This window comes from Sipha flava, unplaced genomic scaffold (genome assembly GCF_003268045.1).
Source record: "Sipha flava isolate LNK unplaced genomic scaffold, YSA_version1 72_pilon_pilon, whole genome shotgun sequence".
NCBI lineage: Eukaryota > Metazoa > Arthropoda > Insecta > Hemiptera > Aphididae > Sipha > Sipha flava.
The window spans coordinates 12,973-156,978 of record NW_020273612.1 but is presented as its reverse complement, the minus strand read 5'-3'; the positions used below and the strand labels follow the sequence as shown (position 1 = coordinate 156,978).

Below are 144,006 nucleotides of genomic sequence, written 5' to 3'. Positions count from 1 at the left end.
TGGTGAAATTCAATGTATTTATTGAACTTCCTTTGTATTTTTAAAATAACTTAAGAAAATATTTCATCCAGCCAGAAAATTTTATTGATAAAATAATGGTATAATGTTAATTAAATAAAAACGTTTTAAACAGGACGTTGATTTTAACATGTTTTACTCTTAGTTTTTAAGTAATTATTCCGATCAGTCCTAAATAATTTTCCAAAAAAGCCAACATAGACCAATACGCATACAAATCGGTATCCAGATTCCACTAGTTAAAACAATATTTAAATCGAGATGGAATTTTAGGAAAGTCTTCTCAAAATCCCTAGACCATAACATCAGGTGGATCGATTCACTAGCTAATAACCATGAACGCTTCGTTGATATGGTTAAGGGAATCGCAAAACGTTTTATCCCCCGAGGCTACAGACGTAATTATATCCCCTGCTGGAATCGGAGTTGCCCGATTGCGGCCCGAATCCAGGTAGTCGTATTTTATCCCAAATATAAGTATCCCGATTGCGTCCAGACACACATTGGTTCACAAAATGTTTAATATTTATTTTAAAAGTATAATTACAAGATTGCAGTAACAAATAGTAAAATAGTAAATAGTAAATTTTTTACAATATAAAAATATATGAAATACAATTATGTCAGTAAATAGTCAATAAATAGTCGAATATTAAAATAATAAATTGTCTACGATAAAAAATAGTTAATAGTTGTTGTATACTCGTACGTCTATGGAAATTACCACGCCGAATATCGATTATCGTGTGAATCGTGATTACGATGTCAAAATACGTATCGGACGCAATTGGGATATTTATTTGGTTTTGATAACCACTTGAATAGTAATTCCTACCTGCTATGTACGAGCCGCAATCGGGATAGGTGAAAAGGTAAAAAAGTTACTTTGGGCCGCAATCGGGCGACGCCCGCTGGAATGAGAACAAGCTCTCATTCGGGAATGGACTATCAATAATAATGAGATCCTTCCAATACACTTTGATGTAAGACTAAATGAGAATAGACTATGTCTAAAGTCCCGCAAACCACCTTGGATAACTGCAAAGGAGCTATTACTTGAAAATATCGAGGGAAATACAAAATGGCTTGAGAATCGGACGGCGGAGAACCCTGATGGACAACGAATTGTTACCAATCCTATTTCCAAACAACCAGGCTTCGATCTGCCTAGACAAATTTTGGTGACTCTAAATCGCATTAGGACCAGTCATGGAAGATGTAATTACATGATGTACAAATGGAAATTACATACTAGGTACTCCTTCCTGTGACTGTGGAAATGATACGCAAACAATCCCCCATCTAGCAACTGAATGCCCGATCCGCGCATTCAAAGGCACCCTAAATGATATCCATACAACTAATAAGGATGTAGTCGATTGGATACGAAATCAGGACATTAATTTACGAGTATAATCTATAGTTTCAAATATATTTCAGCGATAATAGTTACTACCTGTTCTAATAAGCTCATTTTTATTTTTATTTTTATTTTTACTTCATTTTTATTATGTTATTTTATATCTGTCAGTTAATATTTACATGTTTAAATTTATTGCTCTACTCTGTCATACGAAATATAAATAAATATATATATAGATAGTATTTATTTAGGAAAATAATTTCAAAAATACAAAAATAACTTCTTATAAAATAAATTAATTCGTCTAAAATGTTGATTTATTAATTATCACATTATAGAATTCTGTTGATTTAATTGAAACTCAAAGAGTATAGTTTCAATATTATTTTAAGACAGCAATTAAAATATTTGGTCGAAACCAATATCATGCCAAGCTTATTAAACGAATTACTCGTAATTTACGAATTTTGTTAATCAATTTATACTGCTAGTAATAGAAATTGATGCAATATAGTATATACATCTCACTTGGTCTAATTTGGCCGATATAAAGAACAACGTTTGTTTGTGCTATGTAGACGTTATCCGATTATGTTACATGTAACTCACACATCAAATTAACAATGTTTAATAATAATAAATAACATAACTTCGAATAAACACCAGAACATTTTACTGTTAAAACGACCTTGTGTAATTAAAATAATATATTCAAACACGTATTATACGAGTAAAAAATATGAATATAAGAGCTATAAGCCTATTTATGTTTTAAGTTACAGTGTTTACTTATCATTCGTCCTATACTATAGTTTGCATTTATATCTATTTAAATCCCATTGTGCTCAACAGTTCCACTCCATTAATGAATAAATGACACCATGACAATCTGTCGAAAGCAGTATTGGTTTGATATATCGTCTGAAACTAGTGTGTATATAAATGTTTCTAAATGCACTCAACAGGAACGTAACTCAGACCTGTAAACAATGTGTTCAGTCTGTAAGATAAATAACTATCAATTACTGTTTTCCTTGGCATTGTGCATCATTTTTGTCGTTTCTACGATTAAACTCGACGAAATTGAGCGATATTTTTTTATGTTGGTTTCCGTTTTATTTACATATATTTATTAAAAATAACTATACAAATTTAAAATATAAAATCAAGTAGCGTTTAAATTATAGTATTATGTGATCGAAAACTGAGTTTAATTTTTATTTCTCAGGGTAATAATTAAATACTTCGTACATGATCTGTATTTAAGTATTATTATAATAATTAACAACTGATTACCATACACATATATTTACATATATAAAATGAATGTATTAATTGATTAATTATATTTAATCAATGGTGTTATAGTATTATGTTTTAGCTGTTTTTAATGTGATGCAATTTACTTTATCGTTTTTCCGTATTTTATTATTATAATTATTAATTCTATAATGTTATTTTTATTATTCCTTTCTAAATTTAAAATCAAATCAAGTTTTGATATCATCGTCATTAAGATGGACATAAAAATGAATATTTAAAATATTGCATCTGAAAATGATGTATTTTATTTTATAGTACATGAGAAACGGATGCTATATTTTACTCCTTGGCGTTTAGAATGTATAGAACAGTAATATTCGAAACAGAAGTATACGCCCGTTATTCATATTCATGTAATCTATAGGATCTAGCGGTTTATATATTGTAAACATCGCGTGCTTATGCAAATAAGCTATACGATTAAAATAACTGATATTACAACCATTGTCGATCACAATAACGGTGATGAATGCACAGCCTTTAAAAATGCGTTTTTATTTTCAACACTGATTGGTATTACAAAAACCTTGGGACCGTTTTAAAATTATAATTAAAACCTATAGTAAGCTATCGTGTTGAAAACCGGATACAATGCCAAATAAAAATCGATTAAGTGTTCATTCGGCAAATTCCATACCACAACTAGCTTCGCGTGTGGTAGAATATTACGGATGCATCTCAGTCATATATTTTGTTCCGACTTGTGATTCGACTTCAACAGGAGTTGCGATGACATTGTTAATTTATAGTTTAAAAAATAGGGACTTAAATAGGTCACTCTTAAAATATGGAAAGTTATTCCTATACGATTGAGGTTTAACGTGGAATGTTCTGTCCTCACCACGGAGCAGTATGGATCTGTGGGGGGGGGGGGGGGGGGGGGTTGGAGGTGCTGTAAGGCCTCTGTTGAGTAATTTTGCTTTCGAATAAATAATGTCCGATATGTTGGATAAATAATGTTATATTCAGAAGCCTTTGGAATTTTTAATAGGTGAAATATTTTTTTTACTAAAAAATGTACATACAAAGTCACAACTTTGGTAATACTGAAATCTGGTTCTCTGTATCTTCTTTCTTTTTTGTTTATGAATTCAATAACAGCAGACCTTCAACTTGAAGATTTTTTTTTTTTTTAAATTGAGCATTCATTCAAATTACAATAACTTATTTTTGTGTTTCACAATCCTTTAAATAATAAGGTAAATTGCATTGGAGTTAGATAATATTTATTAAGATATAGTGTTATATTGCTATTTTAAAAATATGCTTCATAACTGCCACTCTAACAGCTACTTTGCTTCTTTTGAAAGTAAAATAAAAACAATTCTTTCATTGACTCGTTTAATTAACTAAGCTTAATTTTAATTCATTCGTTTTATCAATTGCTAAGTGGTAAAAAACTTAAAAAAACAATATCAAACATCAAGATATCAATTTACCACACTGCATAATTTTCTTGATTATAGTGAATAAATATTCATTTTGGATTTAAATCATGACTATATATATATATTTTAAACCATGATTTTATCGTGCTCGATAAATTATAAAGAGTGAAACACCTAGGTCGAAAGAGATACAGAGTATGGTATTACTGAATTGATATTTTAAACTTGATACAAATGTACCTTTTTGTTCTTTTAATGTCCTAACTATTAGAAATAAAAATTTAACATAGAAAATTAAACATTTTGAGTTTAATTAAAATAGTTGTAGATTATGATATATATTTTACATAATAATTAAAGTTCGTTCAATAAAAAGTCGTTGAAACATCTGATATCGTTGAATTCTCATCTTGTAACGCTTATAAAACTTTCTAATTAAAGGTTTTTGGCTACTAAGAAAATCATATAAAAAATGTTGTATTCAAATTTCAAGCTTTAAGTAATAAAAAATTAAAGATATATTAATTTTATCAACAATAAGTACCAAATTTTAGTAATTTTTATTGGTCTGTCAAAATGTAATGTTCAAAAATTAATGGAAATGTTTTTTTTTTTTTTTAAAAAATTAAGCTCATTTTTTATTTTCATTAGTTAGTAATAGATAGGTATGTATGACGTAGTTAGTGTTAAATTTTTAAGTTTTTTAGTCAAACAAATATCATTTTATTGACATGTTTGTATATAACTTAAGTAATTAATAATTATCTTAATCAATTATCTATAATTATCTCAAAATAATATTTAAAAATTATACCATCTAATGCGAATGGTGATATAAGCACGTCAAGCATATCATAGTAAAAATAATATATTCCTCGTTTCTTTAAAAATTTAAAAATGAATTTTAAATATTTCACAACTTATTATCAATGTATTACCAAGGAAAATTAAAGCCAATGAAAATTGATTCCTTTCTTTTTATTCTGTGTTATGATAAATGTAATTTATCATTTTACAATATTATAATCAGGGTTCGTAAGTTCATGCACTAAAAAATGTTTAAATAAGCATGCGTTTATGCACTTAAAATTGGAAAAATATGCTTTGAAATATGCATTTATATGCACTAAATATATATATAAAATTATGCACTTAAAAAATGCTTACTTAAAAAAATCATAAATAATTTTTGAAATAACATGAATTATCCATTAATTTTATTTATAGCTATATTTTATTTTTTCATGTCGCAAATAAAAAAAAAATATATTTTAAATACTATTTAATATTATTCTTAAGCTTTCATGAACTGCATACTCGTGTACGTCTGTCAATAATTAATTTTAAATCTGAAACTTTTAAACTTTTTAAACAAATTTATTCGTTAAATATACAAGTATCAAGAAGATAAGAAAAGATAATACAATTTCTATTTTTAATTTTATATATATTTTCCATTTAGATTTTTGATAGATTCTAATATAATGTTGTATAATATGCCCGATAAAATAGAAATATGCATAAATATGCAAAATATACAAAAACACGCCAAATATGCAAAACCATGCAAAATAATATTTCACATATTTAATCGTGGTACCGTGAAATGGATTTCTATATCATCCAGCATTAAATACAACTTTGCAAGATTGATATGCAAATGCATGAACTTACGAGCCCTGATTATTATTATAGGTTCATAAACTTAAGTCACCCCCCCCCCAAAAAAAAAATAAAAAATAAATTTATCACGCCTTCCACGAATAAATAAAATAATATTTTTTATTATTTAGATATAAATAAAAATATCTTATTGATCTTAAAATAAATACATGGTAGTATAATGTACAATATAAATATTTGCTTTGCGTCTCACAAAGAGAGTGCTTCAAAGTTTGGGAACCTCTATTATATACCTTGCATATTATGTTATTATTAGACGTATTAAATATTATTATTTGCATAAATTCCACTCAATAAAAACGAGTTTTTTATATGAAAAAAAAATTGTACTTCTGTTTAACGAAATTTAGGTTAGACAAATGTTTTTTGAATAACCGTCAAATGTATTAAATAAATGTAAGGCTGTATTCTACGAGAAAATGTATACTATATATATTATTATTATACTTGAGAATACATACAAAGATCGAGAACGATATACATAAACACATTCGTGTCTCGTTAATATAATTACCTATGGTTTTCATAAATTGTAATAATAAAAATAATAATAATAATAATAATAATAATTATAATAATTATAATAATTATATCAGGTGATAAAAACGGTAATCGGCTGTACATGTCCGTTATAATATAACCGTCTTATTATAATATGCCACCGTGTCAAACCTGCACAACGAACTGATTAGTCGTAATATTAATCAAATGTTGCGACTGGTAAACATCATTAGCTTTTTGACTTAAATAGTTAACGTGTTACGATAATACATGTTTGTATTTATTTGCCACAAATACTTTTTTGAAAGTCTCCTCTCGAACTATAAGTTCCATGTTATTTTATTATTTTCGAAACAGAATAAACGTACAACATATGTATTTATCGTCGTACAAGATCATCATATTTATAATAATTTTATTTATGACGTTCGCATGATAATATCATGTTGTTCTCAGTACTTTCATGTGAAAAATTGGGCTGTAAATCATTGCATTGAAACTCTTCAAACACTTGCCCAAGAGCAAGTTAAAAAAACTAGTTTATACGGTATAATTTTAATTTACAAAAATTTTTTTAATAAAAACACATAGCCATACACGTGGAATATACTGACAAATGCTGGATGTACGAGTAGTGTTTGGTTTTATTTTAATCGAATATTCAATTTCATAATGCGACAAAATAATTATCTCCAAGAATCAATTTATAGAATAAAATCATATTGAGTCATAACTTACGAGAAATATACTCATAACTTAGGAGCAGTGTCAAACACAATAGCTATACAGTTCAATGTTTTGCCATTAGTGAAATCGTCAGGATGGTCCGATACCACAGCGAAACAATTGAGATTTTGAAGCGCTTCCTTCGATTTAACATGAATATTATAAAACACACGGGATAACAAGTGATTGCATTGTTTTCTCTCAAAGGGCAAATGTTAAAATCATAACCGTTACCTGATTATAAGGTTCCGCATAAGAGAACAATGTTTAAAATACATTTAGAATGTGACGTACTTATATATACATTGTTATATGCAACTATTTATAAATATTAAATGTTTTTTTTTTTTTTATTAGCTATTAGTATTTAACTATGATAGCTCAACATAATATTTAATGTTATATTTAAAAAAAAAAATTATTTTCAATAATTTTTAATATATATCTTTAATAAATAGAAGTTGATTGAACATTTTCCATACATACAAACTATATTAGATAGGTGTGAACAATTCAAATAATTATTAAAAAACGTCAAAATAATAAAGGTAAAAACTCAAAAACTTATGTAGAGCATCCTTTCCATTCTATCTAACAGACAACACCTTTTTTAATTTCTTTGTTCCCTATGTTATCTCATTTCCAAATTCAATATTTTTCTTAACTAAGGAAGTGTGATGGACGTTTGTATTGGACAAATAGGAAAATAACGAGTAACGAATTCGAGTGTTTGGGTTTGTGTACCGTATTTTCCTCGACTCGTTGACAATAACTATGCGGATCGTAGGGTTTTTTTTTCACCACGACCATGATTCACTTACCGTTTTGTTATTTTAATATCGATCAAATGCATTGAAAAATATGTCAGGGTAAAACGTTTACATGTTGATCTAAAACCGATTATTAACGGACAACACAGATTTGATTTACATTTCTGACCATTGCATGATAGGAAAATAATAGAACAAACATCTGAGAGACCACCAGCGAGGTTGTTGAAGTTCAGTTTTGTGTTCGGCAAACGAGACGTACGTGGTATAACATCCGCGGAAAACATCGTGCGCGTCCTGCCCGTAGGACTTCTGCGCGCACTGACACGCACCATAATTGGTTGTTAATATTATTCCATCGTCACGTTATTTCGTATTGCATTAATTCTTTCACAGCAGACCTAAGTTTAGTACGTGCATACTATATTTATCCGGTGACGATACCCCGAGCGACAGACCGCCTGTTTCTCACGTAGATATTTCCAGCGAACTGCAATGGAAATCGGCTGACCACTACCCAAATCCAGATCGCGGAAGACAGGCTAACGAATCGTCAACATGTTTTCCTTTTATTTTTAATTATTAATACAATATCAAATAAACTACTGGGTCTTGCTGTATAAAGAAACTCGTGTAGAGGCCTAGGGTTATATTTGATTACAAATATATTTAATAATATAAATGTAAAACTTACAGCAACATTAGATGACGGGAATTTGATATTTTAAATGTATACGCGACGTGATTATACTTCCAATTTCTTCGTTATAATATTCTTCATTACAAATTAATTCAGTAATATTTGAGTAGGCGTAATGCGAATAAGTTCTATGAAATTTAACAAAGCTGCAAAACATTCTCAATTTAAATCATTTTCATTTTATAGCGTTTTGTATTTATTTGGATACATCTTCTAATGATGCATGATAATTTTACTATTTACTCGGTCCAAGGATATTAAGTAAAGTATATTTAAGATTCTTAGATTGAATAAAGCGTTGTTCATAACTTATTTAATTTCGTTGCACTCGGCACTGAAGTCGAAAACATATTTTGTGTACTGCATACAGCCCGAATAATGCATGTACCTAATGGCACCGAACCCTTGTAGAAGTCAAGTCTTGACATGACATCCTTTGAAAATTAACAATTGGACCGAAGCTTGGATTCTAAACCATACGAAACTTCTTTATAAAATTATAGCCAAAATTCAATATATTTTGGTGAAAAAATACTATATATCAGTATGCCATTGTGGTAAATATTTAAATATTGTGGCTTTTTTAAATATTTTTCACCCAAATACATTTTTAGGATTTCGGAAATTGTAATTGCATATTTTTGTTGTTTTACATATTATATTCATCCGTAATAATAAAATTTACAATGATAACCTTATTGATGGTGAAAATAATTTAAACCATTCTATTGTCATTAAAAAAATATTTATTTCCCTTTTTTTTTTGTATTACTTGCTATGACAAAGAACTTCCAAAAAAGAAAAAAAAATCTACTATGCTGTGTTTGAGTGAGTTAGAGTGATGATGTTTATTAATTTGTTTCGACCAGCCAGTGTTTGAAGTACTTGTATTTGTATCCATTGTTGTAATTGAATTGTCGTTATTATATTGATAAGAACTACAGGTGGACTGATTGATTACGTTATTTGTATACTTATCATTAGCATTTTTCTTGTTTATATTTAATTTTTGTTTACATTATAGTGAGATAGGAAACTTATCGGAGTTAATATGTAGACCCACGACAGGCCGAAGACTACCCACGACGCGCATAATAATAATTATTAATTATGGGTTACCTTTTTTTTTTAACTAAGTTGTACCATTTAAAATTTAACTAAAAAGAAAAGTAACTTTTAACTGAGTAACTTACATTTTCTTATATTAACTCAATTTAATATGTTTAAAAAAATGAATTGACTTGCCCAATCTTGTTTCTCAGGTAATTGATCAGTGAGAATACTATCGTTTCTCGTCGATACTGTAGTTGCAAAGCATCCCCAGTAACTTACATAAACTACGTGCGGACACTTTTAATGCCACGGTTACAGAAGCTATATAGAAGCAACACGGCATATTCCCTACGCAAAAGGGATATATTTCATTGTTATCATGTACGCCGCTAGTATTACGTAGTAGACATAAGTTTCCAAACTTCCTATTCACGTATACGTGATACACCGGTGTGCTATAACTATGACAAATTATTTACACGTCTTGATTCATATTCTTCGAACTCGAATATCGAAAACGATACCGAGGTGCCGAAAGTCAAAATACACACTGTGCCTATTATATACGGTAACTATTAATCACCGAGCATAGAAGATGCTACACACATACACACACACACGCGCGCGCGTACCGCCCAAGTACCTTTCATTTGTTTAGTTCTATGATTTATGAATACGTGTCGTTCAAAATTAAAGGCACCGCAAACGGTCTGTTTTCGAGGTGCTCGATATAACATGGGCAATATTATACGAGTCCCTACATGAGCATGCTCAGCGGTTAAGCAAATACTCTTGCAAGCTCTTGGTATCGATACTATTTATGTTGTTCTGCGTTTACTGTCTACCTCCGAAACACGGATTTATTTCCACGCACTTGTATCGATCGATTAAACCGATCGATCGATTATGTGCAACGGAAAAATTCTGAAAACGTATTCGTACTTGCCATTAATCATTAAGTATGATTGCATTCGTACGGAAAGGGTTCATTTCGTGAATTGTAGACGTTTGATTTTAAAATATGACCAATGCTCGGAATGAGGGTCGAAATCAATGATTTTATGTTTTCAAAACATTTATATGATTACCGTACATTTTTCTCATTGTTATTGTTACGTTATTTTATTCGCTGATATATTACAATCGTTTCATTCGTCTCCTCGCAGTCTTAGCGTTCAGACGTGTTTTCTTTGAGTCGTACTACCTATATTATCTTGCTGCGTGTTATCGCTCTTATTTTAGTTGTGCGTTAATTATGTCGTCGTCCTCGGGCGGCACAAATCGTGCCGGCCAAAACCAGTTTTCAAACAAGCTTAAAAATCAACAAGTCAAAAACACTGCTGGCCCCGGTTACCAGGTAGTCGGAAAAAATGGTAAGCCAATCAAAAATTCTTGTCCAGTTTCACCAAATTTCCAACAAATTATTGACAACCCGCCGACTCTAGATATATCTAACTCCTCATTCAATTATAGCTCTTTATCTACACTAACCGCAATTACGTCGGGGTCTACGGCTAACGATATGGATTTGATTGTTAATGATCGTTCTAATGAGTTCGATACTGGTTGTACTTTTTCTTCACTTAATGATACTTCTATTCAATCTACCTTCCCAACCAACAGCGATATGGCAAACACTAATAAACATATCAATTTATTGCAAAAGTCGTTTTCGCCAGATTATATCGGGCCTATAACCATTCTCGTTGAAAGTACGGACGCTAATATAAATTTAGGAAACTGGCATCCTATTAAGGCCGCTAAATTTTTCTCAAACAATTTCTCTGGTATTACTAATATTAAACCTGCGGGTTCAAAAAAAATAAAAATTTCTTTCGACACAATTTTTAATGGTAATTGCTGCTTGAATTCAAGCATCTTAAAGGAGAATAATTATAATGCAATTATACCTTCTACTCTAATTTTTTCTTACGGAATAATAAAATTAGACACTACAGTCTCAGAAACTGAATTTTTCGAAGGCGTCCGATCCTCAGTCAAGATTGATGCATTCAAACGCATCAGTATTAAAAAAAATGATCAAATCGTTCAAACACGTATAGTTGAACTTAAATTCGTCGCTCCGAAAATACCATCCATTATCTCTGTATTTAATATGATCTTTGATGTCAAGCCCAGTGTCCGGTCTCCCGTTCAATGCAATCGTTGTTTACGTTTTGGACATACACAAAAATATTGTCGTAGCTGTCCCAGGTGCAGTCACTGCGGTGAAAACAATCATTCGGTTGATTTATGCCCACGCGCTCAATCCACTGATCCTGTATGTCTTTTCTGCAAGCAACCTCACTTAGCCACTGATCGTAGTTGCCGCGAATGGTCCACTCAAAAAGAAATTAAACACATCATGGCCACCGAAAACATTTCCTTTAAGGATGCCTTAATTTTTAAAAAAAATAATTGTTACACTAATGCTTATTCTTTTTCCGATGTTGTTAAGAGCCAGCCTCCAATCTCTGAAATATTAAAACCAAATATCTCCCTAGAGGAAGAAAACTTCCCCAGGCTAAATAATCACCATCATTATTTCAATTCTAGGAAGATAAAACAAAAATCTCGCTCCCCGATTAATAAAGATAAATTAAATTTACCAGTTGAACCTCATTTTTCTTCACCTAACGGTTGCTGTTTAACCAATCTCCCTAATCAAAGCCTTACCGGAGACAATAAATCTGCTGATCTATCTTGGATTCATTCTCTTTCTCTTAAACTCTCTGAATCTCTTATAAATTCCCCCTCCCTATTTTCCCCCTTTTCATCCACCTCTCTTCAGTCCTTAATTGAATCTTCTCTAAATTCACTCCTTAATATTCCAGATTCTAATTTCACCTCTGATTAGTTTTGTATTATACACCAAATGTCCTCACCACAGTTATAGAAAATACTATATATAATTTACTCACAAACTAACATATTAAAAAACAAAATAAATTAAAATTACCATGGCATTTTTACATAAATATAAAAACCAGAATATCTCCAACAATCACACTAACATTATTCAATGGAATGTGAGAAGTCTCCCTGCACGTCTCCCATCCTTACAACACCTCCTATCCGATCATAAATGCTCAATTGCACTTCTCTCTGAAACCTGGCTTTTACCTTCACGTGCCCTTACAATACCGCAGTTCAAAACCTATAGATCCGACCGCTCCGATGGCTATGGTGGTGTAGCTATAGCTGTCCATAACTCCCTCAAATCCAAACAAATTCCTTTAGATATCGCTACCAGAAATAGATTTACCCACTGTAAAATCGACATCATAGGTATCGAAGTGCATCTTATCAACTCACATCCTCCTTTAAAATTTTGGTCCTGCTACATCCCCAGTAATTCTAATGTTCCTTCCAATTTATGGCATGAATTCTTTAAACTGATATCGCATAATACGCTACTTGGTGGCGACTTTAATGCATTTCATCCCGCTTGGGGCTCTCAACTTACATCCCGCCGTGGTTCTCAGATCTATGATTGCATTGACTCATTAGGTCTTTGTCTTCTCAACGATGGTAGTCCTACACATGTGGGTCGCCCCAACTCAACTAACTCGGCAATTGATTTATCTTTTTGTTCCCCTGATATTATCTGGAATTTATCTTGGCAAGTCCTCAATGATCCTCACGGTAGCGATCATATCCCCATTATCATATCAACTAATTTTAACAGGATCGCTGATCCTGTGCCATTTTGTTCCGCCTTAGATTCCGCACCTCCAATCCATTTACCTTTTAACTTCAATAAAGCCAACTGGTCATCGTATTCTATTCAAATTCATAATTCTATCTCTTCATTGACAAATTCTCCCTCTCCAGTTTTTTCCTATTCTACCTTTACAAGTATTATAAACAACTCCGCCAATTCTACAATTCCTAAGAAAAGATTAAATTCCAATCCCTATCCACCCTCCCCTCCCTGGTGGAATTCTGACTGTACCGAAGCTGTCAAAAACAGAACCCTTCTTTTTAGAAACTTTCGTCGCTCAGGCTCCATGGTTGACTTTATTAATTACCGAAACGCTTGTGCCCAAACTACCAGGCTATTAAAAAATGAAAAGAGGAAAAAATGGAAAAAATTTTGTTATAATCTAAATCCATCTTTCCCCATACATCACCTTTGGTCAACAGCTAAGCGCTATAAAAACTGTATCAACCCAGTCAGACCTCCAGATAATGACGATTGGTTCGACTCTTTTTGTTTTAAAGTCGCTCCGTGCTATGTCCCTTCTATATCAGAGATTTGCCCTTCTGATCACTCTCTATACTCTCCACCCCATATTCTCACCAATATTTTTACCATGTCAGAATTAAATTTAGCCATATCTTCACGAAAATCTACTGCTTCCGGTCTTGACAACATTTCACCTATCATGCTAAAACACCTCCCCTCTAATGCTCTGGTTTACCTTCTAACTATTATGAATAACATTCTATCATCCAATCAGGTTCCTCCTTCATGGACATCTTATCGTGTCATCCCTATCCCCAAACCTAATTCAAATGATTCCTTTCGTCCAATTGCTCTCTCTTCCTCTCTTTGCAAAGTTTTCGAATATATGCTGAAAACAAGACTTGATTGGTGGCTAGAATCCAACTCTGTTCTACCTGCAAACTTGTTTGCCTTTAGGAAGGGTTTAGGTACTATGGAATGCCTCTCGACTTTCATTGGTAACATTTACCATGCTTTTAATAATAAGGAATTCCTTGTCGCCACATTTGTGGACATCCGCGGCGCCTTCGATTCCGTGAACATTCCTACCCTCATTACCTATCTTCTCTCATTAAATGTCCCCCCTAAGTTCTGTAATGTTCTATCTGCTCTCTTCAATTTCAGAAAACTTGTTTTCTTCTCTCCCTTCAGATCGTCAAACACTCGATCCACTTTCACTGGCCTTCCACAAGGTAGCTGCCTCAGCCCAATCCTTTTCAATGTATATATGAGTATTGTTGAAAAGCATCTCTCTCAGTCTGGTCATAAATGTCTTATATACGCTGATGATTTAGTAATATTCTCTTCTAATAAACATCTTAATCTTGCTATCGATAGCCTCAACTCTGCCCTGATAGATCTGAATGATATTCTAATCAAAGTGTCTTTTGATGTTGCCCCTGAAAAATGCAAATCGATCATTTTCACTCGTCGTAGATATTTGAACAACCTTAATACATATCTCAACAACTATGTTATCCCTTTTGTTCCCAATATTACCTATCTTGGCATCACTCTCGACCCCAAATTGCGCTGGATTCCACATATTTCTACTCTCACAGCGTTTGTTTCTCGATGGTCCAACTTCCTCCGATCGGTAACTGGCACTTGGTGGGGCTCTCACCCTTCAAGTCTATTATCTATATATTTGTCTATTATACGCTCCAAAATTGATTACGGATGCTTTCTTTTCGGATCGGCTTCCTTTTCTAATTGGAAAAAAATCAATAAACTCCAAGCCTCATGTATCAGAACCATTATGGGTTACGTCAGTTCTACACCTTGCCCTGCTATGGAAGTTGAATCTACTTGCCCTCCATTTAATATCAGATGCCGCTGGCTTGCCGGCAAATTTCTCTTGAAATCACTATCCTATAGCGATCACCGTATCTTTGACATTTATTACTCACTGTACCTTAATTGGCGATATGTTCCTAAATCTATGCCCGTATTATCAATTATAGCACATTCTATCTCAAATTTCCACCAATATATTATCAATTCAACTAAACTCCCTCTTTACGAGCAATCTTACGACTCTCTTATCTTTTCCCCTCAGATTCATTCTGATAATAAATTTTTAGATCTATCCTCCAATGATTTTAAATCTATGTCTTCTTCCTCGGTTAATGCAGCCGTTTTGAATTATCTTAATGAACGTTTTTTAAACTTCATCGCGATTTATACTGATGGATCAGTCTCCCCTCTCTCTGCTGGATATGCATTCTATATTCCTGATCTACAGCTCTCTTTTAACAATAACCTTCCTCCTACGTCTTCTTCCTTTACAGCTGAGTGTTATGCCATCACCGAAGCCCTAAAACTTATTCAAAATCTTCCCCCCAACAATTACTTAATTGTCTCAGATTCTATGTCGTGCCTCCAAGCCTTAAATTCAAACCCATTTAACTCTCACCTGTCTCCACTTATTCTTCGCATCAAGTCCCTTATTTTTACATTAAATCAAACTAACTATAACATCCACTTTCTTTGGGTTCCTAGTCATACAGGCATACATGGTAATGAAGTTGCAGACCACCTTGCTAAATCTTCATCCAATCTCATCTTTCCTTCTATTTCTCAACTCCCCCATTCTGACTTCACATCGCTTATAAAACAATACTCTACTAATATTTGGTTCTCTCTCTGGAACAATCTACCTGCCGAATTCGCCTCAAGATACAGAAATATTACACCAAATATCCTAAAAAAAACCTGGTTCAATAACTTATACTTACATAGACCATATATAGTACAATTTAATAGGCTACGCATAGGACATCACCTTCTTCCTAGTCACTCCTTCAAACTTGGCCTTAATGATTCTCCATTCTGTACTCTTCACTTAAATGAATGCATTTGTGACTTATCCCATATTCTACTCGACTGCCCTGCACTTCAACTCAATCGCATTATTTTAATTAATGAACTTAAGACTCTTAATATCCCCTTAAATATCCACTCCATACTTAACACAAAATCCACTACCGCCATCAAATTAATAATTTCCTTTATATTGGATGCTGGCTTCATTATTTAATATGTACACTAATGTTTAATGTATAATGTTGTTTTATTTATAATCTCTATAAATGTCGAGCTATCATAGTTGTATACTAAAAAATAATAAAAAAAAAAAAATTACAATCGTTTGAAAATCATTTTATAATTATTTATGAATTATTAAAGATTGGTAATAATTAAATTACTACAATGATAGAACTTTTTCATTAATTGTTTTCTATCCATAAAAATGTTGAGAATTATTATAAATTCCAAACTATTATGTAAATAAAATTATTAAAAATAAATTTCATTGTTATAAAGTACCAACCTATATTATTGTTATAGCTAAAAATATGGTTGTAACCATTAAAAACAATTTATAAAGAATTATGATAGAAGTACAATTTTTATTATGTTAACGATTTTAAATCAGAAGAAAACAAAAGAGGAAACACACCTGAATATGAATAGATATCAGAAATAGAAAAATTATACGGAAAAATTAAAAATAGAAAAACACATAACTTTTAAACTTCCAGTTTAAACTCACAATCTGAAAATTAAAGACAAAATATGTATATACAAAAAAATGAATGTATATACACGTATATAGACCTAACTTATCAGTTTTATGAGACATTTTTTTTGTTTATTGAAAATCAAGGTTGTCTTTAACTAAAAATATTTCCATGAAACTAATGAATAAATTATTCAATCTGAAACGATATCCAAAAATGTTGCAGGATAATAAAAATAAATCGATTGGGATATATATTTTTTTCCATAGATATAATCATGTTTATGATTATATATGCTATGCTGATGTAAAAAAATTATAATATAAAAGAATAGAAGAAAAATTGTGTTCATGAAGAAAGTGTGTTATCAATAGAATTTTAGAAAGTAAAAGTATATCGATCAACAATGTATGGAAGATAGTAGAATATTCTCTAGTAATGCTAGGAACTAATGCTCTAATTTACAGAGTATTTTCTATCACAAATTTATTATAGACATACAATTGTGGGCAATAATCGGGAAGGAAAATGTAGAAAGTAGTTAGAACCAATAAAATGTTGGTTTTGATCATTCAAGGAGTTTGACTAAAATTAATTGAAATGTGTGAATGAGAAAAAATGTATTATTGTTAAACGGGTTTGCCAGAATGCTCGGCTGACTTGCAAAAATTTTTACGCCGATAGTAAAAATAATAAATTGGTGGTACAAAATTAGAACAATATTTTTCAGGATTGTCTTCTTTAGTTCGGTATATGTACGTCAACCATCAATTACTTTTAACAGATAATGAAATTATTTTATCTGTATTATTTATCTATATTATGAATGATTAAAAATTATTTTAAAATAATTAGGTGTTAATCCAGAGATTCAATGTTGGATTCACTTCAATTATTCTAAAAATATTTGGTTATAAAAATAGCCATTGTGTCCTTATACATCCAAGTAAAATATTGCATTTAGTATTTGTAAAATCACAATATTTTTTTAATACTTCTCCTTTGTACTCTAGCAGTATATGGTATATACATGAAAGTATTGAAGTTATTGTAATATGTTGTTCATTTTGAATTCGACATAATAGTAATATAAATATATGATAAATACATATATCCGATAAACCTCAGATTGATAATAATAAAGTCGCTGAATTAAAAGTAAAAAATGCAGCCTCACACAATAGCTGAAAAATTAATATTACCAGCTTGCAAAAAATGTTAAAACCAATGTTAGGCGAGAATGCTGAAAAAGAATTTCCTCGTGTTCTATTATAAGATAAAATTATAACTCGACGAATTGAAGATATGTCTTCAGATATTCAAAAGTCGGTTTCTAAAATATTTTGTTATGAAAGAACATTTTCATCACAAATTATTGAATTGACTGAAATCAGTAAAAAATGTCAATTTTTAAGCGATTTCTTTATAAAAATGCAGCTATTGAACAGTTTTTGTCTTGTTCTGAATTTTTAACAACATCAACCGGACAAGATATTTATAATTATATCAGTGATACTCTAGAAAAAATAAACTTTTTTTGACGAATTGTATTTCTGTATACAGATATGAAGCTGTAGCAATAACCCACTAAACATTTAATGTTGCCTAACATCTCTGGGATGTATGTTTTTGGTTTCATACGGAACATCACATTGCAATGTTAATATAATATTTCAAAGATGTAATTTTTTAATTGTTACTTAGTTATAGATTTGTGACATTCTTATAACATTATAAAATCTAACTTTCATTAACATCTCGTTGAAATGTTGGTAGGACGTTTCAGAGCTGTTTTAATTGGATGTATATTGTATACCTATAAATGTTCTAATATAATAACTATCTATATATATATTATCATAATAATATACTAGTTGTATATAAATAGCCATTTGATATTAAATATCTAATCGTAAGTTTGGGTTTTTTGTTTGATTTTGTTATCGTAAACTGCTGCAATGTTTATTAATAAACAAATAATTATTTTCCACTGGTATTGACCGCCGCGCCGCGTATCATTGACTCGAATACTCGTCAGTTTACCTTGACACCACGCGAACAATTTTGACTGGTTATTTTTATTTTTTTTTTGGTGTTTTATTAAACTTTAAAGTATTATTCTATTTATTAGTGTTCATTAAATGTTAAATTTTGTATAGTTTTTCCTGTATACTTAAAAAAAGTATTAGTTATTTGATGTTCCTAATGTCTACGATGTCTACAAGTCGTAAGGTAAGTTTTTACAGTTATAACAATACATGATACTTATTTATATTTCATAAGATTATTATTATTTTATGTGGTAACCACTTTTCATTTACCTGTTTAATGAAAATATTCTCCTAAAATGTACTCTTTGGCATAAAAAATGACTAAAACCGAGACAATAATCTTAGGTAGGTACCTATGTCATTTATTTTACTATAATACTACCTATCTTATTCTGCAATTGAAATATAATTTTATAATTCCTGTATCCTGTACTTTTTTTTTTAATATGAGTTACTTCATTAAAATTACAATTTTAATATGCAATTAAATATCTACCATTTTATTAGAATAAATAATTTTATTGGTAGGCATTTATCAAAGTACCTAAATCACGAGGTAAATCATTTATTTCATGATTTGTAACGATTTTAAACTTATCAAGTTACTTAAAAATAATATTATTTTACCTAGCTCCCTATATTGTTTCAGTACAACGTATTCATATGTATAACATTTTAGGCTATTATTCACTGATGTGTAATAATATTCCAACCCTGACTAGTGTGTGTGGGTAATCTATATTATAATACCTACACCTAGTACTTAATTTAACAGGTACATATATTGAGTATGTACTTACAATGTATTAAATTAATTTTTTGATTTTTTTATACCTAGGGTCGACCGTCAAAGCGATGGGTAGTTGTTGTTTTCACTGATGCAAAAGATTTTAGTGTTGTACCTGTTAATTGACTGGGCTTAGACTTAAATCAGATAACTTTAACAGAGTATAACTTATCATCAATTCAATACTGCAAATGGCCACCATTCAAGGTGACTAGTAGTGAATTGTTAAAAGCTGATAATCCAGACGAAACATGGTCATTGTACAAAATAAAAATTATTAATAATAAAATATATGGTAATTAATTTGTATTAATATAAATAACTATAGTCTAATCTTAATGTATGATTACTTATATTTTAGCAAATTTTAAGCAGGCATGGCATTCGCAAGTAGAATTGGAGACCTCTGCTGCTGAAAGTGAAGAAGCCACTCCCAAGAAAAAAAAACGTCTTTCAAATTCATATTCAGATGAAAGCGACATTGAAGGTATTTTGATTTACATATTATCATGTATAAGATTTTTTAGAATTATCTTATTTTTGTATTATATTTATTTATTGCGTTTATGAGTACTCTAATAAAAACCTCTATAAAATCTGATTCAATGAATATTTTTATGTAGGTACCTACCTATTATAATGTTTTTTTTTTTTTTTTTTGTTATTAATAGATAGTAGTTTCTCTATAATGCCTGTCAATGGTAACTCACTTCCGAAAACAGATATATCTAAAAAACAATTCACAGAGTTGCAAGTAAATGTTACAGCTAATCATCAACTAAAAATTCCTATTTTATCAGCTGATCCAAATGAATTAACTCCATTACCTTCTGGCTCTAATAAGGACCATACATATTCACCAAACAGATACAATCAGGTACTTAATAATGTTTTATTTTAATTTTAACAACTAAATCATATAAATTGTTATTTAATTTTTATTTAATTTATTTATAACCATAGTTTTTAATTTATATACTTTCATAGGATGTGAAAAATAATTTTTATTGTAGACTGGATCATTATTTAGTAAACATATTATATTGCTAATGTAATTGTTTCTAATAAAACTAATATAATTTATTATTAAATTTTGCTAATCATTTTGTAACTAAACGTTTTAATAAAGGATATTCAAATTTGAATATAGAATATTTTCATGTTTATTACATGTTATGTTTTAAATAAACAAATAATTTAGTTTGTAATACTTGCATCTTGTTTTTAACTTTTACACATTTAAAATTTAAATTATCCTATCCAATTTAGAATTGTTAACTATATAAATGAAATAATCAAAGTAATAAAATCATTCAAATCATATTAAAAAAAAATCATACTCAACTTGCATAATAATGTAACAGTTATAACAATATAACAATTACAATATTTAATATTTATACTAAATATGATGATGCATAAAATATAGATGAATAATACGTAATGTCTTATATGCATAATATAAATTATACATTTGATTATAATACATACCAACCTGCTTTTTAGTCAAATATCTGATAGATTTTGTGATTTTGCTAAATGATCTTATTTAGTTTTTTGATTTTATAAATTTGTAAAGTTAGCAAAAATGTTTAGAAATAATAGACTAATTTGTTTTATTGTTAACAGCTGATTTCTCCACTACCAACCCCACATTATTTTGAACCAGTATATGAACCTTATGTTCCCTCATCTTCAAACAATTCCCAGTACGACACATGCATTATCGGTAAAAATCAATATAATTTTCTTTTTTTAAATTGTTTACTTTGACTCTTTTATAACATCACTTCATATTTTTAAATATTAATTTGCTGAAATGTATTATTTTTGTGCAGATAATAATATAAGTACAAATCAGATGGTCAGTGACACATTAATTCAAATTCAAAAAGAGCTAATATCTAATAAATTTTTGTTGAAGCGCTTATTATCAAAAGTTGAAGTCTTAGAACTTAATTCTAAAAATAATTCGAACTCTACAACAACCAACAATAACTACATTGATTCAAGTTTTTTATCGCTATTTCCAATCAGAAACAAAGAAGAATTTTTATCAATTGAAAATAAAATTATAAATGAGCCTGATTTTATTTCTATGCTGGTACTTAGCGCATATATATTTTTTTAATTCTCAAATTCTTATTTTGTATCTCGTAATATTTTTTCAAATCTTATAGGAATCATTTATTGGAAGTATTGGTGGTTGTGGCACTAAAAACAACATAACGAGAGTCTTACAAAAATTATTCAATGATGAATTTGCTGTAATTGCTACTTTTACTGGTCGTGGGAAAAATATATCGGTGGCTTTAGGCTCTTCAGAAATAATTAAGCTGGTTAAAAGTAAATAGTTTTCCATCATATCTATATATATGATGGAATTTATATACAATTTATATCATGCTCATGCAAATTACAATTTTTATATAATATGTGCAAACTTTATTTTAATAGAGATAATTAAACAAAATTCGAAACATGTAATGACAGATTCTGAGTACGAAAGTGTGGTTGCTAATTGGTTAAGGCATGGAAATACTAGATTGAGTAGAATCAAATGTATCAAATGATTCATTTATATTTATTTATGCAGATATTTATGATAATTATATATGTTATAATTATATTTTGTGATAAATTGCTTTCTTTGTTTAATAGTTTTTTTATTTTTTATTGTATTTTGTTAATAAGAGAATAATAAAATACGATAACTGTTTTAAATTGTATGTTAATTTTATTTAAACATAATCCTATCTCTATACCTATTATATGGTATTATTTAAAAAAATATATTTTTACTATTTCATGAAGATAATGAGTTCTACTAAACAAATGTGAGGGTGTCTCTATGAGCTAACAGATTACAATAAGTAATAAAAAGTGTGAAGTTAGTATACTTAAATTGGTATTTTAAATTCAATACCTAATAATACTTAACTTGTATTAATGTATAAGTATTTAAAAAATAAATTCTGAAGTCCAAACTACAAATTATAAATAATTATATTAAACACTTAATTTATTATTTGTTTAATGAGCAACTATTTTATTGTATTTAATTTGAATTTTTAAACAATGATGTTTATTTTGTTCTTTCAACATATAACAGCCACATTATATATATATATATATATATATTTTTAATTTTTAAAGAAATACTATGCTTGATGTCTAATGTGCATGGACACAACTAGAAATTTGAACAAAGGGTGCTTAATCTCTGGTTTTGTTTTTTGCTTATGTGTAAACACGGTCACTATGGAAAAACAAAAAAATTTCAAAAGGTTACTTAAAAAAAGTCATTTTTTTTTTTGTGTAATTTTTTTATTTATTTTATGAATAATATGTATAATAATTATATTTGAAATTAGTAATTCTTTTAAATTATACATTTTTAAATACAATTTTTTGGGATGCTAAGGACTTAAAGCACCCTCCCTACCTAGTTGTATCAATGCTAATGTGGTACCATGATATTAATTAATATATTAATATGCATAGTATAATGCATTATTTTGTTGGAAATGAATAACATCCATACAATTACTAATTGCAACAGCTTATGGATGTTACATAGGAACAAATATTTTATGCACCATTATGTTTGTATTATATTGTTATTGGGATGTTGAAAAGTGATGTTTAAAAGAGGTTTGTTTTAAACTGTTGTTGGGATGTTGAAAAGTAATGTTTAAAAGAGGTTTTTTGAAAGACATCATTGCGGTAGAAATATGGTCACTGGGATGTTAAACATACTCCTTAAGAACGCAATTTGTAATGTTCCGTGTTTTTAAAAAACATCCATATAACATTGATGGAACAAATAATTGCACAGTGGGAACTAGCAAATTTAAAAGCTTTATTTCAAGTTTAAAAAAAGATTGTCCAAATAATATTAACATCATATGATAAATTAAATGGGTTTTAACGAAAAATTAATCTTTGGATATCACACATAGAAAAAAAAACTACAAATGTTTTCGATAACAGCTGGATGATAATTCAGATTGAGAAGTAACAGCTGATTTTATAATTTTATAATCTCATCATTTTAAAAAAAAAAATGAAAAAATATTTCCCAACTTTGCCTATTAATGAATATGACTGGGTGCGAAGTTCTTTTTCAGTAACATTAGATGCAATATTTCATTTTTGGATTAATTGAACAAAAGCAACTTTTGGAACTTCATAAATTCTTTCAATTTTGGATTTTAATTAAAACCTAGTATTTGATAATTACAGAAATAGCAAAACTAAACGTTATTACGTCTTTTACATCATATCTTTGTGAACTTGGGTTTTTCGCACTAACAAGTATAAAAAATATGAAACGTGAACGATTTTATCAGTTGAAAGAGAAATGCTGATGTGTTTATCGTTGATGCCTTCTTGAATTGAACTATTATGAAAACAACTGTGTGTTAAAGGTTATGCACAGTTACAATAGGAGTCGGTAAATTGCGTGCACAAAAAAAGTCCATATTCATATATAATGTAAATTGCGGCCCTAGTATTTTTAAAACGTACGTAAACTTCGGATATATTTTATATGTACGTAAATGAAAAATGGAAAAAAAATGAAAATGTACGGCATAATCATTATGGTTGTAGATCCATAATGATTAGGCCATACACTTTTAAATAATGATGTTATGTCATATTCTAAGCGCTACAAACTACAACTATTTTTTAAAAGTTTATTTTCTACAGTGATAAATTATAAGTCAACAAATTTCTATTCTCCTTCAACATTTTTCAGTTTATAGTTTTTGTCTTATATGACCTTATATTTTTTTGAATTTTAAATTTAATTTTAATAATAAAGTTTAACTGTATCCATGTAATTTATTATACGATAATTATGAATATTTAAAAAAAAAAAAATCGATCAAACGTCGGAAGTATAATCATTCAATTTTAATGTTTCCACTCATGTTATAAATGAAATCATCATCAGCACGTCAGCAATCAGGTATGTTAAGAGATTTCTTATTTCTTACTCGAAGTAGTGTTTTTAAGAAACAAAAAGAGAAAAAATAATACACCACTGTAAGCAACAAATCGATCGACCGTCGTCACTTAATTTCAAAATCTATAATTTTCAAACTAAATAAATACTCTCTAAAATCAATTGGAGAAAAATTTCGAACCTTAAAATTATTATGTTTTTTTTTTAATATTGTTTTAGATCTCAATATATTTATTTCCATCGTTATTTGTATAAAATTCGATAAATACATTAGGATATTCAAACATAAACATAGAGTTTCCTCGTTATTATCAATTTATAACTCTGAAGCATGAAAATACTAACATCCATAAGGGAACAGAAAAACTTATTGTGTCCACAAAGAATTTCGTAAATTGTATGTACAGAAAAAAAGATCTATGGAGACTGGGAAAATAGTTCTCCAGAACAATATTAATAAATGGAGAAAGCAGGTACTAATCATCGATATTGGTTTCATTAAAAATATATTATTTTAATTATAAATTATAATATATAAATGGATAATGAAATTATCCATATTATAAATTATATTTAGTATAGACCAGGGGCGGCCAAATTTTTTTCGGCCACAATCTACTAAAAATATACTTCACCTTTGAAGATTGACTTTCTTGGAAAATTTTTTTATAAACCAGAATAAAAGATAAAAACTATACAGATAAAATTTATCGACGATTTGTTCATAACCACCACTATTAATTTTCGTGCAGGTGGTCTAAAAATAAATTCTAACATGATCGACTCTGAAATCGTCCGCGATCGACCGTTTGGCCGCCCCTAGTACAGACCATTAGTCCGTAACAAATTATAGCTCGTGTATTGGATAAAGAATCACTAAAAATCGTTAGTTATCTGTTCAACGAGTAAAATGCAATTCACACGTAAAAACTGACCATTTTAGTTTCTTTTTGATGATAATACAAATAAACACTATAGGGTTGGGACCGAATGTTTCTTGATGCGACGGATATGAATTTATATTATTTTCGTTTGAAGATAATATTATTCAATCACCTAAGAATTATTGAATGAGTTACAACGATAAAGTATTATATATATTTATGCATGTGAAAAAAAAACAAAAAACTTTATTGCCGTTTATAGTCCGTTTTGCAGTTTATCTGTACGGTGGTGGTTATTCAGCGGATGCACGAATCAACTACATTCATATATTCAGCTGGAATAAAATGTCATCATAATGTAGCCATTTCAGTGTACCACTGTGTTTTATACTCTGTTTAATACATTACTTCCCACGAATATAAAAATTTGGAATAGTATTTTAACGTCTGACGCTTCGATTCTGTCGTTCTCGCATTCAAAACGAAATAACCATTTGCATACAATGATTTGGAAAAGGCTCTGATGTTTTTTCGCATCTCCCCCTCCTAGAAAAAAAAAGAAAGAGGTTCGAAAGTCATAAATGACTTGCTACGAAGGTACAGAGGAAGAGAACATTAATTCATATCATGTGGTTGTAATGATTGTATAAAAATAAATTACTTGTGTATGCATTATTGTTAGTAGAGCCCGGATTTATATGCATTTGCATGTTTGTACTAAGTGTATGCTCGTATATGGAGGTTTAAAATGTCCACGATTCATATCACACCGAATTTAAACACCAAATTTTATATTGCATATTTTGCATATTTCGAGAATTATTGCATACTTGTTCATAAATTCATTTAACATGCATATTTAATGGGTTTTAGTAAATTAAAAATATTTGTATTTATTTTAAGGTTTCTATTTGATTTTTGAGAGTAGATAACATCAAATGATCTAAAATATTTATTTTTATTTTCATTCTCATTTTTAAGTTTCTTAAAAGTTCTAGATTGATTTAAATGATTTTAAATATAAAGCAGTGGATATTATAATTTTTTATAAAATATTTAGAATTTTATTTGGTATAAAAGTGTGGTTTTTTAAAAAAATAACACATTTTATCAAGTATAATATAATGTATATAATGGCATATTTAGCCACTTTTTTTTTTGCATATTTGCGTCATATTTAACTTTTTTTAAATGCATATAATTTGGGCTCTAATCTCTAATTATTAGTATTATTATTTGTATTTTTTATATTATTATAAAACCACATGCTTTTTAAAGAAATCTTAAACCCTAAAAAAAATTATTAAAAAATATAATATTATTAAAATTAAAATATCACTTCGATTGTTTTTTCGTTGCTCATCGATTGATGAAATGGGTACAGCTCTGGTCCACGTGTATTTTAAATCGATAATTCGATTCAGTTCGCGGTATAGGAATGATCCATTAAATGTGTTTAACAAAACGTCGTTATAGTAATTTTTACCTTTTCTGAGGCACGGCTACTAATATCAATGCGAATTAGAACGATAAACGCATTATTTTATAAATCGTACCACACTTTAAACGTTATTTTTTGATCCGCGAATTCTTCATCGACAACGGTCATACGTATGTATTATATACGTACTTTCACACTGTAAAATATACGAATTTACGGTGAAAGCAACTCGATCCTGAAGTATATGAATGTCTTTGAACAATATTAACACTCGATATTTTTCCATTACTGTTAAACAACATATTATAATATCGTATAGCGCTATATTTTATCAAACGTACATTCTATAGTTTATTTTCAAAACATCTGATGATCTTGAATTTCCATACCGGCTGTCGACGACTACAGTACTTAATAATACCGTTTATTATATCGTTAAAATTGTTGTTTACATATTTTTTTATGTCTCTATCGATTTCATTTTTTTTCATACGTTTTCGATCCTTTTATAAATATATATTTATTAATTATAACACACATATATATAATATATATTATAGGTATATGTCTATATTTATAAACCACGCCTACACATAAAATATTACATGTTGATTTTTTTTTTTCGGCAACTAGTTTGTTTTGTACGACCTAACGTACGCTTGATACAAGTTCACTTATAGGTTAAATATTTGATTACTCAATTATGATTGAGCTACATTCCAAAAACTGCTAGACTTTTTTCGCCATAGTGCATGTTAAGGTTTCGTCACGTATACCGTATTTCAGTGTGTTGTATCGAACAGGATTCCCAGTTATCCCAAAAATCACTAATGCATCGCATAATAAAAGAATGTCGAGGCGTATATAAACCCGTGAAATAAACGACACATCTTGATGATCCTATTGTAGTTAATGTAATAACGATAATTGTAAATACAGTTTTGACGGTATATTATATAGGTACATATCGGAAATATGATTTAAAGTACATTTTGAGAAAATGTTTTTTTATTATTTTCACCGTGACAGTACGAAATATGTTTTTGTTTAATATAATTAATTCAAAATTATTTAAAATGCACATGTAACAAAAAAATTTAAAATTTTCATCGTATAAGAAAATCTCATGATTATATACTAAGTTCTGCAGTGATTTTTTTCAACTTTATTAGCATTTATAATTAATTTCACGGCAACGGGCCGACCCGATTTTCCATTTTATCTCTCATATCTCGTATCACGTGTGTTTTTAGATTTCCTTGTGAAGTATAATTTTCCTTTCAAATGCATAGTCTTTGCAAAATTTGTCAAATAATATCCGTGATTAATTTGATCTCAAAACACTAATCGATTTACTCCATTATTCTACTAATAAATAATTGTGATTTATACATTCGTGTAAAGTAATAACTAACTGGATTCATTTTTGTACGACTATAGTGCAGGAATATTGTAAATATACTTCAATGAAATGCTAAGCAATAAACTATTATTATTACAGCTCATATCTCATTGTTTAATTTTCAGTACTTCATTAATTCGATCGAAATATTGTTAAGATATAGATAGAGACAGATCAAGAGTAAAGCAATTATGGATGACATACGTTTAAAGTACTTACCTTGCATATCACTAAATCATATAATTGGATGGGAATGGAGATTTTTCTGAGCGATGAATTACATTTTCAGTACAAATTACAGTATAATTTATACGTGTTATACGATCACCATTCATACGGGTAAATTATAATTTCATATGCTCGGTTGCATGCAAGTTTACAAAACCGATAATTAGTTATCAGTTCTGTAAAATAAATTTGAATAGATACAAAGTTATCGATTCGATATCTTGTAGCTTAGATTTCTGTGCTGTAAAATTTGCAAAATAGCTTAAGATTTTTTAACATTTAATTTAAAATGTATTATCAATTTAAATTATTTTTATTTATTTATTTAATTTTAAATAATTATTTATTTTATTTTATTTCATATTATTGTTTTAAAACATTTTAAATTCAAACGATTTATTGTAATATCTTTATCGTCCTTATCTGATGATTCCGACGAAGACATTGTTTTTTAAACTTTAATTAATGCTCCAAGACCAAGGCGGCTTAGGGATAGGTCAAATCCGTTTCAGATCTATAATGACAATTGACTGAAAACACAGAGAATAATAATTTAACAATTAAATTACCAAAACATTTTTATCTCTTCGAAAACATAATTATCGTGGATTAAAATAATATGTGTTTAGTACTGAATACCAGATAATTGGTTATAAACAAAGTTTAACACAACTGTCAATTTTGAAAAAAATTGTCCAAAACCGTTCTACATCACCAACAAATACATAGAAGAGATTAAATCAATATTAATATCGTTTAAACTCTCTTCTGCTTGCTTTAACATCCATAGTAAAAAAAAAATTACATTTTCAACCATCCCCAATCCATAACAACTTCATTATTATCTTCCTATTACATTTATATCAATATTCAACTTGTATAAATATAGAGTTTAATTAATTGTTATAAATATTACAATTTTTATGATAATTATCTCTTTACTTTCTGCACGCTTTTGAAATCTATATTGTATCATTATTTAATTATTTATTTATTTTTTTATCCTGTATTATGAACATTTTTGTTGAATTTTTGTAATTCTTAAACTTAATCTTTTAAAACAATAGTTAAAAATAAAAAAAATAAGTATCAAGTTGAACAAAATGTATTAATTGTATGTGTATCCAATTATAAAATGGCAATAAATGTCATATTTGTAAAAATTCAAATAGCTCATTGTATGTATATGTAGTTATTGAAACATTTTTATTATGACTGTTTTCTAAATCAACAAAACAACAAAAACTTGTTATTCCAAACATTTGAATAGTGTTTCAACTTTCTGTTAATTTTAATTTTTGTTTTTTTAGTTTTAAACAGACCTATTGAAAAAAAAATCTATAGCTTCTAACCCACGCTCAGACTATATTAAACTTTTAATAATAATGTAAAAAAAAGTTACGAAAATAAATAATTATGTACATAAATTATTATGGACCAGTATGTATCAAATCTAAAATGTATATCATTCATTCGATGCTTACCAATATTATGTAAATTGCAATATGAAAAAAACTTTTGAAATGCTTTGACCCTCGGAAATTAAATTGTAAATTTTATTTTAAATTGTTTTTGACCAATTGAAGAATAAAACAACATACCCAGCTGATATTGTCACAAAGTTGTGTGAAAACATCATTTAATTTTAATATTAAGACACCTATAAATTGAATAGCATTTCGTGTACAGCTTGGTTGAATACGGTTTTATGATTCTTTTTCATGAAATAACTACTGTCATCCAAAAATGAAAATAAACATATTTCATTAAATTATAAATAAAATTCTGCAGATTTTATGAATAGATAATTATATCAATTTAACTTTACCAAAATTGCAATTAATTTACTTTGGATTTTCATTAAATATTTATGTGATATAATATATTATATTGAATTAAATTAGATTTATATCATTAAAAATATAACTTGTAAGTTTGCGTTTTTTATATTCAGCGTGTAAAATAAAAAACCAAAAACCAGCTAAATAAACGTAATGTATGTCTCGTCTGACTGATATTGTGTACATACTAAGCAGTATTAAGTTTTTAATTGTTTCAATGCAGAATGGAAAAACCTATTTAAAGGCTTCAGTATTAACTAATAACAAATTGCATTTAGGGCAATAGAAGTTCTCGTGCAGTGCGTTTTCTCGTTCATGTTATCAGCATTGACAAAACTAATGATACATAATAATTCGCACACAAATACTAAACGAATAATATTGATCACCGAACTTTTTCTCAAATAAGTTTTACGCTTACGGGTTGTTTAGATAGCGTATTACGTATTGAGCCAAAATGTATATTTTTGGGTTGTAAAACCAAAACACAAAAGTCGTTCAAGACGTTTTGTAAACCACTTCATCAAGATTTCGATATTTATTACAATATAACGGTTGAAACCGCAGCTAGTCGAACTCGCCAGTCGTTGGCCGACAATAGAGTAGGAGGACGTTGAAATCCGATAAGAGAAATGGCACGGATAACCGGATCGGTAATCGGCTGTTCCGAGAGCTGTACGGATTTATTCGGAGTCGTTGGTGCGGAAATAATATTTTACATTATACTCTAAACCAACGTATACAATGTAAAATATATTTATTACATACGAACGGTGAAACTTTGTTTTTACTATTGCGTTTAGGAACGTTTGCCTTGTAAGCGAATCGAAACAAATTAAAGGTAAATCAAACCCTACGGGCACTTAGAGTTAATTTCTTCGTACGGAATTATTTATGATTTTAAAACTGAAGCCAATCCAACCAACAATATTAATTAATTATAATTATATTTTTATATATTATACGGAATTTCTTCAAACATAAAATTAAATTTAAAGGCTTAAATCATTTGTGTCATAGCCCATAAAAAATTACCAACAAGCCATACAAATTGCTATTAGGAACAAAATAATGCATTGTTCTATAATTAATAACAATCGTAGTATTGATAAATTAACATTACTCTTACTGAAAATATTTCAAAATGTTTTGGTAAAAATAGTCTATCTTCTTTATTACCTCGCTGATTTATTCACCCGAGCAAAATACTGGTTTTAGTTATAGTTTTTCTGTAACAGGTCTGCAGAAAAAAACATTTCTCACGGTCATAAAATATTATTATATTTCACATCCAAGCTTATTATCTTGCTTGTTCTCCATTTGCGATTATTACCTTACAATTATTTAGGTATCGGGCGACGTGATATTGTTACAAAATATTGTTTTTGAGTGATTTCAGGCGTAAAGCCGCGTTTAAATGGTTCACTTTTGGTGATCATTTTGGATGAATTATCCAAAGTGAATAAACAATGAACAATGTAAATATTAAATCATCAGAAGTGATTATCCTCGTTGGAAGATGAACGAAGTTTGGTCGAGTTCAACTTTTCTTCACTTTGAGTGAATCATCCACGTTGAATCATCAAAAGTGAATTATGTAAACACTATTTTCATCTTCAATATCAGTGAATGTTCAAATATATGTTTTTATTTTTGATATCTAAAGTACCAGAATATAAGAATAAAGTATTAATAATTTGTTTTTATTTTAGAATTAAAATAATTTCATGCTCATGATTTGTGTAAAAATTAGGTAGCAAGTGACAGTGCTTTACATAAAATAGTGGTAGAGCTAAATTTTGATAGATTGACAGTAGATAACTTAAAGTAATTAAACTAACAAAACTTACTAACTAACTATTTACTTAAATAAAAAAATAATAATAATAGAATATAAATATTATCATTGGTATCTATAACTATTAATGATAATAATAAGTAATTAATAATGATAATACCATTCCATAATAAAGGGTGTGATCATCTAAAGTGAAGCATGTAAATTGATTGTTTAGATTTTCAATGTTTCTCTGTGGATGATTCATTCGAAATGATTACCAAAAGTGAACCATGTAAACGCGGCTTAAGATGATTTCTTATAACATAAATGAAATAAAACTGCTACGAAATAATACTTTGAACTATAAAGTAGACTAAGGTTTACTACAAAATGATTAAAAATACTATATGGTTTTAAAACCATAAATTATGTGTAAGTTAATACGTTCGAAATATCAATGTAAATTTACCTGGAATTGAAAATTTTTTATTAAAAGGATACAAACGAGTGGGTGTTATTGAAATAAATATAAAAACAAACGTCTCGCGAAATATTAGAAAAAACCATTTGCAATTTAGTTTTAAAACTTACAAAATAAACGATTTTTCTTATATTTTGTTTAGGTGTTTTTTTTTGTTATAATGAGGACATTTAAAATACAATTGATATGCATCTTATATTACTCAGGAGTACTTGTCGCAAAGAAACGATTTGATCGAACACAGGAATAAAGCGTATAGAAATTAAATCCTACCGATACGAACGCTAAAAAAAATAAATAAATTACGTTCACGTTTGAAAATATTTGGTCCGGTGTATTGAACATGTAATCGATATTAATACATACTCCGAATTCTAGTGTCGCGTCGATTCGACGAGAAGTCTTCTTATTTTCGACCGTGCAAGTCAGCCGATTCGATCAGTTGTTTCTTGTGTCAGGGCGACACAGCGGGCGGTATCACGTGGCCATTACCCATGTCACCCACCGAGCAGCGAGAGGCGATTTTCCCGCAGAAAGACGAAATTACGCAAGTAATATTTTGTTTTTATTACCTAAAGCCAATATCGCCTTATCGCTTCAATCAATCATATCTATTGTCCGCTAGTATCTTCATTTCTATGTTGCTCCCTAGAGATAACAGTTTCTTCATGTTTCCCGGATCGGTTTCTCTCTGCCGTCGTCCTATTCCTCTTTTCCCGTTTATCTTAGTAATATAGTATGAATATTTAAAAAAGGTTTGCTCGGAAACCGTTCAGCGCTTGTTCGACGGGCCGCCGATTATTATATTATATTTTCACTGCACGTAGTACACGTTGCGTTCCCGCATAAACCGGTCGCCGAATATCTATACCGTCCGGTCGGTACGATAAAAAAAATAATGTAATGCGATGCGCGTGCGTGCGCACACGTGTAGGCAACAGGTGGGTACGATCGCGCGGTCGTTTAACATAATGGCAACAGCGACGAAAACAATTTACGAAAAAAAAAAAAATTAATAATAATTAATAATAAATGGAAAAAAATCTCGTTCCCTTTCCAATGCGGCGGCGGCGCTCGCTCGGACTCGTAAATCCTTCGCGGTCTCCTCGGGCTCGTCACCGCCCGCGTTACCAGATTTATGAGACGCGTCCCGTCGGCGCGTAAAAACCTCTGCCGCGCGCGCGGCAGTCGCCCCGGACACACGGAACGGTTTCGGCGCGATAATAATTACCGGTTATCGAATTTACACCATTTGCCGGTCGTCCGTTCGCCGATACGTAAATAGAGACGTAGTGCAACACTCGCGCAGGGCGACGTGGTTACGGCCTGAGGCGTGCGCGACGGATCTGGGACCCGCGGAAACCGCGCGTTTGTCAAAACCGGCCGCGCGATGATTTATTCGCCGTGTCGGATTCGGCGGAGAAAACACGACGGTGGTAACGAATTCTCACGCGGCAACAGCCATTGCTGCTGCAGTTGTTACGAATCCGTCGGCCGGTGCGAGCTCGGATTATCGACCGATTGCGGGAGGGCGAAGTAATGGACCCGCAGGCGATATTTTCAAACCGGCCGGGGCTTTCTGGAAAAATAACTTTGCGCGCAATGCGTTACAAAACATGTAACGCGCTGAGATCGGTTCGAATTAAAATTCCGAGTTGCTCAAGTCAGCAGCACCGTTTTCAATTCTTCGCAGTTTATCGCGTGCACCGTTCGTGTTGAACGTGTGTACAAAAAATCAATTTACGAGCGCTTATATGTAAAGAGGTAACAACAAAGTTGTTACAAAGCAGTTGCACTGTTGCTCGGTTTCGGGAACTGGTTTAAATTTATTTCTAGTCGGTCTCGTTGTTTCGGCCAAACGTTTACAATTTTAATAATCGAAAAAATATTAATATTTATAATGCACATTTAACGTCGATGCGTTTACTTAAATGTACAAAATACCATAACAATCCATGGTTCGATTATTTTTCGTGTTAAAATAAAAATAAAATAACGTTCATATTTTCGAAATGCTTAACATGAAATTAACGATTCCGGTCTGTTGATGCTCGTGGTTTTTGATACGTTAAAACTCACCAAAAACATGCAATACGAGTGTATGCCCAAATTTTATAATGCGATTTTCATTAGGAAGATTAATTTTTTAAACTAACTTTCCGATGATGGGTGTTACCGAAGAACAACCGTTATACCGAGAGTCCGGTACGATCGGTGTTCGTTTAGAGATTTAAATACCGTCAGTGTCGGGAGTATCGGGCGATGGATGGATCGAGCACAATGTGTTATCTAGATACGCAACAGGCGAACGAGTAAAATTAAATTGAAATACGCCTGTGATACACGACGTCGATAACAATAGGCGTTGAGCACAAAAGAATTTCGGTACTTGACCGGATGCGACGTAAATGTGTAGCATGATTTGCGTTTACTGTATAAAATATTACGTTATTATTACCGCGTTCGATTACTTTTTGAGTATATTTTCAAAAGCGACTCTCCGGGGCGGTGCGGCGACGGCACGCGCCGACGGTGTTATTATTGTTCTAAATAAAGGTCGCGGGAATCGCTAGCAAACAATGAGGTTGCAACGAGTTGTTGTTCAACAACGCCTGTACATTGTGGACCGGCGATTGTATTGTTGATTCGGTTTTTCGACCGTATTTCGTGCGCACGCGAGGAAGGAAAGTTCGGCCGAACGATTACACGCGATCAGGTGTTGGCGCGTACATATTTCTAATTGCATTGTTCGATATAGTTTCCAAGCGCGCAGCGGTTACAATACGATTGACGGTTATTTTATGATAAACCAGTTTCGACGTGCCAGTGAAGCGTCCATATCGGTCGATTTGATTTAAATGTTAATCGTTTTGACACCACCGAAATGCTGACGTTTACTGCGGCGGTGTATTCGATTTCGACTCCGAAGTAAATGACGCGTAAATAATCCATACGATTGGTACGTCGGAATTGAGACGAGTGCCCGACAGATAATGATTTTGATTCCATGCACACGTGTGTTCACCAACGTACGAGGAAGCGATTAATCACGCGCGGTGGCACTTACGGCCGTTCATGCACGCGCGTTGATCGTACGCTTTCGGTCAGGTAAAACGCGTCGGTTTAAGTTTTTTCAAGCGATTAGAAAACATCCCGGTGCACGAATCTTGCGCCCCGACCGACCGACTTCGTCGCTCGGACTCCGCCGCCGACCGTGCACACGATTTATTTAATATCAGATCGACCGATCGATCGCGATAACCACGTCAGCGTTGTATTGTTATTTGACGTTTGAGACTGTGATTTTCCGCGACGCGGAATCGATCGACCGTCGGCCGGTAGAAAGTCATTTATGCAAATTCCGCACCGATTCCAATTGATAACCCGACTCTCGCTCGTGACCCTTACGGACGGCATTATCAATGTTACGTAAGCGACAGACGACTGTGTCGTTCAAACACATCGCTGATGCAAGTGTAGAACTGGTGGTCCTCGGACGGAGTGCGATTTTCAGTTATCTTCGGAGGTAGATATTGTGATCCCAAGGAAACAATAAGCTTCAAGACATTTCTTAATACTCGTACTTATAAATTCGTATCCACTCCATTGGTTGTTATTCGGTTATTCATTTTTGAAATATTTCCACATTATCGGACGTATTTCAAGTTAAAATATTAATTAATTGATAACTTTACACTTCGTATTGTCGTATGTCCTCCACTATTCAATGTTAAAAACATAAAATAATATCATGGTATTTACTTCAATTTTTTTTAATATATAATTCTTTTTTTTTTTTATTTACACAAATTATCGCTTAGCAGTAATAAATTATTTTTATTTTGAATAAAAAGAGACAAGGAAAAATGAATCCAAACGATACTACTAAGTTGTCTGTTAAGTCAATTTTCGGTTGAAAAAATATTATACAACCTAACCGGAATTAGTAAAAAATTTGTTTGCATCCATAGGTATGAATTGTTCGCATAAATCCAAAAGTTTCAATAGTCGTATAATAAAAGACAAATATATATAAATAAATAAAACTAATAATGATAATTTATGTATTAAGTATATTAAGTTTGTGTTTAAGTATTTATTTATTAACTATCAATTTTACCGATGAAATTATTTCTATTGCCCGTTAGTCACTTCAATGACTATTAGACCTATTCCACTTTTGTTTACTATTATGATCTGAAGAAATATTTACATAATGTATTTTGGATTTGGGAGAAAAAATGATTTTACGATGACGTTCTTAAACGTTATTCTTTTTAGTCGTGATATTATTGACGAGTATATTCGATTAAAAACTATATAATATCGCCTATAAGAGTAGGAATCGCAGTTCATGCGTGCCATATAAATTGTAAAACAAAACATAGACGCGTTATAGGTTCATATTACAATTTTTTGCGTGCAAGACAGGGGCGAATTTATGGAAGTCGATCCTCCCTTGGACTTTTAATTGTACAAATTACGATCAAGTCATTATTCTACTTTATACATCGCCCATAAATGTTCTCCCTAGCCTCATCAAACAAACTTTAAGTCCACCCTAGGATAAAGGTATACGAATGTTGGCAAGGCCGTATCTAGGGGGTCCAGGGTGTCTGGACCCCCTTCCCCCAAATTTCTTCAATATTTTACGAATGTTTAAAATGCTTATTTATTTTTAATAACAACATAAATATTTCCAGTCAAAAATGACTTAAGTTCCAATTAATCATTGACTGCTTTTAATTTTATATCATAATATCAAATGAAAATATTATATTCATTTTATTAAAAGAAGATTAAATCTTTTTCCGTCTTATTTTTAACCAAATATCAATAGTTGAAATCTAAATTCAATAAAATTACAATATTCATGTTTTGGATTCCTCTCGAAAAAAATTTCTAGTTACGGTCTTGGATGTAGGCACAAGTTAGAACCGACCGTGCAAAATAATTGTATTTTGTAATCGGAACATTAACTATCACTTCGTATTTCCTGTCCGTCTAAGTGAGAGTAGATGTAACACACGCAATCGTTTCACATAGTTCGATTAAACATTTGATATTTTCACTGCAGTAGTCTCACAACGCACGCAAGTTACCCGATAATCTTTAGTCTCGATGCCGAATATGCCGAAATATTTTCCGGGCAGCATCGGCCGAATGATTCGACCGTAATCGGAGACAAAATTCAGCCGAAGAAAACGGTCAAACAACGTGCGGATTTCGGTCGAACTCACAAAATGATACGCTATACAGAAATGTATTGCTATTGGTTGCAGTTCAACACGCAGCATGGATGTCACCAGTGAAATGTTCCTGATGGAAACCAATTTACTAATAATATATTCATAATTGATTTTGGGTCAATGATATTTTCGCCGACGGGGGAAATATTAATAATGTAGGAACGTTTGTACGAATAGTAAAACAAATAGTCGGTGGATTCGGATTGAAAAAACAAAATGTTTTGATTTCATTCGGCATCGGCCGAATGTTTAATTCAGCCGACACCGGGTCTAGTCCTACCCTTGTGACACCGTCGTGCGTCGTAGGGGCATATTGAAACGGTGTTGCGCGACGGCATGCCTAGGGAGCTGTTGAACATTGACAACACAGTCCGACGTAATGTCCACAGTTCATATCTCGTTGAATATACACCATAAATTAATATATTTAAATATGTATATATTGAGTACGGATGTGATAATATATTGTGATAATATATTAGTGATAATATATTTTGTATTCATGTATTTACAACCGTTTCGGTTATTAACGTATACGTATGATTACGATCGTGTATTTGGGTACACGAGGGAGGGAGGGTACACTTGCATTCGAAAAGATAAAACGCGAGAGAGAACTCCAAATCAATGTTTTTTTTATTTTTCGACTCAACAAAATATTATACAAATAATAATAAAAAAAAACTATAAATTACAACAACGTTTACGGATAGAACACGGGGACGATGTGAGATCGTCACGCGCGAACGTATGGCAATGAACCCAGTGCCGGAAATCCCCTTCCGCGCAGGTGAAAAAACAGGGTGTGTTTTTGATTCTTATGTTTTGTGTATTTTTCAGCGTACCCAGTTGTCCACCGACCCCGCGGATCCGGCACCGGCAGTAACAGATAGACGGCAAGGACAAGTGATAGTAGGAGAGGAGAAGGAGCGGCGGGAAAGATAGGGAAAACGGATGTTTTACCGTTTCCCGCGACCGCTGCTCAAACGGCGACCGCCGACTCCGGTGCGGCCGCGTTCCCGCGTTCCCACGGCTGGTGCTGGTGCTGGCGGCGACGGCTGTCGGTCGAGGGCGTCGCGGCGTTGCACTTCTTCAGGTGCGTGCGCATGTTGCTGCTCTGGCTGAACGTCAGACCGCACTTGTCGCACGCGTACGGCTTGACGCCCGTGTGGTAGTTCATGTGCGTCTTGAGGTGATGTTTCTTGGTGAACGACTTGCCGCACACCGCGCACGCATACGGCTTGACGCCCGAGTGCAGGCGCATGTGCAACGTCATGTTTGACCGGTCGGCGAACGGTTTGTGGCAGACCGCACACGCGAACGGCTTCTCGCCCGTGTGTATGCGCACGTGCTGCTTGAGCAGCATCTTGCGGGTGAACGACTTGCCGCAGTGGTGGCACCGGTGCGGCTTCTCGCCCGTGTGTATGCGAACGTGCATGTTGTACGCCACGCGCTGGTTGAACGACTTGCCGCAGTGCTCGCACCCGTACTCCTTCCGGTTCCGGTGGATCTTCATGTGCGAGCTCAGGTAACCGCGGTCGTTGAACAGCTTACCGCACTCCGGGCAGCTGCCCGAGAACTCGCGCGTGCCCTCGTGCACCGACCGGTGGTACTTGTAGTTCCGCAGCTGGCTGAACTGCTTGCCGCACGACTCGCACACGAACGGTTTCTCGCCCGTGTGCGTTCTCTGGTGGATCTGCCGGAAAAAATCGCCGTTCAGTCCCGATTTCCGCGGCGAGCAACATATTATTGTCACCGTGTTAGCGGTACCCTTCAAAAGCATCCCCCGATGATGCGTCGGGAATACGCTTGTTGTTTGCGCGTTGCTGGATGCTTTTCGCAGTTGTTATCGGACCGCAATTATTTTTTTCATTTTTTAGCCACTCCGGGAACAAATTGATAGAAAACAAAAAAAGTAAAATCGTGTGCTTCGTGTAAAGTAAAGTGTTATATTCTATTGTTTATATAATTTTGATCAAAAATCTAATCGATGAATAAAATACTTTAATTTTCAGGGATTTTATTTTATTTTTTTAATCAAAAAAAAAAAAAAAACTATCCTAATTAGGCCATAAACACGGATATTAATTATAAACAAAAAATTAAGTAAAAACGAATTATACGGACAAAGTTAAAAATATAATGATAATCCGCTGCTGTGTAGTTAGTATGCGTTTTTATTTTTCAAAGTAAAACAATGAAATAAAAAAATTATATTAAGTTAGTACTTTAAATCGTTTCTTGATTTTTTCTCAAATAATTTATGTGCAGAGGTAAATTCGCCAATACATAGTATACAAATTTCTTAATAATAATTATAATCATTAACTGCAATATTTTAACGTACATCGGACAGTCCCGGACTGGCTAAAAAATGTAATATTTTTTTTAAATAAAAAAATTAAGAGTAGATCAATAAATTCCAACAAGTATCCAACAATGTGATGGACCCCGTCGAACCATTTGACATTTAAGTACGTTCGAACTATTCGATGGTTTCGATACTATTGAACTGTTCGAATATTCGAAATATTCTGTTTTTGAGGACGGACAGTTTTTTTTTCTTTCAAAACACCTATTGGAACTTGATGAAAAGTCTTTTTCATATATTTTTTTTTAATCATTTTAAATTTTTTCGATAAAAATATCTTGAAAATTTAATATAAGGTTCTTCATAAGTTGATCTCCGTTGATAAAAATATCGACAGTATTTATAATGTTTATAGGTATATGAAATTTAGATGAAATAACAATAAAGACTTTATAGTAGTTTTTTCGAATGAAAAAGTAGTCTTTAGTTTCATTCGAATGAAAGCTATTCGAATGTTTTATTGATATAATCGGTCGTGTCGATAACTATTCGAGTAAATTATTCGATAGTTTGTTACAACTATCGATCACTATTCGATAGTACAAACTATTCAATTGTGTCCATCACTAGTTTTCACCCGTGACTTCGGTGGGGTAAGTAGATCACGTCATCAGAAACGATTAACAACGCTTCGAACTGATCACATCTGTGCATCCAGATATACGTGATTATTTTTACGATTTTTTTTATAGGATGTATTATACGAGTTGATTTTGGTTTCGTTTTAAATGTTCGTGTCACAGAAAACTTTAAAACCATCCCAGAGTCAGATGATGTTTAAAAAAAAATGTTGACCAGTTTCGTAACCATGATCGTGGTGACTTGAAAAACGGTGGGTGTGCTACCGATAAACAGTTAAGATCCTAATTAACGGTAAAATCGTAATAACTATTGATTATTGTTTATGAATGATAAATTCAAAATTAATCTTCTTTTATCTTGACTGATTTATAATTTATATTCTTTAAATAGTAATCGGTTTTAAATTCTGAGCGGTGCATAAACTTATTGATTTTAAAATATTTTATATATCAAAACAGCTAAAGGGCAATCAAGATAAGTTATTATGTGGCACTCTTTTGATTTCAACAATGACCACAGGTGGTATAACGGAATGATTGTTTGATAACGAAACAGAAAAACGTGTGTGGGATGCACACCTTATTTGGCTGGTCTGAAATTGCCTGAGAATAGTTTTGAAAACATACTCAACAAACACATAGTTCAAATTCAAAACAATAATAACAACAACAATTGTTTTGTCAATTTTAAATTTAAATTGTTTTGTTATTTGATTATTATTTTAATTTCTATATTTTTTCGTAATATGTTTTATTTAAGAAAAATTAACTCCCTCAACAAAAAAAAAAATTATAAAAAAAATTGTAAGATTTTTAAATTTTTTAAACGACTTGTAGAATGTACGATTTACACAGATGCATTTGACATACTATCAATAATGACAAATAGTTTAAGTTATAAATTATCTAAAAAAAAGTATGAGATGATCAGTTCGTAAACGTGTTATTATCAAACAATACAATAACGTTACCTTGAGTGATGCTTTAGTCACAAAAGTTTTTCCACATTCCTGACAAACGTGGTTTTTCGTTTGATTCGCATTCCGGTCTTGTTCCGGAATCCCGTTATTGTTAGCGTCACTAGTAACTCTTTGATTCGGATTCGTATCCTTTTCTGTGTCTGAAGACGGTGTGGACGGCGTTAAGACTGTTGTGGATTCGTCTAGTGGAGTCAGTGGTAGCGGATTTGGTAGTGGCTCTTTTTTAATTTCCGTTACCTAAAATGAAAAATTGGTTATAACGTAATCGTTTATAATTAATACATATAGAAAGCGATAGATCGCCGGACGGGTTGAAACTAATTTTCGGGGTTTACATAAGATTGAAATGATTAATAGGCCAGGCGGTAACGTATCAATTACGTGCAAAAAATGAATGCAATGATTCATGTGCCGAGAATAATAGGAAACGTGATTATTATAAATATTATGTACATACGGGGAATGTTTGAACAACATGTACATGTGTAAAAATGCAAGATAGTTTGTAAACAGTAGAGAATTTTCATACGTTACGTGTAAATAGTCGTGGAAAAAAAAAAGGAATTACGAATATTCGTGCACCTTCGTTAAACCACGATTTGCGTAATTATTCAAATAAGCTTTATAGTCGACTCGCACTGCTCACAATATTTTTAAACACGTCTTATTTTAGATTGAATATATTAAAATAATAATAATAAAATAAAATTAGTATAATGTGAAAGTATCAACGCACTTTTGTTTAAAAATATTCGAAGTATGCGATATCGCCCACGGTCCTCGAAGACCAGTCACGATTAGAGATTATCCAAAATCTCAATTGCAACAACAGTGTCGTATGGTAATTTATGTGTGATGATGCCGTGCAGGCATATAGTAATGTTGTCTATAGAGCAAATACTGTTAAAGAGAGAGAGAGAGAAAGGCCACTTATAAATATTTTGCTAAAGATCTACTTTTAGACTGATCTCGCTTATTGATTCGGTTCTTATGGTATGCAGAGGATATGATATTATTATTATTATTATACTCGTTGCTTATAATAAATTAAAACTAAAAAAACGTTTTTATAACGTTTACACTGTAGTGTGATGTTCATTAAGATATTCAATTATAAATACACGTATTATTGCAGTTTTAGATTCTCTGATTATATCATATATTGTTCAAAAGTTCTTCTATGTTTGCCGTTGGTCAGTGATTCCCACAAAATAAACTTACGTAGTAGGTCTTAAAGTAACAAATCATCGTAAATAACGTGCAGAGGAAATAGAAATTTATTATTTATTCAGTAAACAAATATATAGAAATATTAATATTGTTTCTTACTCAAATAAGAAGTTCTAACATATATTTGAAAAGCATTTAAAATGTTTGCTGATTGAGTGTAAACCTATATTAATTAATAAATTGCATTAACTTCTAGGACGTTGATGGGTAACATATATTAAATTATATATTCATAATATATTATATTGTACATTAGACATGAAATAAGTGATTCAAAATAACGTGACATTTTAATATTGTGACAATGCAAGTTGTAATACTTCATTATTTAAAAATCGTTAATCATTATTATCGATGCGCGTTGTATTTATTATAATTTATACACGTTGTGTATTAAATGCAGATAGTTAGAACTGGAATTAGTATAGACATAATTTGACATGCTACTGTTTGTATCTATATTATAAATTATATTTTGTCGGTACAACGTTATTGTAAATTGTTTTAAATAAATTATATTTTCCATTTGAAAATAATACTAAGCGATGAAGTGAGAAATTACTTAAATAAATTGTTCTATGAAATTCAGTGACGTGTTCATAGTAATCACCAAACTTAGGCAATCATACTGTTGATGGGAGGATGGATTGGTTTTCAGCTAGATATTATAATAAATAGAAAGTGTCAGATACTTTGAAGATGATTATTAAAACTTAATACATTTACAAATGATAAATGCTTTTATATATTTTGAAGAAAAAAATATTACATTCATGATTTATATAATTAAAATTGGTTTTTCGTAAATTAAAGAATATCGTCATATCTTTATTGATTAATAATTAAAAAGTTATCTTATTAGAACTTTTTTAATATCCAACGTCAAAAATGTATAAGTGAACAGTGGCCAGGATGGTGAGGGGGGAGGGTAGGAATCATTGTTCAACTTCATTCATCTTGCGGATACATATGTTTCATATTATTTTTGTAATTATTATTAAGTTTTAAACTGATGAATAACGTTCGAAAAAAGATTTTAGACATTATTTATTTAATACTAACACTTTAATCGTATTATTGTTAAAATAAAGTATGCTTGCTCCCTATATTACATATATGTTTTATCTTTCTTTAGGTATGTTTTGTGATTTTTTTTTTAAATCCCTTATCATAACAAAAAAAAAAAAAAAATTAAATCATTATTTTAATATATTAAAAATTAATTTTTAATAAAATAATAAGTGTATGAGATTTAATGTAAGCTAAATTGGGGGGCGTTGAATTACAAAAAGGGGACGGTGACCGTTTTAATTTATTTCAACATTATGTAAAATATAGATTGTAGGTTGTAGTTAGAACATTCGTATGTTAACAAATAATCCAGTCTGTATCGCAATAAATGCAAGAACCTACACTATTTCTACTTTTATATGATCTGACATTTATGTGTATTATTAATTTAGTATACTAGCGGATGCCGATCTTGTTTGTGGTCGTTTATTGTTTATATAAGTGTCATATTTTTCATATATAATTTTATTTACAAGTTTTCAACATCATGACTGAATCAAAGAAACAATGTTGACAGTATAATATTGAATATTTGAAGTACGATTTCATACAGTCATCGAGAAATATTATATTACCGATGTGCCTCATTTACCATAAAGTTTTAACAAATAAAGGTAAGAATCCGTGAAGACTGCAAGTACATTTAATAAAAGTTTTTGCTAGTAAAAAAAATATGAATATATATTATTTTCAAACACTCGAAAAAATTTTTTTGAAACAGTCAACATGAGTGAGTATGTTTTCAATAACGTCGGAATAAGATGATGATGGATTGCGGTGCTTTGTATAACATTTATTTACTAATTACTGTTTGCTTTCGTTGGTCGTCAAAAGATGGTTGTTCGGATAGATTCTATAAGTTGTTTGACTTGGTGCTTGAGTTTTTTAAAACAATAGATGATATTTTACGCGATAGTTTAGATAATTGTAGAAGTTATATTGTTTATTTGACTGATCTGTTTGAAAAATGTAATGGTACAAATTTGCAGCTTCAAGGTGATGATTTGAATTCAATCAAAACAAAATATATTATTTTTGTATTGGTAACAAAACTTCTTATGTACAAAAGAAATATAGGACAACAAAAATGTATACTGTTTCTAAATCTATCAATGGAACAAACAAATGATGAAGATTTAACTACTTATAAGTAGATATGTAAAGAAATGTAAAGAATGCAGTGCTTTCAAGTGTTGACAGAATACTGTCAACACTCGAAAACACTACTATATTCTGATTTTAATAAACGGTAAGATATTCATATAAGGGATATACTCGAATGCAGGGGCGGATCTAGAAGGGGGGGTTCAAGGGGAAAGGTGACCCACAGTTAATATTTGTTGACAAAATTGGCTTCTTGGAAATTTTTTTCTCTTTTTAGACCTTGATTTGGACTCTTGGACAGTTGGCCCATCGGAGTTACTAGAAAAATGAATGCCTTGTTTATTCAAAATTTAAAATTTTTCAATTCATAATTTATATTTTAAATTATATCGTTTTAATAAAAAGTTAAGTAAATCATATTTTATTCTGTACGTTTGTTGCACTGATAATATTAGATTATATTTATAAATCGTAAATAAGTCATTATCGGTGGTATCACTAATTCTAAAATGTAATATAAATATACTTATACACTTTTATGAGCATATTGTGTTTTTTTTTTTTTTTACAAGGTATTAATTTCTAATTCAGTTTCATCCCTAATAAATGGTCTCTTTAAATGGCTTGACCCACAGTTCCCCTACTCTGGTTCCGCCCCTGCCCGAATTGGTTCTAGATACATTTTCAAAAACTGAGACGATAAATTCTCTAATATTAGAAGATGAATTTATAGAAGCATCTATAAATGAAGATTTAAAATTCAAGTTCAAGGAAGGATACCAAGCCTTCTGACTGTAAAAGTAAATACCTATACTTTATTCTAAATTGTGGGCTGTTATACAAAAATTTTTGATTTAATTTCCATCATCCTACTAGGTTGAACGTTAGTTAAGTTCAATAACTTATATCTTCACAAAAAAAAAAAAAAAAATGGTTACAAATAACGAATTGCGGGGACTTACGAATACTTCTTATGAAAATTGAACTGATTATCAACCAAATTCTAGCAAAACACCAAGCACATCCATCTCATTAGAATACTTTTTTTTTATTTTTACGTATACTATATATTATATAATCATAAAAATTAAAACTTATTTATAAACAATAAATATATTTTTCATTGCAGATCATTTTTTAAGAGGGGAGGGGGAAAGATAAAAGTTTAAGAACCACTGATTTAAACAAATATTAATAAATAACACAAATAAGTTTTGGTTTGACTATAGTAATAGGTATATATAAAAATTAGGAGTCTCTATTTCACGTGTATTTAAGAACACGTGTACACGTGTATTTAGAGTCCGTGTACTAGTGTATTAAAAGTCCGTACGATATGATCAGTGGTGGATACAAGGATGGGTAACAGGGGCACGTGCCCCATGTGGCCCTCCCCAATTGTTTTTTACATAAAGTAAACACAAATTTAATTTAACTTTTAAATATGAAACTTTTTTTTAATAATAAATGAATAACTAATGATTTGATTTTTATATATACGATTGTATTATAATATATTTTATAGTAAAAACACTTGAAAAATAATTTATAAATACGATCAAGACAATTCTTTTAATAAATTACAAATTTATTTCATACATAATAATATAAATTATAAATTTCGTATTTGATTTTTCTAAAAATTATAAATATATATATATATATGTTACGGGCAAAGTATACAATTTAGGCAATATAGATAACAGATGATATGATTTAATGAAATATGATAAATCAATGAATAATGACATGTATTTATATTATTGATTAATTCATCTCAGTAGATATAATTTATTGCACCGCCAATCCTTTCTTGGCTGTGCTTCCTTTTCTTTTACATAATTCGCAACTATTTAAGTATAGCATAATTATATCTCTGGTGATATTTTTATATTTTGTATTTACCTCGCGTTTCATCCTGTTTCGTCCACCATGTCCAATCGATAAATGTACATATTATTTAATTTTGTTGTTTTCAGATACTGGTACAATTAACTTATTAACATCAGAAACTTTTAACACGTCATAGTTTTTATAATCTTTCGGTTACTTTTTTTTTTTTTTAATTGTTTTTGATTTTTATGTAAAATTAATTGATCAAATTTTAACTTGGTAAAAAATGAAGTATTTGAACCTTTTTTTTAAAAAAAAAATTGTTTAAATCTTCATTAAACTTTTCCATATTCGAATAAGTAGTTAGGTATGCACTGAATGAATTAACCTGCACTATACAAACGATTCACGGTTACTAAATAGTTCATTTTTGAGAATAGGTAAAAGGCCGACTGCACGATAATCACTGCAACTTCATATAATATAAATTATAAATCAGTAAATATAGTAATAATATATTATGTCACATACACGCGTATATATGTGGACAAATGGACATCCCCATTGTAAAAATACGATAAGAACAAACAAATTAGTTACAGATAATAATTTTTAGATAATAATTTGACTTTATTTTAACTATGTTTTACGATTTATCATATTTCATTAAATCATATCATCCGTTATCTATATTGCCCAATATACGAAGGGCATTTTATATACTATCCGGACAATGTATAAAATGCCCAAATTGTATACTTTGCCCGTAACATATACATATATTTATCAAATTCATGACCAGAAACAATCCCTTATTAAAGATAAAATACAAATAAGTACCAATAATTAGTTTTTTAAATATTGAATATTTACACATTATATTTACAATATAATAAACGGGTTTATGAACTTTTAATACACGTGTATTAAGATACACGTACCAACCAAGAGCTCTTGTAAAAATCAATGTTACCAATATGAGATTTGACTTAAAAGACGTGTAATTTTTTTCATTAATTGAAGATTTATTTTTTAATATTTATTTGGTACACAGTAAACACGTTTGTATATTTGTCTGACTCAAAATCCAAGCTTAAAATTTAAATTAAAAAATATTACCTTTCGTATGTTTATTTATTGACTTCTATCATAATATATTTTATATTTTTTATAGTCTGTATTATATATATATTTCTATCTTAACCGAATATTACCAAGCAAAACATAATATATTCACAAGTGTATGATAAAAATAATAACTTACTTATTAATAAATATTAAATATTAGAGTTATAAATTGACCATCGTATTATTTATTCTTTCCGTGTTTGAATCTGTCCCGATATGTTTTAAATAAATAGTGACCAAGTTATACGTTATCGCGTGTTTCCTGTTAATTATATAGTAGTATTTCGAACATAATCTCTTTTTAATGGAATAAATTCTAATTTTAAAATTACTAAGTCTATTTTTTCGAAACTGTAAACGTTATACATATATCGTTTACTGATTTTATGGTAGTCCTATAATTATATTTTTACTTATATCAGTGGCCATAATATATTAGTACCGGTCGTAGTCAGGTTCATAGTACGTCGTTGGAACGTAGCCGAACATTTTTGACTAAAGTGCATTATAATATATATAATATATATATTATGGCGAAAGCAAGTGAAATAAAATTCTAAATATTGGATCTCTATAAAGTGGTTTTCTTCTTTTCTTTTTTTCATCACATGATCGAGAACGCCATTTATGTAATTAATTTGCTATTTGTTCAATATGAAAATAATCATTTTTTTTTCAAGTGAAATTAAATCATACCCGTCTTTTAATATTTTAACATCATGTTATAGTAGAAAATAGGTATATATATATATACATATATTTTAACCGGGAGAAAAAACAAAAGTTAAATTGAAAAATGAAATGTTCTTAACTTCAGTTAATAATAGATGTATTTATATAATATTTATATTATTTTCCAAATATGATAAAATTATAACCATCTAGGTATTTAAAATTCAAATACAATTTAAAATAATGACATATATAAATATATATTTATTTACGTACATACATACATACATACATATACACATATAAAAGATATAACACAAAAGAAATTTGTCAAAGTGTTATTTCATATTTTTTCTAAAATAAATTTCTAAATATTTATCAAGATAAATATGAATACACAAAGATAAATTATATCGCAGAAATAGCTTTAATAAATTTATTTTGAGAAAATCGATCATAATCAATCGCACATAACAATATATTAACTCCGATTTTATTAATTCAATTACAAATACAAATTATTTATATTTAATTATGTATACATAATTATCCAAATAATCAGCATTTGTTTGATATTTAAACTTTTAATAGTCATTATGATCTCTGTAAATACATATTTAAACAGCCAAATAACGATAATTCGAGCCTCGATGATATGAAATGTTTGATAACTTAAATTACAATTCAATTTCCATCAAATATATTTTAATATTATAATTTATTCTGACACATAATTAATATATTATTCTTTTATCGAAGGCGGTTGGGTTTAAAAATGATTGCAATACGATAAAATGGTTGAACAAGTGAATCATGTTATTAATAATTTAAATATATTCAAACTCAAAACGTTTATTTATAATGCATCTGTTTATATCAATGTCAATGTTTTGAAAAAATTAAAACGTTAGAATAATTTTGTGCAAACGAACTATTGATGAGAGCAGAATCTTAAATTATTATCAAAAGAAGAAGATACGGTTTTGATCTAAAATATATATATGTATAATTAATATGGTAAAATCGTTAATCGTTCGGCAATGTGATAATTCTTTGGAAAACTGTTAACAACGATCTTGAAACACACTTGATATGTAATTATATTATTAGTTATCTGTACGTGTTTTTTTACAGGCGAAAAGTGTTTACAACCTTTAAAGATAAATGTCATTTAAGTAACAAATTAGCCGCTTTGATTCCGGTATTTTCACGTCCACTATTCGGGCATAGAATGAGTTAATTGTGATAGGTAATGTGCAGCTTAGGCAGTAATGAATATTGAAAATGTCAAATATATACGAACACGTATAACTTGTGTTGTGGAAAAAAAAAATGATTTTCCATTTGCGGATCGGATGTTCCCTGTAGAACGAGTAACCAGTTTTTCACGAGTCACTTTTATTTTTATTCTTATAGAAACAATCACTGTAGCACTTTTGCTTTACGTTGCGCGTAATACTATATTTTTAATTTCAAAACACATCGTATATCGTTAATCGATTTATTCCCGATAGAAGTAAATACAAAATGTATGTTTACACCGATCATTAGATTTCATAATGATTATTTATACAACGATAAATAACATAAATAACAGTAATAAAAATAATAGCGTCAGCTCAACAAGTATCCTATTATCCTATTGAAAAATTAATACAATAGTGTAGCGCGTTTTGCATACAAGTTACGACGACCGGTTGTTGGTACTAACGAATCCAATTAAATGTACCACAATTAATAAATAGTTCCCTTGAACGTTGTGGCCCGAGAGTGTTTCGAACCAGACACGGAAAAAATAAGTCCAATAAGTGAGTGTAATCTGTACGCATACGTAAATGAATTACGTGCAACATTCTATCGATTAATCAATTGTATCGTAAAACATAATATTATGTGTTGTACGATGTGTGAATGCTATGCTTGTTTTAACTTTCACGGTACATTTAACATTAATGATATCTTATATCAGACTTATAATTAATGTTAAATTTTAGAATAGACTTTATTTTTTTAGTGCACTGTAAAAACCTTCTTCTGTTTAAATTAATACTGAACGGAAACATTTGAACACTTATATATAAGCTTACTACGGTGGTGTACACAGGTAAAAAACTGAAAACCGTGGTGCCATAATCGAGACACGAGAATAAAGGTGATCCCGCGATATGAATGATTCTAGGAAAAACTGATTCAAAATAAAAAATAAAAATCAATTAATGACCCATAAAAATCCAATTTCATACCAATTTTGTAATTTAATCAATCGTTTTTCATTTGGTAATGGACTTTCTGTTCGTTAGACATTTTATTTCAGATTTGTTGACTAAACACCCGATTTGAATACATTTAACTTAACTTTATGGATGAATACGAAATAGTTTGATATTTATAACTCACTCGTTTTCAATTTTATTGTAAAATTAACGACTAATGTGTCGATTACAAATCGGTATCGAATGAAAAATTGACGATTGTTGTTTTTTTCCGTATAAATATTAAATAAGATCGCATAAAAAATAACAAAAAGTTTCATTTCGAAAACTATGTATTAAATTGAAAAAGTTAGTGTCGATGTAAAATGAGGAAATAGAATATTTCGTGTTTCCTCATCACTAAAACTTGAGCATTTGATTTACGATTTCGACATGGATAGTACTACACGCATTTAGGTGTCCCGCGACTAAAAGAACGAATACATTTTAGTAACTGTTCCACAATGCGCGTCGATGGTTAACCAATCGTAGCTCGTCTCGTATTGATTATAGATTTTAATTTCGATATCATATCAAAGTTAAATTTTGCACCGAATAGGTAAAACATTTATGGCTACAGTGACGGACATTCGAGTTGTTCAAACATATTGCACATACATATTCAGTGAAACTTCCGCACCACAAGGATCCATGAACATATTTTCGAGGATCACGATTTAAAAAAAAATACACAAAAAAGTATATTAAATGTTGAAACAGATAACGACACTATAACAGATTTGAAAATCGGTCGTGCCCGTTTAAGTTAATTTGCTTTGGCGGAAGATTCAACGAACAACAGTGCATGGTCATGCGACGGTTGTAAATGTCGAGAATCACAGTCCTCGCGACTCGTGCAATAAATAAACACAAAGCTTATTATACGCATACTTGCTTGTAGTAGATAGCCCATGGTCATATATTGTTGAAAGAGACTACACGCCCTCCAAATAAGCGCAAAAATTGATATTGTATCATATGTGTATGATTAACACGAGACTTTTTATTCACTCCTCCTTCACACAAAACCGATAATATTTTTGAGAGCATGCTTGACGACGAGACACGAATACTTAAATACCTAATACTTAGTTAATAGTACGATGGAGTGCTTAACTCCATTGAATAGGACGGTGTAAGAGTAAACGTAAGTGGGGGGTAACGAAAGGCAACTGAATCGACGAACAACCACTAACCTGTACCGCGGTCGTGATCGGCGACTGCCCGGTTTTTGAGTTCCGTGCGGTCCTGGGAGTCAAGTCCTGTGCTGTTCCGGTATCCGAGTCCTGCGCGGTCCCGGTAGCCAATTCGTGCACGATCCTAGGAGCCAGGTCGTGCACGGTCCTCGGTGCCGGGTCATGCGTGGTTCTGAGAGCCGGGTACTTGGGAGCGGCGCACGGTGGCCGGGAATTTTGGGCCCAGGGCGAAGGCGTCAAGATACCCGTAGTCCTGGGCAGCTGCCGGATCCTGGACGGCGGTGGATCGTACGCGGGTGGTGGAGTGCACGGACGGTGGTATCGCGACGGCGGTGGCGGCGGCGGTGGCCGAGTGGTGAACGTGTCCATGTGCCGACGGGGGTCCAGCAGCGGTCCGATACCCAGCGCTCCGGCGGTCGTCATGAAGCCATCCATGCTGTGGCCGGGCACGACGGCCGCGCCCGTGTACACGAACTGGAGCACGCGCTCCACGTCCTCGTGGCCGACGCCCTGCAGGATGATGGTGATGCTGTCGTCCGCGCCGCGGGGATGACCGAGGAACAGCGTCTGCGAACAACAATTGCCGGTACAGATATCGCACGCGGTCGGTTGCGGTTTCACTGAGTGGCGCCCACCCACCTACGGGCCACTCGGGTTTCCTCGTCCATCGCACTGTTGGGTTTTTCTTTCGCTCCACTCTATCGCACTCTCACTCTTTCACTCGCGCGTGGCCACGACAATTATTGCTCGACGACCGGGCGGTCACCAGCCACATCGTAATAGCAATGCTGGCCGATAAGCTCGTGCATTTGTCGTCGTTGTTGTTTTCGTGGAGATAACGCCGGCGGTCTTATCTGTGCACGCGGACTCGTCGTTTTTCCCGCCCGGTTCGAACGATCCGTTTGCCGCACACTTACCGTACGTAAACACGCGAATCCCACGACACATTTTAACCTACGTTAGCCGAAACCACCCCCTCCTCCATTTTTAATTTTTCAAATTTTTCTTCTACGTCCGCAATTAATACTCACGATTCCGGTGAATTCCTGACAATATTTTTTACAATTCCTGCTCCTAACTAGTTTTTCCGGAAAGTCGAATTTTCCAACGTTGACTCCATATCAGATCGTAGAAAATTCCGGAAAAACCGGTAGAGCAGGAATTATGAAATTGTGGCCAGGTATTTGCCGGTATCGAGTATTAATTATTGACGTGGAAAGAATTACAAAATTAGAGCAAGGGTACACCAAATTTGCGGTAGGTGTGTTATCGTTTTAGCACCGTCCGTCAGTAAACTTAACGGAACACGGATAACGAACCAACTCGAGTGCAAATTGCGCGGCAACCGTTATCGCGTTTACGTACCGCTGGCGGGAGAACGTCGCGGTACCGCACGTTTTCGCACGTCTAACGCAGGACCTTCATCAGGGGGGGGGGAGAAAAACGGGATCATTTCGCCCTAGGACCCAGTCTAAGAAATTTTAAAGGGGCCCCTTAAAATCCAGATTGATTAGAATTACTCGGCGTTAAAGGTTATTGATATTAATGTACTGTTTTTAAGCCTTTTTTCTTTATGAAATATTAATACATTTAATCGAATAATAAATTAACTTTAATTTATATTATATCGCTATTGAACGAACTAAATTTTGAGTTATTCTAATTTCTATATAGCGAAACTGTAATTTATTATAATTGTTACCGGAGCGCGAAGAATGACATAATTCTATTAAAATTTACGTAGTAGATATTCGTTATCGCAATTTATTGTTTTCTATGGCCGTTTAAAAAATTATCTAAGAATAAATTGAGTTCAAATCAAACGTGGTAATGGGTTGTCGAGAAGTTGTTAAAAAAAAATCGTGATCCATTGCAATTCGATGCGTCGACCTTGATCGGTCAAGGTTTGTAATGGTATATTCACTAACATTTCGCGCGAACTCAATGCGCGTTCGACTGTCGCATTCGGGAATTATTGCGACGATCAAAGGGGCCCCCAATCGAATATGTCCCGGACTTCGAGAATCCTTAGGACAGTCCTGCTAATGCGTGCGACGCGGACAGGATCGCCGGTGTCGTCACACGGTACGAACGACTCACGGCACGTCGTCGGTCGCGCCTTTGCTGATTACTAACGTTTTTCCCTGTGACATTTTTGACGAGTTTTCACATCGTACGGGTTGCGCTTTCTTTTTTTTTTACACGCACTCGCAGAGGTTCTCGCGCGCCTTTGTGTGTTGTGTAATCGTCAACCCGAATTTTTTGCACGACCCGTCTTGGAAACAGTCTCGTATTCATGCGCGACAAGTATGAAAAACCCGCCTCCGCCCGCTTAGTGTTTCCAACGAATCGCAATCGTTCAAAGGAACTGTCTCTGTTCAAACCTTTAAACGATATCCGGTGAAGTACACGTTATCGATAATTGATGTCTGTAAAAGCACGGGTCCAACAATGGAATCGAATGTAACGTACGTTGTACGCGTACATTTTAAAAGGTCTGAACGCTTAATTTGTTCGTCAAGAAAAACAAGACGAAAAATGTTTTATTTATTTTCAATGGAACCACCATTTCGTGCAGGTAGACACTAAAATGAGAATATTTTATCAACGTTTTTCGTCGAGAAACGGCTACGTCGATCGCATAACGTCAACGACATACGTGCTCTATTTTCACGGACGGCTGTGACCTTGCCACGGCGTTCAATCCAGGGGCGCCATTTCAGTATTTTTTAAGGGTGTGCAGGCAATTAAAGAGGCCAATTTTTTCCCACCACCAGGCCAACATTTATGATTAACGGTGATAACCGATCAGTTACCGATCATCGGTGCATGCACAACATTAAAGATTGAAAAACTGAAGGCCAAAGTGGCAAGGTCATGTATCAGTGACGCCTAGGCGAACAATTTAAGAAAAAAACGTTAAAATTCAGTGCGTGCGAGTGCACACCCTGCTCCCCTCCCCTTTGAATGGTGCCCCTGGTTCAATCACTCGAAAAAAACGGTACCCCGCGCAGACGGTCGGACGACAATTGTTCCGTGTACCACGTCCCGTCTACTCGCACGTCACGCGCGCGCTCACCTCGCAATATCGTAATTGAGTCGGCACTCGTTAACATCAATGATAAGCCTCTCGAACCGAATCGCGGCGGCACGCGGTCGGCGAATTTTTAATTGCACGCAACCGTTTACGGTTATTTCGGCGCGCGCCTAACGGACGATTCAAACCCGACCGCGGCCGCGTGAGCGAACAATAATCGACTTTACACCATGCAACAACAATTCGACATCGTCGGCGCGACCCGGCTAGTGCGCGCGCCGCGGCGTTCGATTCGACGACGGTACGGTCTCGGAACGGCGACGCGGTCTTACTTGCAAATACGGACTGCAGTACGACAACACGACTTTGTGGGCTCTCAGCTTGTACCCGTCGGCGCAGCAAATGGTAACGTCCGCGAACTGTTCCGTGTCCATCATCCGTTGCAAGCTGGACATCAGCCGGTCCTCGTGGTTGTCGTGCTCGAAGTCGCCCATCTGGAACACGTCAAATCGCATCGTTATTCGCGAAACACACGGTTAGATGCGTCCGAACGGGTCATCGAAAGGCATAATCGTCGGTACGCGACGGTGCCAACAACCCACGTAATGGGTTCCCCCCTCCCCCCATAAACAATCACGATAACTGTTTACCGTCATCGCGCAACTGCGCCGTGAAATATCACACGATCCGAGAATCAATGAAACCGATCAAAAGTTATCGAACCGTTAGCAGTACGCGGAGCCGTTTCATTTACGTCGGTTTAAATTCCCGAGTTTTTTGGCGGGGAAAATAAAAACCATATCCGGATACCGTGTTCACGCGACCGTCAAACGAAACCTACGCGTTAAGTGCACTTAACAGCATGGTGTTGTGTTAAATACATTTGCCCATTGGTCGAGTTCGCAATGACGATTCACGAATACAACAAAGCAATAATTATTTGTAAATTGCTTAATGTGTACAGATATGTTTTCTTTTCTCGGATGATAATACTCCATCTTCTAAACACGATTGTCCTAATTAATGTAATTGGCTACTTGTTATACGTATATTAGTTTCGTTAATTATAATTTTTAGTGATATCATATTATAATAGTGTGTTTGTTTATAGAAAAAAAAAAACATAACCGAAGAATATGCAAGTTACACATTGCAATTATGCTGCAGACTGCCGCACTAACTAACGGAATACAACCCGTCGACGAGAAAAGAGTTTTAATGAAAAGAAAAAAAATGAAAATTGCAATTTGAAAATATTTATTAATAAATATAATTGAAATTATACGTTCGGTTTCGGAACACTTAATTCGTACCTCGTAGCCATTATTACTGAGAATGGAAATAGATAACCGTGCAATTATGGCTAAATTATACGGTACGCGCATTATCATGCGCCGGTAAAATGACCGACGGAATAAACGTACGAGCCAAACAACGACTTCGCTTTACAACGCCAGCGCGCATACCACATGGAAAACGGATTTTCACTCATATTTGTCTTCTTAATTATAGATCACTGCATGACATGAGCTATTTATTCGAACCAGTACGTGCAGTGAATTGACGACATGATGATAATATTGTATCCGAAGAAAAATTAAATTTCGGCCTGTAAAGTTTGACGGCTGAAGAGTGATTGCATTCAGTGATGGGAATTAAATCCGGATTCTACGAAAAACTGACAAAACCGGATTTCAGATTTCGGGTTAAACATTGCGGATTCTGAATTCTAATTAAAAAATAATTTTTACAATATATGTAAATATATAACAAAATATGTGTAATCATCAAAATGGTATAATGATTCATGTATATAAGAGTACTAATTCAAATTTCGGAAATCAGAAATCCGATTAATTAGAATATCATCCGGTTTTCAAAATTTGAAATGAAAAAGTAGTACAATCAAAACTCAACTTCAAATACTGTTGACATTGAAAACGTAGTTTTCATCTGTAAGTGCTAATGAGTAACATATAAAAATGTTTCAATTTTATAATTTTTATTTTTTTGTCTTTAATATACCTAACTGGAACACATTATATAAGTTTGATTAAATTGGATTATTTTTATATGTAACGCACTTAACCCATAATAATAGTACATCTACAAAATATAACACATTGTAGTAAAGTCTATATGTTTTTCGCTTCGCCCAGAACTAAAAAAAATTGTTATGATAGTATGTAAGTGCAGAACCCTACATTGGTTGATATAAGTTAACATTTTCGGGTAGGAGGATCGTAGTTTCTCTTAGTTTCTCAAGTTCTACCTTGAGCTGTAGCGCTATAGTGAAATATTGTGTCTAGTCGGATTTCACGTAAACATCGTTTACGCACGTTGAATAATATCGATCAGTGGCCATTTCAAAATACGTTTGAAAACGCAACACTTCGTGTAAAATTGTTTCGATTGTTTGAACACTCGCATCATATATTATTTGAAACATCTTTTTTCATTTTTATTTTTATTTTCCGTTAAATGTGGGTTATTTTAAAATTAAACAAAGATTGACTCTTTAAACATCGTAAACGGCTTGACAAAACTACGCTAACGTTAATCATTTTTGACGCAGCTTGTGGACATTCTTTGGAAAAAGTTTAACAGTTTCTGGTCCAACGTTCTCGTGCAACCCTTCTTCCAATCGCCATCGTCGTGACGGACCGCTTTGCACTCATTTGCGCTCACGACGTTGGTGCCGCACCGGCATGCATTATGGCTGTTGCGCTCGTCAGACATGGCTTCGGCCACGGGAATGCTCACCTCGGAGGCGGGGGTGCATTGGTTGCAGGGTTGCCTCAGTCCGAAGTCATAACCACGATGGTCGTAATTGATGTAGGCTGCGGCGGCGGGGGTGGGGCCGATGCGTCTTTTGCTTCCAGGAGCGCGTTCCGGTGGCCGCGGGGTATAGCGAACCGGTTGACTCATGGCCGCCACCACGAATTTCTGTACCCGGCGTTCCCGGTTACGCAACATCCGTTGTCGCGTTTTCTTGTCCGCCGGCGGCTTGGCCCACGTGACATCGAGGCACACGCCCGAAGCCACGTCCCTGGAATAGTCCAAGGCGTCCATGGCTGACTGCGCATCCTCACGCCGCTCAAAGTGCACGAAAGCGTAGTCCTTCAAGCTCTTCACACGTTCCACGACCCCATATCGGCCAAACACACTGGCAAGCACGCGTTCGCTTAGCACGCCGTCGTACTGCTTGACGTACAGTATGCGCACCGTGGCCATCGTGTCCGCGTCCGCCTGCGGTTCCGGGTCCGCCCAGTCCACGATCGTTTTGCATCCGAAAACCTTTTGCTTTGAAAGTGCCCGCTTAGCGTTCGTAGCCGCAGCCACCGACCCGTAGTCCAGGAAGCAGAAGCCCCGGTGCATCGATGGATCGTCAAAGTTATTGTACGTAATCACACGCACTAAATGACCACGCGTTATGCGGCTCACTTCGTCAAAAATCTCCTTTTCCGTCTTAACCTTCGGCAGGTTTCCCAGGTATAGCCTGCACTTTTGGCCGTCGTGTTTGTTGGTCGAAATGCTCTCCGAACGGTTTGTCATCGCAATTCTATTACGTAGTATCATAAACTGTAACTCTTGAGCGTGGTCGACGATACGACGCGTGCGTGATGGTGTTGAAAATTCCTCGTTTCTTAATCGTTTTTTTTTTTAATTCTCTTCCAGTCCACAGTGTTTCCGTTATGTTTTATTCACAATGAACGTTTGATTAATATTTCGTACTTGTTTTACACTCGTTGAAAACACTCGCTATGGGTTATACGATATTGATTTTGTATATATAGCCAGCTGGCTATTACATAGCACTATTTTTAATTGGGTGATTTAGTTCCTTTTATATATATATATATATATATCCTTCGTACGTTTTTTTATCTCATTATGACGCATTATTGTTTTGAAGGTCAACAGTAAATAATATTGTTAGTATATAAGTTAGTATAATATTGTTTAGATTTTCAAAGAATATATAGTGGGGTCCTCGACAATGAAAAACGCATAACCTCAAGACTTTCCGCTTATCTCTGGCATTGGCATCAAAATTCAACCATTTTGGCTTGAAAATCCTGCGGTTTGGTTTGCGTAACTCGAAGCATAATTTGCTTTGGCTAACATTACTCATGACTCCACCAAGTATTATTACGCTATTTCACAACCCGACGGCCCTGTCATTAAATAAGTTAGGGATATACTTTCGAATCCACCGGTAACTGGTAAGTTTGATAAATTATAAACCGAATTAATCGAACGCATCACCTCCTCACGAGCAAAACGCGTCTAACAGTTTTTAACCCACGAAGAAATCGGCGACAGGAAGCCCTCCCAATTTTTGTGTCATCTCGCAAATCTTGATGGTTCCTTGTTCCCACATGATCTCTTGCGTACCTTGTGGTCAAATCGGTTACTTCCTCATATTAAATCTATAACTGCTTCTCAAAGAGATGCTCCTCTTGATGACGTAACAAAACTTGCCGACACGATAAATGAGGTACCATCGCAGGCTGACGTGGCTCTTATTTCACCATCCAATGATATTGCCAGTCTCACGGCCCGTATTGGTAACCTCGCACCAGTGGCGTATCCATGGGAGGGGGGTTTGGGAATCAGAATCCTCCCATGAACCTTAGACGGTAAATTAATTTTTACATAGTAAACATGGTTTTTTCTTTAATATTTTTATATTTTAGAATTTTGACTTGGAAATCAAATTAATAGTTTCTATAAATACTATAAACGTATTATACATACCCTGCACACACACACACACACACAAGTCATGATATTATGCTCATCAGTGGCGTAAATTGGATCCAATTTTTGGTGGTACAGAGGTATATTCTCAACTTATAATTTCCAACACACCAATTTCCCAATTTCCTAAGTAATTCTTCCCATATATTTCTTTAAATAACAAATACATTTTGAATTATTTTAGCAGTAAAACCTTAATTATTATAATATTAAAAAAAAAAAAAAAACAATCAAATTTTGTTTTTAGTATGCTGATTTCCTTGTCTCTTGAAAATAATATTATAGGTATACAAATTTCAATAATTTTCTGGTGGTGCAAAAATATATATTTATATATATTTGCACCACCCAAATTACGCTACTGATGATCATATTTAGATACTTTACTACTACTTTGATAATTTTTTCTCGGGAACATATAATATAGGTTTTCTACTACGGTTGATTTTAAATCGGTCATCTGGTCCCGATAACTGAGATAAAAGCGATATCATTGAAAGTTTATTTTAGGTATACTTATTGCATTCGCGGCTCGCCGATCATTTAACACAAGCACCTTATTGTGTAAAACTTATAGTTATTAGTAGAGCCCGGATTTATATGCATTTAAAAAGTGTCAAATATGATGAAAATATGCAAAGAAAAATGGCTAAATATGCAATTACATGCATTATGTTACACTTTATAAAATGTGCTTTTTTTTTTCTTAAAACCACACTTTATACCAAATAAATTTTAAATATTTTATCAAAAACGAAAAAAATGATAATATCCACTACCTTATATTTCAAATAATTTAAATCAATCTAAAACTTTTAGGAAACTTAAAAACGAGAGTATAAATAAAAAAAAAAAAAAATAAATATTTTAAATCATTTGAAGTACCTACTCTCAAAAAACTAATAGAAAACTATACAAATCTTTTAAAATACTATTTTTGAAACTTAATATCTATTATGTATATTTGTGCTCTATTCGCGGTGATTATAAAATTTACTGTAAATTAAAATATTTAAATTATTAAAAACTCATTAATTATACATGTTATATGCATTAATGAATAAATATGCGAAATATGCAATATAAAATTTGGTATTTAAATTCGGTGCGATATGAATCGTGAACATTTTAAACCTCCATAGAAGTACATTATATTATATAAGTGCATTATATTTGTTTTATTTTAATTTGACATTATTCTAAGACGTCTAAATATTCCATTATGATAAGATATTTTTAAAATTTAATTTTTAGTATACCTAAGTGATTGGATAGAAAATATTCTAATATCTAATATTTATGTTCCTATATTAGTTCCTAGTTCCTAAATTTTTATTATTATTATTATTATTATTATAGGCAAATTCTCTAACAAATAAGCAGACTAGAAAAATTAATTATTTTTCTTTTACCTGAGTCAAAAACACTAATGACAACCAGACTTAAAAATACCGAGATCAAAATACAAATAGTAGTTAAAATGATAGTGATAAGATTAAATATATATAAATTTGCTGAACCCTCCCCTCCATAAAAAGTTCCCTGGTTACGCCACTGCCTCACACAGCAAGTAGCAGCTTTTACAACAACTAGTTGTTCGTACAAGAACACGAAGATTAGTTGGTCACCCAGTGTTCATCATCGAAATGCTTCCACCGAATCAGTTTGCTGGTGTTATCACAGATATTAGGAACGTACCACAAGACGAACTACTCCATGTTTTTTTGTTTCGGAAAACGCACAGGGCAGCGCTTAATGGCGTCTAACGATTGTCTGTAATGATTCAACCACCTTCAAGTCTCCGATTATAAAAGTAAGCTTCAATTTTTAATAGACACTGGTTCTGTCTTGTGTGTTATTCCTCGAAATTCTGTACATGGTCCTCGGCAACGAACTACTTACGAGTTATACGCTGCAATCGGTTCTATTATTCCGACTTATGGTTGGACCCAACTCCAACTCGATCTAAACATCCGTAGAGATTTCTCATGGCGTTTTGTCGTTGCTGATGTTCACACCCAATTATTGGAGTAGACTTCTTGTCTTACTACAATCTCTTGGTCGACACAAACACCTTATTGACAATGTCACCACATTGACCACTCGAGGCACCTTTTTCAATTTTTCCTTTCCTTATGTTAAGGCTATTGTGGTAACTCACGTTATCATGATATCCTTAGTAAATTTCCAGTCATCATCCGTCCATCTGGAATTATTCGTAATATTCGATATGTTACTCTGCATCACATCAGGACTACTTCTGACCAACCAGTTCATCATCGTTTTCGCCGTCTAGCTCTAGATCGTCTGCAAATCACCCGTACTGAGCTTGAGACAATAGTTCGTGATGGCATTGCACATTGGTTAAAGAGTTTCTGGGCATCTCCACTTCATCTCGTTCCTAAAAAGGACAATAGTTGGCGTCCCTGCGGTAACTATAGAGCTCTCAATGTGCAAACTATTTCTGACCGGTACTCCGTCCTCCATATTTTTGATTTTTCTCACGCCCCAATTATGGTTGCACCATCTTCAGTGTTGTTAATTGAGCAAAGGCGTTTACCTAGATTCCAGTCGCTCTAGATGACATTTCGAAGACCATTATCATTCCCCCATTTGGTCTATTCGAGTTCATGTTCATGACTTTTGGCCTTCGAAACGCAGCTCAAACATGACAACGTTTTATTGACAACGTTCTACACGACCTGCCTTTCTATTTCGGATACTTAGATGACATTTTAGTGTTTTTTCGTAATAAAAACGAACACATAGAACACCTATGTGCAGTTTTTCAACGTTTCTCCTTCTATGGAATTTATATTAATCCGAAAAAATGTGTACTTGGTGCGCTCCTGAAGTCACCTTTCTAGGCTACGTGACCTCTTCTTATGGCTGTTGTCCTACTCCAGATAAAGCTAATGCTATTCAGACTTCTCTCCAGCCTTCTATGGTTCTACAACTTAAACAGTTCTTAGGAATACTTGATTTCTACCGACGACAAATCGTCCGCCATCGCAACCTCTAGAAAATTATATGGCCTATTTAAGCGTCTCACCACATATATATACAACCAGTTTCTTTTCTCATTTTCTTATGTAATGTTAGTCATTGTGCGGTCATTATGTTGTCCATTTAATAATAACACTTTTATAGTTATTTTCTGTGTTCATTTCTCACACCCCCAAGTCAAATAATTATAAACCTTAGCTTTTAACTATGATTTTGAGCAGTAATGATAGTGTTCATGTCAACGTGTATGAGAAGGCAACGAAGTCTATCAACGATGCACTATAACGTTGTAGACAAATATAATAATTGTAATACCGAATAGTAAATGTGATATCGTGGAATTAGACGGTTCTAGGGGTGTGGAGAGAACCCGGGTGAATGTGAGAAAATTTCAAATAAATCGTTGAGGACCAACGCAGTTTATGTAAGAGATTTTTACTTGGTGTATTACGAACGATAATATGGAAACAGCCATTTTACCAGTTTGTAATTTCCCAATAATTGTAATATTAATCTGCTTGCGATCGAGTGCGCCCATCATGAAATCTCTATTGTTTTATTATTTTTTTATTTGTTGTATTAGTTTGCTATGTATAAGCTTCGGTGAGCGCTATCAAATGAAGTGTTAAACAAAAATTGTTAAAAAAATTAGTATACTTTTTAGTCGCTGTTTCGTAACGAATTCACATTCGAACGGTGAGAAACAACGCAGAAGTCGATCGTGAAAACATTAAAGTTTTCGCTTCTGTATATTATATTGTTTATCGATCCGCGTTTACTGCAATACGGGTTTCCATACAAGAATACCGTACGAGTAGATAATGTTCGTGAAAGTGCGTTTAATCCGACCTTAATACTTACATGTGTATGGGTATTTCTTGCCAACGAATAATTTATTGCGAAAACATGGTTATCGATGAAGTGCACGAGGAACAATGCGCTGGTACGACATTCGTGAGCATTTCATAATATTGTGTTCAGAAATGCAAAGAAGCTTTGCGTGACTTACAATGTGCGGTCCATAGTCAGTATACGAATGATTAGAAAATATGCGCGTAGCCGAAGTTCGAGGGAGTTCGTATCCAGATGACTTGGGTATATCTAGTTTTACAGAACTGCGTTCGCGTCTTAATTAAATATTCAGTAGTTCGGTAGGCGTATGTGTTCAGGCACTGTCTAGTGTTACCGGCTTGCAGTGGACCATCGGCCGCGGGAGGTGAGTATCCCACTGTAATGCAAACGAGTTCGATACCTATATTCTTTTGTTGCGTTTCAAAATCAGCTGTACAATGAAAAGGAATTGAAAAGATTAATTAATTAAGTTTTAGATTGAAAAACATGTTGAACCACCAGCATGACACGCATCGTACAGTACACCTTCTCTTTCGACTGTTAATTAATCAATTTTTATTTTCATATTAATTGCTGCTCCGCGTAGATTCCGTGTTCTAATGCAATGTGATTATTAAAAACTTAGTGATCGAATCATTTAAAATGAGACAATTATTCTTCAGAAAGATACATTTTCTTAACATCGGATTAGCTTAAAAGTAACATAAAATTACCGATATCGATTAATTATAATAATATTATTCATAGTTGTAAACTAATATACGACATTAAAATAGTCTTTTTTTTACTATGCATTGGTGAATTTGGAGTATTTTTTAATCAAATCCGATGTAGCTAAATTAAAACAGCACGATGAGCAATATACATGCTAAATCCTATTTACTATATTCAATAGATCAATACGTGCAAAATTAATTTAAATAATATAATATATACTATAGGTATTTATTGTACGATATAAACATTTGAATTTTATTTATGAAAAAGTACCTAGATAACAGTAATATTTTTAACATATTCAATACAAGTTATTTTTCTGTACTCGAAATATGTCACCGCGTTCAATATAAACAAGTAATATTATTATATACTATATTGTACCATATTGGTAAATATTTGTACTTGTAGTTTGAACTTCCAGTGATAATTACGTATTTTATAATTCATGTTTCAATGTAATACAATGTTCGAGTTATATAATAATACATATTAAAAAAAAAAAAAAATGTTTACGAGATATATAAAAATGTTAAAAATCGCCGGTTATAGTTTTGAAATCGATCTTAATGTTAATCCCTGTTTGAATGAAAAATTAAAATATATTGTTTATTGATAAATCCATGCATCACTAGATTTATCGTTATAATAACATTACAAATATTAATTAGTTTTTGTATAAATACAAAATTTGTAACCGAAAAACGCGACATACACAAAAGTACGTTTACCTATTATGATCACATAATTAAATAACAATTTTATCCTTTTGTAAAAGTATAAAATATCTAAAAACAATTAAGTGCTTAGAAGATATATTTAAGAAGTAAAAAGGGAATTGAAAATACATACCGCCCACTCGGAGTATTCATTAAAGTAACTGCACAAGGCTGTAAGGTTTATGACCTTAAGTTAGCAATAAAGCACATCCTACTCAAATGTATTAGTTGGGTTGAAAAGCAAATGTTCCAAAATTCAATAGTTGCTGTAGGATAGAACACTTTCACAAACGATAATTACACGATGTTATACATTATTTAATAATAAGCATAACAAAAGGTAATGCGTTAAACTTTAAGTATAATACATTTGGTTTATAAAGTTAGTAAAGGTTTACGTCAAGTACGAGAGCGAACATAAATCAACAAAGAATTGGTACTATACTTATTTATTATTTAATTACTGATATAATAATAGGTTAATGATTTATTTACTTTAATTTACAGACGAAAACCGATCTCATATGGTTGCAACCAACTTTTTTAATACTATAATTATTGTTTAATGTTGTTCTTGACCTTTGTTTGATCTTAAATTTTAAATCATCTAATCACTCAAGTAAGACATTCAGGTGATCAGTTAAAACAATCAATAGGTAACTTCAAACATCCTGAAACATTCTGTCACGACGAATACCATTTTCGGTTGAATAATTGTGTGTGAATTGTTATACACACTCAATGTGCATACAAGTATGACTGACCAGTATAACTACAGGTTGTTTTAAGTTCAATCGATTGTTCGTTTAAGTTATTGCTATAAATGAAACCTAAACCTAACCTAACCTAACCTAACCTTTTAAACAATCACTTGTACTATAGAAAAAAAAAAGAAGTTAATTATAGTTAGTTATTTTATGAATTTGTTAAAATCGATTATCTGTTCAGCTATAGTTCAAACTTTACAGCATTCTTTATTATACTGTGCCATAAACATCAAATTTTTAACGTAAAAAAAATTACTCAAAGAATTAGCCTCAAATACGTATTTCCAAATCACAAAATATAAATTTATAACATTATCAGGTTTACTTTTTTCGTAGTATTTCTCAAGTATTTGAAAATCACCTAGGGTTTAAAAAAAAATACGTGTATGGACTCCAATACGTCTCCAAGTATTCGTATTAAAAAGTTGTTACGCGAATACCTCGGTGCTGATACATAAAAAAAAACGTGTTAGCGGGGGAAAAAAACGTTAAACCGATACGCTGCTCGTTAAAATCAAAAAAAGAAAAGAAAAATGTAACAACCAGAAACTGAAATGTATACCACGGTCCTTACGAAAAATAGTTATAATAAATTGCATAAATAGAATGGACATTTCAACAACTGAAAAAACAAAATAACATCTCTTCCATGAAATTGTTTTCGTAGAATAGTCCATTGTTGCATCGATCCCTGCATTACCTTTTCCGAGAACATGAAGAAAAATAGTACGTGTGGATCTCGTGAAAAGGTGATCTTAGTATTTTTTTGGTCCGCACACTTAAACAGTTACTTTCCGTCCTTGATTTAATATTGATATTGATTGAAGTGCAATTTTTTTTTTATATCGCAATAAAACAAACGCAGTACTTTAAAGAAATAAATTAAGACTATGGGGGGGCAGATAAACACGGTGATCTATGTGTGAAGTAGCGTGTGTATGCGTTTTTAGAATATATCGCATGAAGGAGGTGTGGGCAATAGGTTATATTAATCTATGAAATACACAATCAAAGTCTAGACCACCGTGTTTAGTATGACTGTAAATAATACGATTTTAAAGTAGTTGAACTAGGGTTTAACAATTAAAACAAGCTTCATGAAACTCAGATCAAACCTGTGGTAAACGCGAGTATAAATGTAGTGAAGTAAAGAAGAAAAAAAAATATAGAAAAAATGCATTAATCTCGAATTACTGTTGTCAATAAAGAGGTCTTGTCTTTAAATTTGATCGTATTTATGTCGATCTATGAGAATTTTCTCTCCTATCTATGATTTCATTTCTCATTAAATTGTACATAATATATAAAAATAAATACATACATATATATATATATATAAATATATAGAAAATTTGAAAAAAAGGAATACTTAACCTCAAAACTTAATCTCAAATACTGTTGACATTGAAAACATGGTTTTCATCTGTAAGTCAAAGGCGTATTTGAGGGAGTGGTGAAGGGGGCATTTTCTCCCTATGGCTCGTATTTTTTTTTTGAATACAATACGTTGATATATTTAAAAAATGTAGTGTATAAATAATTAAGAATATAAATTACTAGTCTATTATTATAACAGAAAAATTAGCTGTATGAAATAAACTGTAAATTATATTTAAGTTTGTATTGAAAAAAAATTAGTTTCACCGCCGCCCCCCCTTCCCATGGCCACAACTCAAATACGCCCTTGCTGTAAATGCTAATGAGTAATCTATAAAAACGTTTCATTTTTATCATTATTTAAATTTTTTTGTCACTAATATAACTGGAAAAATATTTTATCATTTTAATTAAATTGGATTATTTTTATATGTGACGCACTAAGCTCATAATAGTATTACATTTACAAAATATAATACATTGTTTTAAAGCCAATATGTTTTTCGCTTCACTCAAAATTTAAAATGTGTTGTGATAGTATGCAAGCGCCGAGCCTACATGGGTTGTTTTAAGTTAACGGTTTCGGGTAGGAGGAACGTAGTTTCTCTTAGAATTGTAATTCTAGTTGTAAGTAGTGCTGTAGCGCTATAGTGAAATATTGTGTCTAATAGGATTTCACGTAAACAACATTTACGCACGTTGTGATCCATTGCGCTTTCCGTATTCCCGGATGCCATGATATCGATCAATGGCCATTTCAAAATACGTTTGAAAACGCAATACTTCGAGTTTTAATTGTTTTAACATTCCTGTAATGTTGATTAAATTATTTCAAACAACTTTTTTTTCATTTTATTTTTTATTTTATTTTCCCGTAAAATGCGGGTTTTTTAACATTAAAGATAAATCGACTCGTATAAACATCGTTAACAGCTAGACAACATTATGGTGATGTTAACCGTTTTTGGCGCAGTTCATCGGAATTCGGTCGAAAAAGTTCAACAGTTTCTTGCCCGAAGTTTTCGTGCAACCCTTCGTCCATCGTCGTGACGAACCGCTTTGCACTCGTTCGCGCTCGCGACGTTGGTGCCGTACCGTCGTGCACTGTCGCTGTTGCACTTGTAGGACATGGTCTCGGCCACTGGAATGCTCACCACAGAGGCTGGGGTGCACCGGTTGCAGGTTTGCCTCAGTCCAAAGTCGTAACCACGATGGTCGTAATTGATGTAGGCTGCGGCGGCGGGGATGGGGCTGACGCGTCTTTTGCCTCCAGGAGCGCGTCCCAGTGGTCGCGGGGCGTAGCGAACCGGTTGACTCATAGCCACGACCTTGGATTTCCGTACCCGGCGTTCCCGGTTACGCAACATCCACTGTCGCGTTTTCTTGTCCACCGGCGGCTTGGCCCACACGACGTCGAGGCACACGCCCGAAGCCACATCCCTTGAACAGTTCAGCGCGTCCATGGCCGATTGCGCATCCTCACGCCGTTCAAAGTGCACGAAAGCGTAGTTCTTCAAGCTCTTTACGCGCTCCACGATCCCGTATCGACCAAACATCTTGGCAAGCACGCGTTCCTCCAGCACGCCGCCGTATTGCTTGACGAATAGTATGCGCACCGTGGCCATCGTGTCCGCGTCCGCCTGCGGTTCCGGGTCCGCCCAGTCCACCTTCGTCTTGCATCCGAAAACCTTTTGCTTTGAAAGTGCCCGCTTGGCGTCCGTAGCCGCAGCCACCGACCCGTAGTCCAGGAAGCAGAAGCCCCGGTGCATCGATGGGTCGTCAAAGTTCTTGTACGTAATTACACGTACTAGATGACCACGCGTTATGCGGCTCACTTCGTCGAAGATCTCCTTTTCCGTCTTAACCTTCGGCAGGTTGCCCAGGTACAGCCTGCACTTTTGGCCGTCGTGTTTGTTGATCGAAATGCTCTCCGAACGGTTCGTCATCGCGATTCTATTATGTGGTATCATACACTGTAACTCTTGAGCGTAGTCGACGATACGACGCGTGTGTGATGGTGTCGCGAATTCCTCGTTTCTTGATAGATTTTTTTTTTAATTCTCTTCCAGTCCACAGTGTATCCGTTATGTTGCCAAGTTAACAATGAACGTTCGATTAATATTTCGTACTTGTTTTACATTCGTTGAAAATACTCGCTATGGGTTATTCGATATTGATTTTGTATACATAGCCAGCTAGCTTTTACATAGCACTGTTTGTAATTGAATGATTTAGTGCCTTTATATACACATATATATATATATATACTATTTGTTATTTATTTGGTATATTTGTTGCACGTAAAAAAAAAAACTTGAAACCGATGCACACGAGGTACCGTGATCGAGTTCGAAATGTTGATGATGTGATTACCGCCGACGTTACGCATTAACAATGGTTATAATTTGTCAACCGGAAGTGATATATTTAGCCGATCGCCTACGAATGCCGGCGGGCTCGTTGTCTCGAAACGCTGCAAGTGCAAGCCGCCAAATCGTTGTTAACCCTAAGGATAATGCGTAACGATAACCGACCGTGTAACTGACTTCTTGGGTCATACGGGTAACGTTATAATCGAAATACGCACGTGCACCATCATGTGCACATTCTTGAAGATACGGAATCGCAGCCGACATCCCCTAGTAGTAGTTTATGTATGAATCGCATAAACATGGCTAAATATCGTGTCTCGACGGTTATTCGACACACAAATACAGTTCACCCGGATGCTAGAATACAACACATGAGCGGCGGTTTTCGAAAATTTCCTCTCGATCTCACGCGCTATGATTTCGGGTCATGTCAGGCACGTATTTAGGGGGGGGGGAACACGGGTAATCACAAGCTCGGGGGTGTCATGTCTCAGGAATGGCAAAATATTTTAGCAAAATTAATTTTAAAAATTATGTACCTAATGAAAAAAAAAATCAAACAATAAAAATATTAAAATAGTATGTTTTTTTACGCTATAATTTTTAAGTTAAAAAAAAATTGTATTTTTTTTATATTATAATCTGATAATTAAATGAAAAGGAAATTGTGTGTTTTATTATGTTATAATTTGTTTAATTTGTTAATTAGAAAAATTATTAAACGATTTTAATTTATAGGTTATATTTAAATATTAAAGAATCTCGGTTATGGACGAAATTATAGGTGTTATATTATTATTATTTAACTTTTGGGAGGGGAGGCATAAATGATATGCTTGGGGGCGCTAAATTTATAAATACGGGCCTGGGTCGTACACTCGCAATCCAGGCGTTGCACGGGCGCGTCGGGCTGTGCACAGAACGCGTCGATCAGACGATGTAAAAACCGCTCGACGGGTTCTGAATACGTATGCAATGCTGGTGATCGGATATTGTTGTTACCACGTCAAGTCGTCTGGGATGTTATCACGAAGACGAACATAAAATAATAGTAATACGCTCATTTTTTCCACTTGGATATAATGCACGTTGGTTTCCGTACATAATCGTTCGCCCGACCAACGATTATTAGTAAGGTAGTGAAATTGTTGCCTTTTTTTTTTTCTAGAGACGCTTATATTGGTAGCTGAATGATCTTAAAGCGAGTTTTTTGTCACGCCTGCACCGGGAGTTTGGTTTCCGACCGTGGTTGAAGCGTTGGAAAGCGACGTTTTTTCTTTTTCAGCGGGCGATAAACTGGGAATCCCCAAATGTGACAACCAGAAACTGAAATGTATACCACGATCCTTACAAAAAATAGTTATAATAAATTGCATAAGTAGAATGGACATTTCAACAACTGTGAAATGAAATAACATCTCTTCCATGAAATTGTTTTCGTAGAATAGTCCATTGTTGCATCGATACCCGCATTGCCTTTTCCGAGAACGCGACGAAAAATGGTGCGTGTGGATCGCGGGGAAAAGCTATCTCAGTATTTTTTTCGCCCGCACACCGAAACAGTTACTTTTCGTGCTCGATTTAATATTGATTTAAGTGCAACTTTTTTTATGTCGCAATAAAACGCAACAGTTGTCGTTTTTCGTATGTTCGTTTTTTACAATCCGAAGAACGTTTAACTCGTTGCTAATACTGTAAAAATATTCGTATTTGACTTGATTTTTTCAAAGGCAAGAGCACAAATGTTACTATTTCTGCACGACAATGCACCGTTTCGGAACGTTGAAAATCATCGGTCTAATTGCACACGACTGACACGTCGTCTCGTGCGTTCTTGCGCGTACCGCGAGTCCGCCTAACACTTCAAACGGCCGCGGAAAAAGACGTATTCGAATGTTACGCATATGTTTACGTTTGTTGTTCGCGCGCACGGAATCCACGGCCGCCAACGACGGGACACGCACGCACCATATCGAGTGAAGCGGTCGTTTCGCCGAGGACGGGGGAAAAGAAAAAAAGGTAAGGTAAAAACCGGTCCAATAATGTTATCGCTTGCACGGTAATGTAATTAACACACATTGCGTTAACCCGGGCACATACGCTTTCGTGTTGTACGCGTATACGTCGCGTAAAATGAAAATAAAAAGATTTGATATTTACACAGTCGTCGGGATTTTATTACGCGTGCATTATTATTATTATTATTCATCCGGTGTCGACTTTCTAAATTTCTGGAAGACAACTCGTTTCGAAAACGGTTTTTGCGAGAAAAATAACGCTATAATACGTGATAGTAAATTCTCGTACGCGCGCCATACGCGGATATTGTAGAAACACGAGAAACCGATTTCATCGCGAACCATACGGAACGTCGTCGTCGTCATCGTCATCGTAATTTAACAGCAGTTTCGATTTTAGCCGCGACCTCGTCGACAGACGGTGCTCTGTTGTATCGATATGTTGGCGCGCACCGTAAGAGCACACTTTTATTTTTCCGTCGCCTAATATAGCACGTATTATTGTTATTAGTCCATTAACGGTGTCGCTGATAAGAGTTCACTCGCAATAAAAAAACAATGTGCAACGCATTATTTACGTCGTTACATAACATGTATTTGGGCAGCACCGCCGTGTACGACCATCATCACCAGCCGATTTTATAATAGCCGAATACTCCGATGTTTATGTCCATCGAAAAAACCAATCTCTCTTCACCTTTATTCGATAATATTAATTAAAGAAATCCATATTCGCTAAGAATCCATCGTACTTCGTGACCGTTTTCCTGGCTGGTGAAACAGGAAGTTGATAGAACAAACCAAACCTAAGCTGACGGTCAACACTTCGTGAAGATATAATACAATGTTTTTGATTTTGGAATTGAGAGTTCAATTGTTTCAAACCACCTTGGAAAAATAATACCTCGAGTTATCAATAGTCGATCGGTGCAGGCTCTTCAGGACAATTATTTTAAAGGACGTTCTATATTTTATCGAAGTGGCCTTTTTTTAAAAAATTTTTATTTTATCATTTTTTTTGCTCTTTTGATGTTAACGGTTTGTGCTTTTTTTAAAACTTATTTTCGAAAAGTCTGTTTTTTAGGATAACAGCTATTGGTATTTGATAAATCGTACATAATATAAACCTCGCGAGTCTATTTGATACAATTATGTGTTTTTCAAATTGTGCTGTCGCATCTACATTGATTGTTTCGTATATAACATCTGATTGCTAATAATAATTAATGATTAATGTTATGTAATCGGGTGAAAATAATGAAAGTCGTTTGGGTCTCGAAGCTCTAAATCTGAAACTTCTTACAATTTTCATCGCGAAAAATGTATTTCCTTTGGCTTTATTAGGGATACTACAATAGTGATTTTATAGACAAGATAACAAAGTATTTTAAAAATCTAATCATTGATATGCGACGTTAAATTTTATAGTTTGTTATTTACTTATTGGCACGTTTTAGTTTAATATATTAAACTGTACAATATTCTCATCTACTCGTATCCTACGACTAAACGTTCCTGGTTTTCATAAAAATATATTATCTAGTCACTATATTGCGTAAAATACATAACGTGTATTGTTATACCATGTTATTTTTTTATTTTTATTATTACCAATGCAGCTAACTCGGTATGTATTATTATGTATACATTATTCAATTCGTGTTCTTGAAAATATTCGGTTATCATTGTCATAAGTGTTACAACAAAATTCTTTAGACTTTAATTTATTTGATAATATTTTTATTTTTCACGAAAATAGTAGGAACTCTCCGTTCCATGCGTAACGGGAATATTCAAATATACGCAACAAATCGCAGTAGTTATAAGAAATAAATATATGAGGTAATTCACTATATAAATTATATTAGCATTTAACATATTATTATTTTGAAGGCCTAATAATTTAAATTAATTTTAATTCTGATGCGAATCGTCCATAAGACGTGTCAAAAAAAAAAAAACTAGTTTTTATAATTTTTAGCTTCAAAATAATGAATTATAACCTTAATACGAGACTCTTACTTGTATCACTTTAAAATACATACAGATTGGAAACAGTTCTATCGCGTTCTTATTGCTTTCAATTAACTTAAGGTTACTGATTTTTTTCCACACGATGTCTTAAATAAACATGTCTTACTAAATCACACGTGTAAAAAAATAACTAAATGTTGATTTTTTTTATAATTGCAAAATGGAAAAATGAATAATAAATCGTATAATAAATGGCAGAGTTTGATTTACGAATGTTGGAAGGAACCGAAAATAATAAATCTTTCATTAGTTGAATTCGAAAGTGAAAAATAGGTCGTCTATTTTAATAGAAATTCCATTATTGGATGTTTAATAAGCCGTAATGCATTTTTGTGCAGACTATGCGTGTCCTGATGAATAAATTATAGTTTTATGATATTATAGATTTATGTTTAGTTTACCACTAACTGAATCAAATCTGCACAATCAAGTTTCGGCTTCCGTGTTCACATGTTGCATCTACGGTGGTAGTATAACGTGCGATTGGGGATATTGGAACCTCACTTCGTGATATCTATCTACTATTCAGATCTGATGCAGATTTGCCAAGTAACTATATGCATGATAGTTTATAGCAATCAGTTGTCGTTAGTAATAATATTTCTTTTTTAATTATCTCAGTGGTAGAGGCGAGAGCACGGAAAAAATAATTACCGCTTTATACTGATTAATCATGTTCGCAAACGTCACTGAAAGATGTTGTCTCGCGTATTCCTTTCGAATTCAACGCTCGAATGTTCGGATATGAATCTAACACGTTATCGTTGGTTCACATTCTGATGTATTGATATACAGTTTACAAATCCTACACACCAGAGTCATACCCAATCGAACGCATGTTTGTGTCGCTAGCAAAATATAATTCGTATTGATGCGGTAGGTAATTAATAACGGTGCATAGGTATTACTTGAGTCCGAGATTATTATCAGTAGGTAATTTGCGTCCCACCAAAAAAGGATCAAAAAATGTCATAACCCATTTGTGTCCAAGAGTACCTTTTGAGGTACGAGTCCGTTTTCGACCAAAACCGTACTCTTCCCTATTCGGCCGATTCACTTTTTGACCAAATTTAAAATAGGCCGATTCCCTTTCCGACCAAAACAAAAATTTATATAATTCATTTAAAATAATAAAATAATGATATACAATGTTTGATTATGATGGAAACTACTATAATATATTAATGACGATTTAGGGTTTTACTCGCGTAGTGAGGTTTTAAGTTCACATACTGAGTAAAACCATTTGCAACAGTATCAAGGTTTGTACAAAAACTAGGTTAGGCTTAAACTATAATTTTCCTTAGGGCGAAGTCTCCCCCCACCGAAAAAAGCCACACAGTGGCACTTGAGTTTGTAAGGTGATCCGGCAGGCGTAACGATCGAAGTCCTAACATTTTTAAAATTAAAGTTCCGATTTTTCGAAAAAAAAATGCAAACAATTTTCATTACGATAAGAGATCAAATTTTTTTATATTATTTTAATTTATTTTGTTTTTAAAATGTTGGATGAGTGTACTAATTTTTACTAAAAAATTTATATTTTTATATTATTTACCTATTTGTTTTTGGTTGAAATTTTAATACAGTGATTTTCACATAATAAAATCTAGAAAATATTAAATGTACATGATTATATACGAGTACATATATTTCACAATAACGGTTCTAATACTAAATAGATAAAACAATCAAAGGGAAAAAATAATAAAAATGAAAATACACTCTTGAAATGGCATACATTAAAAAAGAAGAGTTTAGAGTATTCAGCACTGGTTACGATTACAGTTTATTTATTAGTTGTGTTTCTGATAGGAATTGGATGAGCTTGTAGATGTTAGTGGGCTCAGGGTTGAATATTTCGATTAGATGGTCAGAAAGTTGAAAGTGTTAAAGTTTAAAATTGTTTTCTTAAAATATTTCTTTTTTAATTTACCAATTTTTCCGAGAAATGTTTATTATTCAGATGACGTTCAATAATACATTAAAGTTTAAACAGTTCAGTTATTTAATCAATGTTTATTTTATTTAACACAATATTTAACATAAATTATAATTGAATTCTGTATTCTCTTTTTTGTCACTAAAATTAACAATTTCGAAAAGCTGCATTCTTTTTGACGAAAATAGCAATAGAAAATTATAGAATTAAAATCAACATATGTAACGGTGGACATAATAACCATTAGAATAATATTAACACATTGACTAAATATTGATAAAATAGTATAACATGAGAGATAAGAAGACGCATTTATGTTATAAATATATATACTAACTGACCCAGCAAACGTTGTTTCGCCATATATTTCTAGTATTTCTAGTACAAAAAATACTTACAACTTATTATAAATATCTTGGAATTGGGTCTATGATTGAAAGAGGAATGTAGCCCTGTGGACGATGATGGCCTATACAAATTACAAAACGCCAGCCATTTACTTCTTTACTTTACGTCGAATATTGTTGGCCATTCTCTTTGCGTATATTTTGAAATGACAATGGACCGGTGACATTAACCAATAACAGGTAGAAGCACTCTGTCTTGGATTGACTATGTAAACTCGGTCCAAAGTGTTTAATTCGAATAAACCTGGGCATGCATCAACTGGTATTCCTTGCTTACATCCATTTTTCTCTTGAGCTCATGCGAAGAAGCGTGTTACTTCGGAATAAAGTAGTGTTCGTGCAAAGGCACCAAAAGAATCGAATCACACAAATCGAAAAATGCAGTGCATTTATGTTGTATATATTTTACTTTTCTGCGATTAATTACTCTCAAAATCTATATAGATTTATATGTATAATATGATGATCGACGTTGAAAAAAATAAAACCAATACCAGCGTCCATTAAATCACACCGTAATAACTATATACGGACATATCCATTAAAAAGGTATTTCGTTTCAAATCATTAGTAAACGATTTAGGTCTGCTAATATATCGTTGCCGATGAAGACTTTTCGAGATGAAAAATTATAATGATAATATCCAATGCGTCATCACAAAAGTAGATGCCGCTCGGCTTTTACGATACACAATTTAATATTGATATGGACGACCATTTTTATATGTTTGAATGTTCCACTAGATACATTATTATATATCAGAATAATGTGATAAGTGTGTGTAAATTAAAAATTAAAAGTATTACTTAAATATTCGCACCCAATACAGTGAACTTAATTATACATGTATATTACTTTCCCAAAGTTTGGACGGAAAATTAAGTGGTAATGTATTAGATTTAAATTATTATTATTATTTATTTTGTTTTTACGCTATAGAAATAAAATAAAATATTGAATAAGTAATTTAATTTGAAAAACATATATATTACGAGAAAGTGTATCAGAACACATATACCTATATATATTTGTATTAGTATACTATGGATACGGTTATAATACCGGCGGCCACGTATCCGGCCCACACGTATTTTTTATACAGCCCGCATTAAATTCCAAAACTAGAAAATTTCGTTGAATATCATGTCAACTTTTTATATTTTTGGCCCGAGAACCCTTTTTGATTTGCGAATATGGCTTAAGAGTCCAAAAACGTTGCCGACCATTGTTCTACAACATTACTATTAAAATCGAAAATTACAATTTTTCGAAAAAATATAAAACGAATTTATAAAAAAAAAAAAATATTAGAATAAACAAAAGTAAAGATTTATAGAATCTACGTAAGTTTTAAACTGTCTAAGACGATTGCGAAAATATTTATTGCGTGTAAGGCTTTCAGTCAACTAGAGTTTGATAATAATAATAACAAGAAAAAAAAATAATAATAGCAACCGAGATATTATAACCGAAGAAGCTGTATCCTTAATCAAAAACTTAGCCTTACGACCTCTCGACTGTTGATTATTATTATCATCATTGCACATTTACGGCGATCGTGACATGTACATCATAGGCGTTTAAAGTTGATTCCGGAATGTGGTGTGCGCCGGCAGTGTCGGTAAAACAGTGTTACGCGGCCCCCGAGAACATCACGGTAGATCAAATACACAGGTTTACCGGACGAACGTGCAGAGCATTATTTATTCGTGTTTTTTATGTTAAAAAAAATAAATAGAAATAAAAAATAAAAGAAAATGCTCCGCATTACTGTGACCGTGGCCGTCCGAAGTTGAGGCGATGGTATAATTTCTCGGTCGATACTGTTACAAATTACATACAATTTTTCATAATTATATCCGTGAGTTATCACGAATACTTATGATTTCCGGAGGCGCGATCGAAATAATTGTAGCTACCATGCAGCATCTGTTACACTCGTATGCGATTAATACGAAGATTATGATAATACTGTCACCGCGTCGGCGATCATAAAACAACTAATATCGGGACGATGATCGAAGATGAAAACCGAGTGGTGCAATATTGGAAGCTTATTATTATTACTGTTGTCTAAAATGCTGGCGGATAAATGTAATACATTTACGTGTTACCAGTAATAGACATTAGTTTGCATATTTTGTGTCAAATGCGTTTGGTAATACCTAACCTGACTTATTGTATCTTCTCTAAACTATCGATTGTGTCATTTTCAATTTTTATGCGAAACACATTGGTAGAAAGTGAATATGAAAATATTAAAATTTGAAAAACCTATAACTCGAGAGACTTTTACAATAAATATATTAATCTTTTTAACGAAATATATAAAAAAAGAAATGTTTTAAATAACGTTATCATAGTATTTAAAAATTATTTGTTACCATACGATTATAATAAAGCTGTTTAGTTCAGCGACAACAATAACAATCATAACTAGTTAATAGTTTTTTCTAGCATTTTCACTGATTGTTGTCTCCAAAATCATATATTATTTACATTTTAACAGTAGATGTTACCAAACGATCACAGTTATGCCTATAGTTAATGGAGAAATCATCGAGACCAATTACGAGGATTATCCTTCATTACTGATTTTTCAGAACCGCCCATTATTTTAATTATTAATATAATACATCATATTACAACAACACCTGGTTTGATATATATTTTTATGTCCATAACGACGAATCAAGATCTGTTCAATTACCATATAGGTAATAAAAAATATTGAAATCTATAACTTTTTTTAGTTGTATTTCGCGATAAAAATTAGTAAAAAAAATATATGTTCGTAAAACATGATGCGAACACGGTCGTCGATCGTTTCTGCATTCGGACGGATAGCGCTAGTTCGGTTGTACATTTGAAAAACCAACGTTTGAAAAACTGTAAAATTGCTTAAGCCTACACGTACTATCGTACGTATTGTGTACCATATTTTAAATGTGGAACGGCTTGGGTATCGTATTACGCGACACTCGTTTCGTGTCGCCGAGTCCGAACCGGTTGCCGATGCGGATTTTCCCCTATCGGGCGTTGTTTGTAACCGTCGTCGCGTTCGTTTCTTCCCAGATGCGGGAATCCGTACGGACGTGTAACGTAGAAGAGAGAAAAAAAAACAAATACAAATATCTAAAAAACTTCGTCGGTCTCTGCGTGCACTTTCGCCTGTCACGCATTCCCACGGCGCAATGCCCCCACCCCCGTCACTACCTCTGTGCAGCCCCCGACCCGCGTGTTTCCCTCGACAACGACCGGTCGTTTATTTACCTATTTACATGCGTTTACACAACCACGGTCGTATCGATAGTAACGTAACGTTGCGGTAACATATTTCCAGTGCCGGATTAAACATTTGTGGGCCCCAAGGCAGTTAAAATTTTTGGCCCTACAAAATTATTTTTTACTTACGTCTTTAACATTACTATCCAATCATTTAAATAAACAGCTTTAATAATAACCGACTATTATTAATAAATAAAATCGTGTTTGTTAAATTTTTTTATTCGCGAGAAAAATTAATTAATTATTATATTATTTTTATTTTTTTTTTTCAAAATTATTTTATTATTATTACTGCAATTTATACCTACAACTTAATATATATAATATTTCATAATGACTTTTGTCCCGTAAATTCGTAAATAAAATACGGGTATTTATTATTAAATAAAAAAAAATATAGTTTTCCGTTTTCACAGGGCCCCTTAAATGAGTGAGGCTCTAAGGTGGGAGCCTACTCCGCCTAATGGGTAATCCGGCACTGCATATTTCCGTAAGCTTTTGTCGCGGTTTTTGAATCGGTTTTTTTTTTTTTCATAGAAATAATCGATATAAATCGAATTTTGGACCAGATTTGAATTTTTCGTGTTTTTTTTTTCAACTAGAATCGATGTTTATCTCGATTTTCAAATTTTTTGGCAATATCATACGTTTTTGATTATCGCCCTTCAATATTTTCGCGAAAATAATCGATTGCCGACCAACAGGGCTGGCGAACCGCGCGTCACCAGAAATCCGTAAGGCGAAGAGGGAAAACACAAATAAACAGATAAAAGATGAACGCGAAATCGAAAGAAAAAATTCAAACAGCTTTCCCGCCAACGTAGGGTTTAAGACCGCGCGTGCCATGGTACATATTTTTGTACCGTCACAATAGGTACGAGGTTTTCAGTTTTGTTGTTTAAAATAAACGTCTTCGCGTGCAAACGGGTTTCGGTTCATTCAAGCGGGGGCACATATACACACAACAATAATATTTACATGTTCACACACTCGCACGTTCGTGCGTGTATGACCAACAACGATTCGCGAAGAACAAGTTGTCTTGTGTGTAAAAACGTTCTACAGCTGTACACACGCGTGTAGGCAGAATAATTTGAATGGGTTTGTTTCCAAACGAAATTCCGTTTGAGTAAATACCACTGCTATTAAGTTTTTAGTTGTTGTGTATACTATAATATGATTCGGACACATGGTTACAGGGTGTAACACGAAGATTTCACATTTTCCCATGGCACACTATTCGTGCGCGTAACACTGTTTTGTGTTCACGGCACTACACTTGACGATGCACATAATATGCACCTACTCGTATATATGGGAACGCGATACGATTAATTAAACATGACATACATATAATGGTTATTCGTGCATTGAAAATTGGTGATAGTTTGGTTGCACAGTTTATTGAGAGTTACAGCCTATCATGTTTACCATAGTCTCACAATATTACGCATCATTAGAATATGTAAAAGATATAACGTGAAGGTTTAACACTTTGATATTCGCAGCTAACAAAAATTCGAGAATTTTATCCTTCCACCAAAAAAAAAAAAAAAATGCAATTTACAATAAAACAACGAATTTAGGCAAGAAAAAATTTCAAGCAAAATACATAGAGCTTGATCAAAAACGAAAATTCATATTAAACTCCATTATTTCTAATAATTTTTTTTTAATTTGGTTTCTTTTAATTTGTATCTTCAAACATACAATTGTATATAACTGCTTGTAATGAAAGTAGCTGAATAAATTGAAACTTTAATATCAGTTTAGTTGTTTAATATGATAAATGTACCGTGTTAGTATTAATAATAGTTCATTGACAAATTCTGCGGTGTTTATGAATCGGTGAGAAAATGAATCGATGTAAATTATTTTCATTGAAAAAAATTATGGTAGTCAGATACTCATAGTCTGTTTAGAAACAAAAATGCTAAAATATGTTAATTTTTTTATTACCACTTAACGATTTTATCAGGCAAAAATTTTTTTTGTGTTTTTAATTTTGTTTTGATAAAAATATAAATACAAACATTTATTAAGAAAATAAAATGCGATTTCTGAACGTGGATTAAAAAGGAAAATGTGTTGATTCCATTTTCCTACATTTCAGCTAACTTGATAAAAACTAAAATACGGCGTATTCATTTTTATAGTTGAAGAGTTTAAGATATGTATTGTTAAGTTAAACCGTCCAATATTCGACCATCGAAGCATTTCAGGCAATTAATGCAAGACTCATAACCGATTATTTGTATTATTTTTTTAAATTAAATTTGTTTAAATTCATAAGAATCCCTTTACTCTAGATTCTATCCCATCAATATTACAAGATTCCACAATAAACTCAAAAATTCCTTTATTTATTAAATATCCTTAATCATTATGGGTAATCATATTTGAAGGATTAAAAGAAATGGAAAAATATATACCCGAACATAAAAAAAAAAAAAAAATGCTAATTTGATAAAAGTGTTTATACTTTTTATAAGTTCCACTAAAGAATGGCTTCCTTTATCGCATTTTTTATGTAATTTTATTGTTCTCTTGTAAATATTCATATTTACTTATCGAGCATAAACAAGTAAATATTGTATGTTAATTAATTTTTAATAATAATATACTAAAGATTTATATTGTACTTGCAAATATTTTTATATTATTCAATGAAAAATAATTTTATACAATAATTATTATTCTATACTTTATTTCTTGTGTTTAACTATCATAAATATTTCTGTGATCATACCAAAATTATCGTAAAATTATCATGACTTATTTAGATGATAATACAAGTTATAGACATAAAGGATAAATATAGTGCATGCATACAGAAAGTATATTATTCTTTCTTTTGCCAACTAACTACAATATTGAAAGAGTAAGTCCTTTAAATGTAAACAAATCAAACTTCTTCAAACAGTGTAGTAAAATCTTCTTAAGTTAATAAAAGACACAAATAAATCTGTACGATCGGTAAAGTTAAGTCCTTTTAAGTTAATATAAAAAAAAAATAAACCCGTAATAACAGTGTTTTTGTTGCCCGTACGTGTTTATTTTATTCTATATTTATAATAATACTACCGTGGTCTTTAATATTAATAATAATAATCGGTTTATAAAACTTGTAAGAGGATTGAATGGCGTAAAGCGAAATCCGTCGCACGTTCGACACATTGAATACACATACACACACACACACACATCCACGATCATACGTATATTCACGAATATAAGGACGATAATAACCAAGGGCTTCGTTTTGAACAGCATTTATCAAATTATAGTTTAGATACGTACGGCGAGAAACGTGTGGATTAGAAAGATGGCTGTTAAAATTAAATTTCGGGCGTGTATTAAATATAATAATAATTGTATAACGATTGTGTGATCCTTTCGGTTCAATATATCATTAATCGCCGTCGAGTTTAGAAACCTAAGATAACTAATAGCTTATATTAAATTCGATTGTTCGACAGGTATCGTAATGCATATTATACATATCGAACATGACGTCGGACGTCTAAACAAATGTTAATAGGAATTTTAGATAATATGCTCTTGGCCGAGGGTGATGTTTTTATTCGTACGTGATTTTGTAATAAAACGAATTCGTTATGAAAAGGAGCAGTATATTTCCGTTGTACCCGTACGGTTTAGATTCAAATTGCGAAACGCATGGTTCGGTGTATAAGTCGTACGAGATATGAGAACCGTAAATACGAAATCGATTTCCACGGCGTGTTTGGATTGTTATAACTACGGCCGCGGAGAGACGAACGTTAGTCGTCGTCTTGTCGGGTTTTCAAATACTGAACCAGAGCTCATACCCGTGCGCGGAGACTTGAACGCCCATGACACTCACCTCGGATCGTCCGCGGACTTCTAATCGAATCCTTGTGGCGCGCACGAACCCCGTCCACGCGTTCGATTGGCGGCACACGCGATTCAAACCGTTGTTTTGTCGTAAACTGTTTTCTGCACGGTTTACCGGACACACGCGACGGACGCAGTATCTCAGAATAAGGACTTGCGGCGCAGGACGGAACGTGCGAAACCCCACCGACACGGTGTCCGAACACTACGCACACCCCGCGCACATCGCGGTTTCGTTTCACGCAAAACGTCGTCGTTATCGTCGTTGCCGGACCGGGTGTGTGCACCCGGAACGAAATCGACAGCGGACCGCGACCCGGAGGAACATGTGGCACTGAACGCGCGCAAAAAGTTGCACATGGGCTCGGGCCCGGTCCGCGGGATCCCCTCTTGGATGTCGCCGCGCACGCAACCGGTTCGCATGGGCGGGACTCGGCCGACGGTCGGTGAAAAATCGCAACCTACATTGGTCGAACCGCCGGCGGTTAGCAGGGTGGAGGGGAGGGAAATGGGAAGAAAAAAAAACCGAAACGCGATAGTGGACAAAACGAAACGGAAACGCGATCTCCGGACGTGTGCGCACAGGTGTACCGCGCGTGATCTACGATAAATGATCAACGCTTTTTCGATTGCGGGTCACCGTACCCGCAGCGCGTACCCGTCATAGATGTATATCGTTGATCTCTACTCGCCATCCAGTCGCGTACGTTTTTGAACCACGGGCATGTTCATCATTATTTTTTTTCTTCTCTCTTACACCGTCGTTTATCCGATCGCTACAGACGTGCACGGTAATGCGTTTCGAACGGTCGGGTTTCAAACATAGAAAGCTTCCGTTCGAACTTAACGTCCGCGGTAGAAACTTTTTTTTTGTTCTCCGATCGTTTCGTCATTTGTAAGGTTATATTTTCTCCAGTCGTGTGGTTCAAGCCTAAAAGCCATTGCACGCGACTAACTCGATAAAAAAAAAAACGATCCTGGAAAATGTTTATAATATATTGAACACATATTATTAGTTATGGCTATCGGCTTGACGATTAAGAATACAAATGTCAAAGACATGCTCTGTAATGTATTTAATCATTATCGTTTAAAAATAAAAACAATGGGAATAATAATATTTTTAATGTTGGACGGATATGAAATGGCATTAGAATGATCTAATTTAACTTTAAAACTTCAAAACAAGACGCATAATGAACTGGCCACATTTGAGATATTCATTAAAACGTATATATGAACAATGTGAACAATGCATTTATCCTTTAGTTATAACCTATAAACTATAAAGTATCGCAGACATTCCGAGTGCATAACGTTTATCAGTTTAATATAAATGTCATAACCTAGTAATTATTTATAGCTACTTATTTATAAGAAAGTTTTATAATATTTATAAACAGTGTATGCGTGTATTTACTAAGAGATCAGTGTAAAACGATTTTTACATTAAGCATATTTCATAATTTTATTTTTATTTTTTGTTTATATACCCACCAGGTTCGCTTTAATTAACATCAATTCATCATTTTATTTGATGGGCACAAGTCCCGTATTTAATTAGCTAAATAATACACTATTATTGCGACGAATGAAAGTACATCAGGTGTGTAATATGAACCATACGCCGAAAACCATTGGAATGGTGTACGGTTGAAACTAGTCTATTATTATGATAATTGACCGGTTGAAAACATATAACACACGTATGATGTTATATAGAGTGTGGTAACCTATCATAATTTCTAAACAACAAATTTCATACTCCGTGTATGAAGCAATGATTATTAGAAATTAGAACACGATGTTATCAAGAGGTATTTAAAGAGTGTTTAGGATGAAGCTGGATTGAGATTTTTTTATACTTGGAAACCATAGCAAAATGTATGCCAATTTACGAAAAAATCAAGTTTTGTCTCGCCAATCGCTTAGTAATCATCATTATAGTACTCGGAGGTTATTTAATCATGAACGTGTTGTATGTTAATAGCCTACTAAATCGATAATCTTACGTTGATCTAAATTTAAAGTTTGTCGAAAACGAAAAAAGAAACATACACTAAATTTTATTTTACTACCGGTTATCGTATTATATGGAATAACTTGATCGAAATGTTTACATTTGATCGTGATTTCAGACTAAATACATGTAGACACGTGTTCGTTCAATATCCTCGCAGGATTTTCTCGAAAACCGTTATGAAGTAATGTTAAATCCATCGTGATGGTTTTCCGAAGCAGCAATATCGAGCGCAAAAAATGTCAGTTTCGTGACCTTTCTTGTCAAAATCGTTTTCCGATTTTGAAAGAGATCACTTTTTTCCTCCTCATCGCAGAAATTTATTCACAGTCTTCGTGAAGTATAAATACACAAATAAACGTCATACATACGGTACACAACTGGATTTGCTTCATTGCTTCATACGCACGTAATACGTAACTGTACTTCATATAATTCACACTCTACAAATAGTCAATATTTATACAACACAAATTTAGTTCTAGAGAATTATTAATAATTAATTATAAAATTAATTAAATTAAATTAATAATTATAAATAAATATATAAATTATTAATTAAATTAATTATAATTATTAATAATAATTATTATTGTTATTATTTATTTTTGTTTTTAGAATTATTTATTTCCTAGAGAATAATTAATAAATTACGTATGACATTGCATAGACGTTAGACGATTGAATTGGGTTCGTTATGAGTACTAAACATGTACAATAAAATCGTCATTTTCTTGATTTATTTTATAACTCAGAAACTTTTTGTTTATACAATAATATCGGTATCGGAGAAACGTTTAAACATAGCATAGTATACGTATAGTGGTTAAGTGTTTAGATAAAGTATTAAAAAAACAGCATAAGAATAGATAATATTTGTATATTGTACACAGTACTATACAGTGTACACGGACTACATAGTATATTGAATATTATTTATACCAAAAAAAAATCAATGAAAAATATATATTTAAAAAGAATAATTAGTTTTTTAGATTCGAAGTGAAATTTCGGTGTTTTTCTATTTATAACTTTTTTTTTTTTGTTTCTTAAGACCCGTAGTCAGACAAAATAATCATATGGGACAAAGCAAATTTTCGAGGGGGGGAGGAGCATTAGAAAAAAACAATATAATGTGGAACATATTTACCATAATATAATACTCTAATACTCTAAAGTTGCATTATAGTATATATGCACAGACAGACCCAGCTAAGACGTTTACTTACACCTAGGCAAATATAAATTTTGCCACCCCGTACATGTAAATACTACATTAAATATTATTTTTACTTATAAAATACTAAAATAGACTTAATTCTAAATTAATTTTAATTATTTATTTAAAGTTAACAATTTATTAGATTAATACATTTGTAGACAAGTAAACCACTGCTAACTTAGAAAAAAACAAAACAGTTTTTTGAGTCTTATTTTTTACTACACATAATTTAATATGAGTAGGAATTAGGAAATATAATATTTTTTTTTTAAAATTATCCATAGTTTAAAAATGTTGAATGCCGCCCTAGGCGTGGGCCCCTGTCACCTACCTCTTGAGCCGGACCTGCTATGCACTTTTAATACTTTTTGAAGGGGCAACAATATGGTCCAAGGAGGCAAGGCCACCCCACGTGGGTCTGTGTGTCTATGTGTACAATTTCGATCAGAAGGATTGTTCCAACCATCATAAACATTGGAGATTTATGATAGAAAATGTTATCTAGTTGGTACTTGACGACGTTCATTTAAATTAATTTCCCAAAATATAAGTGCGAAAAACAGATGGAAAGTTATAATTAAGACTGCAAGATTTACGACTTACCTTTTTTTAACAAAATCGAATTTTTGTTATCATCGTGATTCAAAAATTCATAATAGTACACTTGAAATTCTCACTGAATGTTCGTATTACGGTTTTCTATAGATGGTGTAATTTTAAATTATTTTATTCAGCTAATTATATTTGAAGTTTTTAGCTTTATTTATGTAATGTCATACGTATATATTATTTATTACTTATTGTAGAAAAAAAAATTCTGAGTGTATGAGTATTAAATGTTAACTAAACTTTGAAAATCACGAAAATCCACTACATATTTGTAATTAAAAGTTAATAATATTTTATTATTAATTGATATTTTTTACGATAGATAGAACATTAAAAAATCAACCTATTTCATTAAGTAATTTTATTCTTGAACAATAACAACAATCTTTAGAAGTATAAATTGATTCACCTGACTTGTATTTTTGAGAGTGATATTCAATTGATTTTAAATTAAAATTACCAATAAAGCAATACCATTAATCTATCTCTGTATCTCGCCCGACCTAGAAGTTACGTATTTTTTTTTAATTTTCTATGCATTCGTCCAAGTTTAGAGTAGGTATACAATTTAAAGTTTATAGTACATAATATGATGCGTAAATTGTCATGTATATAAAATACTAAGTCAAATACTAATAATAAAATATTGTTTATTTTTTTTTTTTCAGTGAACTTTTTACATAAAGTTAAAATTAATCAATCCTTCATGGATTACACAAAATATTATATTTACATACTTTTCGCATAAATTATTTAAATATCCATAAATTTATTACCATATTTAAACCAAAATAGCACGTTAATTATTCCATCTCGTATATTATATAAACAAACATCCCAAATACCTCAAATTGTAGGAAGTTTTAAATTAATATAACATAATTAATTCAATGTGGATAACTTAACGTAACTTACATTATAATTTAATTGTTTATTCAAGCATACAATAAAAATCATAACTTAAGTGTATGTACTTTGTGCCAAACTATCAAAAATACATTAGCCGTAGACATCTTATTGAAATTTAGCATAGCTTAAGTATCGTTGTAACATATTTGAATACTAATAAAGATGATTTATTATCAATAAATAAAACCCAACAGTTTTAGAAACTTCACAACGAAACCTATTTAAATATATATTTTAACCCTTCGAAAATTACACTCTGTCGATAAATATTCGTCAAAAGGTTACCACGGCAATATATTCACAGTGAGTTTTTTATTCGTCGATTATAATTTTCCGAGAATTAAACTATTGAATAGGTCGATATTTTTTTAGATTAATTTTGTAGTTTTTACATAAAATATTAGTTTAAATTCTAAATAATCTTGAAGAGAACGAATCACTGGCATTCATATGGAAGATAGTATTTAGCAATTAAACAAATCCAACGGGGAAAATAGTTGACAATGCGAATAATAAAGGAATTATACAAATTAAAAAAATCGATAATATGTATCAAATGAAAATGTAACAAAATCATACTTATGTATGTAGGTTTTTGATGTTAGTCAAATCTATGTGAAAATATAAATGAATGAAATTATATTATGCGAAAAATACGAGTAAATACTAGGCAAAGATTATTATTTTATATTTCGTTTAAAAAATATAGAAAATTTTTACTATACATATTTTTTTCGTAGCTTTGAAGCGAAAAGAAATAATAAATTATTTTATTTTTTTTTTAATAATTTAGTAAGATAAAATGTACAGAACTCAAAATATATACTATAATTACTTGTTGCCTTTTTTCTTTTGAATCAAAGAGCTATAGGTTCATTAAGGTTTTGTGTTTTTTTTTAGTTACGAATTTTACCAAAATATAATTTTAAGTATCGCTAAAATAAAGATAAAAGGTTTATTTCATAATTTCATGCGTATCAATAGTAGTTAACAGAAGAAAAAAATAAAATTAGTTTTTAAAAATAATGTTTTCAAATGTCAACATGGTTTTTAGTATTTTGTACATTGTTTTTTGATGTGATGATTTTATGCAGATATATTAAACAACATTTCATTTTATTGTACACCTCTATCCATTGTTCAGAAAAATAAAACGGGTTTTCAATATAATTGTTATCGTTGAAGGAACAACTCAATGAACTACTTTTTGTTTTTAAGGAAAAACGTATTTGTATAGTATGCTAGTTCCTTAAAAAGAAATAACCGAGCTATTGGGCGTAATACTACACATCTGGAGTTAAAATCATTCAATCATTTCGCACTACAAATGTTTTCATATTAACTGTTGGGAATTCAATTTATTATGGATAATTTTATAATTAGAAAAAGTTACTAAAATAATATTATTTTTTCATGTATCAACATATACCTAACTATGTTACAGAGCGTGTATAAAACTTATTGGGATAAGAGTTTAAGAAATGTAACTCTTAAGAAACATAATAGCTCTTAAGAAACATTAATTTAAATATTGTCCAATACGGTATTAATCGAAATTTAATAAATAGTTGACTGCAATATTCTTTTTTTGTATTGATAAACATTCAGTGCATATGGTATTTTGTACTTTCGTATTTTTTAACTTTTTCATAACTCCGCATGAACATAAAATATAATAATTTTGAATAACGAAATAATTAAACGTGTTTTCTGCATTTTAAAAAGATAATTAATTATTCAACATTATTTGGACATACAATCAATGATAAATTTCTTCAACACAAACACTGTTACTCCAGTGCACTAATATTGATAATTTAATAAAACGCGTAATTATTCTGAAGTATTTATTGTTTATTGCTCTTTTATGTCGACGAACATCGATAATTATGCAAAACATTAACATTGGTGTACCGATTTAAATTTTTTATATCATCATTACTAATATGAATAAATGTTGAATGTATACAAATAACCTTAAGAGCAAAAATAGTACTGTTTGAGCACTCGATCCGCGGGCCACTGACATTACATTATAATTAAAATAAATTATTTAGATGATGGAAAAAGTAAGCATATTTTTCTACTTATTAAAATGACAAGCCTCATTAAAACAATCATCATTTAATATGTACACATATTATGTTTAAATAAATATAAATTGTACAGTCTGTGTTTTACGTAGTAATTGTATGATGTTGTGACGCTTTATTGTAAACACGTTTGCTTGCCATTTTCATTTGAAAATTTAATTCATACCTGTTGTGTACCTACTTGGTCAACAGAATATATAGTTTATTTCTGTTTAAAAAGTTTACTGTAGACTTTTTTTTTTTTTACAGTAATTATCTGGAGAGCTCATTATATTTACCCTGTAAATAATAATGTAAATAATAATTTTATCACTGAAAGGATAACTTAGAGCTTTATAGCGGTTGCCTCTCTCAACCCTACTTAGATTAAACAGAGTTAACAATTATACGTAATGTACACGGACATTATAAGTTCTTTCTAGAGTTTTCTTTGTCTATAGAACATAGGAAAAATTTTATTTATGATATTGATATTGATTAAAATTAATAATGATATCATAGTTAATTACAAAACTATGCAAATTAATATGATTATTAACTATTAATGATAATTATTACCTATTATTACACTTTTAGTTTTTTTCTATACAATTTTTATATTATTTTATACATTTTATTCTGTATTATTTCTATGTTAAGTGATTTTATATGGGACAAGCAGTAAACATACAAACTAATAGAACTTATCGAATCGTCTTCTGAACTGTGGATTTGTACATATAATACAATAACAATCAGCTGAAGGAAAGTTGTATGGAAAAAACATTATAAATAAGTACTGTAAACGATAACAGAAGGAAGTTATTCAATTATCAGTGTTGAAATGAATAGTGAACTAAGAAAATTAAAAATGTATTTTGTAAAAATGTATATTTCCTTTCAGGATGTGAATAAAATCTCAACGTTAATATAAGTAGTGCTGAAGGTAAAATCGCTTTTCAAAAATTAATGTTTTTTTTCTTATTTTTTTTTTTTTTATAAATGTTACTATATTCTTAATTCTGCCTAAAAGGTTCTGATAATAATTTTTTGCCATTCTCATGAAGTTTTCATACGAAATACAAACCAAACACTACAACTGAATCTGAAATGCATTTTCATACGAAGAACTATTATCAGCTCTGATGTTCTCTCAACAATATAAATATCATCCAAAAATGTACACAAATCATAGACCAGATGCGGCCAAACTGTCGATCGTGGACGATTTCAGAGCCGATCATGTTAGAATTTATTTTTAGGCCACGTGCACGAAAATTAATCATGGTGGTTATGAACAAATATTCGATAAGTTTTATTTGTATATTATATTTTTTTTAGTAATTAGTAATTAGTTGCACAAATTATATTAGACCTTTTTTAATGTTAGATAAAATAAAGTATAAGAATCCATAGTTATAATGCAGTATATACGTAGTACTATTTCTATGTTTGGGTAAATATTTGTTAGATTATTTTCATACAAAAATGTTTGAAGTCTAAGCAGATTGTGTTTTTCCCCAATAGAACTTACGTCGATGTGAGCTTTTAAATGTAAAACTTAATTTGTAAAGTCGTTTAATTCTACATCATTTGTATAAATGTCTTGCTGGAATTTAACTGATTTTCTAATTTCTTGATTGTCTAATTCCGTAAGTTGTATTAAAAATGGTATACAGAAAATATCATATGCGTGTCGCCTAGTTTCTAATTCATTAAGCAATTTATCTATGATAGGAATAAATGTATGTATTATAAAACTCGCTCGTGCCGATAAATCTACTTCTTCAGATTCAGATTCGTCGTGAAAAATTGTTCTCTTCTTTTTTCTTGTAGTATTTATTTTGTAATCTTTATTAACTGATTTTGCTAATGCTTTTGTTTCAAAATTATCAAAATGTTCACGAGTGTGCTCTATTAATATAATTAAACTATCCAGTGGCGTATTTGAGAGGGGGGGCTATGGGGGCAATCCCCCCCCCCCCCGAGAATTTTTAGACCAGGAAAATTTTATATAACTAATGGGTATAGGGTATTTGAGTATTTCATTAAAAAATAAAAATTCCGAAAAATTGTGTTGATAATAACAAATTATTGGTAAAAATCGCGGTTATCTAGATAACCGTGGTAAAAATGTATGTACATTTTTATCATGACGACATAATATGTACCACAAAGTTTGTTATGTTAGTATAATGAATATTGATTTTTTGATTCAATAAAATTGTCATTGTTATTTTGATCTATCCCATGTACTGCGTAAAATTTTATAAAACTTGTAGTACGTAAAAATCTGCTGGATCTGTTGGAAAACGCCTAACTTCTTCTATTAAATGTACATCTTGTACTTCCATCAAACTGTTACAATTATATTTATATATTTCGTCGGCATTTACATCACATGAATCAACCTAAACATTTTATATTTTTGTTGTAATAAATGTAGTAATAAAAACCATCACGGGTAAAGGTGGAAGCTCCTTAATTTATTCAAAATAAGTTATATTTGGATTATGTAATCTACTCACATTATTATTAATATTAGATTCACACATAGCCTTTGTTAAATAATTTATCTAAATTAATTCGTTTTGAAAGTCATTATTATAGTTATCATTGCCGCCTCGAAATTATTATAAACGCCGATCAGGCACGTAGCCAGCATATATTTTTTTGGAGGGCCCATACATTAAATCATAATTTTACATTCAAATGTAGTTAACCGAAGTGGTTTCACCACATTTACCTCCTATTATAACCATGACAAATTCATTACACTTTACGTACATATTACCCTATTATGTTACTACATATTTATAAAAAAAATTTTAAGCTAAACACATATTCTTATCTCCGTATTATATAATATATACGGTCGAGTCTTATTTTTATTTATTATTAATATTATCTTTGTAATCGTGCGATAATACACCCGTCATCAATGGCCTGTGCGACGAGCAAGACCGTGTTGTAGTTGTGCAAGCGTCGTGGTACGGTCTACCCCTCTAATTTATTGTGCGTAAAAATATACAGTCTACTTGGGCGAAAATTATTATTATTTATATTTTGATTAAACGTAGGTTCAACCGCTAATCGAATGAACATAATGTACAAAATAAAATAAAATTTGAAATAATGAAATATAATACTTTATTATTATTTACATAAATGTTAAAATTAATATAAAACAATTTATCTAATTTTATGATTATTAGACGAGGGTGAGAAGAATAATATATTACATTTTACGTATAAAACTATGTAACATTATGTGATCGACGGCCAGTGTGTATGAACAACGAACATACACAATTTCCTGTAGTTTTTGTTTGGTGTGATTTTCGTTCTATTTTTATGTGCACATAAATATTTTTATTAAATAAGTTTTATTACCTAAACTGGACAACATTAATATTAATTTATTTGCGCATACCTTGGAATCCTTGCACATAGACGATATCATAGTTATCGAGTTAGAACTGTCTTCAACCAACATTTTTTCACTCTCGTTTAGTTATAGATTGTTTAATGCTTTTATGAACTTTATTCTACATAAACAATGTTGTGCTTTAGATAAATTTATCTAGATAAAAACTACATATCTTTATCTTATTTAGATAAAAAATAAAATTGACATTTAATTTTCATTTAGATAAAAATCATAGCCATCTAGATAATTCACAAAACCCCTAGCTAATAATTAGTAATACATATTCTAAAATGTTATCATTCAATATAAAATAAATAATTAAATAAGAAATTTTATTTGTATATTTACTTGCAAACATAGGCGTGCGCAGATTCCTGTTTCCGGTGTGATTTTTATTTTTTTTGATCACCCACCCTCTTAAAAAACCTTACCTTAAAAAAATAGATATACAAAACATAAATAAGTAGAAATAAAATTTATTAGAAAAACTGATTGAACACAAAATGTAACATCAGGAACCTTTACAGTGGAAACCGGACTAAAACAGGGAGATGTCCTGTCATTAGTACTTTTCAATCTTGCCTTAGAGAAGGTCGTATAGATACCACAAGACAATGAAGGTGGTGTATTAATCGGTCAGAATTAGATATGGCTTCTCAGTTTCGCTGACGATTTAGATACAATAGGTGATTCGCTTGTAGACACAGTTAATGTAACCAGTGTTAAAAGAAGCAGCGAAGGAAATAGGTCTTGAAATAAACACTGAGAAAACAAAGATAATGGAAGTAATTGAGAGTGGGAAAGACCCCAATGAGACGGAGAATTTAGGCTATGAAAAAGTTAGCGAGTTTAAATATCTGGGAGTATCTTTAAGTACAAAGAATGATTGATAAAAGGAAATAAGTATTCGGATAAATAAAGCTCAAAAAACATTCTGCGCACTAACAAAATTCTTCACATCCAAAAGGTTATCTAGGAAAACGAAAGCAAAACTATACGTGGCTATTATAAGACCGACTTTCACTTATGGATGCGAAGCTTGGACGACGACCAAACTAACAGAGAGAAACCTATGGATTTTTGAGCACAGAGTATGGAGGAAAATATGCGGACCTGTCATTGATGAAACAACGAGAAATTGGTGGAGGAGATACAACAAAGAGCTGTACGATATGTTGGAACTAGCTTCAATAACAAGCTTCATTAAGAGCTAAAGAATACAATGGTTAGATCACATAGTGAGAAGACGAGAGAACGAAGTAGTAAGAGTAGTATTGGAATGGAAATCACAAGGTAAAAGACCTAGAGGTAGACCAAGGTAAAAATGGATTGACGTGGTAGACGAAGACTTAAAAATCCTTGGAGTGGAAAATTGAAGAGAGACAGCCCAAAATAGAGATAAGTGGCGAAGTTTAGTAATAGCAGTAAAAATTCTTAGAGAGTAGAAATGCCAGAAGAAGAAAAAGAAGGAAAACTGATGTACCATCTGATATCAATGAACGCAGTTCCCGGCAATTTTTATTTTTTTGTAATTTAATAAAATTTATAAAAAAAAATTTCGATTTTCCAAAAAAGAAAGTTATTAGCCCTTTTTACCTAAGTACCTAGTACCAACATAAAAAAAATCTCAGGTGTGGCTATAGGCCTACAAGACATATCCATGCACACGCCTATGCTTGCAAAAATTGGTCCTAAAATAGTTTTACATAGCATTTATTAATCATGAACAATGACAATTTATTATATATAGAGACATATAGTACTAAACTAACAAGTAAATTCATTATTATTATCTGCCATAATTGATTTTGTTGTCTTATAATTAAATTTGTATTAGATTTAATAATTATAGCGCAACGGTAAATAATATAAAAATAAAAATATTTGTTATTTACGAACTACATGTATACAAATATTCAATTACACGTATTTGAATAATTAGGTAACCTCTTATATATTAGCAAACTAGTATCGTTATTATGTTCATTACTAACTACTATATTTCATAATTAATAGTCTGGACCACTATTAAATTTATGTGTCGATTTAGTTCAACGTTGTTGATCAGATCGATATATATATATATATGATAATCTAAATAGTGAAATTATTTTTGTAGTAATAAAATATGCACGAGACTGATTATTTTTGATTATTTATAAAGCCTCTGGCGAAATCAAACTACAATCTAGTTCAATCTGCATATCAAACAAATATTTTTACGTACACATAAATAAAGTGGTCAGATTGAATAGTCATGAACTCGTCCCTTTGTCCGAAAGCAATTAAAATCATATTTAATATTAGTTGACAACACGTTAAGGTAAAATTGAAATAATGTAAAAATGGTCATAATTTAATTTTTTAAACACTTTGTGCAGTATTATGAATATAGAACTTGATTTATTTACTCCGCTTAAGCATGTTTTTATTGGTAAATAACATTTTTTATCGTTAAATGGACAATTCAAATGATATATTATCTAATACAACTCTTCTATTATGTTAAAAGCTTGAAAACTGAAAACATTTTTTTTTTTTTTTTTAGAACAAATTTTTAATTTTTTATTAAATGCAGTTTTATATTTAATGAACTACAATAAATGCATAAAAATCAAAAATAAAAAATAGAGAATATTTAACACGTATAGCTAATGAAATATTTCTGATTTAATGAGCTTGTTATTTATGTAAAATTATGCGTGGAAATAAATTTAATTGATTTCTATGAAGTTAGAGAATTATACTTTGAGTTATACTTAGTTTAATTTTTAGAGATAACATATTTAAAGAAATTATGGTGTTTATACAGATATACTATGTAAATAGTGTATCTGATAGACATGATTGGCTACAACAACAAGGCTTAGCCTTTAGAAGCTAATGATGACTATGTAAATATAAATGTTTACACACACACACACACACACATATATATATATATATATATATATATATATATATATATCATGTACGTATAAGTTTGTTCGTGTGTTAAATTCAGTTATAAACGATCACTATCTTTAACATCTCATTAACTGTATGAAATAACTATATTCATAAATTATTTTGTAACTAATTTAATAAACGCTTTAAGTTGCGTCTATTATTCACACTGGTTCTACACTTGGATTATATCTTAACACAATGTTGTGAGTTTTTAAATTAAAACTAGATTAGGTACACAACCTGTACTTGTGCCTGTACTCTTTTAACTGTACCTGTATCAAAAGTATCATGAATTTATGAATTTCTTGCACCTTTATACCAATATGCTAAAAAATGTTAGGCAAACCATGGTTGCTCTATTTCTAGAATTGCTATTTATCGTTAAGAACTCTGGCAATGGCTTCTGTCGAATTTGATGTCAAAAGTAAAAAAAAAAAATCAACATCTAATATCCAAGACCTGTACTACTAGTCAACTTCTATCGTTGAGTTAATTGGTGTTTTTAACGTTTAATCGTTCATAACTTAATCATTGAACCGCATATACGTGCGTAAACACGTATCGGGTGCGTTTTTTTGAAACCAATATACGGTTTCATCCAGCAAAACACGCCAACATAGGCCGGACGAGCGTCGTCTCCATGAGTCATTGGGTCTCCAATTGCTGAAAGTCAAATCAAATGGTATTCAACTGTAATCACTATAGATTATATAGATCTGGAAAAATAGGAGCACTACATTTGAACTCGGGGGTACTAAAAACTCTATTGCGTCTATGGACGTCTCCGCGAGTGGGTGCCACGAGGGCGGACCGCCCGACCTAGGCAGGCGGTGTTTTAACAACGACGTTTCGACGCCGCACTGCTGTTAAGTCACGTACGCGCACGTGCGCCGGCCACCGTAAAGCGACCGCAAACCGCAAATCGTCGGCGGTACATCTTAACAGTGTGCGCCGACGAAAACACGTTGTTTCGATAACGTGCAGGTAAGTGTCGTCGTCGTCGTCGCGAAGCCGGTTGACGAGGACGACGACGTTGCAGGAATAAAACAAACGAAAAAAATAAAAATTTTAAAAAAAATAACGAAAGAATAGGATGGGGGAAAAAACGATATAAATAATGTATATAGCTGAATTATTTCCACCCAATTACTGAGTGCGCGCGCGCTCGCGCTTGTGTATATCGGCGGCAGCGGCTAACGTCCATCCAATTAGTGATAGCGTACGGACTCGTTGCGGATCGTCACGAGGAGATGTTGGAAATTAATTATGAATTCTATTCCGAAGCGGCTCATTAGCGATCCGGACGCGCCGTAGAAAAAAAAAATAAAATAAAAAAATAAATGAAATAAAGGAAAAGGCTCACGGTACTATTCGGGGACCTAAAGGTTGCGCGGCGGGGGAAGAGAAATAAAACAAAACGAAAATCGAACGAACAAAAGTAAATAAATAAATAAATAATAATACGGAGGGAGAGGAAAAAAAAACCGTTTTAACATTCGGAGCACATTCTCGGGAGACTATTAGCGAGTTTATGTCGTGAGCGGTTTTTCGTCGTTATTGCGGCAGAACGCGTCTCGTTAGTTGTACGGTTGTCAACCGGTTGTCGAGGTAGCCGATTCCAGAAAAGAAAAATCGGTCGTCTCCGGATCGCGCGATGGTTGTGGCGTGACGGCCGGAGAAGTAGAAGAGAATATTTGCCAATTAAAAAAAAAAACCAACGAACGTCCCCGCGGTAAAACGTAACGATACAACGAGTGATTATTGTATTCTTCGGTGTCACGAGAAGAGTTGTGCTGCGGCCGAACTTTATCGGCGTATAGAAGAACGGCAAACTCCGCTCGAAATTATTTTCGAACACCCACGCGTCCTTATTCTCGACGTCCTGAAATCCACCTTGTTCACGCTTGAGAACTTGGCTCTGGTAGAGGCACGGGGAGGAGAGGATGCAGGGGACTCGCGCAAAACTTGGACCTTCTCTGAGGCAATAGATTGAGATTATAACGTTACGGTACATGTCAAAAACATTTTATCATCAGATGATGGATCAAATTATACAAAACTATTAGATTGTTCATCGATTAATATTCCACTCGTTCATATCGTTGTTATTACTGTTCAATTTTACCGTGTATCGAGAAAACAAGATTTGCGTTGTTATTTTTTTTTTCGCGGAACCTCCGCCGATTAATAATCGCATCCGGGCCTCTAGACATATAAATCTGGCACTGGCCGCGTTTATGCTTAATTGTAGAAGATTGATGTGTGATTGATGAAGTGTGTTCACTCTCTCACTCTTTTCGTCAGTCTCTCCGAATGAATTATAACACGCGTGCATTTGAGCCGTGACAATGGGGGAGACTACGTATCATTTCAAAATGATCGAAAATACGAACCGTTTCACTTGATAATAATCAATACCGAATACGAAATTTTATAATTATCACGATTCGGTATTATTTCAGTATATAACGTATTAACCATGTCTTTCTTAGCAGGGTGAATCTCCCAATAAGCTCTACTAGATACCGTTGAAACCCAGTTTTTTTTTTTTTTTAAATCAAAATATTTTATTATTATTTTTTTTTATCTAAGTTTTTATTTAACCATTTTCTAAAATTAAAAGATTATGACGCTTATTCATGAAGTCTTTATGTTATATGATAGTTCGAAATACGAAAATAATATCCCTCAGGTCATTAATATAAAGGGATTTTTAGATACACTTAAATTTTACAGTATAGTTATTATTATTGTGCGAAGATATTTTTGTTATCATTATCACGATTTTTTTAAATACACTTTATAATACCCACAAAAATATTGTAAAACAGTGTCAACGTATAGTACAGTATTATAATCACAAAAAATGTAAAACATTTTAAATTGCAAATTTTATCATGTGAAAATATTGTTATTGTTATCATTATAATTTCTCGTAATTTCTCGTACGTTTTCAACATTTAAATCTTTTTTGTTTTAACCATTTTCATCTATTATCTATAATATAATAATGAATCGCAAAATGTGTTGGTAAGCGCATAATTCAACAACGCCTGGACCAATTTGGCCAAATCTTTTTTTCAAATGTTCGTTGAAGTTCAAGGATGGTTTTTACGGCGAGAAAAATTAGAATTATTGCTGGAAAAACTCTAAAAATTTGTTTTTACAAAAAATTGTAGTTTAATTTAATGATTTTTAACCAGGTCGATAACTGCGCAATTAAAAATGAATTATTAAATGATACTATTAAAAAACTATTAAAAACTATTTAAAAACTATTCATTTTGTTTTTGGTATTAAATGATGGATATTGCATAAATATTAAACAAGTTCCGCAACAAGTGCCAAATTAAACAAGAATGTTAGTTCGAAGGATTATTATGCATATCGGTTGATGATTAGATGCAATCAGGACAACGTTATTCTACGATATCGTCAGTTTTGTCAATAATTCATGGTTGACATATATGCAAAGATAGAGAGCGAGCGATTACGATACTTGCGATTCAATCAAAAAAAGCTGCGCGCGGGAAATTTTCAAAACAATTGTTAGATATCGGTGATGGGAAAGTTACTACAAATGAAACGGGATGCATACAATTACCGACCGATTTCTGCACAATCATTGATTCGTAAGATGCTCTCATTGACCAGATATTTCCCAAAGTACACAGAAAAAACACAAATCATGAGTGGCTGACAGAAAGAGCAATTTTAGCAGCAAAAAATGTGGACGTCAATGAATTGAATCTCAATATACAACATTTGTTACTAGGAGACTTGGTATCATATAAATCTATTGATACAGTTAGCGATGCTACTGAAGCTGTAAATTATCCAACTGAGTTTTTAAACTCATTGGATTTACCAGGCATGCCATTGAATAAATTACAATTGAAGGTTGGATCTCCGGTTATATTGCTTCGAAATTTGAGCCCACCACGGTTGTACAACGGCACGCGATTAGTCATTAAAAAATTAATGAAAAATGTTATCGAAGCCATCATTTTAAATGACAAATTCTGAAGTGAAAATATATTATTACCGCAAATCCCTATTATACCCACAGATGTGCCAATACAATTTAAATGCCTCCAATTTCCAATTAGATTGGCATTTGCAATGACTATCAATAAGTCTCAATGCCAAACGATGTCTGTCTGTGGCTTAGATTTGAGCACATCATATTTTTCACACGGACAATTATACGTGGCGTGCTCTCGAACCATCCAGTTTGTTTGTGTTGATGAAAGATGGTATAACAAAAAATATTGTACACTCTGTTGCATTAAGGGATTGATATTGTTTTTTACTAATATTGTCATAATTAGCGATATATATAATTTTAAAGGATCAATGTTAATAAATTATTAAAAAAATAAATGTTTGATGTTTTTTTCATTTTTATATTTCGTCACCGTTCACAACACTCCATACCTCTTCCACTTACATACCACATCCTAACACACTTATAATAAATTATTTATTTTTTTCTAGCAAAATATTCTCCAGAAATAATTATATGACAAAACAACGTTTGTCGAGTCAGCTAGTATAATTATAATATTAACAATCATAGTAATAATATTATACTACAAGTATATATTTGTACATTATTATATTTCTAATTCTTTCGTTAAAAGCTAGGCTTGTGTTAAGAGAAGAGAGTTAATTTGATTACCATTTTATTATACAAAAAGAAAAGAGGAAAAACTATTTGTACATCAACAAATTATTATAATAAAATATAACCTTATTAATATGTGTAGTAAAATTGATATTTTTAATTTATTGTAATCCTGAATAACTTGACCTCGCCAAGAGATATTTTATTACTTTAAATTAGAGTCCGTAATACCTGCTCCGAGAGTACTACACCAACTATGTCTAGTCAGATATTTTATTTTTATTTTTTTTATATTTACCTATTTATTTTCATCAGTTAGTTTTATTATTCTGGATTGTAACAGATTGAATAAAAATAACTTTTAAACCAAAAAAAAAAAAAAAAAAGATTAGAGTAAATAATAATTCGATGTAAAAAAAAAAAAAACGTTGAAACGTTCTAAAGTTAATTATTTTTATTTATTAATGTATTGGTATAATGTTACATTATATATAATTTAACCGGTAAAATTAATATGTACCCATATATTAAGCCAAAGAAAACATTTTCCAGACAACCAAAAAAAAATTGTATAAATTTGGTTAGTTAGTCCAGAACTGTTTCGATGCTTAAAAATGTGATTTTTTTAAAAATTAAATTATAGTTGTACACCAATTTAAGTTATTTGAATTATATATAAACTTGTACATTATATGTGTAATTAAATTTTGTATTTTACCAGAAATTATATTTTTAAAGTATAAAATATTTATTATCAATCTCTTAACAATGTATAGTTTAAAATTATAGATTAATTATTGGATATATTTATTATTTTTGAGTAAAATCTATCACGAATACAAAATCAATCAATCATCGTCTACTATCTCGAATAAAACTATAATTTTTGAGACTTGTCTAGACAAAAAAAAAAAAAAAAAACTTGATGAAATTATTAAGATAGCTGATTTCAAATAAAACCAGTTATTTTTCAACCAGTTTGATGCTTTGTCAGTTCGTTATGCGTTTGTCTAGTTGAGTTTTACATCAATAACCTTCTATAGATTTAGAAATAGTAGTTGTGTAGGTAATATAATCTACCTAATCGGAAATATTATGTAGAACAATCTTAAAGCTCTAGATGTAATTCAGCGACATTTTAAAATAGAAGAGACAAATTTGAAAAATTTGACTCTAGTTTATGACATTTAATTCATTTTTCACTGTGTGGAATTCAGTGTTTGGATCTTGTCATCAAACGTTCTGATATTTTTACAATTTTATAAAATCCTAATGTCTTAATTGTTGACTCTTGTAAGAATACTCTGAAGTTTACCTTAAGATATGTGTATGTTCTATTTCAATTTTTTCAAACAAATATTAATAACTTTGGTTGTTGATGTATCCATAGTTTTGATGGGCAAGTTACTGTTGTTGCCTAATGTTCTCGACCTAGTGCGGACTTGAACATGGTTAAGCAACGCGAGCTCACAAAATTAAGAAAACAGCATTATAATTATGAACAACATGTCGACCGACTGCATGATAATGAATTATTCTGAACGAACCATAAACAAAAATTTAATAATTGATTATATCATATACAGTCGTCTGCAAATAGAAAGAAAAAAAAATAATATCAACGAAACTTTCCATTCGCAGTGATGATTTATAAATATTGTCAAACGCAAGTATTTAATAACATGCTACGAGTCTGATTTGTTACAGATGCATTAAATGAACGTTTTTTTTTTTTTTTTTTTTTTTAACTCAATTTCACCTTCCGGGGCAAAATTATTCCTTTCTCCGTGCACCGAATACAGTACGCGTGTACCCGTATAGGCCGTATGAATATACCCACACGTCCGTAGAAAATAATTTATGAGATATTCGATTTAAAATACATTGTTCCCAATACATTTCCCAGACGGATCCCAGTTCATCTACGTGCACGCTTGATTACGCGTTGCTGTGATTAAAATATTCATAATGTCAACTGGCACGCGGTTACAATTTGCCCGCAACGGTCTGAACGTATTAGATTGTATTACATTTTATGCGCGATTAATTTGTACGGTCCCGGTGTCACGGAGACGGTTTCGTGTCAATCGTCCACGCACAACTACGCGGCGTCGAACGAAAAGAGATTATCTTCGGAAATATGTCCGGACACGAGTTTCGGCTAAATCCGAATGGCTCAGTGGAAAATATGAACGTTTAATCGATTCGCGTATTTCACTTCGTTCCGAACGGCTTATTCGACAAAACCGATAAACTTGCGCCGATGCAGAACTATTGCAAGTGAAACCAGTTTAACACGATACGCACCGTCGCGGGGTGTGGTGTTACAAATATTTTCGCCATCTACGTATTTTTAATAACACGACCGAACGAGAGAAGAAGTTTTCACGTTCCGCTGCATGTGCGTGCAACATCAGTGGCGCACGGAACTATTAATACCAGTGGCGTATTTATAGGGGGGGGGAGCTAGGGGTTTCCGCCACCCCTCAAATATTTGAAAACGTCAAATTTTAAACATATCAGTAATATTAAAATTTTAGTTTGTTTATTCAATAAAGTGTTAAAGTATAACGTAAAAAATTATTAATATCGCTAATAATTAAATTGCAATCGGATAATAATAATAACAATCGACCGCACGGCACTCACACACACATGGTATATAAATAACCTGATGTGGGGAAATTACCGGTCGATAAGAATATCAATATCTTAGTCCTTGACTGTCACGTCTTGTCAGTTGTCAGTATGCACTATACATCTGTGCGCAACATAAAGTAATATAAAATACGATTAATACGATCACAAAATTATTTCAGGTATTAGGTATGACAACCCCCCCCCCCCCCCCAAAAAAAAAAGTTTTTAAATACGCCACTGATTAATACGTAATGTTTACGATGCCAATTCATGTTTAGAAGTTACTAAAACATACTTAAGACATTTAAAGGGGGAAAAAACTCAACAAAGATAATTACATAAAAATACTTAAACGAAAAAATCAAAACTCCAGAACAAATGCATTGTGCACAGAATGACGATCGAATCGATAATAGAACCTCTGCTGCTGGTAATATTTTGAAAGGCCATTTTTCATTTATCCGGTAACTCTATAAATGCATTTCAGAAAACCTGCGAAATATTGACAGAATTATTTAAAAATGTTACTTCTATTTTTAAAAAAAATCTTTAGAGTTTGTGGGCAAATCGAAAGAACTGTTCAAGATTATTTTTTAAGTATTTATGATGACTTACCATTGTTTTCAAAGTGAACGATACGTAGTACTGGATGCGCACCAAATGATGCTCAAATCGGCTTCTTTATTCCGTTCATTGTTTATAGCATCAAATATATTCTAGTGTAAACACGCAGTGTCTTAAAAGAATCGATAATAATAACAATAAAAACAATAACAAAAACGAATTAGATTTATTGGTCAAGCTACGTGGTATGATTAAATACGTACACAAAACATGAGTGATGAGGACGAAATGAAAATAAACCAAAACAACTCCAGACACACTGTAATAACAATTGATTTCAGTAGTTATTATTTTTTATCTTCGTCAATCGTTTAGCGTAATACGTACAATAAAAAAAAAAAAAAAAAAACTAGTAGTCGTAAAATATGTTTTTTATACGATAAATTATATGATGTATTATGTACACATATAGCCGTGTACTTGGAGATGGATTTTAAAATTATTCTTAAACCTAAATTAGTTATTATTAACTAAACCGTAAACTAGTATATAGTTTCAGAGATGAATAAATTAAACTGAAAGCTTAAGATTGTATCGTTTCTTTGTGCACGTATTACTTTAAAGTATAATGAGTATACAATGCTCACTAATGGTTAACCGAACCAAGAATTCTCTATTGTTCTTTAGCGTAAATAAATTTGATTTTAAATTACAATTTTCCAATAAAATTTGGTTGGATGCAAATATTGCGATGTAAATTAACATTTAACATAGTATACTCAGTGTTCATCAAGATTTATCTATGGGTACAATAATAGTTTCGTTATGATTTAATAGTTTGTGGCAACTTGACTTATAATACGAATTTGAAAAAACATTAGACTAAATGTGATTAATGTTGTAATTTGACTACAATTTACTCGGTATTTATTTTGTTAAAGTCAAAATATCTTATTGCTTTGTGAAGTCATTTGCTCATTGTATATTTGATTTGCATTAACATACAAGTTATAATTACTGAAATTTAATAAAAATAGTTACCTATGTAATCAGAGTTAAATTCTATAACTGTTGAAATCGTTCCATAAATATTATATTTTGTTTAACCATTAGTATTCGATCTACATACGGTTTGTCAGTTCGGTATACACTGATTTTACGGTTTCACATGAGGTTATGGAAAACTTTTTTGAATTTTTTTACATGCAATTGAAAAAGTAGCGTAGCGTGGGTTTCGGGAAAATATAAGCAGGCAAATTTGTATAATGAAAATTTATTAGTATGTCTACGGTCTACTAAATTTAATTTGAAAAAAAAAAATCTGCTACTATTTTTAACTAACATGAACCTAAGTTTAACATTTAACAATTGAAATAAAAATTATAATTTTATTGAAACAACAAAACAATTATGCTTGGTGTTTCTGATAAAATTTTTAAATTAGTTCGTCACAAAAATAATGTTGTTATTGAACACATCGATTGTATAGTAATGGTTACCGGAAATAAGAATAATACGTAATTTAAAGGTACCTGTACAGTATAAAGATAAATCTAGTCAGTGTAGACTTTGTCCAGTTAGACTGCACTAGCTGCGTGTTTATATTATAAAATCGAAAAAATGTACTCTAGATATAGCAGTTACTGTGAGTGCGTAGAGCCAATTTACCTACATGGGCTTATAGCCCATGTGCATTTGTACGAAACATGTCGAGCCGAAAACGTGGTGTAAATGTAGTAAATTATTATTAAAAAACATAGAACGAAGAGGTAGTGGGTGAGAATTGGATTTTAAAAATAAATGACGAAGAAGTGCATTAGCTGAAAAAAATTGGTGTAGAAGATAATATTTCGTATAAAAACTTCATACGAATACCCAAAACTGATTTCGAGAATCATTTGAAAAATATTATATTAAGAATTATAAAAAAATATATCACCTAATCTAAACCAACTCTACTGCACTTAAAAACTTTTAATATTATGTTTAAGTATATTCAAGTTATGAGAACATTGAAAACAACTGTTCAATGTACTGTACTGTATTTGATAAAACTATATCAACACTAATTATTTGTATTGTACAGTTATATTTTTTATATTTGCTTGCGCTCTTTTATTCAGCATGTTTAATAGATCTAGACAATCTTCTGGACAGAGCGCCTTATCCCTGTGTTCACTGTTCATCAGAGCTAGGGTGAGGCGTGCGATGCACTTGTCTCGGGTACAAAAATATTAAATAATTAACTTATTTTAAGAAATGTTATTTCTTGTTTTAGTTGAAACCTAATTACAATTTTTCAGATTTTTCTGAATCGTATTATACATATTAAAAGCTGTGAGTGTGACAACCCTACAATCTAGAGAGGTATTGCTTCAGTTCTGCCTCAGGATAAAAAATGGCTCAGTACGGTTCTGCTGTTTATTGTCCTTTGATATACCTAAAGTTTGTTGGTCTAGCTAGAGTTTAGAAAGGTGCCTGTAAGTGTGCTCTAAGTATTATGTGCACTGCCTAAACTAAACGTAGAGGGCTCTAGAGCTAAGGTTACTGTATGAAAAGAAACTATACAGTACGTAGGTACCTTAATGCATCGATTACAATACCATTGTACGTAAATATACCGTATGGTAATGTGTGGTGTATGTAAATGCTTCTAAGTGCTTACAAAAAAGGGTATAAAAATCCTCTATGACAATAAACGTACATCGTATCAATGAGCTCTCGTAAACAGTATGAAAACACGTTACACAAAACAATTTAATAATCACATTTGATTATTTATTCGTATCGATCTCAAAACGAATATCTAATAGTAATAGTATTATTAATCAAAATAATTAATTTTTGATTAAAATGGTGTTCATACTCGTATTGTATATTTTAAAAATTGTCTTACATTTGTAGACATCAAGAATGTTATTTCAATTATTATTTTCATCGAACAAATAGTTATTTCTGCCGATTGTTAAGTATTATATTGTTAGCTAGCGCATTATGCAATGGTTTGTTATTGAATGGACACAAAAAAAATAATGACACAAAAACTTGGCTCCGAGGATTTGTCAATAAGAACATTTATTATTTTATGTTCGAGAGCGTGTGTTGATATTTCGAGTGTTTGTTCACAATTTTGTTTCTTTAAAAAGACATATAGATATGTTAGATAAATACATTTTGTAAGTATTCTTTTAAGTAAGGGGCGTGCCACATGTTGGTTTATTATATTACATTTTCACCCGTTGGAAATACTAAATTTACTTTCTGTAGGAAACTAGCAGCGATCACTAGTTAATTGGTATTTTCGTAATACTTTAGTCTTACAATTTATCATAACATTTTGGAATACTAAATATTTTTATATTTCTTTCAAATCTTTCCAGGGATTATAGCAAGTAGCTTTATATTTATCCGATACGGATTCTTATCCGTTTGTTGTTTAAATATTTTTTCGAACAGTGTACGTACATTTTCTTATACGAATTAACAAATTGCGTGTACATGCATAATTTTATTTGACTAATGAACTTATACACAATATCAAGTATTAATAAAATAGTTTAACGAGATTAAGAGTTTCCCGATAATAGTAATTGTATTTTTTCAATTATCAAATGGCCACGACAATAAATACGTCATTACGTAAGAGTATATTAAAGCAGCATAAAACGAAGTACAATAATAGCACTAGATACTGTCTTTGAATTAAATCGAAAATGGAATTAGAAAAAATTAATTTAGTTTCGTTAATAGTAATCTTTTAAGGGAAATGAATCATGATTTATGAGCAGAAACCCTTATAATTCCGACGACAAGAAAGGAAAACGTCCAATTACTGTTTTAAGTAAATGTGTTGCAGTCGACCAATAAATAGCATTATACGGTCAACTAACTTCGTATATTATTTGACACCCACTTCGTTCGTCACCACGATGCATGACATAAACACGACGATATACTATTGTGAACTCAATCACGTTGCATAATTAATAGTATAATAAGTGTCGCGTTTTACGAAAACAGTTATAAATCATTGTCTTGTAAAGTTTAAAAAATAACCATAAAATTACCATAAGAATATTAAAACCGGGAATGTTTGCTAAAACTAATATTCATATATCTGTAGTTCACGCGTATATTTTAATTATTACTCAATGAAGGATTTTAAGGAGAAAATACAATACTACACTAGAAAAAAAAAACAGGGTTCTTGTTACTATTAAACGTTCAAAATACGAATGTACAAAATCACAATTTTCAATTTGTTTATGATGACGGAAATGTTATAAATATTCGAGACCATAAAGACATATCTCGCCATGTTAAAAATTATGATTTAGTCAAATTTTTGCAGGAAATAGTGTACACTATACAAATGTAGGTATATATATAAGGATATAGAAGGTTAAATAATATTTTTGAAACTACACCTAAGTATAGAACAACGTTTACATGGATTTATACCAACATTATATTTTTGCTTAAAGAGAAAAAAATGTCAAATAGGATTTTCGTTCTTTCCAGATGGTTTTATAAAGTACAAAAAATAAAATAATATAATCAGGTATAATATTATTAATGGTTTTTGTGGCAGATGTTTTTGCTAAGATTATCCCGAAAAATCTTATTGTTTGTTGATACCAATCCTCAAATGACTCAGAACTCACGGGATTGTAATTTGTAAAAACCATAATGTCACGAAGATAAGATCCAAATCCCGTTTTTTTTTTCAATAGTGTTGCAGCGAATTACTACAAAGAATTCTAAACTCATTCTATATAGTCGTTGCATATATGTACTATATTTACAATTCCTAAAAAATAATTTCCATTTGCACTGTGCAAATATTATGAATAATTTATCACAATAATTATATACTCGTATATACGTCAAAGTAAAAAAAAATAAAGTTTTCACGATTTTAAATAACTTTTGTATTATTTTTTATAAATATTATCATAATCAATTTATGATTTATTGTTAATTTTAAATATAGTCATACAATTTAATCTTTTTGAATACATATTTTATCGAAGTATAATATATGTAAGATATATACGAAACGTTATATCTATTATATCTATATATCTATATATATTATATATTATATCTATATATCTATTATATCTTCAAAAGACTATATAATCAAATAGTTAACCACATGAGCATTAAAAAAACCAATTTTACGAAAAATGATGTGGATCATAATGACTTATTTCTTCCCCTTCTACAACTTTATAGTTTTATCTTCTCCCCATTGACTAACTCATTTTATCTTTAACAGTAGATAATTTAACGACCAAAAATACTGTAATTAGCGACTTCTAATATCACAATGTATCATTAAAACTTGCTACATTAATTTACCCTAGCCTATCGATTTCTTATATTTGTTTTTTTATTCGTTCCTAACTTAAATCCTCATATTTTTTTTTTTTACTACCACTATTGACATTTTCTTATAGCCCATAAATATAATAAACTTGGTTAATTCCCTAATTAATTTTCCATATGCCATATACTTTCACTTATTTAGTTACTATCGAGATTGTAGTGACACCACCATTGATATCAATAATTTCTGGTTGAGCATCAAATAACCTTAGATATATTTCTTTTAAATTTGTGTACAAACCATAAGGGTTAATATTTTTGTCGTAGAATTTTCATATTCAATTCATCATCGATCAAAAATTGTGGTATTTTTATATTCGTAGTGATTTAAATTTTCTCCCACTCCAGAATCGTATTTTCCAGTTATAATAAATTAAAATCATTTTCGGAGGCGATAACTAAATATAAATCGTTTCATGTATAACTCGAGTAAAACGAATTTCGATGATAATAATACTTACGATTCTTTTAGCCAGGTTTACTTCTTAATATTCTAAACAGTAATAGCAAGACAAAGTTAAGAATACTCGGAAAATTCAATTACTGATACTTTGTTTCTTAAACTTTCCTTTAAATACAACATTGTCCACTCGAAAGTGACTATGTCCTAATTTTCATTACTATCGTCAACTTTTTTCAAAGTCGACCAGGTGTGATCTCGGATACCCATTGTCCATTTATAGTCACCAAAGTTCACTGGCAAGCATACAATCAACACAAAACTTTGTTAATTGTTTTTGGGACAAGTGAAGCAATATCAAATTAATTAACCCATCATTCAAACATTTGATCTTATACGTAATTGAAATTTGACGGTGCACTTATTAGCCAACTCTTCCTCAACGTTACTTTTTGGATTAATAGACACGAATTATGAACTTCTATTTGAGAACACTTATATAGTATAATATTTTTACAGTCATAACGTGTTTTTTTGGCTTAAGTGTATATATATATACATGCAAGCCTGAATTTTAAATATATTTACTCAATGCACCAGTATCAAACCATTATTTAAATTATAAAATTAAGTGGCCATTATAGTACACGATTTTGGCATATATTCATGATTAATATTTTTTTTATTTTTTGTTTTTCCATTCATTTTTGGGTTGAAATTAAAACTACTTAGATCTCTATCACATAGCATTATCATAAAATTAAATGACTTGACCAAACTGGATAGTTATAAAGAATAATTATATTCTATCTCAATGAGAACATTCATTATTTATGGTCTTCGCTCAATATCAGTAAAATATACGCAATACAACGCTTATGTATCGTATGAATATATGTACACACGAAACATTAAAATTCAGTGAATGTAATTCGAATTAGAAAATAAGTCGTTTTATGATGTTGGTACTAGTCTTGTCTAGAATAATTACTATGCTTAAAGTAGTCAGAAATAAATAATAATAATCGTATCAAGATTTTAAAATTGCATAATAATATTTAGTTTCCTAAGACTCGTGATTATTATGCATAAAATTCCCACGACTGGGCATGATATCAATAAGGATTTAGTACATCACATCGCTTATTCTCAAAAAATATCGTCAGAATTTCTTTAAAACTGCATTTTGCACAGTGGACGAATTTGATAATAAGTACGTCAAAATGGCTAAATGTGTGCAAGATATTATTTACTCAAACCGTCTTCAGTTGTTTATTTTAATTCACTACGACGTATATACAATTATTTTGGTGAAATTATGATTTAGATCTAACAATCACATTGTGTTTGAAGTGGAGGGGTAGCACATGAGCTTTGCTCACGCTTACTGAAAAATAGTCGACCTATCGAATTTTGATTGAATGCTTAACAATAAGGGACAATACAAACCTAATATTGAACAATAAATTATAAAGGATATTTTCAAATGTGGAGAAGAAAACATATAGAATATATAGTCATTGACGTAGCCGGCGGGGGAGGGATTAACGGGGTATAAATACCCCTGAAATGTTTCTCTCATTTTGTAGAATATGCAATCGTTTTAGGAGATAGGTATAATGTGATATTGTGTCATCATTAAATAACTTTCACAATTTCAATAAACTAAATAATAACACATTATTATATTTTAACTAATGTTTAATTGACTTAATAAAATTAAAATGTTGGTATTTACGAAAGAAATAAAAATTTAAAACCCTTCAAAATATTTTTCTAGTTATGCCACTAATTATAGTTAAGTATTTTTAAAAAAAAGGTATAGTATATTAAATTGATAAAAAACTAAAGAACATTTAAATAAAAAATGTTATTTCTAGAGAATAACCGATAAAGTACACTAATAGATTCTAAAATTTGCATATCCTGGAATCAACCCTATAGAATGGAAAACATTTCTTTTCCTCTGTTGAATTAAACAAAAAACACAATTTATTAAATTTATGATCTTCACAGAAGTTTTAAATAAAAATTATTATATGGAAAAATATCGAATTTTCCAAAGTTTTTACATTTATTTACGAGTATAACAAACATAACAAGAAAAATCACACGTACACACGTAAGCACGCGTGCATTTGTATGTGTCACACAGTCAATTAAGAAATAAAGTGTATAACTATACGTTTACTCGAGAAATAAAATAATAAATTGAGCAGATATTTAAATACTTATAATAAACAAATAATGGAGTACAATTACCGACTAAAGTTGATTTTATTTCTGTTGGAAGAGAATTTGGGTTTTTGTTTGATTTTACATGTACAATAATAATAATACTAATAATAAGTTTATTTTAACAACAAATCACATCACATTTTATTTATGTGTACAATATTGCAGCACCTCCAATAAGCAAATCTTGTGCTGAGAGGAGGGGAACAGCACTTTAAAATATAAATAAGAAAACAATATAATAATACTCGTTAAGTAAAATATGCTATAGAATAAATATAAAATAGTGTTTAGAGACGAATAGAATGGTTTTCTGTTTAAAGTATCATCTTTAACAAGAATAAATTAATGTATATTATAAAAGATGATAGTAAAAAGAATAAATTTAATGATAACTTTGTTTTTTATTGATTAACATAAAAAGCGTTATGATTGGCAGTTTTTAATGAAACACAACTAATTAAAATGCTTAAAATAGAAATTTAAAATCAAAACATTCATTGAACGATTAGTTATCATCACTCTACAATTTATATTATGCCTTAATGAAAACTAAAATATATTTGGTAACGACAAAAGAAGTGGAATTTAAAATGTATTATTTTCCTTATTTTCCACTGATCTTTAAACATGAGAATATAGTTTATAATAACCAAGATATTGGTGCTTTTTGTGTTAAAAAAAATACACTTTTAAGAGTACAATTATCAACAAGTTTGTGTTGTGATAAATTCGGTTTAATGTACTATCTCGAGGCACTCGTCGTTGTCGTAACGTACAGTAACTGTTCTTATCGTTTTGATTATACAGTTTTAAAACAGCAAATAATATTGTGTTCATTAATTAAAATTCAGAAGAGCGCGGTATACGTCCGATTTTATTTTTTACGTTATCGCATTCTGTTTAATAACAACAAGTTAATAACAATAATTATATACTCTTCGGCGCATAAACCAATACTGCATAACTATTGTTTACGTTTTATTACCAATATATTTATTGTTTTTATAATTGAAAATGTATATCATAACTTTCTACGAGTCACCACTATCAATTATTTCTATACACTAGAGAAATAGTAGTCAAAAATAATGTATCTTTTGATCATAATAATAATAATAGTATTCGGTTTTCACACTAAGCTTAAGGCACCGTCCATTTGATTTTATGATAACCGATTAAGGGTACAGATAATAGCTAGTTTACTAAATAATCTTAAATGGGCTAAATAACGATGCAGTATGCATAATATCTGAAAAGTATCTGGAGTGTATGTCTGTGTGTGTGTGTGTTGTATCACAGTTCGTGTGTGTGTACTGGGTTTGTTATAATAAATAAGAGAAATTTATCGTTGTAGAAATAATAACGTTATGGGATTACATAAATTATTTCACATGCTTCAAAATTCGGTGTCTGTATTGTGAACTTAAAAACTAAAATCCAATATAATTAAATATTATGGTGTTCTACTCAGCATTCCGATCTCATGTATTTACTTAAAAATTTAAGTTTAAAATTAAGATAATGTGCATGCTAGAAAGATACCGGTTTTTTTACATTTGTATATTTTTGATTAAAATATTAATTTTTTCGTATACAATTTCAGTATCTAACATAATGAACGCACTTTGATTGAGTATTGAATATATCAATGTATATTACATCTAAGTACCTACTCGTCAATTTAAAAAAAAAACGCAATAAAACGCGATTACATTTTAAATAAATATTATTTTAACGTTCTTTTTTATGACATTTAATAATACATTACTGTATTATATTTGTATGCTTAAACCGAGTGGTTACATTTTGGATATAGTCTTTAGTATTTTACTATTAAGATAATATTGTTTTTAATTCCATAAACAAAAACTTGTTATTTTATTTAAGAAAAAATAATAAATATTGATAAAATATCGTAGATATTTATTTTTACAGTTATACAATTATAAACTATTATGATGGAGGGGACCAGGTTGAGAAAGTGGATTAAAATAACGAATTTGTGGAGTAAATAAATGAATAAGGAACATTTTATTGAATTAACATTATTTTTACTAAAGAAACCCAAATCGATCTATAAAGATAGAAAAAACATTTATGATAATAGCGATATTGTTGCATTGTTCTATCTTAGAATTTATACAATTTTTAAGGCTAAAATTCGATTTGACGTAAGATGAAAAAAAAGTGTTCATTGGAGGCTAAAAAATTAAAGTTATGGAAAAATAAAAGGTTGATAATTGTAATATGCATACATTTATTAATACATTATAATAGTAGTAAGTATGTTATATTTAATATATTAATTATAATTAAATAACGAATACATAATATTTATGTGTAAATTGATTAATTACGTTTTTATTTTATTTCCTAATTTGAATTTGTCATCGATAATGGATTTTATTGCAGCACCACGTCCAGATCATAAACTGACATAAAATCATCGAATCTATCGATTCTAAATTATATAGTAAATTATCGAGTAAGGCAATAGAGAGCGTTATTCTTAAAGGTTTTTTTAGCAGATTTAGTTAGATGATTTTCTCTGTTTTTCTTTACTTAATTTTCTTTACATTTTATTTTGGTTTGTTGATTCCCGTGTTAGTTCATGAATTTCAGTGGTTTAAAATTTTTTTTTTTAAAAAAGAAAAAAAGGAAACTATGAATAGTAGTGATGGATCGAACTGTTCGAATCTCGAACCTAATCGAACCAAACCCTTGATGTTTGGTTTGGTTCGAAATTCGAACTCGGAATGAAAAAAAAATCGAACCGAACTATCATCTTTTACTGTTTGAAAATCGAACTTGAAAATATTTGTCGAACCAGACTTAGTGGTCACCAGTGTTAGGAATAGATAATGCAATATTTATCTAAATAAAGATGAAAGATAATTTCTTTTTTATCTAGATAAAAAAAAGATATTTTTAAATTTTTTTTTATTTTTCGGTCAATATTTCATATTTGTAATAATATCCATGAAGACTCAATTATAATCATTAATATCAATAGGTACCTAGGTTTTTAATGTTTATTGTAGTAATGTAATGTACCATTAAGCAGTATTTATATACAATGTATAGTATTTAATGATAGTTAATCACTAAAATTTTACACAAAAAATAAAAAATGAAAATTGCTCTGTACGTATCAGGATGATACAGAATACACAAAAAATTATTTTAAGTTAACAATATTGTTTTCCATATAATCTTAATTTGAAGATTTTCATTATTCTATAAGTATTTAGTTACGACTTTACTGGTTCCAAGAGTGAAGTATTGGCTATTCAGTGTATGAGTTACTTGTGTTTACAAAAATCAAATACTTACTATATTTGGAACTTCCGTGGAAAAATAAGAAATTAAGTTTAAAAATACCAAAAATATTTTCCCGACATGAAAATACAAACAAAAATGTCATACCAAGAAATAATTACTTATTAATAATACACAAGTTATGACTATAAATACAAAATCTATATATATAAAAAAAAGTCGAGTTAGTTACAGAATTTATAATTCAAGAACGGCTGGATCGATTTTTATGATCTTTGATTTGTTGGATTCTTTTCCGTACAAGAATAAAAATAACTCTAAACTTTGCAAGAATATAGACAATTATCTAAATAAAATTATCTAGATAAGTAAAATGTTATCTTAAATAAGTAATTAGATAACTTAGCGTTATTTATCTAGATAAGATAAAAGATGACAAAAAATCTATCTAGATAATTTATCTAGATAAGTCCCTCACTGCTGGTCACGATAGTTTGAAAACCAAATATTTATACAATTCTTCAAAAGTTATTTCTGAAAAATAAAAATTGATAATGATTATTTACAAATAATTAGACTATTGGCGATAGATAGTGATAATCTGTAAAGGGCACATTATGCATTATTTATAATAATAATGTTATTTTTCCAGTCGCATGTTACACATCCACCCTCGACTGACTAAAACTCTAATAAATCTACATTCATAAATTAGTTATTTTTGTTTTTATCATATTTATTGTAGAGGTTAAAATCTATTTTGGGTAAATCCATGGTAATATTCCGATACCACGACTGTGTTGTTAATAAAAAACATGTTTACAACTTACGTCTTACATTATAAATTCTACTAATCATTCTATATTTGTGAATTATAGTTGTTATTACTATTTTTTTTATATATTATTAAAATGTACTGATTGTATTGTCATATTACACTCAATACTCAATACTCAATGAATATTTTATAAGCTACAAGACAAAACGAAATTGCACAATACTGGTTTTGAATAATAATAATAATAATAATAATATTAAGAAATTATCTAAAATTTAAATGTATTGTAAATAATACAATTACTTAGACTTAAAAGTTAAAATTTAGAATAGGTAATACGAAACTTAAAATATAGTAGTAATTAATAATTATGGTTGAATTAACTTGTAGGTAGGTACAATGTACATGATAAAAAGTATTGAGTTCGAGTTCGAGTTCGACTTAAAATCATAATAGTTTCGGTTCGGTAGAAAATATGAAAGTTCGGTTCAGTTCGAGTTCGTAAAAATAATTTAAAGTTCGATTCAAGTTCGGTTCGATTTAAAAAATCAGGGTTCGACCCATCACTAATAAATAGTAACTCACATAATATATTTTCATTATTTTTTCGAGCTATATTTATATATAATAATAATATACAATATATATTTATACATAAAACAGTATTATTATTATTATAGTCATTATTAGATGGTGATTATTGACTGCTGGTTTTACTGGTTAATAATATTTTTTTATTTTATTCGGTGGTTCTTAGTGTTTTTAAGAAAGTTTAAATAAGCCAGCCAATTTCAGAAGGTGAACCACCCTGTCACAAAATATACATGTAATATATAATTAATATCTAATAGTTTCTCTTTCTTAAAATGTATCGTGTAATTTTTTTTTTGTTCTTGTTCGTTGTTTAGTTTCATCTTGATTTGTAAATAAGCAAATACTGGCGGTAGTATACAATGTTTTTAATGTTTTATTTGTAAAGCAAACGACAGATAAAATCATTAAGATGAAATATACTACAAAATACAAACAATTAATTATTATTGCGTTTGGTTGTATTTTTACAATTATGTAGTGTAATTAATCGTTGTATGTAATTTTTAATCATGAAAAAAGTTCTGTGTTAAGATTATAAATTATTCGGAAAATACATTTATAGAAGTATATGTAATATAATAGTTATAATGTCCGAATGATCTAATACGGAGTAAAAGACTCAAAGAACTTAGCCGTATCAGTCCGTCCGCATCTGCCACGACGAAACACACGTACACTGTATTTCGATCGGTTACATTTAGTCATCTTTTATGGGTAAATGACCTCAATGTCTGTGTGATTTGAACTCAGAAATTCATTACATTTTTTTTTTTCATAACATTTAATAATTTCCTCATTCAATTATATAAACAAATTAACGCCCCTTATTAGTAATGCACATATTTTTGCGCCATCAACACGATCAAACTTGTACCTATTTAAAGTTTTATCAAATAATTTTTACACGATGATGTAAATAATAATAAGGAACTCGATACTTCTTATAACTTGTTGCACAATAAATAAGAATATATATATTCAATAACCCTTTAAATGATGTGTAAGAAATCCTGTTTATTTTCGATAAGGTTATGATAGGTGTATGGCGTGCCAACGTCTATGTTAATGCGTCTAGAAAAAAGTTATTATTGGATATATAACCGACGTGTTTAAATCATATATTTTTATTATTTATTATTTTTTTTATTATACAGTATTAATAACTTATTTAACGTTCATATATAGTGGATAACCAACTGCCATGTTTAAATCGAGCAGTGATTTAAAGAACAAAATAAAATGCTGATCTGTGGTATTTATCCCAACTGATAATTCCGGAAAATGGCATAGGGTTTTTTACTCGAAAACAGTGATAATCTCATTATTAGTGATCATTGGAGGAGATGCTTGAGTATAATCAGGCGCAGATCTAGAATCGAGGAGGGATTCATTGTTTCAAAATAGGGCAAAAAATTAATACAGAATTAAAAAAATAATAAAAGTAAATTATTAACTATTGCAAATTTTTAAAACTTAATGTTAAAATGTCTTAATTTTCTTTTATTATTATAATTATTTTTTTTTTTTTGTGGAGGGAGGTCTATGGCCCTGAGTACAGGAACCAACCTGAAAACAATTCGGAATAGAACAAAGACCTTACTTTCGTTTTAAAGAATTTAACGGGATGTTTTTCGTTTATGGTTTGATTTAAAAAAATAAATTGGTTTTAATGCACTGATTGTAAAATACTATTAAATGATTCATTGATATTAATTTTTCATCATCATAAATATAAAATTATATGTATAGATTCAATATATAACTTATTGTACAATACATTTTATTTTCTTTTGTGGTGTGAAAACTGATCGTCTATTTGAAGATCGAGCTTGCACTGTCGGAAATGCTGATCGTAAAAAAAAACCGCATCGTGCCAGGTCACCACCGCGGTACAAAGGTTTTAAACGTTAAACCAGTATTGGATATAATTTTTGAAATCATGACCGTTGGCGTGTAGTCACAGAAGCGCTGCATGAATCGAGTTCGTTGGATATCCGGATGATTGCCTAAAATGATCGAATCGATCGAATTGGCCATGTGCACGGTTAAAAAGTACGCACTCGTAAGCGTAATTAACCCAGAGTGATCACGGTACTTGATGGAATTATGTCGATATTCACCGTACACTTCTGTACTTCCACGACTCTCACTACCTTTCTCTCTCTCGCCATAACCAGGTTGGAGGAGAAGGATTAACGCATTGTTAAAATAATTAGCAGTTTAAGTCCTGAAAATAGATCACCTGTACATCTGAGCAGAGGGTTATACTTGTGATCCATTGTGGATTGGTGAAATCCTGAAAAACGGTAAAGAAAATCGGTCGGTTTCTCGAAGTTAATATAAAACGTAGAATTACGCACGACACTTACTACAAGTTTCTTCTAGTGGACCGTGAAAATGTAAGTAAGTACTTACTTGAAGACCGCACGATCGTATTTCGTGCATTTTAAAATTGGGATACTTCGATAAAATCTTCCAGCAACGTGCAATGACACTTCAATTATTTAGTAGGAATTGTTTTCTAATACATTATCTACGAATGACTGTTGTTTCTTAAATTAACAAATATTAATATTAATATTTGAATTCGTGTAGACCACTTATATGAAGAATTCAATTTTAATACACTAATAATATTGACCATGCACTCTTCACATTATGTTAATATGTGTTCAGACATAAATAAAACTTTGGTTTTTAATGGTAGTCCGTAAGTGTGCGTGTACAACACAATCATATATACTAATATTGTCTTAAATGAGGTAATTTAAAAACTTTGTGAAGAATTTCAATGAAGTATAATAGTATCATTATATTTGAAATTTAATTTCGAATACACTCAGTATATGTACATACATGCAATACAACAAATATATTATAAATGAAATATATTTTACATTTACCTTACAGTATACTGTTTCATGTATAAAAAATAATGTTTCGCAGTTAAAATTGAAAATAAATCTCTTTAAAAAATATTTTATTTAAAAAAAATCTCAAGTCGAACAGGCTAAAATTATTAGAATTATTGTGAAAGTTTTATTTAATATATGTGTTACATCTACAACTATTCTATTATAATTTAATTTATTTCATACGATGTAGAGACATTATAATATCGTACTCGATATAATTTTGAAATTCAATTGGTATACGTTGAATAACAGCAACCGAAAGTTTCGAATAGCCATTGAAAATATGCTGATTAGTAGAGTAAAAACATTAAAACTCAAGTATATTTCTATGAGATTTCAATGGTTTTTCATAAATCATGGGTTTGCATTGAATTAAACACTTCTAAATACATCAATAAACGCTATTTTTGCTCAGATTAGTTTACTGTTCTTTAATAATAAGCCGTATTAAAGCATAGTATAATTATGATATATATAAAATACATTGTTTTTAATCTATATAATATATTACAGCTCAGAAGTAATTAAAATTTCTCGAACTTTTTACTAAATGTAAATTACATTTAATTAAAAAAAACTTTGCCATTTAAAATCGCGAACTGTTTTGATAGCAATACATTTCCATGCAAATACATATTATTAAATGTATTGTTTACGAAATTCAAAAACTAATAAATTAAATGTAGGATTTTGCTGTAATACTTTATGAAATTCACCAAACTTGTGAATTTATTACGTGGTACAACGGAAATATCAAATAATTATAATCGTTGTAAAACACCTCGGGGTTAATTGATATTATCGTACTAATCTAATATTTATATTCAAATTGATTTCAATAAATTCTGATACTTCATAACAGATTAAAATAATTTTTTCCTACGAATTTTCCTTCTATAATGCAAATGACCTATATAATACCTATATAATCAGTTTAGATTTGATTGATGCAAATTAATTCGATTAAAATTTTTTTTCGATTTTTGCAATTTCAAATTAGATGATTGAAAACAAATATAAAATATAAATATTTATACTTCATGTTAAAATCTGTGAAACCTTCATTAAAATTACAGTTCAAAATGGAGAAAAAACTTAATGGATTATTCATCACAATTGAATATATATATATGTACTCATAAAGGGATTGCTCAGAATTAATCGATAGCTAATTATACCTATTTAAAATTATATTTACATCGAATTTTAGTATAAACATATATTTTTATATCAATTTTCATACATCAAAATGTCATAAGATTAAATTAAATGCAGTATACCATATATATTATATAAAATTAGATACATTTTCAATTAATCAAACTCTAAAGTTCCTACTGATGACTTTCTACTGAATTAAAAGTATGCATAATTTTTTCAAATATTTTTTTTGATAATTACATGCGGTACATGTAGTTTAGTAAAATGAATATAAAATATTATTAAACACACAGATTTTTTGTATTGCATGCCTAACTATGTTAAATAAATTATTGTAAATGCAACATTTGTGAACACTAAATGAACTTGTAGTTATAAAATAAAGTCCATCGATAAAGCATTTTTTAATATTCAGTACATTTGCTGTTGCACATGCGTCACATAGAAGTTTAACAACCAAATTTGTAACTATTTAACATAATGTAATTATATGTAATTTTAGGAGCTCACGTTGTACACAATTTTTTTCTGAATTATTTCTACAATTCATGGTTGTATAAATTAATGAATAAACTATCTATTTCTATTTAAATTTCTATTGGATTTATTTAATTTTTACTGACGAAATAACAATTGTGCAACAAATTTTTTCAGCCAAACAAATTCAGAAATGTAAATTTAATTGAAATGAGATTAGTTTAAGAAAGCTAATTGAAACATTTGATTAATTTTCATTCAAGATTAATTTGCATCATCGTATATTTGAATATCAACAATGTCTACCTTGACGGTCTCAAAAGTGTGAATAAAATATAGATACTTCAATACTTGACTGTAAGTTGAGTGCATTATAAGTTACATCCATTCATCATAGATTAACATAAGCACATTTTGTGTGTTTCAATTATGATTTCAATATTCTTCGACCCAGTGACCTTAATAGTGTAAAAAATGTATATGTTATGTAAAGTATACATATAATACCAAGAGATTAATGGATAATCACTTTGTAGTAAAATTATAAAAAACTAGTAACCAACATTTATGTGTTATAGATGTTTGCGTAAACAGTTTTCAACTATAGGAAATAACACGTTCTGAGATATTTAGTTACGACCACGGTATGGCTATCGTCAAAACTTAAGTTACTTTTAGTTAAGATTTACGTATTGGGAACTTTGTTTACATGCGTTGGTCGGTGATAAAATAATATTGTTTATGAAAAGTTTTCCTTTTTTCATATTACTAATCGATAATTGTTAACAAATTGTGTTATGAAATAATATATTAAAATTTTAATAAATAAACCTTAATGTGATATTAAGAATTTAAAATTTACTTACTCACGCTCGACAAATAAACAAAGAAAAATAACATTAAATGGTTAAATCGTATTCCATTTTTTTATTATTACATGACTTAAATATTTTATAAAAAAAAAAAATAGATCTGTTTACTCGTAATTGTAATCGTTATTCTCGGCGAAACCGACGTTGGTTGGAAAAATAAAAGAACATATAAATATGCCAAAAAAAAAACTGAAAACAATATTTTTTCCCTAAGTACGAAAAATGTTAGATACGACTCCGCACGCTTTAGATTTAATGTGAACTAAAATGATAAAAAAAAAAATTTGAATTTACGATGTCATTTTATATTACGAATCTCAAATATATGAACTTGTGGTTTTATATTTTAATATTTTTTCCAAAAATACACTTGATAGTATCGGTAACAGAGAGCAAATTTTTTTTAGCGATGAAATCGCAATAAAGCCTTCAGACCCAGTACGATTTTCGTACCCATAGGTTATGCGATAAAACTGTTTAAAGGATCACGTGTCCTCGAGGAAGTTGGATAAATGTAAACATCTCCGATTTAACGATCGGTACTGCCATTAGAAAGCCGATTCGTCATTCCCGATTCCCGATTATGTTTGTAATGCTCAATAATTCTTAATTTTTCGTCGATGTTCCCAACTATCGGATGCGTTTGATTAATCTGCAACTACTTATTTCATAGTTGATTTTACAACAACAAATGGTCGTGCGTTCGACAATGTATTGAATACATTCATTACGCGTAAAGTGTATTACGTGCGTTAAAACTTGCTGTGATGGGGGGGGGGGGGGAAGAATCGTTAACGTCCGGCAGTATAATTTTACTCGTCGTAAAATAATTACAAGACGGATCGACGGCTGAAACGCGCACGGAACGAGTTTACGTGTGTTTAATCGGTGTTGCACATTGTAGCCGACGACGTCGTTTGAATCCGATTAGAACAATCGACGACCGCGATAATTTTATTCCAACGAGACGAGACTGTAGAAATTATAAAATTGTATCGGTTTCCAGGGTGCTTTCGTTCGTGTTCCGCACCCCGGGAGTAGAGGCGTTCGTCCGAAATTTATATGTGTACATCTCGTATACGTCGTGAACAAATATATTTTATTCAACGATAACATTAATATTAAATATTTAGACTTATAGGACGGTGTATTTAAAATAAAATAAAAATTGTAATCGATTTACATTTCATGGTAAATACCAGAGAAAACGAAACTATCCCATGCCCCCCCCACACATACACACACTTACACGCACACATTCAAGACGTTTTATTTTTCGTTGGTAACAGCATTTTTCATTGCAGCATGAACAGTATAATCTTGAGTTCACTAGTTCCGTACGATTTCGATAGATAAATATTGTTTCGCGTTCATCCGTGTTTACACTGATATAACGCGTATACGTACTCGTGGCGTATAGAGCGTACGCACTGTATAGTTGTACGTAACTAGGTTTACCGTCATAACTACTATTTTAAACGATAAATACGAACGCGTTGATCTAGTCTGGAACTTTTCCCTTAAGAGTTTGACTAGTGCCGGTGTATTGCTGCAGAGTGACACTTTTATCGTGCGAAGTTATGTTAGTTATTAATCGGATTTCTAACGCTAGTACGGTGAATTTTTGTCGTTTAAAACGGAAAAAAGATTTTTTTTTGTTTTTTTTCACGAACACGATTCTCTTGTTTTCTTGTTCTCGCGCCGAGACAAAACGGATAGATTGTTACGTGAAATGAATATTACAATAACATTAGTTTGTATAAAAATCAATTTGTTTTAAAACAAAATCATTTTGTATACAAATTGTATTGTATCCATGTTTATAAACATGACGATCATTTCCATCGTTATTATCAATTAAAAGCAATCGAGAAACGTGATTTATTTGTTCCTAGTATGGAAATGAGTTAAATTGTTTACAAAATTAAACAGCAAAATCAACTATCATTTTTCTTTATATGATCAAAGTTTTTATTGTTATATTCCGGTTGTTAGGTGTCAAGTTTTACTGTTTTTTTTTTATAATTAGGAACCTAAATTAGTTGGAATAATGAATTTTTAATTAACGAAATCGACAAAGTCATACTCAAAGTTAGACAAAAATAAATAAAAATATATATAAAAAATAATAGCATGAATAACTAATTACTTTGTAAGTAAAGAATAATATCTTACTTTAAATTTTTTTAGTTGTGAATAAAAATAAAAATTATTCTGAATAAATAAATAAAATGTGAATAATATCCAAGCTTTGTGTACCTAACAAAATTATGATGAAAATATAATATTCATCAAAAAGAAAATAATTATAATAACAATAAAATTTATCATTTCAACAACATTAATAGTAAATAATAATTAATTTTAATTTTAATTTTTCAAAAAATATAATTAATTACATCTTTTTCAAATTGATCTTAGAGTATTTCGTTTCATATTTACAGTTCGTACTATTGGGATATTCATTTTTTTCTTTTTTTTCGTGTGTCATTAATTTAACGTTCATATTCACTGTTGTGCTACTTCTTTAAATGTGATTTGAAATTCGACGATGAAAATTTAGATCCTCTAATGTTTAAATGTTTTGGTTGAAATATAACACAACTTGCTATTACATTTTTAGTCAGAAAAAAAAGATTAAAAAAAATATATATATAGTATAGTAGCATTAGTGCCACTAATTTAGTGGCCATTTTGATCGACTTAGTGACTGCTGTTCGTCTTGGGAAATAGTTTGACTATGACCCACACTTTGAAATGAATTTAACCCGTTTTCATTATTATAAACTATTATAGTGTCACTGCCACTCGTAAATTATCTATAACTGTATTAATTTTACGCACTTATAGAAAAATAGACGTACGACATAGAATTCGATTATATAACCGTGAGATTATTTTGAGAGATATCACGTTTATTTTAAAAACAATCAATTCTTGATCTCAAAATGTGATCGAATGAAAAAATATTTCTAATGATTTTCATGGAACGAAGGAGGAAGGAATACTATTTTGAATCTTCATAATCGAATAAGTAAATACTAGTTATTGACTTTAAGTCTTTGTATTTTTGACTCGTGTTACCGTGGGACTGGTTGTTAGGCAAATATTGATGGGTATACGGTTATTTTTAGCTATTTATATTTTAAAGTTTGACATCAATATATAGCTATGATTTTTGAATTACTCAATCACAAAATAACAAAAAATTCTCAAAACATTTATAAATAAAATGATATTATATTTATATTTATCGATTTTTATAAAAATGGAGCCATAAATGTAAAACATTTCATCAATTGAGAACGACTGGACCGATTTGGCTCAAATTTTTTAATTGTTCGTAATTGCCAGGAGAAGGTTTTTAAAAGGTTTTTAAAAGTGTTGTTGTTTAATAAATCGTAGTTTAATTTAATAATTTTTGACCTGGTCGATAACAGCGCAATTGATAATGAATTATTAAATGAAACTACTAAAAAATTATTAAAAACTATTAATTTTATTTTTGTTATTAAAATGACGGATATTCCATAAATATTAAACAAACAAGATCCCGCAATTGGTGATAAAACAAACAAGAATGTTAGTTCAAAGCAGTGGCGGTGCGAAATATTTTACTTCATGAGTCCTGTTAGGATTTTGACCACCCACCCACCCAACTTAAAAGAAATTTAAGGGTAGCTTGTAAAAAGAGCTCCCCCACTATTTGTTCTACATGCTACATACTCACTCGATACCCAATGGTCAATACTCACCTACCTACCCACCCATTGACTTGAGACTGTCCAGGGACTCAAAAATCTGCCGTCACGCCGCTACTAGTTCGAAAGATTATTATGCATATCGGTTGATGATTAGACGCGATCAGGACAACGTTATTCTACGATGTCGTGAGCTTTGTCAACGATTCATATTTGACATGTATGTAAAGATAGAGACAGGACTGGGCAGTATCTTAGATACTAGTATTTAAGATACGTATCTGAGATACAATTGTATCTTGTATCTTGTATCGAGATACATTATTTTAATGTATCTGGTATAGTGGATTTAAATACTTTTTTAACTTGTATCTAGTATCTTTTTATAATTAAAGATACTAGATACAATCTATTATTATGTAATAATAATTATTAATAATTTAGATAAAAGTTTTTCGCGTTGAAGGCATTCACTTGATATATGAACAATATATACAATATTTGCTCATAATAAAAATTGTATGTAACAAACTTTATTATAAGTCAATTTTGTAATCAGTAAGTTACATAAATCCAGTTTATCGACAGAATGTTTTCTTAATTTTATCGCGCTAAACATTTATTTTAGACTATGTGATTGTGTGATGATCGGTTTATAATTTTTGTCTACACGGTATTTGTGAAGTGTCGTCCGATTTTAAGTATCTATTATTAAAAACATGGATTATAATGTAATTGTTAATATTCCAAAATCCTAAGATGGAACATTATATGTAATATCAAATTTTGATAAAATAATAAATGTAAATTGAAAATTGAAATTATTTATTATTATTAATTGAAATTAGTCACTTTAAAATGTAACCAGGAATTTATTTTAAAACATGGGATATAACATATAAAAAACTTTTACTATAATACTACATATCATTCTTTTTAAATTTAAACATTTAATACTTAATAAATAAACATTGTAATTTATAAATTTATTTATATTCTTTTTTTATTGTACCTAATGTAAATGAATAAACAAATAAATAAATAAATAAATAAATAAATGTATCTTGTATCTTGTATCTTATATGTATCTCAGCTATCTGTATCTTGTATCTAGTATCTTTAAAAATATCGAAGTATCTTGTACCTTGCATTTAGTTACTTTTTTTTAGGTATCTTGACCCAACTCTAGATAGAGAGCGAACAATTTTGATAGTTGTGTTACAATCAAAAAAAAACTGCGCGTTGAATATTCTCAAAATAATTGTTAGATATCGGTGATAGGAAAGTTACTATAGATGAAACGGAATGCATAAAATTAACAACCGATTTCTGCACATTCATTGATTCGCAAGTTGCTCTCATTGATATTATTTATGATTTTTGATTTTGACATTGTCGATAGCAGATAGTATAACAATAAAAATGAAAATAATCCGTTTCTATTTTCAAATAAAATTGGAATTTTAAATAATCTACAAATCATTTAAGATAAACATGACTGTGAAGAATAATAAATAAAGAATAATTATAAAAATTAAAACGATGAATAAAAATAATCTAGAATAATCAAAAATAACTAAATGAATAAAGAATAATTTTTTATTGGACTAATGCCCAACTCTGGTCATACTTAATAAAATACTACATCTATAGCCATAAAAAAACTATAATTTCATATTACATAACCAAACATTTGTACGTATGTTAACACCCACTATAAAACTAGATTTTTACAGCAAATTCTAGTTTACGATAACTTCAGGTATTTACTGTAACATTATATTTTGTATGACGTTTTATTTTATACATTTTGATATTAATTTCATAATCAAAATATTAAATTAATTTAATTTCTACCTTACGAGTCTTATCTTAGCTAGTTATTATAGTGTCAGTTGTAACATTTTTTTCATTGGTGGTGCCACGACATTTCAATTATTAAAATTTATGTTTGCAATAGTGGTCGACACAAAAAGATTAGCCTCCGACACTTATGATTTTGTATAAAATATGGTTTTTAACGTATATATTTTTTTAATTTAGAATAAAATAGTATCATATATTATTAATTGCGGTTTACTACCAGAAAAGTTTTTATCACCAAATTTATTTTTCCATAAATTACCATACATTTTTATTTATGTGAATTATAGAAATTCATTAAAAGTTGTGAATGTCTATTTTACAAAATACTATAACAGTCAAAATCTACGAACAATTTTATCGTTTTATTAATGAACACAGCAATGCAATAAGCTTTAAATCAATAAAATATATTAAATTTAAAAACTTTAAAAGTAACACTATAAATTGTGTACCTATATAATAGTAAAATAATGTTGGTAAACATTTTATTAATTAATATGATATAATATAATTATAATACATGAAATGCCTATTTAATAAATGAAAATTAAATAACAAATCTCTTAATATGTCATAATTATCTACCTAAAGCCAGAAAATGGACAAATTCTAAATTATTATTGTATACAAAACAGTTGAAAATAAAAAGTATTTAATGAAAATTAAAACAGTAAAATGTATGAGTTATTATTGAAATATTAAATTGTCCCGAAAAAAAGATCGAAAATCCAAATTAAGTGTTAACTGTAAATCTAATAGAAATTTTACAATAAATTACGACAGTAAGGTATCATCTGTTATATTTCAAATATATAAAAGGATAAAATTTTACAACGTAAGTCATAAAACTTTCGGTATGCAATATCAACCTAAAAAATATAAACGGTACACTTTAGAAGTTATGAATTCTTTATATCTCTAAAAATCTAAAGTTGTTAAATCTATTATTTAGGAATACATGAAAACATTTTTGTTCGAAAAACACAAAAAACGTATAAAATAAAAATATTAACAAACAAAAAACAAAAGAATATTTATGTATTAATCCTGACACAAAATCCTTGACCTAGAGCATCATGACAAGTATTATATTATGACATATACTTTTTAAAAACATTCAAGGAAGATGCCGTTACATCCGTCAAAGTGATTATAGAATATCAGAGATAATAACTAAGTGAACATTGAATAAGTTTATCCATTTATTGGATTATCATAATATCCTCTAATTGTTATAAAACGTATAGGATGTAAAAAATAAGGTAATATTTTTTTCCCTAAAAATTGTATATTAATAAATAATAATTTTGAATCACAAGTAATCAAATATTTAAAAGACTAATATTTAAAATGAAACTAACAGATTATTTGAGTTAACGATTTTATGATAATATTTAAAAAAATGAATTAGAATAAAGTTCAAAAATAATTTCTGAATTATAATATGAGTATTATAAGCAAATAAATCTTACACTATGTACGTTTATTCATACGTACTTTTCGATTGTAGATATTGGGTATTTACGTTAATGACTTATTAAATTTATTAAATTTTAAATTATGATAATAATAACAAAATACATTTTAGTAGTGCTGTGTTTACAAAAAAGTTCAAACTACTACAGAACAGATAGAACATTTGGAAAAGTGAATTTTAATTCTCGAGCTAATTAGAACACGCGTCTTTATGGCTAGAAGTATTTCAAAATAATCATCACTGCGGGCACTGAGTAAAATATTTGCATACAAATATACAAACAAAATACATATTTCTAAACCAGCTTCTATTCCAATAAAATATTAGGATCCACTTCAGTTCGAAAGTGTTTGAACGTAATTCGAATATTTTTTTCACCAAGTCCAAAATCTGATATTGAAAGATTTGTACCTGTTCCAATAATGCTTTGTCTCTTACTTTCTCTCTCTCTCTCTCTCTCTCTCTCTCTATATATATATATATATATATGTTTGTTATAATAACGCTGTGGTACGTTTATATACTTCAATTAATCGTGTCAAACGCTTCTTAATGTTTCCATTATGGATCTCGCGGATGCGTATTGCGTGTGTGTTTAATCGGTGATCCCCAATAAATGGCTCGAAGATTTTAGGAGGCCCGCAATTGTGTTCAATGTGAAAACATCGTGCATGCGATTGAACTTGGAAAAGGTTACAAACAATAAAAAAAGAAAAGAAGGTTTCACTCATCTCGTAAAGTTCGGAAGCCATAATGGAATAACTAACGTAAATAACTCTATTCTAAACTATTATTCTTTATGAAATATTAATACATTTCATTAAACAAAAACAACTGGCATTTATATTTATGGGCTATTATATAGGCTACGTTTTCAGTTATTCTAATTTATCAATAGCTATAACTGTATTTTTTTTATGATTATTTCTGAAGGGTGAAAAATAATATAATTTTATCCAAATTTATGAAGAAATTCGTAACCGTAAATATCAACGCGACAACATCTAAGTTCTTATTTTCTATGGCTGTTAAATTTAATATTTATAAAATTAGGTAACTGATAAAACATTGTATTATTAAAAATTGAATTCATCGTAACGATGCATTTTAATGACTTTAATCGGTTGAACTACATTTACGAACATTTTATAAACTTGGTATGTATCTTTGTATCATACTCGTATTTTATTCGGACGGCTGAAGAGCCCCCCGAATTTGCCCCAGGCCCTAAAAATCCTTAAGACAGCTCTGATCTGTACCGTTGGAATTGTTCCGCGGAACCCTTAGATTAGGGAATAATTCGGAAACAATTGATCTATAGTCGGTCTGCCAACAACATTTTTACTGTGTAACTATTATTTATTGAATTTTCAAATTTTTTTTGTTCGAATAATATTATTTTACACCAATCGTCGGTGGTAATCGTGTAAATCACGGTGATCCAATACCATTGCGGTTTGAGTACGACGATTCGTATGTGTTGTCCACGTAAATTGCGTATGTAGTGGGTATTGTAGTTCAACCCCTAATTCCGAAATTTCTGTCAGTAAACAAATTGGTAATGATAAAAATAATCATTACCTAAACTCATCAAACCCTTCCGCCCGTAAACAATCATTACCCACGCCCATGGTATACGTCTTAGTGGCCGTGCACGAGGTGATCCGCGTCGTGGGACATGTGTTGTATTCGTTGTACCTGTAAAACGATTTAACGCACATTCTACCAAACTCAGATAGCATATGACTCATGTGAAACTCCCATTACGACCTAGTACATGGTCCGGTATTATTACTGTGCGGCAATTAGGGGCGAACGCGGGAAAAAAAATGTCGGATGGGGGTGGTTGAAAATATGTGTGATGTAAAATGTTCATAAACAGCATGCTTTCTTACTCGTTAGATAATATACATATTATGTATATTTAGTTCGTTTGCGAGTCTCGTGGGAATATTTAAAATAAGTATTAAATTTGTAGGTCGGATAATTTTTTTCTGATATTTCGAAGGGGTTGAGAGTAAACCCCTAACCTTCCTTCACCTGCGTTCGCGTCTGCGCCCGATGTAACGGATAACGACGGAGCTTTCCGTACATGACGTATGAATTATTATACTATGAATATGTATGTATGTGCGTGTGTTGTATATTCACATTTGAAGCCGAACGGGAGACCGCGGAGAATCCGGGGCCCAGCGCAACCAGGCATTTCCCGTCGTCCCGAGGATGTTTATTATACGTAAAATATCGTTTGTCGTTTGACGTGACGAATATTGTTATTTCAACATACGAAAAACGGGTAATAAATAATATTATACCAACCGCACGACGCTGAACGTGATACATCCGTCCCAATATGTAACAAAAAAATAATTTCATTGAAACATAAAGATTTTATTTTTCTACGATTTTTAGTTTTTTCCACGTCACAACTCAGCGCTTATCGCAAATATGATTCTACTGCTTTACAATAAGCTTTACGAACTGCGCAAGAACGGCCTTGTAGTTTTCAATTTCAAGAGTTGGGCGTAAGAAAACATGACGCGCAGTCAATGAACATAGAAAATAAAATCTTCAGATTCATTAAAAATAAAAATATGAAAATCAGTTGTGTGTACGTTCTTAGGGAGTTTCGGGTAGGCAAAACTATTTACTTACTAGATACGTGGTAACGGTCGGCGCGCGTATAAAGTATAGAGTTATGGTGACACGTTCAAACGAGGCAGTGCTCGACTTGGCAAAATTAAAGTAGGACTCTGTTTACTTTTTTTTAAAAAAAAAAAAAGTGTTCCTAAAACTTTTTAATCGTTTATAATTGTTATGTAATAAAAGTAGGGGGATGGTAACATTTCTGAAGATCAGTTGGGATACTCCATCGCCCTGTGTCCTTCTCACAAGTTGAGCACTGGGTGTCGGACGGATATTGTGCAGACAAAATATTGTGCAAGGGCAGTCAGGTTTTCAATCGTCCAAGTGCAAAAACACCCGGATCAGTCCCGAGCTATTGTTATGCATTGGAACCGGGTGAACAGCAATCGAGAACCGTAACACTGTACCCAGTGGTGTAGAAAGACTCCCAAGAAAACTTAGAAAATAATGCTTTTTGACCAATTACAATTTGATTTTATGTTATTTTCTATAACCTTTAATTTTACTAATTTTTTTTAAATACACATTTCATATCTATTATTTATTATTACAGTATTAATTTTAAACTTTGAAAATTTGTTTTTTTTTATTTTATGACTGGCAAATTCATCGATATTTTTTTTATATGAAATGTTTTGTCATGGGCGTATTTTAGGGAGGCGAAGGGGCGATCGCTCCCCCCCATCCTTGATCCGTATTAAGGAATTTATTATATGTAAAGTATAAGTTTCAAATTTATTTAAAGTAAATCATTTGATAATGAAATTAAATTACGCGTGACTATAAATAGGTACTGAATTGGGTTTTTTGTCAGGCCATACTTAGTGAAAAATTAAATAAGACACAATACTTAACTTTCAAAAAACAGACATGTATTAAAAAAGAACTACACAAAATCGATTTTAAATAGATCCGGCATTAGATTAAACAAAAAAAAAAAAAAAACCACAAATATTAAGGATTTACCTGATTTAAATATTACCAACAATTTAACTTGTAAATTTCGAGCCTGAATTAAAGAAAAAATTTGAGTCACCCTCCCTAGAAGTAAGTCTAAATACACCCATGTGTTTTATGTTGTGCTATTTCCATGATCTCATAATTAAATTCACTCGTAGTGTGTACAAATAGACAACATCTACATATTTCAAAGTGTTTAATGAAAAAATTTCGATTTGATTGTACGATAAAAATACTACTTTTGCACAATTTCGCGCCCATTTGCAATTCGCGCCCTCGCCGTAAGTACAGTTCAGCATACCCTTACTACGCCACTGGCTGTACCTTAAATCCAATGCGGTGCACATAATACGTTTAGCTCGTCGAATATTATCGATCCGAACGAAAACGCAAAACAATACGGTTGACGCGTGCGGTTACTGATTAATAACAATTATTTATATGTACGCGTGCGCGTTAGATTAAAAATTATTTTATGACTTAATACGCGAACGTGGTTATTTCTAAATTTTAATTTATGTTCATAATAATAATGACGATCGTGCGCACAAGGCTTATCGTGCTGATCCTACGAGATATACGCACGTGTATGGACGGAAAACTATTACGTTATGTTGGAAACAAAACGTTTTCACTGACCACCGGTCGTATAAATAATTGATGCTTAAACATTCGTGTTACATAAACGATATACAATAATAATCACGGGTTTTTGTAATTAATTTTTACTTTTTTTTTCATTCTAATCCAAACGATGCGGATAATAACACGATAATTATAATGTGTTATTGTCCATAGCAGTTAACCATTATAATTTTATTTTTTACAAATGGCTCGTGTCTCGTTGCGTCCATGTATTTATCTTAGAAAGAAAAAGCCTGTAGTTACGAAGAAACCCACGTAAAAATATACAAGGATACAAAATTACAGTGAATGAGAATATGAAAAAATCCAAGAGATATACAATAACGTAAAATATTTTGATAAGTAAAAAAAAATAAATAAAAAACATTTTTTCATATTCCTTGGTAATTATAATTCATATATGTCATTAATATGTAAAATTTAAATACCACCTACTTACTGACTGATTAGCGAACAGCGCGAACTATTCTACCAACTCATTGGACATTTTGAAGGATTGTTTTTATTACTATGTATAGGCACATTATTTAAAGATTTTTAAAAAAGACTGTATTCTTAAGGTAAATACCGTTCTCGATTCTGGACTAAATGTATAAACATTTTTTCACTTTTCAATTACCTAAGAAGTATTTTATTTTGATTATAATGTTGATTTTAACGGTAATCGATTTAGGTATATGATGTAGTCTTGTAAAGAATTTAAATAAATATATTTGAGTAAAGGTATTTAAATAATTTTATAGTATTTAAAATATTATCTTGGACGTACTTGTATTTGAAAATCAAATAGTTTTATTTAAATACTTTATAGAATTCGTATAATTAAAATATATAATATTATTTTTTTTCTGTTCAGAATTCAAAAATAAAATCATTGACGGTTTTTAATTTTGTATTTGATACAGCCTCCTAAAAAAAACATGACATCAAAGTATTGTTTATTGTATATAATATTTTAGATAATTTTATTTAGCGTGTTCGTGTTTAAATTTTAGATTTCGAAAGCGAAACTTAGAGCTTTTGGATTTTACAATGGTATATTTCTATGGTATATTTTTAAATTATAAATTTACACAGAAAGTCACGCATAGAATATAATCTCAATACCTAAAACATAAAATTAAAGTACAAGCTAATAAGCTAATTTATATAATTTTGTAATAAACACATATTATTACGAAAAATTTACAAACGGAAAAAATGAAGTCAACAAATTATATTGAATAACCAAAAATAATGCAAGGTATCTAATCCGAATCGTTGCCATACGCCTTCGATGTATACATATTAATTTAAAGAAATCCTATTTTTTGCCTGTAACTGAATATTTTGTATGTGAACTGTTTGTCCTTATATATTTTGGTACCGGTTTTTTCTTTTTTGGATAATTTATCATGAATTTGTATTAAGGAGCGGTAGTGGCAATTGATAAACGACAAAACGACTTTTTTAGGCGCGACTTTGCTGTGAAAAGCGCACGAAACACGGAGACGATCAGAATCAATACGACTGACTGATAATGAAAAAAATGGGAATATGGATCATTGTATTCAGAAAATAAAGAATTTTTTTCTCTTCGGTTATCCGTGCGACCGACCGGTGAACAAATTAGGTCTGCGAGCGAATCGCGTATTTAAAACATAGTTTTTGCACGTCTCGCACAAACCTGTCCCACGCAATGAATAAAAATAATCGTAAAAAATAAAATAAGAAAAAAGCGATAGTCGTAATGGCCATCAGAAACCAGACGCACTTGTTTGTCTTTTAAAGAGAAACGCACTGCTCACACGGTAAAATCCAGTTGTTAATTTTGTATAATGAATAAAATATGTCGACACCAAGTACCGTTTCTCCGCGCAGATCGCGTGTGTCTGTGTATTTCATTATGCATACGATAATCATAAAACTATATTATGCGTACTAAATTGTTTGTATCTGAACATTGAACATACAGGTGCGTTAAATATATGACCGGACGTTTGTTGGAAATGCGGTGAAACTGGACCAGGATCTAAAAGATACTATATGAGTAAGTGGTGACCAAAGTATATAAAGTTAAGTTATGATTTGCACTGCTGACAGGGTTGCTACAAATATGTATTGCAGTAGTTTATTATGAAAATAAACTTTCCCTTAAAACACTCTGCCGTTTACAAATTTTAAAATTTTGTCAACTCTGGCTTTTCAAGATTCTCCGAAAGTCAAAAAATAACAGTTGGCTTTAATACACACCCACATAGCTCCAATATTTTCTCTACAAAATGTATACATATTTCACGAGATAAGGAGTATTATGTGAAATTTATTCGAATTAAGCGTGTATATATCTGAAAATACAATGGAATAACAATTTTGTAAAAAAAAAAAAAAAATAGTTCGAATAATTTAGTGAATTTATTCAACAATATTAAGTACAAAGTTTAATCGATCAAAATATATTATCGTGACTGTTATTATTGTTATTATTATTATTTCTAACTTATTTAGTTTTATTGTTATTGGTATTTATTTTGAATGAAATGCAATATAACATACGAGTATATATACATATAGACATATTATGTCTATTTAAAAATATTTTTTGTTTCATGATTTCCTTAAAATTAACAGTAACTGTACCTATTCGCGTATAGCCATTAAATGTTTTCACATCGTCTTTATTACAATTTAACACAAAAAGCTTATGCTTATTTTCAAATATTTAAGAAATTAAAAAAAATATATTAAATACTTTTTATATGTATGATTATTTATGTTTTATGGTATTAAAAATAAACTAACCCTTTAAGTGAAAAGTAAATAGTTGAAATGGTTATCTATGAATATATACAGTAAGTCCTCGTTTAACGTCGCCTTATTTAGCGTTATTTCGGTATTACGTTCAGTGCAAAAACCGGGTGTGCAGAGTATGCCGCACACACGGGCCCCAAGGCTTACATAAATTTGGGAGGCCCCCAGTTCCAACCTGAAATAAACTACACTTTACAAACACACAATTAATTATTTATAAAAAGAAATTTTTTTTAAAATTCAGGTAAGGTTGTTATAATATTTTAGAATAATATAATATTTATTTAACAATGAGTCCATTGAGTATTTGAGTAGGCATACAACAAACATATCTACCTAAACTACTTAAATAAATTTACTACATAAATTTGTAATGAAGTATAATATACAACTATTATAGGTATTTATTTTGATGTATATATATATATATATATATATATATATATATATATATATATACATATATCATGCACTAACTGATGTGAAATGTGTGAAAACCTAAAAAAAATTGATACTTAAATTGAACAAAGATAAATTCTAGGAAGGGGCCCAATATAATTACCGCACATAGGCTTCCTATTTTGTAATTGCAGCACTGATTGCGTCGTAGAAGTTTAAGTCCTTATGTTTCATTTCACACTGCTACGGTTTCAGTGTAACGTCGTTTGTATACGCATATTCATCAAATTATTATTATATTTATATAAATTTCATATAAAATTATGTAATTCAATATGACCGACCTTTTTCATATAATACATAATGTTATCGTTTTTATTGGCATACTTATCATACGAGAGTACAATTTGTACTTATTTTAAGTAATAGGTACTATGTACTTCGTAATCGTTTTTCATTTTATTGATGGTCAGTTGTTCAACGACACTTTTTGCAGTATTTTATGCTGTTTGTACAAATACGAATTATTTGAGTGTTGCATAGTATTTGTTAATCAATAAATTAATAATAAAGAACAAAATAATTAAATCTTGCAATTATAATAACTATAATAATACATACATACATTGTTATTTATTGGCAGAAACCCATTATAATCAAGTGTATGTAAATAGTGTATCAACGTTTTTAAACGTTCTTAACGTTTTTTCGGTTAACGTTGTATTTTCCAGGAGCCTAACCTCGACGTTAAACGAGGACTTACTGTATAAGTTTTACACTGATTTTTTAGTATATACGAGTATGTAATCTATGAGCAATTGACAGGCGCATTAGTAATCCAACAATCTAAAAATGTAGCGACTATAATAATTTAATATTATGTTTATTCAGTTACGTTTGTGTATAACTAATGTGTTAAACAATTCAATAACCGTCCAAAATGTTAGCATAATTATATAATCAATTTAAAAACCAACTTCATTATATTCAGTACTGCCAAACCCGATTAAGAGTTCAGTATACCAACTGTTCGCATGATTTTCGTTTTCCGTTTATATCGTTAAAGAATATTAACTTAATTCATTGTTTTCTCAAAATGGTCTATACAATGATTCACGATAATAATAAGGTTAATATCGTAGCCAGGGGGGTTTAAGGTTTCAAAGCCCCCCCTTGGCCTAAAAAAAAGGGAGGATGGTATTGTCCTATCAATTTCTTTATGAACATTTTTTTTTCTTTTCACCGATTTTTTTTTTTTTTTTTTTATGAAATAGAGTATTTAAAATCTGTAATATTTATATAAAATACAATAAGTAAATTTGATAATATAAGGAACATAACGTGAAATGGCGTTCTACCATGGTCCACCAGCGTGGATACCCTCTAGCTTGGAGTAGAGAGTTTTATTTTATTTTCTTTAATTAGTGCATATGATTTTATGATCTATGATTTCTATATGATGAGAATAATTTTAAATTTTATAATGGATTTTTGGTGATTAAGTAATTTTATATAGTGTAGTGCTATTGTTGCGTACCTACGGATATCAGTGTTGATTGTAGAATGCAGTTTACACAGTGATGACTCATTAGTTTTGACCATGGTTTAAAATATACCTATATCTTAAACCTATCTTAAACCGTTTATCTTAAAACTTGGTATTGATTGTATGATACAGTGCCGCAGTGATAACATTGTGCTGCTGAGAGTTAGAGACGTTGTGCCTCTAAATCATGAGTGTTTTCTACTGAAGTAGTCTACTAGTTTGTTGGTCTCTTAACTGTTTACTGTTATGTTTTTTTTAGTAAGTAATTACTTTGGATACTATACATAGTCAGAAAAGAAAATCTAAAACTAATACAAAAAATATCCACTTGATCACTACATTCATTGCACTTCACATAGTTTAAATTAAGCATTATCTGGTACATGTAATATTTAATTCATACGAAACTGGCAACATACAAAAAGTATACGTGTTTTTTAATTACCCTAAACTACAAAACATTATGTTAGAATCAATAAAATAAAATTATAAAATATATATATATATATATAAAATATTTACTTTTTGAAGAATAAAAAAGAAACTCCAAATATACAATTTAAATGTTATTATATGAATTAAAAATAACATATTTTCCATATTATCTGTACTCATGTTAGTTCTTCTATCACTGGAAATGTGTTTATAGAGATTAAATGAACTTTTAACATCAACAGTTGATAGATGTGTAAATTCATTTCAACAACTACACTGGATGCAAAATGTTCTGGGAGATCTTCATCCGAAATTTTGAGTGCCCAGTAAAGGAGAAATATACCATTCCATCTTGTAATAAAAATGTTATACAACATATTATATTTATATACATTTAAACTGCATCACTACTTGTTCATAAAATTATAATTTCCATCCAACTTCTAAGAATATTAATAGTGATTATAAACTTACTGATAGACCAGTGGTCGCTAATCGATGGTCTGCGAGAAAATTTAGATAGTCCGCAAAAAAATTTAAACGTTACTTACAGAATCTTTTTGTCTTTATTTCCCAAAAACCTTAAACCCTAGACATGGTACTATGTGGATAATAGAATCATTTGCAGCAAACAATTAAAATAACAAGTTAAATACAAAAGAAAAAAAATACCTCATCGATTTATTTAACGGTGTTTATGTAAAAAGCTATTTTAAGCTAAAAGTGGTCCGTAGAATTTAGAGTATGTATTTAGTGGTCCGTGAGGACCAAGAGGTTGGCGACCGTTGCGATAGACTAAAATATTGTTGGCGAATAAATATAAATAAAATATGAAATCTGCGGAAATGTTTAAGTGTTCTACCTTCGACGGAAAGATAACTTATATTAGATAAAATATTGTCAATCCGTAACCCGTATGTCTATATAATATTACACCACATACTTACTAATTTAGGTTAGTTACTTAAAACTTCGAGAAATTTTTTTCCAACATTCTTGTGTAAAATCAAGAAAAGTCTCCGCGCATAAACATTCCCAAATTGCTTTGCATGCTTTTCTTAAAATCTTACCGATAGTCGTGTTTCCAATTTTGTATGATAAGTCTAAATCTATCTGATCACATCCACTGTCTAAACGCCTGTAACAAAAGAAGAAAAATGTACATTTATAAAAAAATCCTGAACTTCACACCCTAGGCCAAATATTTATGACGGAAATTTGGAAAGGTTGTACCTCTATAGGGTGAAACAGTTGAGTTACATTTTTACCAAAAATATATATTTAAATACTCATTTTTGTTTATGAAATGTGTTTCTATCACATCCCGAGTTAAAACAACCATTCTGGCTACTTTGATTTCTAATGTTTTCCTTTGTATCGACGGAATTGTTATTCTATCGTCTTACGTCGTATAACTTATTCATTAACCGTGTTGTTTACTTTTACGACGTTTATGTTAGTTCACTCGTTTGACTCCCGTAAACCACCCACTCATTTTCCGTTTTCGTAAACATGTTCGGCCGAAGAATGTTGACAACAAATACGAGAAAGGCCATAAATAATGTGATGGATGCCCGTGTTAGACTATTGCAAAAAGCTTTAGGAGAACCTTTTGTAATGGTAGATGCAAGACAAAAACTGACAATCTAAAAACGCCGATTACATTCATCTACTTATGATGTAAGTAACTCAACTATTCATGAAAATAACTGCATATTTTAATTCTATATTATGTATAAGCATTGATCTAGTATAATAATTTAATCAACAGAATTAAGTAGTTTATATTTATGTATTTTTAATGAATACGAGTACATTAATACTGAGTTAAAAATAAATTGATTTTTTGATCCATAACATTTCAACCATCGGTTGAGATGTACATATTTAAATATTTTTGTGTTGATATAAATTATAAACTGCTATGGCTAAGCGTTCATGTCTCTCTGGCCATAAAATTGTTATTTCTAATTTAGACCCGTCTGTTACATCTCATGATATAATAGTGTGCATTTAATTTTATTAAAACTATGTAGTATAAAATAACTCAATATTGCTTTTCTTACTTAGATTGATAATCAATTTTTTTATTTTCTTATTTATGAATTTTTTTCTGATTTTGGTAATATATTAGAGTCCAGAGTAATACGACCAGGTGTTGCAGAAGTGATATATGAATGTCTGAAAGATGCCATTCAAACATTTGATATATTTTACAACAGGCAGTTTGATGGCAGGCTTATGAAGTGTGATATGGTAAGAAATGTTGAATATAATGCTGCTGGACCAATAATTCTGCCTGGGTAAATAATGGAAATCTTAAATTAATAAACAGATATAGGTATTATATACAGTCTTAACGTCTATAATATATGATTTTATAACATTTATTGTAACTATTTATAATTATAATTATATTTTTTAATGATATATTACATTTTGTTCTAGAACAAGTCGCAAAATGTTTCCACGTGTTATTGATATGTGTAAATCTTCGGCGCACGTCACTCACGATATAGACGCTGTACATACTGCATTATTTAATAAGTAGTTTTATATCCCAATTAAAATGTATAACAATTTTTTAGATTTCATGCATATTACTTTGTTATGTATTAACAATTCATTTTTTCACTATTCTAAATATGTGTGTTATTTTTTCCACATAAATAAAAATTGTGATTTTGAATGTATTTACGTGAAATATATTACAAATAAAATTTTGAGATTGCAAATTCTTTGTTTCATTTCTGTCAAATTAGTAGAATAAAGTTAAAATATTATTATTTTTTTGTACTAGGTTATCATGTTATATTGTATTTGTGTACGCTGATTTCTTAATAATTACAAAAAAATTTAAGACAATTTATAAAATAACGGTAATATTTACGACATACTAATTTTTGACAAAATGTTCATTGTACATAAATATCTAATCGCTAAATTTTGGTGTTTCTTGCCAAACAATAATTCGTCAGATAAAGAAGAAAACATTAAAAGTTTGTCAAAGAAGTATTGTGAAGATTTAGAATCTAATCCTTATTCAGTAAACTAAAAAATGCATTGGAAGCACTAATAACATGTAAGCCACTCATTTTTCCATCAACTTATAAAATTCTGCAAATACTAGCTACACTTCCCGTAACTACAGCAAACAGGGAAAAGTCATTTTCTACTTTAAAAAGACTTAAAACGTATCTCTATAATACTTATGGAGAAAATCTACTAAATAGTTTAGCATTACTAAATATTCATCGTGAAATAGTTTTAACTACAGATGAAGTTCTCGATGACTGCTAAAATCTAAAAAAAAAATAAGATTGCTATAACTTATACATTATATCTAACTTAGAACGTAAATGTTAATATTATATAAATTTTTTTAATTTATACTAATACTTATATTACAATTAAATAAGGTTTTTTGTTTATATTTTTACCTGTGTATCTACATTAAGTCAATAAATGTGTGTTCTATACAAAAATTATAAATAATAATATCGTTCGCAAATAGGTATAATTATTCGTCTTAACAGACGGTGGACCATTTACAGTTTTACCATACCGGTACAATATATTTTAATGATGTGCAAAAACATAACCCCCCCCCCCCCCTTGGATAATTCGTGGCTACGCCAACGAATAAAGTATTATTAAGAATACATCAGACCGCACTAGACGATTTACCCAAATACATGTACTTTCGCAGTGATATTATTGCGACATCCTGGTTTAGTGTTTTAATAAAACGATTATAATAATAATATTAATATTAACAATTATACGACGAATCAATCATTAAATGAATTTAAATCGTGTTGAACTCGGTCGAATAATTACTGTCTTTCGTTTTACGGCCAATGTGACGCCAAAATAATATGATAGTAATTACGGATCAATGTTTTCTAATTGTTTATTATTATAGTTGTACTCGCGCGCGCGTTTTATTCGTAGATAAATGCGCTACAAACAGTACGGCCAAGGGTCACAAATGTTACGTACGACATTACGTTATGATTGGTATTCACATTATTGAACGTCGTCAGTAATCACTGCTGCCGTTCGAATTCTTTGATTACCGATTGTACGGCAAACCTTAGAAAAATAAACAGGACCGAAACGAAGTGGTCAACCGTTTGATTAGAATCGTGTCCGTTAGAAGCAGAGGCAGTTTCGGAGCCTTGGTTAGGGGGGAGGAACCAAAATATAATTTTATAAAATCTTATAACAAAAAGAAAACAACAATTTAGTCCGTACAGAAATGTGTGCTACGCAATTCATGTTTTCAACATTATAAAATAATCTATATATATATATATATAAATGGAGCCAAAAATGTATAACAATTTATCAATTGAGAACAGCTGGACAGATTTAGCTCAAATTGTTTTTAATTGTTCGTAATTGCCAGAAGAAGGTTTTTACGAAAAAAAATTTTGGATATACATTTGGTAGGTCTGCGAATAGGTTTTTATTTATTTTTTATACTCCTAAGTGCTATTGTTTTATAATAAATCGTAGTTTAATTTAATAATTTTTGTCGATAACTGCGCAATTTAAAATTAATTATTAATTGAAACTATTAAAAAACTGTTAAACACTATTAAAAAATTATTAAAAACTATTTAAAAATCATTAATTTTATTTTTAGTATTAAATAACGGGTATTGCATAAATATTAAACAACAAGATCCCGCAACAGGTGCCAAAACAAAGAAGAATGTTCATTCGAAGGATTATTATGCATATCGGTTGATGATTAGACGTGGTCAGGTCAACGTTATTCTACGATGCGTGAGCTTTGTCAATAATTCATGGTCGACATGTATGTAAAGATAGAGAGTGAACTATTACGATACTTGCGATTCAATCAAAAAAAGTTGCGTGCCGAAAAATATATTCATCTG

The 144,006-nt window shown here is 31.0% G+C and overlaps 6 protein-coding genes across 10 annotated transcripts; 3 read left to right on the top strand and 3 right to left on the bottom strand.

Annotated features, from left to right (window-relative positions):
- The first annotated feature begins 10,682 nt into the window (after nt 1–10,682).
- On the top strand, nt 10,683–12,461 carry LOC112692289. Its single transcript, XM_025566918.1, has one exon. The coding sequence runs from the start codon at nt 10,781–10,783 to the stop codon at nt 12,380–12,382; it is 1,602 nt and encodes a 533-aa protein (XP_025422703.1). The 5' UTR covers nt 10,683–10,780; the 3' UTR covers nt 12,383–12,461.
- Nucleotides 12,462–18,695: 6,234 nt separating this feature from the next.
- On the top strand, nt 18,696–22,230 carry LOC112692286. 2 transcript variants are annotated; one of them, XM_025566913.1, is made up of 8 exons: nt 18,696–19,008; nt 19,666–19,909; nt 19,976–20,101; nt 20,286–20,491; nt 21,244–21,343; nt 21,453–21,718; nt 21,795–21,960; nt 22,108–22,230. In XM_025566913.1, exons 4-8 carry the CDS (start codon nt 20,303–20,305, stop codon nt 22,185–22,187), a joined length of 801 nt encoding a protein of 266 aa, XP_025422698.1. In that variant the 5' UTR covers nt 18,696–19,008; nt 19,666–19,909; nt 19,976–20,101; nt 20,286–20,302; the 3' UTR covers nt 22,188–22,230. The 2 variants fall into 2 exon arrangements, with proteins under 2 accessions (XP_025422698.1, XP_025422697.1); XM_025566912.1 differs by having other exon boundaries at nt 22,072–22,230.
- A 16,286-nt stretch (nt 22,231–38,516) lies between these two features.
- Nucleotides 38,517–83,844, bottom strand: LOC112692277 (gastrula zinc finger protein XlCGF57.1-like). 4 transcript variants are annotated; one of them, XM_025566894.1, is made up of 5 exons: nt 83,442–83,844; nt 55,680–55,841; nt 52,311–52,877; nt 41,816–42,061; nt 38,517–39,588 (listed from the first exon to the last, which is right to left on the bottom strand). In XM_025566894.1, exons 2-5 carry the CDS (start codon nt 55,839–55,841, stop codon nt 38,875–38,877), a joined length of 1,689 nt encoding a protein of 562 aa, XP_025422679.1. In that variant the 5' UTR covers nt 83,442–83,844; the 3' UTR covers nt 38,517–38,874. The 4 variants fall into 4 exon arrangements, with proteins under 4 accessions (XP_025422679.1, XP_025422678.1, XP_025422677.1 ...); XM_025566893.1 differs by having other exon boundaries at nt 83,477–83,844; XM_025566892.1 differs by lacking the exon at nt 83,442–83,844 and adding an exon at nt 55,998–56,171.
- LOC112692295 (heterogeneous nuclear ribonucleoprotein Q-like) lies at nt 57,904–58,902 on the bottom strand. Its single transcript, XM_025566924.1, has one exon. The coding sequence runs from the start codon at nt 58,900–58,902 to the stop codon at nt 57,904–57,906; it is 999 nt and encodes a 332-aa protein (XP_025422709.1).
- Nucleotides 68,548–69,495, bottom strand: LOC112692293 (heterogeneous nuclear ribonucleoprotein Q-like). Its single transcript, XM_025566923.1, has one exon. It carries the CDS (start codon nt 69,493–69,495, stop codon nt 68,548–68,550), a length of 948 nt encoding a protein of 315 aa, XP_025422708.1.
- LOC112692278 (polymerase delta-interacting protein 3-like) lies at nt 71,467–141,656 on the top strand. The gene is made up of 3 exons (XM_025566896.1): nt 71,467–71,940; nt 141,234–141,355; nt 141,548–141,656. Exons 1-3 carry the CDS (start codon nt 71,826–71,828, stop codon nt 141,578–141,580), a joined length of 270 nt encoding a protein of 89 aa, XP_025422681.1. The 5' UTR covers nt 71,467–71,825; the 3' UTR covers nt 141,581–141,656.
- The last annotated feature ends 2,350 nt before the right edge of the window (nt 141,657–144,006 follow it).

Bases quoted from the DNA above. Each gene is read 5' to 3' on its own strand.
- LOC112692295 (XM_025566924.1), bottom strand. From the start codon at position 58,902: ATGACAAACCGTTCGGAGAGCATTTCGACCAACAAACACGACGGCCAA.
- LOC112692277 (XM_025566892.1), bottom strand. The intron at 42,062-52,310 runs GTTAGTGGTTGT...TTTTCATTTTAG, and splicing joins CGATCACGACCGCGGTACAG to GTAACGGAAATTAAAAAAGA. The intron at 39,589-41,815 runs GTAACGTTATTG...TTTTTCCGGCAG, and splicing joins TGACTAAAGCATCACTCAAG to ATCCACCAGAGAACGCACAC.
- LOC112692289 (XM_025566918.1), top strand. From the start codon at position 10,781: ATGTCGTCGTCCTCGGGCGGCACAAATCGTGCCGGCCAAAACCAGTTT.
- LOC112692293 (XM_025566923.1), bottom strand. From the start codon at position 69,495: ATGACGAACCGTTCGGAGAGCATTTCGATCAACAAACACGACGGCCAA.
- LOC112692286 (XM_025566912.1), top strand. From the start codon at position 20,303: ATGCCTGTCAATGGTAACTCACTTCCGAAAACAGATATATCTAAAAAA. The intron at 21,344-21,452 runs GTAAAAATCAAT...ATTTTTGTGCAG, and splicing joins GTACGACACATGCATTATCG to ATAATAATATAAGTACAAAT. The intron at 21,961-22,071 runs GTAAATAGTTTT...TTATTTTAATAG, and splicing joins AATAATTAAGCTGGTTAAAA to AGATAATTAAACAAAATTCG.
- LOC112692278 (XM_025566896.1), top strand. From the start codon at position 71,826: ATGTTTACGTTTGTTGTTCGCGCGCACGGAATCCACGGCCGCCAACGA. The intron at 71,941-141,233 runs GTAAGGTAAAAA...GTAATATATTAG, and splicing joins ACGGGGGAAAAGAAAAAAAG to AGTCCAGAGTAATACGACCA. The intron at 141,356-141,547 runs GTAAGAAATGTT...ATTTTGTTCTAG, and splicing joins GGCTTATGAAGTGTGATATG to AACAAGTCGCAAAATGTTTC.